This window comes from Enoplosus armatus, chromosome 16, assembly GCF_043641665.1.
Source record: "Enoplosus armatus isolate fEnoArm2 chromosome 16, fEnoArm2.hap1, whole genome shotgun sequence".
Taxonomy (NCBI): Eukaryota; Metazoa; Chordata; class Actinopteri; order Centrarchiformes; family Enoplosidae; genus Enoplosus; species Enoplosus armatus.
The window spans coordinates 14,601,128-14,744,017 of record NC_092195.1 but is presented as its reverse complement, the minus strand read 5'-3'; the positions used below and the strand labels follow the sequence as shown (position 1 = coordinate 14,744,017).

At 40.5% G+C, this 142,890-nt stretch overlaps 8 protein-coding genes and 1 long non-coding RNA gene across 14 annotated transcripts; 4 read left to right on the top strand and 5 right to left on the bottom strand.

Annotated features, from left to right (window-relative positions):
• The first annotated feature begins 55,920 nt into the window (after window positions 1-55,920).
• Window positions 55,921-74,046, top strand: LOC139298625 (adhesion G protein-coupled receptor B1-like). Its single transcript, XM_070921310.1, has 31 exons — window positions 55,921-56,623; window positions 57,557-57,706; window positions 57,804-57,902; window positions 58,151-58,315; window positions 58,747-58,911; window positions 60,097-60,261; window positions 60,381-60,545; window positions 60,647-60,748; window positions 60,862-60,968; window positions 61,106-61,300; window positions 61,459-61,527; window positions 62,672-62,780; window positions 63,303-63,446; window positions 63,539-63,608; window positions 63,808-63,910; window positions 64,324-64,367; window positions 66,660-66,786; window positions 70,173-70,276; window positions 70,407-70,509; window positions 70,639-70,789; window positions 70,928-70,997; window positions 71,109-71,175; window positions 71,286-71,371; window positions 71,580-71,751; window positions 71,871-71,966; window positions 72,082-72,121; window positions 72,314-72,936; window positions 73,053-73,088; window positions 73,232-73,336; window positions 73,560-73,610; window positions 73,849-74,046. The coding sequence occupies exons 1-31, from the start codon at window positions 55,921-55,923 to the stop codon at window positions 74,044-74,046; spliced, it is 4,584 nt and encodes a 1,527-aa protein (XP_070777411.1).
• A 10,249-nt stretch (window positions 74,047-84,295) lies between these two features.
• Window positions 84,296-85,636, top strand: LOC139298933 (ATPase inhibitor A, mitochondrial-like). Its single transcript, XM_070921758.1, has 3 exons — window positions 84,296-84,455; window positions 85,104-85,216; window positions 85,325-85,636. Exons 1-3 carry the CDS (start codon window positions 84,384-84,386, stop codon window positions 85,464-85,466), a joined length of 327 nt encoding a protein of 108 aa, XP_070777859.1. The 5' UTR covers window positions 84,296-84,383; the 3' UTR covers window positions 85,467-85,636.
• Window positions 85,637-85,810: 174 nt separating this feature from the next.
• Window positions 85,811-94,062, top strand: LOC139298619 (heterogeneous nuclear ribonucleoprotein R). Of its 2 annotated transcripts, XR_011598753.1 has the most exons (13): window positions 87,517-87,635; window positions 87,758-87,865; window positions 87,982-88,095; window positions 88,272-88,448; window positions 88,679-88,814; window positions 88,940-89,145; window positions 89,234-89,383; window positions 89,474-89,595; window positions 89,684-90,222; window positions 92,145-92,205; window positions 93,162-93,222; window positions 93,552-93,697; window positions 93,870-94,062. XR_011598753.1 is itself a non-coding variant. In XM_070921302.1 (11 exons), the coding sequence occupies exons 1-11, from the start codon at window positions 85,889-85,891 to the stop codon at window positions 90,288-90,290; spliced, it is 1,932 nt and encodes a 643-aa protein (XP_070777403.1). In that variant the 5' UTR covers window positions 85,811-85,888; the 3' UTR covers window positions 90,291-91,105. The 2 variants fall into 2 exon arrangements, 1 of the variants encoding a protein (XP_070777403.1); XM_070921302.1 differs by lacking the exons at window positions 92,145-92,205; window positions 93,162-93,222; window positions 93,552-93,697; window positions 93,870-94,062 and adding exons at window positions 85,811-85,920; window positions 87,241-87,401 and having other exon boundaries at window positions 89,684-91,105.
• Window positions 94,063-95,133: 1,071 nt separating this feature from the next.
• Window positions 95,134-98,695, top strand: dnajc8 (DnaJ (Hsp40) homolog, subfamily C, member 8). The gene is made up of 9 exons (XM_070921524.1): window positions 95,134-95,209; window positions 95,783-95,884; window positions 96,404-96,460; window positions 96,591-96,657; window positions 96,825-96,919; window positions 97,019-97,090; window positions 97,369-97,460; window positions 97,654-97,729; window positions 97,838-98,695. The coding sequence occupies exons 1-9, from the start codon at window positions 95,138-95,140 to the stop codon at window positions 97,958-97,960; spliced, it is 756 nt and encodes a 251-aa protein (XP_070777625.1). The 5' UTR covers window positions 95,134-95,137; the 3' UTR covers window positions 97,961-98,695.
• A 3,136-nt stretch (window positions 98,696-101,831) lies between these two features.
• Window positions 101,832-110,286, bottom strand: clk2a (CDC-like kinase 2a). Of its 3 annotated transcripts, none has more exons than XM_070921224.1 (13): window positions 110,166-110,286; window positions 108,694-108,911; window positions 108,265-108,550; window positions 107,006-107,096; window positions 106,086-106,152; window positions 105,715-105,831; window positions 105,431-105,597; window positions 104,769-104,863; window positions 104,387-104,516; window positions 103,988-104,070; window positions 103,721-103,800; window positions 103,503-103,593; window positions 101,832-103,332 (listed from the first exon to the last, which is right to left on the bottom strand). In XM_070921224.1, the coding sequence occupies exons 2-13, from the start codon at window positions 108,909-108,911 to the stop codon at window positions 103,144-103,146; spliced, it is 1,614 nt and encodes a 537-aa protein (XP_070777325.1). In that variant the 5' UTR covers window positions 110,166-110,286; the 3' UTR covers window positions 101,832-103,143. The 3 variants fall into 3 exon arrangements, with proteins under 3 accessions (XP_070777325.1, XP_070777326.1, XP_070777327.1); XM_070921225.1 differs by lacking the exon at window positions 110,166-110,286 and adding an exon at window positions 109,814-109,834; XM_070921226.1 differs by lacking the exons at window positions 107,006-107,096; window positions 108,694-108,911; window positions 110,166-110,286 and having other exon boundaries at window positions 108,265-108,286.
• A 485-nt stretch (window positions 110,287-110,771) lies between these two features.
• LOC139299469 (uncharacterized) lies at window positions 110,772-111,544 on the bottom strand. The gene is made up of 2 exons (XR_011598781.1): window positions 111,423-111,544; window positions 110,772-111,332 (listed from the first exon to the last, which is right to left on the bottom strand). It is a non-coding gene; the product is annotated as an uncharacterized lncRNA (long non-coding RNA).
• A 29-nt stretch (window positions 111,545-111,573) lies between these two features.
• Window positions 111,574-115,820, bottom strand: LOC139299259 (histone-lysine N-methyltransferase SETDB1-B-like). Its single transcript, XM_070922164.1, has 8 exons — window positions 115,651-115,820; window positions 114,873-115,003; window positions 114,582-114,764; window positions 113,429-113,575; window positions 113,031-113,232; window positions 112,814-112,887; window positions 111,664-111,854; window positions 111,574-111,582 (listed from the first exon to the last, which is right to left on the bottom strand). The coding sequence occupies exons 1-8, from the start codon at window positions 115,818-115,820 to the stop codon at window positions 111,574-111,576; spliced, it is 1,107 nt and encodes a 368-aa protein (XP_070778265.1).
• Window positions 115,821-118,438: 2,618 nt separating this feature from the next.
• LOC139298506 (histone-lysine N-methyltransferase SETDB1-B-like) lies at window positions 118,439-120,785 on the bottom strand. Its single transcript, XM_070921145.1, has 6 exons — window positions 120,731-120,785; window positions 120,399-120,572; window positions 119,564-119,765; window positions 119,380-119,453; window positions 118,657-118,847; window positions 118,439-118,563 (listed from the first exon to the last, which is right to left on the bottom strand). The coding sequence occupies exons 1-6, from the start codon at window positions 120,735-120,737 to the stop codon at window positions 118,456-118,458; spliced, it is 756 nt and encodes a 251-aa protein (XP_070777246.1). The 5' UTR covers window positions 120,738-120,785; the 3' UTR covers window positions 118,439-118,455.
• Window positions 120,786-126,340: 5,555 nt separating this feature from the next.
• Window positions 126,341-138,770, bottom strand: LOC139298590 (ceramide synthase 2-like). 3 transcript variants are annotated; one of them, XM_070921249.1, is made up of 11 exons: window positions 138,380-138,770; window positions 132,917-133,090; window positions 132,690-132,807; window positions 132,324-132,442; window positions 131,172-131,229; window positions 130,774-130,824; window positions 130,514-130,606; window positions 129,613-129,741; window positions 129,038-129,144; window positions 128,178-128,331; window positions 126,341-128,081 (listed from the first exon to the last, which is right to left on the bottom strand). In XM_070921249.1, the coding sequence occupies exons 2-11, from the start codon at window positions 133,087-133,089 to the stop codon at window positions 127,935-127,937; spliced, it is 1,149 nt and encodes a 382-aa protein (XP_070777350.1). In that variant the 5' UTR covers window position 133,090; window positions 138,380-138,770; the 3' UTR covers window positions 126,341-127,934. The 3 variants fall into 3 exon arrangements, with proteins under 3 accessions (XP_070777350.1, XP_070777351.1, XP_070777352.1); XM_070921250.1 differs by having other exon boundaries at window positions 126,341-128,078; XM_070921251.1 differs by lacking the exon at window positions 138,380-138,770 and having other exon boundaries at window positions 132,917-133,092.
• Between the last annotated feature and the right edge of the window lie 4,120 nt (window positions 138,771-142,890).

The following is a 142,890-nucleotide window of genomic DNA, read 5'->3' as shown; positions in this document are numbered from 1 at the left end:
TTAATTTCTTGCCAAATTTAAGAAACTGCAATGTGTTATTTGAAAGTGATATAACAGTGTATAATATGTAGACACAATCAGTGATATGGTAAATTAAAAAAATTAAACATTTTCAATATTGCAGCAAGTAGTCAAGAAAAACTTGGTTGAGCATCTGCTCTTTGTCTCTGGATAGTATCATCATTGCAATATCCAAGTAAAATGTGGGTGAAATTTTGTTTGTTTTTATAGTTTATCAGCCATCTGGCTGAGCTGAGCAGAGTGCTGTTGTCATGGTGTCCAGAATCATTGAACTACACCAGTGGCCACTAACCTGCAATACATTTTACTGTATAAGTGATATATGACAAAAACATTACATTCTGGGGACATATTGGACCCTTTTTTCTTAAGATATACACATTGTCATGACAAAAGTAAAACAAAAAGACAATTCATAGTCCTGAAACAAAGAACAACATGCAAACTAAAGTATTTTTTTCTCTGGCAAAGCAGACTTGATTGTGAAATGTCGAATGCTCCGCCGAGCCTCATTAACTTTTATGGCAATCACTTCAGCTCATGGTCTCAGGAGGGACAGAGGATGACGCTCCTCGGATGTTCAGGATAGACGAGGACGTCACAGACAGTCATACTCAGGCCTCTGCTTATTAAAATAAATGTGCATAATCAGTGATAAACTCATAAGCAATAACTTTGTTGCTCAGGACATGTGACTCCATATCAACCCAACACCTCCACCTACTAAGGCATGATCCATCTTCACAGAATAGTACCATCTCTGCAACTGTAATAGAAAGATCACACGTGCATGTGTTTTGTTTTTCTACAGTACATCCTATCAAAATGTCCTTGGGAAAGCTTTCAACTGTGGAATTCATGCAGAGTAAGTGTAAGATAATAAAAATGCCCTTTCCTCTTCTTATAAATAGTAATCATTGTATTATAACACACTTTCAAGACAAATGGGATCTGAGCATTATTATATACCAGTGTCCTTTTTTAAAAAGAAAAAAAGGTCATGATAGAGGCCTCTGAAACAGCTGTAACAATTTAAGGAACTAAAACTCTTCATTGAAACAGACAAAAAAATGTGTAGATCAGCCCTTATTAGTCAGGAAAATAGAGTTTCAGCGGAACTGCTTTACCTCTTGACTCTAATTACAGCTTTCGCAGCACAGGAACAGCCAAGTACCCCCTCAAGTGCAGAGCAAGAGCTCATCCAATCCCAGGGCAGCCATTTCATAACATCTTCACACGTCTGGAGTGAGGCTCCTGGCTTGTTTACGTGATGGTGATACAGGTATTTATGTCGCATGCACAACATACACACAGATGAACCCGACATCCATGTAGTGCATGAAGTGTTGACTGACGGCTGTCTCCTCCTGCTGTTGTCTGTTTGATTGAGGTGGTGATGTCCTTGTCAAGAAGAAGAAGAGGACTGAAGGACTGAATTTACGCTAGCTGTCACTGTCATCATGCTGCATCATTTTAAACTGTCTTTCACAAGCAACTACAACTCCGTGCTACAGCTCTGTGTTTTAAACGATGCATTATACTTTTTTCACCACAGCAGCACAGCTCTACTCTATAACACTGGGCAATCTAATAACTCCACCTGTTTTCACCTGCCCTCCTCCACGTATATTATCTGTGTGCACCTCTGACCTTGAATGCATTATTTGTCTTTATAATGGACGGTTGCACTGATCAGGACAAGGACAGCAGGTGTACAGTGGAATAGACCTTGAGGCAGGTTTCACCACATCAACTGTCTGCTCTTGAACATGTTGGTTATTACATGAAGGTTGCTTTTACAAATGTTCATGTACATACTGTAAAATGCCCGTAAAAGATGAATGAATGTGCTGTATTTTAAAGCAGTTTGATCATTTTATATACATTAAAATTAGAAACATATGTATTGTATTTTGTGGATTCACATACTAACTGTACTGTGATGCTGGACTATTAAAAGGATGGGAATGCTATATTTTCAGTAATTTAAAATAAACAAGTTTATGACATGGCTGTCATTAAAGGAGCAACAAGTTATCCCCATGCTGACAATAGCCATTATGTAAAAAGACAATTTAGAGTAAGGTTCTGAACTATGTACAGCACCTGTCCCATGAAAACACTAAAAACACTTAAAATGAACGTACAAAGGACCCTTCAGGACATAGGGAGGAATTTCTAGTAGAAGAACATCCCTTCCCTCTCCTCCAAGATATTCTTCTGTGAAGCCTTTTTGCAAGTGACCAGGCATGGTCTGATGGCTGAAATCAAGCCAATAGGGCTCTCAGATGAAGTAGCCTTTGTCCTTGCTTCAAGTGGGGCAAGCTTTGATCCATAACCCATTAGAAGCACATCTACGGACATCAAGTCTTTGTGAAAGAGCATTTGGATCTGAAGTAAAAAGTAATTGGTGGAGTGAACATTTGGTGCACAAGAACATAATTGCAGGCTGTTATTTATTCTCACATGTCATAGATTTGTTCGGTCGGCAGAGGGACGATCAGCAGCAGCAGCAAATAAAGAGAGCTGCAATTTCAGTCCTTGTGGTGACATGAGGGTTTACACTGATCTCATAGTTTTGCCAAACAAGCGACTTAAAAGTGAATTATGAAGTATCTGTTTCATCTGTTTCAGCTGCTTAGACTTTGAGCTGAATACTAAAATCATGCTCACAGCGACAATGCCAACGTGCTGAAGCAGGTATAATGTTTACCATGTTCACCATGCTAACATTTAGTTATTAGTATTAAACACAAATTATAGTTGAGGCTGATTTAATTAGTATTGGACCAATTAAAATGTTGTAATTGATCAGTCCAGACCAAAGTGGTAGACTGACCAACTGACACCCCTTGAGCCACGCAGACAGCGTGGCTAAGGCTTCAGAGCAATAAGAATACATGGTAGGCCTTTAACGTGAGATGGCTGCTCAGCTCCACTGAGTACAGTAGATGAGTTCTGACACATAATCTCCGCAGAGACAGGCAGTTGAGTCTAACCATACAAATTAAACATTCTTACAACTTGATCCAATATGACAACTTGGCAGAGTGTGAGCACAAATGCCTTGTAACTTTAATTAGTCTGCAGTAGCATGCAGTGAGTAAGATAAGTGTATGAATCAGATATTTCTATGTATCTTTCTTCCTCTTACTGTTTGTATCTCTTTCTCTGTCTCACTGTCTTGTTATTTCAATTTTTTTTTCTCCAGCAAATTGCAATGCCATCCACCCACTACTGTCACCTTTTACACTGTCCGCAAATCAGATTTATCTATTAAAGGCTGTATCAGTGAAGGAGAGGAGGAGGGACGCCTCGATCCCGTGGATTGTTTCAACATGTGCTGCAAAGAACCACGTGCAGCTCAGCTTCAGTAAGACCAAGGAGCTGGTCGTCAATTCCCAACACAGTAAGACACCACTGACACATGTCACCGGTTGAGGAGATGGAGATGATGCAAGTACCAGTACTGTACCTGGGGATGTGCATATGTAAGCAGCAAAGTAGAACAGAGGCATTGTACAAGTGAAGGCAGAATAAACTTTTCTTCTTGTTTATTCAACACCAAGCTGTGCTTGACATGATGTGTGTTGTGTTTGCAGAGGTCTGCTTAAGATGCAGCATGAGAGTGAGGCAGACAGGAAGGCTGCTCTGACACCGTGCTGAGCCTGGAAACATCCAAAGCACAGAGGGGAGGATGGGAACTAAAGTAAACTCAATCTAAGAAAACACCACTCGCCCACTACGTTAACCTGATGCAGCTATGGATCCTCATCAGACTCTGCTTTATTCCACTCAAGGTGCAACATGGAGTGCTTTAAGTATTCTTTTGTGCCGTCAGATTTTGCAACACTTCCTGTGCAGACAGTCTCTTAGCTGCCGAGCATCCACAGTGTATGTTTGAACAAGCATGGATGAGTTATGAAGCAACTATATACCTTATGTTCTCTGATTATTGAAGTTTCATTTACATATACTTTATTTAGAGACCTGTTTCTATGCATAAAGGATCAAGTATTAAACATCTGCACATTGTGCATCTACATGCATGACCTGTACATTTACTACACATTTACATGTTGATAGAGGGCACATTTTTAACATCATGTAAACCTAGTGAAGTTTTCACACAATGTCTTAATGCCCTTTACATTGTTATATATTTAATCTACATTAATGTGAGAATATTAAAATAATTTTTCATTTTCATTTTTTATCCTGCATATACTGTTTGTCCACCTCAGTAAATCCTCTCATACCGCTGCTGCAGCTGCTGCTGCAGTTCATCACTTTTATTCATTCACTGAAGGCGTCAGCTGCTCCCTTCGATATTATTTCCTACTCTTTTTGACCTATTCAGTTTCCATGTGATCTTCCGTCAGCGCAGTTTCCTGAGGAAGAGTTCTAAGATGTTACCTGACATAATTCCTTTGCCCCACTGTCATTCCACTATGGCAGCTCTTTGGCCACAAGATTATTGCAAAGGTGCATCCACAACTTTATGACTTTGGTAATCCAGTAAGATGATTGTACTGTTTTACTCAATGTTAGTTAAGTCTGGAGTCCATAAAATATGATTTCCCTCCTCACCAATATTACTACTCACAATATAACCAATTATCTATGTGCCTGTTTGTGCAGATGTCTCTTCAATAAAAAGCTGGAAAATTGAGAGAGGGAGGAGGTCTGCACCACAAGAGGAATACAAAAGATGAGGACAACCGGAAGTGCTGCTGCTCCCAGTTCAGCCTGAGAGGGGCAGAAGAGAACTGGAGATGCCGTCTCTGCAGGTTTCAGGCCCACTGCCTGAGGAAAGTACAGGCTGTGAGGTTACTAAGGGACATCTCAGCTGTTTAGTCATACAACTGCAATTCAGGCACAGGTTTCCGCGAGTGTCTTTGAAAACTCATATAACAGAGGTGACTGTCAGCCTGTAATTAAGCAGACACATAACACTAAATGGCTTTGAGTCTACAATGTAATACAGTTACTGTGAGTAAAACTTTTTCATGCAGTGTGTAAAGTATTTTGTCCTAACCCAGCAGATGTGCTGTATATACATATATGTAAAGACACACGTGCACGCACATACACTATACGCCAGATGTTTTCTGAGTAAAACCTTCATCCCATGACGCACATCTTTCTCAATATTATGGATGACATCAACACTTTCAACAAGTCACACACTGGTCTGATAGTGATTCATCACATCAAGGTCTCCTCAATAATCAGGGAAGAAACAAGTGAAAGCTAGATTAAAGCTGCCTTTCAGGACATTACTTTCAATAGCCTCTGACTGTGGAACTGTATGTTCAAGCCGTTGATCCAACTTATTTGTAATAATCATGTAAATAAAACTTTTATTGATCTGAATTGTTATTTAATGTTTATTGTATTGTTGCAGAGAGCATTGATATTTCTTGCGTACCTATTGATATTTGTCAGTTAATTGTAAAATTAAATTGACCTGAAACGTTACATTCTTTTGGTAACATAGATCTCTTTCCCTGCAAATAAGTTGGTTTTAACTTAAGTAGGAGGATACACTGTGGGGGATTGAGTCTGTGATGGTGGTGAGGGCCAGGCCGCTCCATCTTTGTGTGGGGGCGTGAGATAGTTTTCGTGGTTAGGCAGCAGGTGGGAAGCATTTTTAGCCCAGGAGCCTCGTGCTTCAGACCTGCCCATTCCACAGCCTACGCCCGGGGTTGGGGTGGGAGTGGACGGTGTGTCAGCAGTTAGTCATACTACGACTTGTAGTGGTGGATCAATAATCAAATAGAAACATGACTTCTGGTTGTCTTTTGTCTTATTTTGTACACTGTGTTCTGCTTTCCCCCCGCATTTCATGTCCTACTATGATGTGGCGATATCATAGTGGGCTGGTGGCAGTGGTAATGTTTGTATTGATAGTGGCAGCATTGGAATTAAACTGCCTGGTGCTTTGGCACATTGTTGGAGTATGTACTGAGTATTACTTTTCAGTGCTACTCAGAAGAACATGACAGAAGCACACACTGAGGTTATGAACTATTCTGCTGCAGAGGCGGTGGCATACAGCCTCATAAAAAGAGGGAGAGCAGTGAACACTTACATTCCTCTAGCCATCTGTGTAGCAGGCTGAAAGAAAGTATTGAAAGAAAGTAGTAGAAAGTTTGTGTTAAAAACTGTTTATTAAAAAGCTACAGCCAGACCAAAGAATGACACAGCCACTGGAGGAGGCCAAGGACCAAACTGTGCACCTTTCAAAAAGGCCATCTGCTAGAAGTGATTACTCAATTTTACAAAAAAAAACACAATTTTGTTTTGTACAAATATTGCAATTTACACATGTGAGATACAGTAGGTCAATTGTCATATTGCATATACAGTGTGAACATTAAGTGGCTTGTTTAAAAATACAAGTTGCATCATGTTTATTGCCAGTAAAGCAGAGCAACACACACATTTGAGGTAGGTGTCTTGACAAACTGATGCATGTTAAAAACTGACTGATTTGTAGAGGAACACATATAGAATAAGCAACTTTGATTTCATACTGGTTTTCTAGGATATAATGGGAAATTTACCTGAAGATCTATTTTCCTTTCGATGCATGTGTTGAGAAGATATTTTGTTATCACCGGGAAAATTCTGGTAACTTTAGGGATTAAGAACAATGCAGAATCCCAGCAGTCCTCCTCTGTTTGAGTGTGCGTTTTCAAATATACTGTTTCAAGACATGGGGTACATCAGAGGGTGTCAGAGTGTACCAGGAGGCATGCTCAATATGGGGACAGATGGCTTACAACTCCTCCAAGACATCTGTTTACTGTGAGTTACCCCCTCCATGCCAAATGCTAAGCAAAATGGGTGATGGACAACCCATCACATTCATCTCTCCCATTCTGAAGGACTGTCGCCACTCACTTAGCATTGTGACAATGTTTGATGCTTTTTAAAATAAAGTGTTGAACATAACTGAAAAATCATAATGCTTTTCCTCTGGTGCATTCCAGCTGGTCCAAATCACCTCTGTAAATGTCCTGAATTTTAGGTACGGCAGGATGTCTGGATGTACTCAAACCATATGTACAATTTCCAGTGTATTTCGCTCAACCCAAGCACATAAAAATAACCATTGTGCTCCATTTATATCTAACTACAGTATTGTTTTTACTGTAATGTATTCTTGGATTGAATAACAAGCAAAATAATAAACTGTTGTAGAAGTACATTAATTCTTACATATTACATAAAGGAACAGCCAAATAAATCACAGTAAGTAATTTGAGTCCACAACATGCTGTTTAATGTCTATTTACTGCAACTATAAACTGTTGCAAAAACCCCCCGTCTCCTTGTTTTCCAGTTTCATGTTGAAATGGGCAGTCAAGCAAAAAATAGCTCTCAAATTATGGGGCACCACTTTGTAATTCAATTTTCAGAGCACAATCAATTATGTTACATCTATCTTGGCTGAGATTGTTTCATGCTAAATGAAAACAAATACAGATGTCAGTCAGGCTAGTGCTTTCTATAAGTGGCTCAATCAATCTGTTTTTCAAAGTAAAATTGTGGCGGTATATACAGACTATTTTCTTCAAATAAGAGGTCTCTTTGATGAGAGGCAATTGGATGTCATGAATTTGAAAACCCTCTCCCAAAAAACCTGGTTTGGTAAATTAACTCTATTTTTGCGCTGTTGTCGATGATGAAAGTCAGTTGAATGAAGGTCAATGATGGTCCTCATCAAGCAAGATCCATCTATCTCATCTAAGAATAGAGTTTTAATGATGACGGTTTATTCGCGGATCCAAAAACACATAAACATTTACTGTGCATGCTTTGGTTCCCATTAATAGCTGAAGATGGCTAACAAGCATCTTTTTTTCTCCCAGAAGTAGAATTTGGACTAAATCCAGCACAAGTTACATGAATTGGGTATGTTGTCAAAATCAAAGTGTAATTTTCTGGTGGATACATAGTAAAAAAGAGCAGTTGCCACTATGCGTCACAGAGACCTCAGTGTGCTTCTGGATCATTGGCACAGTACAAATGTGAATTGCCAATTCACATTTGAAAAAAAGCCAATTTTTTGGAAGAAAGGGCCCAATAGTCAGCTGTGTTTCGAGAGGAAGTCGAATTCTTGTGTAATGAACTCTGCAAGAAATACTTCGTCATCATCTGTGAGCGAGAGATCGCATGAGAGGCAGAGGGAGACATGAGGACTGATGTGGGATTCTGCAGAGCTGTCATGTAATGTGCTCTTCAGTGCATCCTTTTATTTGAATTTACATAAGAGTTTCTTGGATCTCTGTGGTCGCTTGCTTCTAAGGAGCAATTTTGATCAACAGGGCTCCAAAAGGGCTAGAGTGAAACTATTTCATCTGTCTGTTACTCTGCTTTCTAAGATTATAGGTGCATGTACTGTAGCTCCTCTTCCATCTTCAAACATGTCTGAAAAAAAGGGTTGCATCACCTTCATCATAACGCAGGTGGATTATCCAGAACTTTCGACCATTAGAGCAATTTGATGTTGTTTGCAATTACACAGGCCAACGTCAAACAGGCTGATCACAGGACACTGCTTCAGCTAGGAGGTGCACTCTCTTTGGTTTGGTTCTGATAGAGAACAGAGAGAAGTGCAACAATTCGGACATTATAGGAGCCAGACATTTACACTGGAGCATTCGAACAGCACTTATTATCCTTTCACTTGAATACATAGTGTAGGCTGCACATTGTCTGCTGTAAGTCAGTGGACCAGAGAGATACAAAAAGCTGGATAGCTTGCCAGTAAAGGTCAATATTTTGTCACAGTAGGTATTGGATTTGCTGTGAGGTATCGAACACCAACATTTTTCTTTGCAGACTTGCAGACTAAAAGATGCTTGCAGAGAAAAGGTGCAGAAAGGACAGAGGTTGAGCTTTGGTTAAATTTACTTTTGGTTCTATTCCACTTTTTTTATTAACCCAACTGGCATGCTCTATTCCAATCAGACACCTAATATCTTTGTTAAGTTTTGCTTTAAATCAACCTTTATTTTATGTTTTTATATTTTATTGAGTTAAGACTTTTTGTCAAACTACTTTTTGTTCAACTGTATTTGTTTTATTTAATATATTTTTGTCTCAATTCAGTCCAAAGAAGTTATGGATTAAAGTGAATGACTTTTTGGCAAACAAAAGAAATACATATTTGTTCATGTATGGCCTAAATAAGATATCGAACATGAAATATTAAGAATGAAGAGCTGACCCTTGAGGCACACCATACTTGATATGGGAGAGACATGACACGAAGTTGTTAATGGAGACACAAAACCTCCTATTTGACAAATATGATGAGAACCAGTTTAATGCAGATATGCCCTGTCAAGCCATGATCAATTATGTCAAAGGGAACACTTGAGTCCTGCAGCACAAGAATTGTAATAATGAAGACAGCATGCACATTCACTTGACTCATTACCATTAAAACAAGCCGTGATGTAGAGCCACTGCATATACTAATGTTTGCAATTGACTGACACAACTTTGCTTGAATTTCTCTCCGCCTCTTTTGTCCCTTTGATTTCCTGTGAGTCCCGATTAACCTGTCGGAAGTGGAAAATCCACTGGTAATACAAGTCCTTGAGAATTCACCACCTGCCAACAGAATGATTCTCTGTCCCCATGGAAACCTAATCAGCTGAGAGAGAGACTCTGACAGAAACAGGCAGTGTGTGAGACACAGAGGAAGAAAGAGAGACAGAAGGAGAGAGAGAGAGATGAAGGTGTTTTCGGGGTGCGAGGAGAACACAGTCATGGGTCTCTCCCCACATGCTTTGAATTCATTTGTCATTCTTTCAGACTGCAACAGTATTGAGTGAAAAGAATGATGGAAGTCTAGTTTATTGTCTTTTGATAATCAGGAGGAAGTAATGCATCAGTGTCTGTGTTGTGAAACCAACTCCTCCATCTCCACCTTTTGATTAGATGTGTATGAAAAGTAAATGTTTGTGTTTCAAAGAAGATGAATTCTAGTCTGGACAAAATGGCAATGTATGCTGAAGAAAATGTAACATGGTGTACAGAATAGTTTTATGGTTTTCTGCCTAATGGATCTATTTCAAACCTTGTAATTACAACTTGTACTAAAGCGCTCTGTAGAGCTGAAGGGAACTGCACAGTTAAGTGATAACTTAACTACAGAGGTTTGTCACTACAAGGGACCTGTTTCACATTGCCCATAGTCATTTAATCAATTGTTCTTATAAAAGTATTGATTAGTGCAGCTTTACATTTCAATGCAGTTTAGCACACTGTTGCATGTCACCAGTTGATTGCTTCTGCAATGGCAGGTAGATATAACTGTTATCTCTACACAGTGACACAATCATAAATATTCATTCAAACCACATATTATGTAATTTTACAAGATCAAAACCATATATTATAGTCTTTTCATCTCCCTTTAGAGGGTTTAGAGACTTTCATGCCTGCAAGACATTACATTCCCTCCCCATCTCATCTGTGCGTCTTTGCCAGTGTGCTGCTCTCTCGTCCTTGATGAGCTCCTTGTTTTGATCCCCCGACACCAAATTCTCATCAACTCTCACTACGAAGTTTTCTCTTTCTGCACGTCTCTCCCTCCTCCTCTACTCTTATCACTGCTTTTCTATCAGTCTTTCACAAACCCAAGATATTGAATGCCTCTGCCTCGCCCACCACTTCCGCTCGCTCCCGGTTACTCTCCCTCCCTCCCTGCATCTCTCTCTTTATGCTTTGGCTGTTGTCTCACAGCCAGGTTCACGTCAGCATAATGTGAGGCTGTTCTGTTTCTGCCCACAGCTGAAAGCTGTTTCTTTCTGCTTTACCATTTCTCTTTTATATTTGCCTGTCTCTCACTTTTCCCTCTATGTGGCTTTCCTCTTCACTGTCTCTCAGTGTCTCTCCATTGACATCTGGAAAATCTTTGCCTGAGAAACCTTTTGCCCTCAGGCTAGAGTGACTATCAAGCTGTATTCAGGTCATCAACACTGATTGCTTTCAGACAGACAGACAGACATAGATAGACAAACAACAGATCATCATGTTCCATTATATGCTGAAAATGTGCAATGAATTGTGCACAGTATTTGGTAAATTAAACTGACCTTTAATTTGATCTTTATCTTTTATGTGAAGAGTAAGCCCAGGACTCAATAATATAAAATTATATTACATTATATTCAACAGAGAAGAAGAAGAAGCTGTCTTTTTGCAGTCTCAATTTGCCTCCATCTTTGCTGCTACCGCAGCTACAAAATCCAAATCTGGCCAAAGGAAGCCTGGGTGGAGGTGACATGGTGCATGTAGCAACCATAATGGCAGATTTGGTGTGGCTGAGGTATGTTAATCAATCAAACATAGCCCAAGTTAATAATTCTCAAATTAAACATGCAGACAACGCTCAGGAAAACATAGTAGTATTAACTTTACTGTATTTCGAGAGTTATTTTCTTGTGCAACAGGTGCAGCAACTGGTGGCCATCAGAGGGACTGCAGCTTTAAGGTCAATGCTTCCACAATAGATTGTCACATCTCACACCTCACCCATTGTGGTTGCTAACCAGGCTAATAAGAACGAAGTCCTCTATACCTTAAAGTGCCATGCATAATGGGCAACACAGCAGCTCACGTTGATGAAGGACTGGGAATTGTGCCTTTGCAAAATTATGATGCATTTTTTTGTTGAAACTGTCACTGTTTGTTATTGTGCTGTATAATCCTGCACAGTGTACCTTCTGTCCTCCTGTCCCCACTTTATTCTCTGCTAATTGTAGAGAGCAGCACAAATAGTGTATATGGTGGGGGACTATTGGGTGCAGCTTTCAATAGAGTGGCATATAGTGGAGTGAAACACATAACGAGTTCAGTCAACACTGTTTTGTAACTGTCAACATTATAAGCTCCAGGAATTGCTGTAGCCACTGTTGAAATGAAATGTTGCCATTTTAATTCAGCACTGGGCACTTTCTCATATAATGACACACTCAATTTCCACCACACCATCAACAATATGTTAGCTGCAGGTGCACACACACCCAAAGCAACAGCTCGTGCTTCTGCTGGATGAACTTCACGTCCATGCATCATCATCATCATGTGACTGTTGCAAAGTCAAAAAGAAGAGAAAACCATTGCTGCATCACCACCAGTCCATGTTGATTTTCATTCAAATACATTTGCCTTCATGGCCACCAGAAATCCTCAGATCTTAAGTAACAGTCCTCAAAGTATCAAAATTACGTGCAGTACTTGAGTAAATGTACTTTTTACTTTTCTTACTGTGGCTGGAAGTGGTTGGAAGTTACTTTCCACCACTGATGGCCACTCCCCTGTATCTCTGCTCTGCTCTATTTTCAAAAGTCTAGTTTTCAGAATGTCCTAATGGATCTCAACAAGGTGTGTATTTACACAGTTGCACTTCCCACCCACTTTACCAGGTTGCCAAATGGGGGAAAGGAAGATGTTCACAAGAGCTGAATGGGTATAATGGAGCTACTTGTGGGCTTGTTTTAGTTATGAATAGCTACAGTACAGTATGAACAGGATGAAATGTAGGAGAGGGGGGTGAATGAATGACATCATACTCCTTTATTTATTTATAGTGAGAAAACATCTGAAGATGAGTCAGGTCTAAGCGCCACCTCCTGATTGTTGGGTACTGTACATGTCTTCTTCTGCCACTCCCCACTGTCTGTTCAAGAACAAAACCCACATTCTGTCTCTGTGAATGTTCAAGAGGGGGAAAACTGAGCACAGCTGACGTCAACAAGTTTTACACCTCTATTTCTGTCCAACTGGTCACACACCTAATTACTACATTGATGAAGTGTTCATGGAGCGGGATAACTTGACAACTCATCACTCCATAACCAAAGTATGATATGAAATAGAAGCCAGTGCTAGTGGGTAGAAATATACAGTACAGTACAGGTGTGAAATTGTGCAACACTATCGTACAAATGAGCTAACCTGCTAGAACAGCTGACATGCTCATGAAGCAGTCTGACACTGGGAAAGTTCCCCTGCTGTTATCCACTCACAGAGGTGGGTGTGTGCGATTCTGGTGTAGATTTGTTCCTGCCAGGGGTGAGGGGAGAGGGGTGAGGGTAGCCATATAGCAGGGCATAAGACTCTCTACCCAAACTACAGATTGTTGGTGCACCTCAAGTCCTGCTGAGAGTAGGGCTGGGCAGATCAGATCAAGACTTAAATAACTGATCATTTGTCTCTCCTCTGTTGGACTCATTTTTATTCAATCAAGTAGTAGTAGAGAAAAAAATGTCTTTGCAAATGATAAGACTGTGACATTAGATCTCTTTTTGGGCCTGTAAACAAACTTCGAAGTGTTTGCTGCTATCGTGTGCTTGCATGCAGCTTACTTTAATCCCCTCCATACGCAGTATATAAACATCTATTAAATGGTTTATAACACACTATAATGTTGTTGTAAGTAGATATAAGGACATTAAGTGTTCAGTAATGTATTTGTCTATAACTCGTCCTATGAAGGATCAATATAGTATTTCTGATTCTGATTCTGATTCTGAAAATGTCTTCATAGGAGAAGTTATGATTATTGACAATTACTGTAAACACTTAAAAATGTTCATATATCTGCGTACAACTACATTATAGTGTGTTATATTTATTAAACATTATTAAACATTTATTATGGGGGGGGGGTATTACTCAATATCAAATCGATATCCTCCATTGTTTGATGAAAGGGCAAACGCAGGCGATGGGCAAGAAAGGTGCCTTTTTTATAGATTGAAACATGGCCATATATATATTTGTATGTTGCAGTACTAACTCCGACCACCTGATGTGCCAGACATACTGTATTTATACCCCACATGAAAGGTATTTATATCAAGTTATTTTCCTCGCGTGGCGCCTTTTCCACATCCACATTCTTCAGGTCAGACCACAACAACTTTACACCCTCTCCATGAAATCACAAAAATCACTGTTCCTGTTGTCTCTGTCACACCTTCAGGTGAAAAAAAAACTGCTAAATCTGGAGGAGTTACAGTGCAGTTCACTGTGAAGCTATTACAAAGGCCTGAAACACAATTTAACACCCACAAAAATTTCACTCTTCTAATATTTTACACCATTGGCTATAATTACTTTTGGTCTGAACACGGGCCATCATTTTAAAATAACGTGTCAAACTAATAATAAGTTGATTCTCAAAACGCCTCTTTACTTTCAGTGACGTACTGCAGTTTCATTCATTGTTATTTAGGGCCTGTAGATTACAGGAAGTATTTATCATGGACTTTTATGATAAAACAGTGGAGCTTATGAATGAAAGTGGAATGTTTAGCTTGTGAATATTATTTTGTATTAACCAAATGACAATTAATACTATATATATTAATATATTAATATTAATAAGTCTTTGCATATTATTGGTGCATGGAACCAAAATACTCTGACACACTCTGTCAATCACTCGTATCCACTTTATTAATGACCTTTGGTCCTCAGACCTTTTAGGTAAAAATCAATCATCTTGTTAATAAAGTTAGCACAAGTGATTCACAGTATGCAGGATTTTTTGTATTAAGTGAAGATGCAGAATCTTGTGTTTTTATCTGTTTTGTTTTTCATTACATCACATCCTCAATCAAAAGTGATTTTAAAATTGGGCACATTGATTTATCTGAGAAGTCACAGTGCATTTACTTAAAGTGAATGTACACTGCACACCAGAATCCCTAGCAAAATATCACAAAATGTCTTCCGTGGTGAGCAAGACATGTTTTTCATTATTTTCTATTTTTGTTTTTAAAATAGTTAAATGCGAAAAGCAACATTATCATTTACATTAGCTAACTGATCTGTTTTTACAAATATTTACCCTGGTCTTTTTATATTTAGAGCAAGGCATTGCATACAACACTATGATAAAGATTCTCTATTAATATGTTAGCAATAATATTATGACATAAGTAAAAGTACTGTTAAAAGTATCAGTTAAGCTTGAAGGCATTCCAGAGAGTGGTTGGTAAGTAGCTCATTGTTGACAGTTTTTGACATGTTGTTTGGAGTAGAAGTGTTTGTGTAGTAGTAACTAAAATATGATGCTACTAATTACAGTTGATAAAGTGACTCACTGTAGAACAATTGACTCTGTAAAAGTATTCAAGTTTGAGGGTGACATTTCAAGTTACGATTTCAAAGTTTTTTTGTTTTTCTTCCAAATAAAAAACACTTTGCAGAGTGGAGTACAATTTAATGCAAGATGCATTCATTTCTTCTGCTGTCACTGGAAAGAAGTGACATCCATCTGTGAATAAGATCAGGAGGACTGTGTAAAAAACAACCACAACATGCTGTTGAACTGATACTGGATGCTAACGGTTCAGCTGAGACTGAAGATTTGCTTATTCAAATGTCAAAGATCTTTTTGTCTCTGTCAGACTCCCACATGTAGAGTTGGCAGGCAGTCTGACTAAATCCACTTCTGACAAGATGAGGCTGTTGCTGAGGATGACTAATCAGCTGATAAATAAGCTGATGTTTTGACCTTAGTGATGCTTTGTAAACTGAAGGCTCTCTCGTTCTGTGTATCAGACGTTAGTGCTTCTGTGTACATTTGTTTGTGCGCAGCAATTCTTCTTCATCTTTCTAGAGGATTTGAACTTGGAGTTCATTTTGTGATCTTGTCATCTTGCATCCACATGAACACAGAATATTTATTGGGTACATTACAGTAGAACAGGAGGTGTAGTAAGCAGTCAAGATTTTTCACATATGATCTGAACTTTTACAGATGGGGAGGGCAGAGTACAGCCTGAGAGCTGCAAAGAGTTACTCACTGGGAGCAGATTGGGTTAGAGGGTAGTGTGTGTTTGTGTTTATGTGTGCGTGTTGGTCTGCACACATGCATGTTCACACATAAGAGGCTTTTTTGGCCATAAGTCATACTCGCTTTCACGCACACCATCATAATCTCACACATACACACCCCCACGCACACCCTACTATACCCTCTCTTACATGTACAATCATACTCTCACACACACCAATGTTCAGGCTATAACTAATGCCTTCCCACATACACACACACACACACACACACACACACACATCTGTACTTTCACACACACCATTATACCCACTATAGTAGTGTATGTGAGACAAAACGTGTCAAATAACTATATTTTTGGGCATAAACGTTATTCCTGACCCGGGAAACTAGTCTGACAAAAAATGTAACTCAAGGGCAACTGGAGTTTTCAACATAACCTAAAAATGTTATCACAATGACAACTGACTTATCTCCATCCACTGAAGAAAGGCGGTTTGAAAGCTCTGGAAATGGACCTTGAGTTTAGATTTCTTTTTTGTGTGTCTTTGTGTCATGAGAAATGTTAATGCATGTGTGAGAATAGTAGAGTGTGAGACAAACTAATGTGTGACAGAGGATAGCCGTGTGTGTGAGTGAGAACGGTACACGTAATGCATATGAGATAGGATAAATGTAATATTTGGTAGGAAGTTTGCTTTACCTTGACAACAGATTGCACTCTTGTGGCTTGCATACCATCTCGAACTGTCACCTTCACAACGGCATCCTCACATTAGTTAGTCTTAGAGACCCAGATGGCTTTAAGAGACTTAATCTCCCCATCTACTCCCCGAGTGTACTGACAAACATGGCAAAAGGACAACACTGACTGAGCATGTTTGGATGCCAATTCTCTGTTGACACAAGTGGCCTTAACCTCACTAGAACACTCAATCCTGCACAGCGGTCCAAAACTCTGCATTGGCAGACGGCAGCCCTTTTATACAACCCATTTGTTTCTGTTGTTTTTGCTGTTTTGCTCATTCAGGGAAAAAGATGTCCAGAGATCACAGAACATGATTTGATAAAAGAATTACTTCAGCATGACTCACCAACTAATTTAATGAGATGAGATGTAAGTTTTATTGGCATGACTGTTTGGGGAATGTGACATTTTAGAGGCTGCATTGCTAACATTTCACAGTGTCAGCTGCATCCAGTTCCTTCCTATGTTATTTTAGAAGCTATGACAATTGGAAAATCTACCATATCCCACTCACTAAGTGATTCATGCATATTTATGCATATTTATGAGGGAGTAATCCCATTAAACGTGGCGGTATCACTCTGCTGAGGACTATTTTGAATGTATGACAACAAAAAAAGCTGCTTTTCTACAAAATATGCGACCTTTATTTCTGATGAGAGCAGCAGCCAAAAGTATCAGGCTGAAAAGTGACACTTGGCAGACTCTGCAGGCATTATGTTAATGGTAGTAGATTACAAAACAAACAGTGGGACACTGTTGGATAATGATTTAGTTCTCAACTCAATTACAACTGCAGTGTGATGACTAGAACTGCAAGCATGTGTCTCCACAGGGAGCATTTTGACTTCTTCATCTTTAAGTTGTGAGTATTATTCTATTATTATTTTCTCTTTGATGTCCTTCCAGGCCAGTGACAAAAAACAGTAGTGAAAATGCTTTACTGCCTAGAATTATTTCCTGCACACAATTTAGACTGTTTTAACAAACAGCCGATGCTGGTGAGGTAATAAACTATATTTAATCTTATCAACATTAATAAAGGTGTTAGTGGAAGCTTTTAAACCATTTTAAACAAAAGTATGATCCATAGTAAAGTAGCTTTGATCTGTGATAGTTGAAAAGAAACAGAAATATAGATTTAATTGAATGACTTAGTCCCAGAACACGCGCTATGACGCATGTAACCACCACAAAGCAGCGGGGGCTTGGCTGGCTGATGGTTCCCAGGCTGTAAGTGGTAACCCGATTTTTAAATTTGACTCAAGCTATTTCCAGTCGCCAACCCAGACAAAGTGCGTACGTGTGAAGATTTAAGGGAGATGATGCAAAAATGTGGGCTACAATATTATGTGCTGCCAATAGCCTCTTGGCTGGTATTTGAAAGAGACACTAAATAGTAAATAGGCAGGTTCATGAGGGTGGCAGATGATACACAAAACTGCAAGGAGAACATGCTGTCAGACATTTATCCATTTCAGAAATCTCTTAACTGGAACTGTACCCCATCGTTTTCTGTCAGTTTGCACTAAGAAGGGCTCAGGGGAATTACAATGACAGCTTAACAGAATAGACCATGTTCATTTTACACCATAGATTTTAAGCATTTAGTTTACTCCCTCAACCAGAGTTACATGTGTGAAATTATAAAATATTATTAAATTCCTAAATCAAAAAACCAACGGAGGTGGATGTGTCAGGGCTTATGTACCCTCATGATGTTCTAGCAACCAGAGATTGAAACTATATCAGTCATGTCATCAATACTAAAGAGTTGGTCTTAAGTATTGACTGTTGTGAAAAGTTTCACGGGGCAGTATGAGGTCAAACAGAAGCTACTGGTCATAGAGTATCAGCAGTCAACTGCTCATGAATGGCAACCAATTAAAACAAAACAATCTGAAAATGACAGAAAATAAAAATTCCCAGCCCTCAATAAATGTAAAAATGTTTTACCGTGTCATCAACTCAAGCAGTTTTCAAACATCCCCAATATTTTAATCAATAAGTGATGACGTCGAGGCAGATTAAATACGCAAATCAACTTTTTCAGTTTCAAAATACTTTCGTTTATACGTCCCTCAAGAGGCTATTTGAGGCAAACAAAACATTAGTACACACAAACAACTCATTTACACAGCCTGGGGATAATGTAGGAAAAGAAGAATCCACTTTTTTACATTCAAACTGGGATCATTAGGGTTTGCACAAGGCTTTAATTTTCAGACCTTACTGTTCTGACCCATTAAGCACAAATTGAATAATGCAGCTTTTAGTTTCTACTCATTTCAACACATGTGCGTGAGGAGGGGAATGTGTGCCAGCCATGATGATCTTCCTCTTTTATTAAACAACATCTTCTACCAGAAGAAATCTATCCATAATATATCTATTTGGACACAATTAACTTGATATTACGGCTTTTATTACATGACAAATGTACTTCAGAATATGCATCTTCGTGCCCCTTACTATGCTAGGTGAAGAGCTGCGCCTTAGAAGAGTTGGCCTTAGAAGCTTTTGCTGGAAGCATTTGTGAAACTATGAAAACAGTATTGGACAACAAATTCAATCATAGTGATTACAACTCAGAGAAAGATGAGATGTCATAAACAAAAGTTAGACCGAAGGCAATGAAGTACTACAATAGCAAGGAAATAGGAATCAGGTTTTGTCTAACGTGAACTGTCAAATCAGCTACACTGTCCATCATGCTAGCAAGCAAAGTGTCACAAGTCCCCATTGAAAGTACAAGTAAGAATAACGTCTTTTCTACTCGTATACTGATTTTGAAAACAGATATTTTATCCCCTCCATTTAAAAAAGTGTATTCTGTCCACACAACCTTCATTTTACAAAATATCCACACGAGAACGCAAAAAAGATTCCAAACACTCAAACAAGTGGCGATAAAGTCTACATCAACGATACGTCAAATACCTGAGAAGAACAATCAGCCATGATTTAGGCCCAAATATATAATGATTGTTGGTACAGTACAGCCATCAGAAATTGAAACAAAAATATCTCCTCTGTCATTTTGTACGATGTAAAGAAAATATGAACATGTCGTTATACATAAATGTAAATAACTGAGGGTGATAAGAAAATGTTCAGTTTGACAGATGCTTAAGAAGTTTGTCACATCTGGCAGCCATCTTTGTAGTGTTTCATGAATCAAGTCTAATGTCTAAATATTTACTCTATTTTGCAGTGTATTATGTACCATTCATTAACAAATGATTGCATTTATAACACCTGGGCAAATAACGCATCAATCAGTATCCATGGTGACAGATGCTTCCTGCTTATGTTGGAGAAGGGCGAGTGCATGTCTCTGCATGTTTCCTGAAAAACTGGAAGTCATTCTGAAAACTAAAATATGCACAATCATTAATATAATCCTTCGTGGGGAAGGTTTCTTATAACACGATCTCTGCTGAGCATAAATGCTTAAAAGCAGTTAGAAGAAGCAGTCAGGGAAGCAATAAGCTCCAACGTCCACTTACAAATGATTCAGATTCACAGTCTTCATTCCACAAAGGTCAAGAATAAATATTCATGCAATGTCTTCAGCCAATATGGACAAAAGGTCCTGAATACATTTGCTGATTGAAGGTTGATTGAAGACGTCCATGTACAGATCATCAGAGGCCTGGTTGTTAGTATCTTTTCATTAAAGGACTAGTTTAGACATTTTAGGAGATACGCTTATTTGCTTTCTTGCTGAGAATTAGATGAGAAGATCAATGCCACTCTCATAATTGTCTACTTACTGTGAAGCAACAGCCAGGAGATGTTTAGCTTAGCTTAGCCACCCACCAGCACCTCTAAAGCTCACTAATTAACATGTTATATTTTGTTTGTTTAATCTGTACAAAAACAGAGGTGAAAAAATTACATGTTGTGGTTTTACAGGTGGTTATGCATGGGACTATTTATTGGCTGGGAGCAGTGACTTCTTGGAGTCCTGTTGTCACTGTGAGATTGCCAAGCAATCAGATATAACGTGTTGATTAGTGGATTTAGAGACTAGCTTTTTCCAACCGGTTTCTCTGTCTATACACTATATTAAGCTAACCAGCTGCTGGCTGGAGCTAGATAGTTAGCTTATAAACATGAATGTGTATTGATCTTGCCATTTAACTCTCTGCAAGAAAGCAAATAAGCTCATTTCCCAAAATGCCAAACTATTCCTTTCACCAAGTATAGAAACAGACAGGAAGTAGAAGACATATTGACTTTTGTATGGATTTTACATGACAAGGACAGCAGGCCCTCAGATACAGAGCAAAGGAGTAGTCCAAGACATGCTGTGCCAATGGCTATGATGGGCCTTGAGTATTATATCACCTCAGTTCTCCACGCATGTCCTAATGCTAATGGTGAGGAAATGATAACTGACCTTTTTGATCAACTATTCAGTCTCTCCTGCTTTGATCTTGATGGCACTGACCCTCCCTGTGGTTCATCTTGTGGCCCTCCTCGTTCCTCCCCTCCCATCCTCCGCTCTGTCTACTTCACCCACATTGAGGGCACTGTGTTTCCCCCGCTTCTGACTCATCACATGGCCCAGTGTGTGAGTGTGTACGAGTAGAGCGCATGCATATAAAGTGTCTGCCAAGATAAGGATCAACAAAGTCCACATGGCTGCCCACTCTTTGTTATTAGGTTTGGTTGTTGACCCCAAGGCAGCAACATAACCGATTGGTCCCTCTGAGAGAGGCTTGGGTACAGCAAGCTGGACAGCAAGTGATAATAGAGACCAACAGAAAGAGGCAGAGAGAAGTACATATTCAATAAGATTGGTAGAAAGAGATGTCACATTAGAATTGAGAGGACAGGAGAGAAAGAGGGAGTGAGACAAAGTGTTAGTCACCCTGTGCCCCCTCTGCCACAATCATAATTAGGCAGGAAAAAAGGCATAATGAATATGAATTGCAGTGGAATACATTAAGGCAGCCCATCTATCCCACACACTGCATCTGCTGACCAGACACACACACAATAATGACAAGAAGACAAAGGTAGTGGTCTAGTGTTTTGTTTTGTCAGGCCAATGAGCATGTGTAGGGCGTGGGAGCCAGACATTGAAGAGCATGTTGTTGTTTTTTTGTTTTTTTTGATCCATGTTATCTAAGTGCCCAAAATCCTGGAGCCTTCAACAAACTCTTTTCCATTTAAATGCCGTCTAATGTGCTCTCCTCTGCAGTCTGAATGTGCTGTTGTACGTCAACTAAAAGCTGTTTAGGAACACATTTGGCGCCAGTTTGCACTTGCGTCATTAATTTCATGCAACGTTTGTCTACATTGAATCCTGATATGATTTAACCACACTGCATTGGCACTTCCTCATCAGATGCATCTCCACTTAGCTGCATTACAGTAGTCACCTTGCTCTGTAATGTGTTTGTAACATGCAAATCTATCAGCCAAAAGTTGATATTTGTAAACTGTTGTTTCTTTTGTTGCAGGAAGATATTTCCAATAACTTTTTATTTTTTGTTTGTACCTGAGTAGATTTTCGTGCCATGCTTCTTACAATTTCAGCAAAAGTTGAAAAGTTTATTCCCCTGCCAATCAGCACATACTAAACTTCCAGGATCTTATCTAACATTTCAGTACTGCACACAGCTTGTTTACCACCATGCTTACTATGCTCTCTGAGAGATTCTCATCTTCTACTTGAGCCATCTGCTTTCTGTTCCATCTCTACCTAAACCTTGACAGTCTGAGCAGGCTTTGCAATGAGCTTCAGCGATTAACAAAGGTTAAAAAGTAAACAGCTCTTGTGTGTGTATGAGCTGGAGAAGCTGTGAGTGTATGCATGAATGCATGCACGTTTGAAATGCAGAGAGCGATGAAACACAGCACAGGTCAAGTGAGTCAGACATGAGGTGTAGAAATGAAGGGACTATGACAGTTAACAAATTGGATGATCACATTTGCAGTCATCCAGAGCTCAGAATGAGGGGGACCTGAACTGTGAGTGTTAGTTTGAGGGTGGTAAGGGTGTTGGTTCTACAAGTGAGTGTGAAGGGTGAGTATACTGAATATGCAGTAAGGCTCTAATCACCAGGCGGAGTGTGAAGGTCTTGTGGGAGTGTCCAGATGTTACTGTGAGAGACTGGAGACAACTCCCCCCCTTGTCTTGACATTTAGTAATTGAGTCTTGCATGACATTCAAAGGTCCAATAAGAATTTCTCAAAGGAGGATGATGATGATTAAAATGTCCTTTGGGTTCATGTGTACCAAACTCTATTGGATAAATAAACATTTTAAGAATGCAATCTTAGGCTGCACAAACTGTTGCCACAAAACATCATAAAGAAACAAAAGTACAACAAGATCGATCAGTTACTCAAAGCAACTGTGTCAAATTTAGAAAAGAATGTCTACAATATTTAGTTTACATGATCAAAAGTCAGTAAGGCCTCTTTTACCCTCTTGCACCTTGATCATTACATGTAAGTGTTGCAACTCTGCCACTATAGAATGTCTGCAGCCCCTTCAGACAGGCACACATTATGTAAATGTGATGGCAATCTTACCTGTTGGTCTCATGTCTGAAGCAAGAGTCATTTTTACATAAGTCATGACAGCAGTCTTGCTAGGTCAGACCCAGTAGCATTTTCGTAACATTTTCAACATGGCACATGAACTGAACACTGTTAGATCAACGTAAAGGCTGCTGCAGAAAAGGTTATCTCGTACACTAAAACAAAATGAAATCAGTGAAATAAACTAGGAAACACTTTGAATGAGCCAAGTTTAGCAGATGTTAGGGAGATTTATCTAACGTCAGAACAGTCGACGTTACCCTGTCATACAACCACAGTATTAATCAGATAGCTATCTCCCTAAACAGGAGTCCCAAATGTAACTATATACTTGTAAATTATCGGATCGACTAAAATTAGCTATCTAATGAATTGTAAAACATGGAGAAACTGTTTAAGGAGATTTTGGCATTGAAAACAAAACCTGGACTGAAAAGAGAAACCTTGGCATTGAAACATTTGTATTCAAAAAAAGTTGTAATGGCACTGAAAAAAGTTTCACTGAAAAATAAAATCCTCAAATAAAGAATGAATGAACACACATGTTCATTCCTGACCATGCAATTATAATCCTATTATTTTATTTTATTAAGGGCTTAAGACATGGCAGACATCGCTGAAAATCATTACCTGAAAACCCTCCCTGACAGTGGAAAACTTGCCATGCTGCAGTTTGTTGGGATTAGCAAGTACAAAGAGGACAAGAGTTGATGTCAATTTGTGCCATCAGTGAGTCTAATTAAGAGGGACCCAGGTTAGTGAACCGAAGGTATCAGACAGGCTCTTGTCCACCTACAGACTCCGTTGTCAGAGACTACTACTCATCTGAGAGTAAACAGTCTCTGATTACACATTTAAATGTACTGAGGGTCTGTGGAGCTGACATGTCAGTGGAGGGAAAAGGAGACAAAGCTGTTTGATGAAAGGTTCAAGTTCCCTTTGCACCCAGGTTCTGCATACTGCTTACAATCACTGTCCACAAAGTAAGGTGTGCAAGCAGGGGGAGACCAGGTTTGATGGATAATGAAGGGAAGGAAAAAAAAAATAATGAAGGAAAACTTGAAGAGTAAAAAATGGTGGAAAATCACAGTCGCACATAAATCCACTGTCACTCATTTCTCCCTTTATCTTCCACACATTTTGCCTATTGTAGACCAATCAGGAATGAATTATTTCCAGGGAGATTAAGGGATTAAGGGAGAATACGAGTGACTTTTCCAGGATGAGTCCACAAAGGATTATGACAACTCTCAAAATCAAACCTCAACAGCTGGCCAGAGTGTAGCTGAGTGATTTGTCATTGATTAAAATTGCATCTGTAGCTTGGAGCACCACAAGATTTCCTGTTCCTGCCTTATCCTGGTCCTGATACTAAGATGATGACTGAAGGCAAGCTTTCCCTTGATTTACAGGAGGGAGAAAAAAAAATTATTGCTGTGAGGCTCAGGGACTTGGTTGACGCCATTCCGACGCAGGTGCACGGCGTTGTCAAGGCAATAAAGGGATTTCCTGTTCACCACTCAGAGCACAGCACATGTTACCATCTGATAAGCTCTGCACCTCCACAGGTGATCCCCCAAAAACTCTCCTCCTACGTTCACATGCAGAAAAGAACACTTCAACACATGGACAATCCCGGTTAGTTGCCATGGACGTGACGCTGCTAACAACAAAAACCAGCATTACCTTACCTCCTCCCACTGCAGTCTGTTTGGAAGACCAAGGTTCATTAATTAAATAATTATTTGTTAGCTTTGCTTTAGTCATTCCTGATGAAAAACATTTTAGTCATTCACCACTCTGCTGTAAACTCTGCTACCTCTTGTAACAACGAACAGCCTACTTTTAGTACCCACTTATAATTGCAAAGTAAGACAGATGTACTGATGCCGTCATGTACTGAATGTAAGTGATACGTAAAGATAAATATAAAACTAGCAGCAAAATGAAGGTCAACAATGCCCAGTGAAAGTAACATTTACTCAAGGACATTTTTACTTTTACTTTATAATCCACCAGACTGCAGGGGGACATTTTGTACTTTTTACTCCCCTACATACATTTGCTGTAGTGACTCTTCTGTTCTTTTGCATAAAAACCATGATAGGTTTATAAGACACAATGTATTGTTAGAGATTAAACCGGTGCAACATTTTGGTTTGGTCTCCTTGTGAAGATTCAGATGTCTATGAGTTGTTCCACCAAAGAGAGATTTTCTGTCTAAATATCTGAAATGGTTGTTTGAGACACAAAGAGGTTAAATAATCTAATATTGGACAACAAATTGCAAAAATCCCCAAAAATAAATACAAATTTTTGTTGTAAAATTTTGAATGCAGGACTTGTAATGTAAAAATTACTTGAGATTATTGCAGTGCATTTCTCAAGTTGAGTCAACTAAACTGACTAAAGTAGTTTCAGATTGTTTCAGCTTTATGACACAAACCAAGATCTTTTTATACTTGTAAAATTGTGTCTATGTAAGATCTGAACCTCTTTTCCAAGAAAATGTCAATGCGGTCATTATACTTGAACGTCATGACTGGAAGAAGTAACAGGAAGTGAGTTATGCAGCTGGATGACACAACCAGTATTTTATTCTCCATCTCTGAGCCCTACATCTTATCAGTAGTTAATTTATGCAGTAATAGTCAGCCTGAATACCCAAATTGGAAATACAGTATTCAGTATTCAAATGTCACATTTAGTAACCAGGCCAGACCAAATTTTCTGCTTTCACTGAGAGGGAAAAGCCTCTTGTGACATTTGGGAGTATTGCATAAGTGTGATAAAAGGCCGGGGAGGTGGTGTTGTGGGGTTTGTGAAGTCAAAGATGTTGACTCTGTGCCTGTCAGGATGTAGGTTTCGGCAGGATGCATGCTGCCAGAAGATCAGAAATGCTGAAAACCAGACTGCGACACCAAACACTTGTCTGCAACCTCTCACATAGGCGCAGACAATTTATGCTGCAAACACATGAACAACTAATGACCTGGCAGAGGCTAGGCCTGTCTGTCTGCCTGGCATCCTCATTAAAGGCCTTCTCGCTTTCCCTCCGCTTTTGTCTCTTCAACACCTTCATCTCTCTTCATTTCCTCTGAAAACAATGTTGCACTGTCCTGTCCTTGTTTAAATTCACCAGCATACATTTTAAGTTATTGTAAGGGGGAGTTTCTTTAAAAGTGTTTTCTCACTGATCCCTGTGCTGTGTTTCATTTGCTGATGTTTTGAGGTATCTGCAATAAAAATACAATAGAGCTGAATGAAATTTCATTTTATAGCTCTAAGCTCTAAGCACTCAGCTTTATGGAGAGTTTTAGCATCTTTTAGCTCATTGTTTTGGTTTTCCAGCGTACTTACAGTCCAGACTATGCAGGCAGCCGTTCACAGCTAAAAGGCTCTGATAAACCCACTCCTTGCCCAGCACCAAACACCAGACAGACATAATTAGCGTCTAACTGGTGAACATATCGGAGCATTTAGCAGCTAAAGAGCCAGATATTTTGATCAGGAGTTGGTGGAGATCAGAACAGAGATAAAAGAGAGGCAACTATTTGCTAACATGTTCGTCATAACAACTTTATATGTCAGTGTTGAGTTGACCAAAACATCATTTAATGCAGGTTTAAATGGATTTAAAGTTAAAGTACAGAATATATATTTCCATCGACATAGATAAAGTTTCATTAGAATTCTTAGTTTAGATTACAGTGCAAACTATCTAACTGATTAGGCTCATGTGAAAATAACATGACACTGGATTGTTCAATATTGTAACAAAACATTGGTGACAGTCACTAACTGGAGGTAATATTTTACCATCCACTGTGTTTCAACCACTGCATTATTGGATAGGACTGTGCATTATCTCAGTGTCAGCTGTCAGTCCTTAGAGGCTGCAAAGTAATAACTGCCTGCAATGCAGACTGGCCACCACCAGGACTTTATTACTGCAGGGTTTTTAGACATCAATTTATCTTGTTTGATCTGATTGTAGTAGCCTGTTTTTTACCAAATCGGAAGAAGGACAAGGCCTTTGTCCTTTTGACCGGACATGGCAGCCACCTTGTTTACATAAACCTATTCAAAGCGCTTGGTAGTACGAACCATTCGTATTTTTCATAAGTTAACTTTGCTGTTCCAGGAAGCTCTCCTGCTGATTCACCTCGTCATCAAGTTTTATTTTTACATTATTTTTCACCCGGTTGGCTTAGCAACTGGATTATGAATAACGTCCCAGCAGTTATTTTTAATGGACTTACCCCAGTGGCATTATGATGTTGCCTAGCAAGAGGTTTATAAAAGGGCCTGCAAATCATTTTTGCTCACCAGATGAGATCTCTCAAGAGTCTCAAGTTTCCAATTGATAGATCTTTTATGTGTACCATTGCATCTCTGTGAATGGAAAACCCTGAAATTCCCACGACACCTTGGTCAAAGAACTTTGATGTGGCTCATTTTAAGACCTCTATATACGCAAATTCCAAATTTAAATACTATATTTGATTATGATGACTGAAACTGAACAAGTGGCATGGTGGCTCAGTAATGTTGCCTCCAAGCAAGAAGGGCCTGACTACTCCAGGGCTGTTTCGGTTCAGTTTCTCCAATCTCAACCCCATTTCCAGCTACAACAGGCACCTGTAATAAACCCACTGTGCGCTACCTGCTCAGCACCAAACAGCTAACAAAGTTAGCGACTAGGTGGTGAACACAGTGGAGCATTTAACTCCAGAAGAGACGGATATTTCCCTCAGGAGAGTAAGTATTCTACTTACATTAGTCAGGTGGGCCAAAACACAACTCCAAATGAATGCTAATGCTGCTCCATGTGTGCTGGATGTGTAACTGTCTGCTAACCCCCCCCAATAAAAATTCAATTAATATATTTTAGTAGTTTATATGACAATGCTGTAGCTCTAACAAGAGTTTTATTTTGGTGAGCAAAACAGCCTAACACCTTTAAAGAAAGCTGCTATTGGCAGACCAGGTACTGCTGCTTTTTGAGTGTTTTCAAAGGAAAGTCATGATTCACACGTGATCCACTTCTGTTAAATATGAGCTGTGAAGGAAACTTATTCTGAGACGCCTTCTGGCTCTTTCCCACCACGAGCTGCCAGGACAGAACAAGAATTATCAATTCATACTGTAAACTTGCCAGTTCCTTAATATTTGCCATGCATGGAACCTGTGAAGTTGTCATGGTGATATTAGCAATTAACTATTGCATTGCATTTGTATTTGAACATGTGATAGAAGATTGACAACAGATATCAGAGGGCAGCGAAGGAGGTTATTATGAATGAATCAGCAGGAAGCTCCCGATCTGTCCTTGGCTGTAATGTTCCAGTAATGTTCGAGAGCGCACTGTGATGTCATTAAGGAAGATGACATCACCAGGAGATTCCATGACAAACTGCAGAAGGTCGTCTTCCCCTCCCACAGCCTCTCTGTCTCTCTTCCCCTGTTTCAAGTGGTGCTCCATGCTACTTCTGCTCCCCCACGCTGATTGCTACATGAGAACTGTGCGTCTATGTGGGCCCCATCATGACTACAATCGAATCACCCTCTCCCTCACATTTGTGATCAACCTCTCCACAAAACCATTTACTCTTAGTCAAAAGCTCATAGACAGTTTAAGGATATAAAAAAAAAAAAAGAATAGTGTATCTGATTCATGCAAAATAAGTTACTCTTCCTGAGCTCCCAGTGTTTGTCAGCTGACCTCGTCACCTCCTCTCTTCCGCCTACCCCTCGCTTCACCCTGGTAAGCCTTTGCCTGCCCTCACACTGCATAGTGGGTATCACATGAAGGAAACCCACACGTAAGTCCAGATATAGTTAGCACACACCTATGACGAATTGCACAACAAACCTAAAGACACTTCATGATAAATGTATGAATGGAGGAGGGTGAGAGGAGAAAAAGAATAGATATATCACCCTGGAATTGATAAGAATCAGTGTGAGCCGGATATCTCTTTGTATGGTGGAGTCTCCTACACACATTCTGCTTTTGAAAACAGAATGACTCGCATGTGTCTGTGTGTGGGGAGGGATTCCTAAGTGACTATTTTAAGTATGTGTATCAGATAAATCACCAACACCCTTACATGAAGTCTGGAGAAAAAAACAAGCTGGGGTATGTTATGTAAATGATCTGTTGACCTAAAGCAAGTAGTCATGTCGGAAACATGAATGGTGCACATGGCTGTTTCTGTCACATACAACCATTTTGTTTCTTGGTGGTACATCAGTCTATATATTTCTCATTTACCATGGTGAATTTAATGTTTGATGTTTGTATTTGCAGTTTTTACAGTCGGCACATAATGAAAGAAAAGCAGACTGCTACAGAAAGAGCTGGGATGTACACGTGTGCCTGTATTATATAGACATAAGCTGTGTCCCAATTCCACACTAAGTACTAATTCTAAGCAGGTTTTGAATACACTGGACCAAATTTAGTATGTATACTTAAAACAGTCATTATGCATGCAAAAAAACCTGCTTCATTTTTGAGTGTGCTGTCGGTGGACACTATTGTCCCACCATGCAATGCATGGAAAGAAAATGGAGGAATTGCTTACAGCTTCATACAGTAAAACTCAAATACATTTTAGGTGGTGGGGTGAAAGATCCAACAAGATCTTAAAAGTATTCAAGCTGTGGAAAAACATTGAGCTTTTTTTTTTTGCGAAGTTTAAGGAGTTCCAAGGTTTTATTGACATCCATCGACAAATTTATTGTATCAATTTCTGTTGTGTACTAAGTGTAAAATCAGTACGCTGACATATAGTACATACTGTATACACTTGGTATGTAGTATGGAATTGGGACACAACAAATGACACAAAGAAAGCAAAATTTGTAGAAATTCAACTACTGGATTAAATTACCCAAGAAGGTCTGCAATAAACTATGAAATGATATTAGAAAATGCACCAATAACCCAGTTCTAAGATGATAATGTCTAAAGTCTGGCGATAAGACAACTTTGTCAACTTTTTATCAATACACATGTTCCTTGTTCATTCGCAGGTCCTCTGTGATGTATTTGATGAAGTCAGATCCGCTGTGAGCAATTAGCCAATCACAGATGCATCAGACATTGATTTGGCCAACACAAATTAATTTAAACTCCTAACATTCATTAAAGGAATGATTCATCGTGTACTCATAATGTCACAGTCTGTGGTTGACTGCTGGTTAAAGCAGATGGGAAAAGTAACTGTCAAATTGTGCATTTGATGCACTAAGCGCAGCTTATCTCAAACTGTAAAGATGTGTTCTCTACACCCACAACCCACAAGTACGATGATGTTGACACAACTGGGATAAACGTGGCAGAATAGACTCCCATCTGAGGTCCCATTGCTGCTTTAGACAGCTGTTTAATTCGACATGGAATGAACCCTTTATGCTTTGCCTTTTTCACTCTTCACCTTTCACCCATTCACATGAAAATGATTGTGATTACAATGAAGGTCTGTTGAGTTGAGGCTCTAAAATGTCAAGAAGGTTATGTATTGTCTTTTATTGTTATCAACTAATCCCATGAAAAAACAAACCAACGTGAATTTGTCCCGCTTATAAGAATTGTCTGTGTAGTTGATAGAATTCCATTCCCAAAAACGAATAAAAACCCATTAAAGAAACACTCCTCTGCATTTTGGTGACATATTACTTCAGTAAAATGGACACACAAAGTGTAGTTTTTTCTCTCTAAACCCGAGCACAAAGTAACATCTGCCTAATACAGAGCTGCTCCTCGAGATGGACAATGCAGTTGAAGGTGTCTCAGAAAAAACAACAACACTAACCATGCTTATTGTAATTAGGGAATCGAATGCAACTGAATGGATCTTTTATTTTAAATGTTTTGGATGACTGGAGTTCATGGCTTTAGCTACATATATCAGGCTGTGGCTGCACAGACAAATATGTGTAACTATGGTGGTCTTTTAGCTTAAGTTTAACAGGAAAAAATGACAAAAATAATAAGTCGATGGTGCATAATAGTTAGTTAGCCCAGCTCTAACTAAAAATGAAAACTATAACCTCACTAAAAGCATTTTACTGGTACAAAAGCATGTTCCTTCCTGTTTTCAGGGACTTCTGTCCACAAGGTTTACATATCTGGAGGTACTAAAGTCATCCCTCTATGATTGAAGTTGGAGTCATTTTGAACAGAATGATATCAGGATGACAGCTTTATTATCCTTAAATCAGAACTGGAGTCAAACGCTGAGAGTGAGTCAAGGTGGCAGCAGATGTGAATGACTCAGTAACTGGTCAATGGCACATTAAATCATGTTCGCTACCGCTGCATTTGGTTCCCTCATTATCTCTTGTTAGGACAGACTTGTTTTGTCGATTGGACAGATCACATCACAGCACAATGATAGTATTGTACGTCACATATTAAGGCTTGGCAGAAGGTTTGGTGGTGCATTTATAGCAAATATGGAAAAATACAGCCAGGACCAGATGGATGGTACCAGACTGGACTGTCGCAGCACACTAAATTATTTGTTCCTTCATGTGGAAGACCTATAGCTAAAATCAATGCAGAGAGTATATTATTGCTGATATATTGCACAACTCCTAGAATAAAGGTCATTAAAAAGCTAAAATCAATGTCTAAGCCCTTTCAAACAAATTTCAAACAACTGAAATTAGACTATTTAAGACCATTGTCAGAAACTTCCTATGGAAAAGTGGATCGTGATTCCCGTTCGGAAATAAACAACTCCATTACAAAAGGAGCATGTGGGCATCACAAAAAGACAGAAGTCACGAGTCTGGGAAAGAGTGGATACCCAGGTTTCATGTCAGTACAGGTTTTGATATCAGCACCACGACCTGTAATTGAAGCACACAAAAGCAAAATCATTACAGGTAATCTTGGTGTAAAGCTGAAGCAGTCGCCCTCGCAAAGTCCCACATCCACTGACTTATACATCTCATCTGCCTGGAAAATGAAGGTAATTATTGGTCCTTAGGTTGTTTGGTACATCAATTACTTTATAACACTGAACATCCTCGAGAAAAATATTTCATTTCAGGCTCAGTTTTAAAAGTAAACTGTTGCATATTTTAATAGGTATTTTTCCAGACACACTAACAATAACCCCTGTATTAATTCTACTTGCTTCTCAACACTTTTTAATTGAACCATCTATCTCTGTGACTCCAGCAAATATGATTGCCTCTTGTTTAACAGAACAGTTGGGGAAATCAACTTCCATCCACACTGGAGTTATGATTTTGGAGAGAGTGGGGGGAGTGTAAGAGTGACAGAGTAAACAGAGACAGTGCAAGAACAAGAGACAGAACAAATAGGGGCAGCCAGCTGTGGAAGAAGCCGAAAAGGATTAAACAGATTACATTGCTAAGCTGAGTCCAACTGGTTCTTCTCCCAGTAAAAACAACTGAATCAAATCTAAGTCTCTCCAGCAATGGCCTTTGAATCTCTGTTTCAGTGTTTATTTAAGTTTACTTTGTACTCCGTGTGTGTGGTTGGTTGCATGAGTGGGTGTAGGTGAATCGTGTAGATATGAGTGTCGGTATGGAGGTGTGCACAGGTGTGGGTGTGCAGGTGGGTTCGTTTGCATGCATCAAGTACCTTTTCTTTTGACACAACAAGACCAAAGGAAGTCAGCATCCCTTTAGCAAATGGGGGCAGCCCACCTAAATTAAAACAAGTGGACTATTTTTGATTGTTAGAACTTGCAGTACACTGTTGGACTACCAGACGATAGAAGAAGGTAAGGAGACAACCCTCTTTTTAGAGGAACAGATTGACATTTTGGGAAATGCACTTGTACGCTTTCTTGCTTAGAGTTGGATGAGAAGATTGATACCACTCTCATGTTTATAATGGTAAATATGAAGCTACAGCCAGGTTAGCTTAGCTTAGCTTAGTGCAAAGACTGGAAACTGTGGGAAACAGCTAACCTAAGAAGAAGAAAGGAGAAGTTATGGTTTTATGGGGATTATGTGGCAGGCTATTTCTTGACCGGCCACAGTGACTCCTGGAGGTCACTCCAGGCTAGCTGGTTCCCCCTGTTTCCAGTCTTTATGCTTATCTAAGGTAACCACCTGCTGGCTGTTCTTCATATTTAGACACGGCATGAGAGTGGTATCAATCCTCTCATCCAGCTCTCAGCAAGAACGTGTATATTTCCCAAAATGTCAATCTGTTACTCTGAAATGGTGGTTGCCTTCCTACCTCCCTCTCTATGCTAAGATACGCTAACTAGCTTCTGGCTGTAGCTTCATATTTACTGTACAAACGTGAGAGTGGTGTCAATCTCCTCATTTGACTAATTTGCAATAAAGCAAATAAGAGTAATTCCAGAAATGTTGAATTATTCCTTTTAAGTTTCAGTTTTTCATTGTGTAGTTATTCATAGTATTAGTAGCCTGTTGAAGTTTTACATCCTGCTTGCATCACATGAGCAGAACAGTGGGAGGTAAATGGATAAATCCCCTTCAGGCCCCAGAAGACATCAGTTTAATGTCTTCAGGAATGCAAATAACATCACGATAAAACGTAGGAATTACGGTGGGTGGCTCCCTGTGACGTCCTGTCTGCTCAAGTGAGTCCATATTGGAGCCACTCATAGTGACTGTGTGGGAGGGAGGCCCTGCCATTGTGTGCCAAAACCCACTGATGATTCAACCCTTATGGCATTTTCTACAAGGAGGAAGACTAAGTTACAGTCGTCCCTTGTAAAGGGGACCTGCCAGCCGTCAGCGGCCTCTTCCGTTCATTTGGCCAAGTCACAAACCACGTGCATAGAGTGATGGGTGCCATGTGATGTATCATACAAGTGGTATTCTGGCTGGAATGGACGGCGGCAGTTTGGCCTGAGCCCTGGGCAGTGTGGGGAGAGGTGTAAACTAAATCATCATGAACTCCCTGCTGTGGTGTTTCATCACCGCACACAGCCTCGCGGGGCAGACTTCTTCGTCACTGGTTGTCTGAACAACACCTCCCAGCATGGGCATCTTGTTATTTTGAGCAGTGATATTCCATTTACATACTGCACAAACAAAAACAACAGGAAAGAGGAGGAATAAATAGGTAGGACAATGATGCAAAAACGGCCATCACAGTGTGGGGAAGACAAATCCAGGGCCACTGAAGTGTGTGGAATAAAGTTACTTTTATGGCCCCGAAATGTATATTCAAACAGTTCTACTAACAGTTTGGTTTTTCGTCTTTGCAGACTAAAACAACATTGTCAATGTATAGAATACATTTGAAAAATGTCTAAAATTTGAGATGAGCATTTGATTATCAACCATTAAATTAGCACCACTTCCTAATAATTGAAACTTCCTTTATAAAGAGTTTGTAAGTTATAACTGGCAACAAACTGGTAGCCCAAAAGTTGTTCTTATTAAATGTTTATAACTGATATATAAAGCATTAGTAAATGATTGATTAACATTAATAGAGATGTTTGTTGTTGTAAATGATAAATCCTTTCAAAAAGGGGCCTCATTAGAAAGTGTCCTGTTAAATCAATGTGTGGAGGTCTGTTTGAGTTATAGTTGGCTGCACGTGGATGTTTGTCCGGAAAAGGCCTGGTTATGCCTGTGAGAGTGTAGCTCAGAAGAAAATCTGTTGTATTTGTAGAAAATCTCTTCTGTTTGTTGGTAAATTGTTTCATTATTTTGCACAACAGGATGAACATTGGACTGAGGAGTACTGTGCTCAGATCGCTGCACTTTTTGGCTTTATAAATATTCACCCTCCTCCATAAATGTAGGTGTAAAGACAAAAGAAAGTCTTAAGTGTGCAATGAACCACAAAACACAAGTCCAAAAATACTCGACCCCTGACTGAGCTGTGAGTAATTTTTCCTTGTCCCTGCAGAGAGCAGACGGCAGCCTCCACTGATTGTAAACACTAGGCCGATTGTGCCGAATGACAGGGGAAACAACCCATTTATTTTATTTGGATGTGAGGGGGAAAAAATCCTGTGATGAAATGTTGGCCTTTCTGAAGAAGAACTTATTCCAAATGCACTTGTCTATGTAGTTGTATAAGAGCACAGTGCTCTGCATGGCAGCTTTACATGACTATTCCCCGAAGTACAGATTGTGAAAATAAACTCACATGTTGATCTGTGCTATCAAGTTTTAGAGCTTTAATTTTTATCATGCTTATGTCCACCGGTCCTTTAACACAAATGTCTTTTTTGGCCTTTTGGTTTTAAGTTTGTATGAAATAGGAAAGCAAGGTAAGTTTATTTAGATAACATACACAGAGCACATACACTAGAGGCACGTAGCCAGAAACCAAAGAGTTTATTTCCTTTGCTCAATTACAGTAAATCTAGGAATACAGCTTGATACTGTAAAGTCCTCAGCAAAAGCAACCCACAGGTCTCCATCTGACAAACTGTGGCAAAGTGGCATGTGGGTCTGATATTGATCCACATCTAGCTAGACTAGTGATCAATCTTGTGGCCTTTTTTATGTTTGACACGATAAAAGTATTTTTCATAACATGGTGGTCAGGCTTTCATGATCTTTGATGTGTGTGTGTGTGTGTGTGTGTGTGTGTGTGTGTGTGTGTGATGCTGACTGTACAGTAAATACTGCCTTGATTGATTGTGCAGTACACATGTGTGCATACTGTATGTGTATGCATGTGTGCGAGTGAGTAACACAAACGCACAATCACCACACAACATAAAACACAGATTGGACATTCACACCCACATAACGCCGTGATTGGTCAGCTGTGCAGAGGCGAGAGAGGAGCTTAACACAACTATTTATGTCACCTTTCATGTGAACAACTGAGTGCAACACTATTAATGTCTTCTGTCTGAAAATGTCTCCATATCTTAACTCTATATTCCCCAATGAGACATAATGAAATGAGTGACATGGTTAAATTCATGTAAAGAAATCAAGTACACACTTCTGATGAAGAACCTTCATCACATCAGTAAAAAGACAACAGCTGTTTCCCTCAAGACCCTTTGGACTCTTTGGACTAGATATGTGAGTGCAGTAATCCTGACATCAGTTACCAAGAAAAGCACTTGTCGTTCCTCTCTGTTGATTACAACAAAGAAATCTGCCCTTGATGGCATGTCATGTAGGCTCTGACGCACGTTTGTAAGAGCCAACGGTAACATGGACATTCACGGTGAGCTACATGTGGCTGCTGAAGTCGATTCCCTCCTTGGCTCATTTAAAGATGCTGTCATAGTACTTATTGCTTCTGCCTCAATCAAGAGGGTTTTATGGTTCAAGCGACTCCCATTCTCTGTATGAGTGTACAAGCAAGGGAGCAACTGGGTGAATCAGCGACAGAGTGAGAGAGCAAATGGCGTGGGGAGGTACACTCACTGACATAATATTAAAAGGAATTTCTAATATTTTGTTCCTCTGTGTATCTAAATGTGGGTGGACAGAATATTAGAAACACCTTTCAATGTAAAGGCTGTCAGAACACCACCGCCACTAACTATTGCACAGCCTCAGAAAATGACTGTAGAATTAAACCAACACCTCTCTGATCCAGCAAAGAACATTATAGGGTTCATAAAGGCAGGATTTATTGTCTGTCTTTTTGTGCAGGAATTTTCATTTCAAGTCACCGAGTGTAAATTAGTGTGATAGTGAGTAAATTAATGAATCCCATTTGCTCAGATAATGACGTTATCACCAGGTGTTAGGTAACCACACAGGCTTCACTTCTGCCACTCTGATTGGACAGTAATCCCTTTCCTAATTAATGATAATTATTACTGATAGTACAACTTTCGTCTCAGCAGCAAGCACAAATACTAAAGCTGACAAGAAACCTTACTGAAAATAAATGTATTCATTAAATCAAAGGAAAAATCTGAGGTCAAATATTTCTATTCACATTCCCTTGTTGTGGACTTGATTTCATTGTGCTTTAACATGCTTAAAGGATCATTCCGCTTTAATACAGGCGATTATACAGGTTTTAAACAAACTGATTTTGAAAAGAAAATGAAGGCGATCTGTAAAATTAGCCAAACTGTTCGTTGCACACATCCATCACAGTTTTCAGAGTTACTTACTTGATTTTTAGTGACATTTAATATGAATTCCCATGTCTTAACATTTACTTTGGTGAGCACAATGTCCCATCATCACAGGCAGAAATGATAGCCAAAATTATGAAAGTAATTTAATTACGAAATAAGTTATAATAGACGCGGCCCCGGGCCCTCAGAGCCAGTTCAACTGTATGTCAACTGATTTTGGTCATTTAGGATATTTGTACCACTAAAGAACCGCAGTTAAAATGGTACCTTGAGTCAAAATGCAGTTTTCAGAGCATTATTATTTTAGTTTATAGTCTGCTCATGTGATGCATATTCTTATTATTCCAACATAAGAGTGCACTAGTGGTTGCACTGGACTTAGTAGTAACTTGGAGGTGACAGGGTATATTTCACCGCACAGAGGGCAGCAGGTGGCAGTCAGTGGGGGCCCAACAGCAGATTTTTGCCTCCAAGGGAAGAGAAGGGAGCGGAGCACACTGATTGATCTGAATGCAGGCTGTGACTAGATTGAGCTCATAATGTGTCTTAATGCGTCCTGACATGGTTGAATGATGAAAAGCTGTATTGAAATGAGTGTAACAGTGTGACCTAATACATGCAATTATACTCATTTCGACAGACAGTAAAGTGAGACTTGAGTATTTCAAAGGATTATGACATGTTTTATTTTATTAAAGCATTAGTCCCAGAATTTTAAGAAACACGTTTCTTCTCAATATTTCATTCAGCAGCTGGTATTCCAGAAAGAACATGAATTAGGTATTTTTGTCTGTTTTATAGTTTATAATTCGGTTGCGTTGTCACACTCGTCCGAGGACTCATTCTTCATTGCTCCAAAGACAACATGCTGAGATGGAGGAACAAACAGAGACAGATGACAAAAAAAGTTATTTGTTAAAATCACATAAATCCACTGTCATCCACAACAACATTTTCACATAAATTGCTGGCTGATGTAAGAGACAACAACAACTAATTTTTTCTGCCCATGGTGTTTGTTTTCTTGTATTTGTTTTATTTTTGCATCATAAATACTGTGTTGATGTCCTGACAGTTTTGTTGTTTTGATGTTTTGTTGGTTTTGCGCCTTTTCTGCAAACTAAAACCTGTTATCTGTAGTACCTGTTCCAAGGAGTATGTCTGGCTCTGAGAAATAAGTATACGGAATAATTTAATTGCCACCACTTTGTGCCAGTGTCAGGAGCAATGGGTTTTTTTTGCCTCTGAAAATAGCCTGTGTAAAAGACGGCAGAACATTATGGAGAGTTGGGGCTCCAGACTGCAAAGTCAAGTTCACTGTGTCTAAACTGACCTTGGTTCAACCATTCAGAAGCGAAGAAGTCAAATGAGTCCAATCTTACTTTTGCATCTTACTTGCTCAATCTATACTTCTTAAACTTTATTTTTCACATATAAGTGTTAAAAGCTAAAAAACTATATATAGATACATATAAACAAAGCCACAAAGGACTTAAGGGAAGTGCTTTTTTCACTTTTCCACTGTCTGCTTAATTTGTACACAAAATAGATGAATTGCATAGACACCCAAGTTATATAAGGCATCATGGATCTTGTTGGTTTAAAATGTGTGATGTCAAATCAATCAAGCGAACACACTGTTAAAGTCACGATAACAATAAACCCAGCTGAGCAGGAGCGGCTGATGACAACAAAAAGCAGCAGCAGTCAGTGAGGTGGGAATGAGAAAGACCAAACAGGAACATGATTGGGAAATAAATAGCTTAGGCTTTAGTCTTCAGCAGTCTTTTCTTTTTCACCCACTTCACACCAGTATCTGTGAGTCGGTTCGACAAGTGACCAAGCCAAACCGAATTATATTTTTACCACACAGACGTAATAAAATCAGATGACTAAACCTGATATAATCAAAACGTGGAAAATGATGAGTGAAGTCTTCAAATCTGTTGGTAGTGGGCTGTAATACCTTGTAGTACAACATTGTTGGAGATACCGTAACCAGTGGACCTGTGGACAATGTAAGAGATACTGAAATGGCTACAGGACTTTTGAATTAAAAAGAAAATATATTAAAGCTGCACTAATCAATGTTTTCATATCAACGATGGATCAAATGACTATGTGTGATGTGGAAGGGGTTTCTTGGAGTGACAAAGCCACAGAGGATTATCATCTGACTCTACAGTTCCCCTCAGCTCTACAGAGCATTTTAGCATATTTAAGTTCATTGTTCTGGTTTTACAATGAAGGAGACTGAATGAGACCAGAACACAGCTAAAAGGAGAGAAACAACAGAGAAACAACTTGTGGATGTGTAAATATGCAGCTTTTTGTTACACTTCTGCCATATATCAACTTTAAAATATGTCAATGTTGTGTTTACAACTTGTTCCACTGACCCAGTGCAGCTAAAAAAGCTATTACTACTGCTTTAAATGACAAAGTTAAGTTACATTTTTAACTTAACTTTAAGGCTCAGTTTGCCAGACAAGATATAATTAAATCAAGAGTATGCCTTTACCCAGAATAGTTTATCCTGTTTCAAAAACCTGCTCTTGGTCAACATGAGTGAGACTGTCTATGTGCACATAGAGTTAGCCTGGTGCTCATAAACTATGGTGGATCATAAAAGGTCCAGGGAATTGATTAGACCAAAAAAATGGAAACACAAAAAAGAGCACATTCACAAATATGATAAAAGCCTTATGGATAGAAGGAGCACTTCCCACATCAATGCTGTACCTGGGCTCCACTAGTGAGATTATCTCCACTTTGCAAAAATGGTCTTGTAAACTGAAACTCAAAATCATTAAACTCTAAACACAGATGGGTTCTTGTCTCTCCTTGGTCTTCACTAATAATCCAAGTATCTCATTTAACAGACAACACTAGTCTGCCACCTTGGAGATTTATTTTAAACCTCTAATTAGTCGCAGAGAAACAGTAATTTTTCCTCAGGAAATTAGCTCAGTTAATTAAAGGCGAAGCTGAATCTTGGACTTCTCCAAACCCTGTCTGAGAAAGCCTATTTGAGTTAATGTGGTTTTAAAAGGCAACTTTAATCTAGAACCAGGTTTAATCCCTGTCCTGGAGACTGGCCCGAAATATTTAAGAGAGATTGAAGTATAGGAGCACTAACTCATTTTCAAGGACGGATGGAGCCTTTATAAGCACACAAAATGCATTATGCATCAAGTAGGTTATATTTATAGCCCAACATCACAAATCACACATTTACCTCAAGCGACTTCACAATCTGTACAACATATGAAACCCTCTAACCATAGAGGACCCTCAATTCACCTAATTTCACCACCCCCTCTCAGCATGTCTTCAGACTGTGGCAGGAAAGTGGAGCGCCTGGAGAAAATCCAAGGAAATACAGAGCAAAAAAGCAAGACTCGGCACAGAACAAATCATTTTGCATCTGGCTTTTAGGAGACAGTGAAGCCACCGTGCTGCTGGGTAGCATAAATCAATGAGAGTCAGGATAGAGACTTCATTTTGATTTTGTGGTTAACAATTCCTTTAACTCAGCATACTGTAACAGACCTGTAAACATCAGTGCACTTCTTACTGGGCAATGATCAAGAAAGTGCATAGATTACATACAAAATATCACCATTATTTTATCTGAATCTGTTGCCATTTATTCCTTCAAAGATTCAAAGCCCCCCGGTGTATCTGCCACAGACAGAAGCTGCTGCTGTCTGTTTCGCTGCAGGTTGTTTGTCACAGCTGACAGCTTCTCTCTGTTTGCTGTATGTTGTGGACGTCTGAGAGCACTGGGAGTTAATGACCTGCAGGAAGTAGGGCAAGCCTGCAGAGACACCTTGCAGATGGAAAGCAAGTGATCAAAGTGTCCTTCTGACACAATGTCCTTCGCAGTGGAAACACCAAAATACGCAACATATACAGTGATAACCCAACGGTGTGATGATAACATGACAGGAGGACGAAACACCGCTAGGAGAGGACATCTTATATGAAATGAAAAAGCCATTACTCTATGTGCATGTGTGTGTGTACATATGTCAGTGTGACCTTGGTGCTCATAACATTTTTGTCCCATTGTGAATCAAGACACAGAAATTGAATCTGTTTGTACAAAATGCTTTGAATACTTGACATGTCCCTGTCACTTAAAAGAAACCTGTCTATTTATTTATGTTATATCCATTGTGTGTGCGCACACACAGATACCTCTGCAACTATTTGTCCGGTGTTTTAGCTTTCTCTAAGAAATAGCTGAAATATGGCTTACCATCAACAACTTCTGCAACAGAGTAGATAAATATATTTCATGTTGGCACATTTTAAATTGATCCATCAAATGTGATAAAACGGGAACATTGACAATATGGACAATATTGACTGCTGTTTTGTCTTGCTTATCCGCCTAATGAACAGAGTGATTCTGATTTGCTATTGGTTTATCATATTGCATGTGTGTGTGTGTTTATGTGAGAGTTGGAGCTGGAGAGATCGAGAGGGAGCACATGTATTTATTCATGTGTTTATATGTGTTTCTGTGTGAGAGAGAGAACACTTGTGCATATGCGTATATCCATGCCTGATTCATTGGAAAATCTCAAAATGTTCCCTGAATAAAGAAAACCTTGAAATACCCGAGTAAAACAGGACCAATGTTTGACCTTGTGATGATGAAGACACCTCAGTGCTCAAATTAGAGGTCCCTGTTCTGAAAAATAGTACAGAAGAAAGGAGAAAGGAGAAAGGAGCTCATCATGTTGTCTCTGCAGTGCCTGCTCCTCTCCACTACACAAGCACAGAAAAATGGATTTCCGGGCAGCCCAAATATGGCCAAGCAACGATGAGGTGTGCAACAGATGAGTCATCCCTCAGACTCCCACACTCCCCGGCCCTACATGTGTGCAAGACAGAGAGGGAGAGAAAACAGAGTGAGACAGCGAGAGAATAAAGAAATAAAAGCATGTAGAGCTACCCTGCAAACCAAGTAATGGTGTTCACATTATGACATCCTCACATTTCCACTGAGGAAGTAACGAGACCAGAGAACAACAGCAATGACTGTGCATAACATTACTCTCTGCACTCTGTCATACAAGCCCTTTTCCTCCCTTCAGGCCGCTGCACGGTGCTACCCACAACCACTAAGACCACCTTCAAACAAAGAACCTGGTTTGGCCCTTTGTTTGGCTTTTATGTGTCATGCACTTTGCAGTGCATTAAGATGCAGAATGTAAAATAATGTCTTTGGCTATTTGTGCAATCTAGACTAACTGCACGTTTCATGATCATTCAGAGGTATAGTCTGATGTTTTCATCTTTACCACCTTTTCCCTGTAATAGTGATTCTTATAACTTAAAATTTGATATGCAAATGCTGTAATTATGATTAGCATGAATAATGAAGACATAATGTCACAATTCCACTAGTGAAGCAAAAACTGTACATTTTAGCCTGAGTGACGCGAGAGGTAAACTCAGTATTTCCTAAATCCAATCAGCAGTCTCAGCACTCAGGCTCAGCAGTTTTTTGCGCCAAATGCTAAAACTAGCGTGCTAACCTGATTACAATTAGCATTTGAACATGCAAACTTTAATCAGTTTTAAAGGTTTGAGATTTGTAAAAACATGGTTTTACAGGGGTTTATGTGCCGGACTATTTCTTGGCTGGGAGCAGTAACTTCCTGGTTGCCTTTGACATTCCTCCCAATTCATTTCCACATTTGATGAAATATTTACAACATCTTTTTAGCTCCAATTGCATTCATATATATATATGTATATATATATATATATGCTCTTTGAAGACACTGAAAAGCTTTTCTTGTTGTCTGCCCATGTTAATGACAGCCAAGTAGCAAGTGCCAATTTTAGTCTTTGACGTACAAGTAGTCACCCATAGAGAGGTAAAGCTGTGTGGGAAAACCTGGCTAATGACATTCATACCACACATTTAAGTCTAGATATGTCTACGTTATATTTTTAGCCTGTCGTGCTGTGATGCCAACCTTTATATATTTTTACTTTCCTGAGAAATCACTGTAAAATGTCAAGAATTAATAATTAATAATTAATAACAAAATACTAGTAGCAATGTTGGCTGTTGGGAGTCTCCTATTCGTGTAAGATTCCTCTAGAAATCAGCACTCTGCAGTTTTCAGGGCAGATACTGAAACTGCAACATCAATTAAAATTATTAGGGGTCAGAACCTTTCTCATCCTTTGTTTTCTTACTCAAATGGTGATCTTAACTTTAAAAGTACAAGTAAAGAGCTAAATGAAAAGACTGATACCATTCTCACATAAGGTAAATGTGTTACTGTAGCCAGCAGCCAGTTAGCTTAGCTGACTGTCAAAAGGTAAGAAAAATCTGCCTAACAGCACCTAATTAACAAATTATATTTTATTTAATCTTTACAAAAACCGAAAAAACAACAACCAAGAGCCAAGAAAAAATCCAGCACAGAATCCCCTGTAAAACCCTGAATTGGCTTTTTACATTATTGTACTCATAAAACAAACCAGATATAATGTGTTAATTAGTGACCTTAAAGGGCAGATTTTCTTACAATTGGACAGAACCAGGCTAGCTGTTACCCCCTTCCAGTCTTTGTGCTAAGCTAAGCTAACCGTCCACTGGCCTTATATTTAGTGGACAAATATGAGAGTGGTATCATTCTTCTCATTTCTCTCCACTAGAAAGTGAATGAGCATATCTCCCAAAAAGTCCTACTATTCCTTTAAACATTTCTTGTCACCTCATTTAAAGCAAAAGAAGAAAAAATCAAATAACATTTTTTTTTCTTCTGATCTGTTAGAGCACAAATGAAAAATATCTATGTCAATGTCTCTCTGGTTCCCAAAACTTATGTCACTCTTGTCAAAAACTAACCAAGAAATGAGTCACAGCTTCAAGGCCAGCCTGGCTTCACTTTGTTCAGATTTTTACCGCTCTTTCCAGTTGTTTGGGATTTACCCAGCTACTCATCCACAGGTAACACCATGTATGTCTTTCCTGCAGCCATATCAGTTTCCTCCTCGGGAACCTGTTGTGGAGAGGCCTTCCTCTGGCACTCAGTGCAGCGAAACTCCTCTGAGTCATTCTGCTACATGCCTACATCTCTCTCTGTCTCTCTCTGTTTATTAAATACACACCATCTGCCCCATCAATTCCTAATGAATATTGGCCCTTTCATAGACATGTAGATGACTAAGAACAATTCAGTGCGTGCTGTTAGCTTGCTGCTGTTGTTGTTGTCATTTTTGAAAGTGATGAACAGCAGGGAAGCCTCTACTGGATTAAAACGGTCTTTATGTTCTTGGCAAAACCCTCGTCTTCTTCGTACAAACCAACACAAACACAAATCAATATGGAGCATTTGCCTGCACTCAATGCTCTGTCTTGCCCTGTTTTTCTTGGCTAAATCAACCTTATTGGCAAGAACTACACCTGATCTGTCCACCTCAGCTTGATCACACAACGGGCCGGGTGAACTCATTGCACTTGAGAAAAAGTCAGGGGGCATTTGACAAAATCTATTTCCTGCCTCAACTCAAATGGCAGCTTTTCTTTTTTCTTCTCCGTGTCCGTATTGATCACCAAAACAATTGCGCTGCCACCCAGGATGCTCAGTAGATGCAGTGATAAATGGGAATCGGAGACAATGGCAGAGTTTATTACCGGCTGATGAGCCCTGTGGGTTATCGATTACAAGAGTGAGACCCCATCTTAGTGTCTGTCCTGCTGAGTCTGGACTGCATGAGTGAGTCTGATATTGTATAGATGTTGAGACCTTTAAAATGCTTTTTATGCTCTTTGTTCATGTCAACCCTGTCTGCTAGAAATTATGTTTATATACCATCAAATTCGGTTTTGATGGAAAAGTAATGCTGCCCAGATTGTGATTTTTATAAACATAACAAGGAAACATCAATTAACGTACCTGGTAAGTAGCTCACATCACTTGGTTAAAGTTAGGGAAAGATTGGGGTCTTAAATATAGAAAAAAATCAATAGTGATTTGCAGCACAAGACAGAGAGATTTTTCATTTTTAACACATAAACTAAACCTGCAATCTTCCCGTAACCGTCGTCTTCCTCTGCGACTTGTGTGTAGTCCCTGCACTGGAAAACATGTTGCCAGTTAACATTATCCAGGCAGTTTCCCAACAAAATGTATCTGGCAACAACAAAAAACACAAAAGAGCTCCGGAAGTGTCAACAAACTGGTGGCAAAGGGTTTGTTCAATTAACAGTATGTTGCATCCAGTAGTGTGTGTCATGTGTGAGTGTAGCAGCAAGCTGTCGTACACAACTGACTGACAGGCTTCAGTCAATTTAAAGATCTTTTTTAAAGGTATGTGTGATAGGAAGAGTGAAGTGTGAAGTTTGATAGAGAGAGTGATGTATGGCTGAAAGACTGGCCTCACACAGCAGATTAGTTTTGAAATGTATCCACTCAGTGTCTGAGCCCACCTTGTCAATCGGTACATGAAGGGTGGAGGACAGAGTGGAGCTCAGAGAAAAGCAAGAACTGAAGAGGAAAACACAAGAGAGACTGAGACTGGCTTCACTGAGATAAGAGGTGGAAGGTGTCACAACATAATTTGGAGATATTCTTTTCTCTCTCTCTTTATCTCCACTTTAGTTATTAAGGGGTCCCCTTTTTGTTGCTGAAATTATGTTCCCATGTAACAATAAAATACATTGTGCCTTCTATTATATCTTATATGATCCCTTTTATTTTTACATGTAAGGTAAATTATATATGACCTCTTCTCACGTTCTGCACTTTCCTTTGCTCTCAGGAGAGCTCTCATCCTGGAGTGAAGAGACAGGGCAGCCTGTACTCACTCACATACCCAATAATACTCACGAGCCTATTACTGTGACTCCTGCGACATGTGAGTGATCGGAGGAAGAAGGAGTCAGGAGGTTGACATTGTCCACCAATTAAAGTAAACAACATGCATTTTCAACAGTAAACGATGCATCAAAAAATACCATAAAATATATTTTAGCAGCATTTTAAATCCATGCCAAGCAAAGCAGTTGAGGGACTACAGCATCGCTCACGCCTGCAAACACCCACCAAGAGTTCTGTTTTTGTCTTTTGTTTCACGCTGTGTCTTAAACGGTTGCTATGATATCTCGGCCAGCACTCAACATTAAACCACACACATACACAAAAACACGTGAAACTCAGGGTATTATTTTTAAAGAATAAAAACCTTGTCAGTTCACAAACTACATGTCCTGCTGATTGTTTCAATTAAAATCAACACTTGATAAGACTTCAGGTGTACAAAATGATGGTGTTTGAAAATCTTAGCAGCTCTTTGCCAGTTGGATGTGGTGATGTTGGAAGAACTTTTCTTTAAGGGCTAATGAGTAGGCTGGGATTAATAATGGTTGTGAAACACATAGAATTTGAAGTTAATCAGGATGACTTTGTTAGGTCAGTTTGCAGTGTCTGGGAATTGTTAGACACTGGTTCATTATTATAATTTCTCTTAAGTAACATAATTTTCTATATGTACAGTAGTTATTTATTTGGAGGATTTTAAGAAGTACTTGTTAGATATTCATTATCTAGCACTTTGATTTGTTCCTTATAACTACTCAGTCTTTTACTGTTTTACTTTAAAGCAAGCACTTTTTATCCCAGGTACAGTCGAACACAATGTAGATGCATCAGAGAAAGGATGAGCTGCTGCAGTTCATCTATATTGTGCTACCAACAGGACTGAGAGCTTTTTAACAGAGTGGAGTGCTGCCTGGTTTGTGAGTGGTGATTTACAGGAGCAGGTCATGGTAATTGGACCGGTATCAACCTGGCCCTTTTTTTCCCCTCTGCTGTGTTCAACCTACTTCTGCTCTTTAAGGAAGAGATTCGCACTGACAGAGGATCAAAGCTACAGACAGAGAAAAAAAAAAGTGAAAATTAAGAAAACCTCTGAATCACTCTGTCTGTGACTCTCCTTTCTCTCACAGACTGCCAGTCATGCAGCAGGTGTGGAGCATGAAACAGACTTTTTCATGATGCATCTCATTCTGTTTGATTTTCAACACTGTGCTTCTTGTTCAGTGCATCAAAGAGGTTCAACACGCGGGCTTCAAGTTACACAAGTATCTGTAGGATACACCGGATGTTCTAACACAAAGTAAATGAAAAACAAGCACAAATATTTAAAATGGAAATGTGTCAAATGAAAAAGTATGAGTGCCAGCTTCAGTCTGACAATCAGTTACATCACACAAGGTTTCAACATTGAGGCTGAAGCCTCTTCCAGGCTCTTTGTAGGGGACAGCTTTGAGTGCTCTTTAACACGTGCAGCCATCAGATTGCGCAACACTTTTGGTTAAAATCACTGCATCTAGCACTCTGCATCCTGCAAGTAAAAGAGAATCAGTACATCTCAGTAATTCAATATTCGCCTCCTTCCTTTCAGCCTATACATGTATGAGAACTGCCAACATGTGTTTTCACATGTTTCCTTACTGTGTAATTATATATCTTTTTGTTAATTTTCTGATCATGGAACCTTCCTCTCTTCTCTGCTGGTTTACACATGAGCTGGACACAGGCACAATCTGCTGCAGTCTTTTCACTCAGGGAAACTGAAACCATCTCAAAACAGCACCATCTAGAGTCCAGATACACTCATAGCTGCAAGGAACATGATCCATGAAGGCAAAGCAGGAATGAGAATATGTATCGTCCTTTTTGGTGTAACTCAAACACGTTCTGAAGGAGTCTTTAATAGTGTGACGCTGGCACAATGTCAAAAAAGCTCAAATGATGGAGCATACTTTTCACAGTGAATGCTGTGATTGTTAAAATAGTAGCGAAGGTGTTGCAGCTTTTACACCTAAATCAAACAATCCGTGAAACTCTCTCCCACCTCCATGAGAAAACATCCTGTGATTCAGCTTTATGCGGGGATTTGCCACTCTCTGAACGTGATACGGATACCTTTTTCTGGGCCCAGGAGTGCTTCCATCCTGCCTCCAAAATACCTGTGCACTGAGAGGGCTGTCCTGGCCTCCGTGGGAAAGAGTGCGGAGGCAATCGGTGCAGAAGTGCAGTGGTGATTCCTCAAAACTTTTTTCTCACACACTCACTTATATGGGCATTTGTTTATGTAACTGTGCCTGCAGCGGCCCACGCCTCCCTCTTAAATGAGCTCCAGCATACTAGAAGGCAATTCAAGGTTCAAATGAGCAGCTGCAGCAACTTGGCTGTCAGTTGTTTAGTATTAGATTATTGTTGATTAGTCCATGGTGGATATTTGTTAATTATGCCCACATTAGCAGCATGCATGCACATGTGCCCACAACTGTAGTTCTGGCCACTGAATCTCCTTCAGCGGTTGGAGATTAAATAAACTTGTTTAATCAGTAGACAGTGAACAAAGAGACTCTCAGTTTGTTGTCTCATTTATCACAGACTGTCCGGGGACTTTCCACCAGACCGACTACCACTCTGTTTGTCCAGTTTCTCTTACTCATCATCAGCTCATCATCACAACTCATTATATCTCCTGGTCCCTTGTGCCTGCCATCCCCATTACAAATGCAGATGGGGGGAGGGAGGTTCTTGAACATGGGGTCAAACCTGTCCTCAGCTTCTCACATGCTGGCTGTCTAATAGCTCATTTGATTCCACAGTTGGACATACATTTGCTACATCCATTGAGAAGCTCTCTGCTCAAACAGCGGAGGTGATGATGAGTGAAATACGAGCTAAGACGAACCTGGAGGATTTCTTCTTGAGTGACAGAGGATGCCTGCTAGTTTGGGAGTTGTATCCACATGAATAAACCTGCTTCATACAGGTTACCGGTTGCATCAACCACTATGTTTATGGGGTCTGTTCAGTCTCCTACCAGACATTACACATGATTTTGTTTTCACATGTTAACCTGATGAAATGTCTTAAGCCTGAAAAGTTGGTGTGAAATTAAAGGAAAGTTTTGTAACTCTAATCTGCTCAGTGACAGATCCTGGCCACTCAGCAAGCTGAGTGAAACATCCACTTCACTAACAGAGAGGCTAATGTGTGCCTTTGTGACTAATATCAAATAAAAGCAGGTTAATAACAGGGTTAGAATGAACTGAGAAGGATTGTCATTACTGCGCATTGTGTCATTTCTACATATGGTGTACCTTTCAAAGACTTACATGTAGTCTGCATCTCTACAAAGTGCGATAATGGAATTTTTGGATATAATCTACAGTGTGAGTACAAATGTGTGGGATCAAGTCATGTTGTGTGACAAGCAGCTCTATGTATGTGTGACATGACTTATTGTGTTTCCATGCACAGGAAGTTGTTTTGTAGTGACACATTTAACCCGGAGGTGTGAAGTAATACCAATGCTGTTCGTCACAGACCATTTGTTGACTCCAGAACAAACAACAACTACAGTTTTGCTGCATCTGTCCTCATAACTGCTTGAGGTGACTCGCTGAAGGGATTTGGGGTTGGCTCTCGGCACACTGTAACATCCACGCTGGAAGGAAGGCAATATAAGGACAGGAGAGAGCAGATTTTTAAAACTCTACACCACAAATTTTCTGCACCAGGATGTACGCATGATATCAAGTAAAGGAGATGTTAAAAAGTGACGGTGACAGTTTCAATGAATAGAACAACTGCTACCTCTAAATGACAGAAAGTTTCCCTGATTAGAAAATGATCATAACAATAAAATGTTGTGTGTATGACGTGATACTGAAAATGAAAGTGCTTTACAAACTAACATTAAGTCGTAATCAGAGTCCAAGGTGACGTCTTAAGGTTCAATTTTATGTCTGACCAACAGTCCATGACCCATAGATAATCAATTTAAAATTACATAAAACAATCGAATTGATTATCAAAATAGTTTAATATTAATTTTGTCCCGATCGACTAACTGCAATCATAATAAAAGTATACACTATATTGAATGAAGGCAATAAAAACTGTGAAATAAAATAATGTCAAAGAAAAGCGCAATTACACATTTTATTTACTTCTAAAAGTAATTCATAAAGGTTTTTAAAGAGCTTAAGTTGGCACCAATTTGGCTGATCTTGTTAATAATATATATATAAGCAAGGCTCTTATGAATGATAAGACTTTGTCTTTAGTAACTGCTGATGATCATTTCAAGTAATTTCCTCCAAGAATAGATATAAAGGCTTTTTATGGAATATGAACCACAATATGTAAGATATTCACTGTATGTTGGCAGAGTTCATGACACATTTGCGGCTCCTAATAGCAACTTGAAATTGTGTGGTGTGTTTAAATTTGGTACATGTGCTGAAAATAGAGCAGATTTTCCAGATTACATACACAGAGAAATTTCAGTCCTGCAGGTCACCTTAACCACTGAGCTATTAGGTCAAGTTAGACCCTGTCCTGGAGGAATACATGACCTGAATCTGTGATGACACATTGCTTTAAATGTGCCAAGAAAACTAATTAGCAGAGGAGGAGATTACTTTTTTAATGTTGCTCTGTAAAGTATACAGTAATTTCCCCAAACAAGACGTGGGATCTAAAAATTCCCATGTCACCACAACACAGCACACAATGACTCCTCACTCCCACCAGGCTCTGTTTCCTGGAGGAAACTGAGGGGCAATACTGAGGAAAGACAAAGACTGATGATCCCTCCTAATCAGCTCTTCTGTTTTTCACTTTCTGACTCATGTTATTTGGGCAGTTATTCATTTATTCTGCTTTCTTCTCTCTCTCTTTCTCTTTTTCTCTCATGCTTGGCTAGAAGAGGAACCGAGCCAGCATTACATCAACGATCAGACACCCACGTTAGGTTATCCCTTTCACACTTCGAGAAGTACCCAGATCCGCCCACATCCCAGGAGAGAGAGAGGGGGGGGGGGCGGAGAAAGCAGGGAGGGGTGACGCCTATCCCTGCGTGCACGTGTGTTTGTGTTCGTGAATGTGTGTGCGTGTTTTTGGGAGAAAGAGGGACAGACAGGCAGACAGAGAGAGGGAGTGTGTGTTTCCTCTCCTGCATTACTGCACTGTCTGCACCGCGCCTCTACTTTGTAATTGGTTGTGGAGATACTGTCACTATGACAGCCCGCCGGAACAGTCATGCTTTCTGCACAGCTGAGTTTACAAAGCACCCCGCATGACCATTTAATACGTTTGATTGCCCTTTGATTAACCCTAAAAAGCAGATAATCCCTTCATGCCCTCAGTGAGCTGGCGAGGGAGCCTGAATCCCTTTCAATAATGTGCATCAAATGAAATGCATTGGACATAAAAACAGCAATGTTTCTTATTAATGAACAAATTAGTTGTCATAATAATATTTCATAATTAATGTATCTCCACGTTGCCATAATTAAACCTTTCTGCGCAATGTTCGCACACTGAAAGCCAGTGAATAATGTTCAGTTGAGGACAATTCATCTCTTTATTTCATCCCCGTGCATGCACACCGATTCCGCTGATCCTCTTTCCGGTACCTTTGGCTCTGCGTTGATATCTGCGTAGTTTGGTGTTCATAATCGTTTGTCTCTGTCCCCCTGCACAGATCCCTCCCTTCTCCTCAGATTCAAACTCCCTCCTCCCTCCTCCCTCCTCCGTGCGCTGACACAGTCACTCTCACACTTACACACGCACATGCGCGCACACACGAACACTTCTCCCCCGCACACTCCCTCCTTCCCGGTGCTGTCTCATTCACTTCAGTACGCCATCCACGCACTGACTCCAACTTGGAGCAGGGGGGGCGGGGTTGGATATATACCTCTAAGAGGAGGCCACAAGCTACACTGAGACTGGACCCACTTGCAGTGCAAAGACCACAAGCAAGAAGACTCCGAAGCCGGGAGTAGAAGTACCAACATTTATCCTGGAGCTTAGAGAGAAAAGACAAGCGAAACCACAGCCTTTGGTTCTGCGGACTGTCTGCTGGAGCTCCGATTCAACCAATTTGTCACTCCGCTATACGCCAGTTTCTCTGGATATAGCAACTAAACAAAGTTGGTAGTAAACTCTTTGGAGTTTGGTTAGAGTCACTTTATTTTTTCTTTGCTTGTGAGAGTGGACTGCACTGAAACTTGGGATCGACCCGTCCGGGGTCGGGCTTGGACCTGGCGCATCATTTCCGCGGCTTCAAACACTGCGAAAGTTTTGGCCAGAGCTCAGATCTGAAGACTTCGAGTCGAGTCAGCCTTTGAGAAAACACTCAGCAGCTGCTACCCGAGTCCAGCTCCGAAACACCTGGGCGACCGGATAGAGAGCCACTGACAAGACTTCAAAGAAACGCTTCAAGGTAAGAAAAGACGACGAGCCTCTTGTGTCTTTGCTTTTTACTTTTAAATGTGTGTTTTCTGTGAACGTGTTGATGGACGGACCATCGGAAGTCACAAAGTGAGGATGAGTGATGTATATGAATGTTGTCCTGCAGCTTCTGAGTTTGTTTCAGCAGGTCTGTCTGTTTTAACGCGCCTGTCGCTGTCCGTGGTGCTGAAGCTCAAGTCTCAGCCGACCTCTGCTCTGCTGAAATGTTCCAGCAACGTGCGTCTATTGCATTGCTTTTTGCATTTAGTTCAGCTCTGTCAGAAACACCGATCGTCCCCATAATGTCTATTTCCTCACAGAGCTTTTACTGCCGCTTGTGTAGCGGACTATTAGTGTAGTAGCCTGCTGTATTACTTTGTGATGCCGCTGGTTGAGGCGATGAGAACTCGCCGCAGCAGAAAGTTGGATCGTGGCAACAGGTTGGCAACTTTCTAGTGTGCTCGTATCGCTTCGATTGCATGGGGGATTTGGTTACGGAAGATGTTGCAATGTTAAGACCTGCATAATGCAAAACCATAAAGTTTCATAACAGGCACATATCATCTGTTGCACATGCTTTTGCAATGATGTCTTAAACAGCTACAAGGATTTGACAGCTCCTTGTAGTTGTTTGAAAGAAAGACGGCTTGAATCAAGACAAACTTGCAAAGCAATCAGCTAACAGACTGGACTTTATTTGCTCTAGTTGTTTCACATTTCTTTAAGAAAGGAAAGACTCCTGCATCATAGAATTCAACATAGAGATACCAACATCAATTCATTTAAGTGCCTGACAAGCAAAAGCTTTGTAATGAAATCCTTGTCTGAATCTGAACAAACACACACACGTTCTTAAAACTCTGTCCCAAGATGCAGGGAGTTGCTGTCAGCAATCTGCAGTGATTTGTTTAGTTTTGCTGTTTGTTGTTTTTGCTGTCACATGGATTTGCAACAAAGCTACCGAGCGGTCTAGTTTCTTGCACACGTGTGCAAGTGTCTGCACCGGGCACAGCAAAAGAAAAAAGCGTGAGCAATTTGTGGATGAAGGATGACCTGTAATGGCTGCAAAAATTGCTTTTTTTAGGTTTCCTTCAGCAAGAGAAAGCAACTTGCAAAGAGAAGAATGATTCCAGAAAATTGTGATCACCAGTCTATCTTTCTCTATCTATTGTACTCACACATACATACTCACACATAAAGCAAAAATGTATCAATAGGGGGGAAGTCCCATCTTGAACAACACTCAGACAGAAAAACTCACAATTTAGTGGATGTAAGTCTTGCTAATCTACCAGCCTTCGAGGTGTATGCATCAGATGAATATTAATCAGTTATCTATCTTTCAGATATGTTTTCACAGCTTTCTGGTTCAGATAGTCATGCAGATAACTGAACTATCTGCAGCCAGTGACAATGTCACATCTCATTAAATGCCTGCACATTTCTTGTTGCTCTACAATGTAGTCTTGTTTCTATTGGTATAACACCCAATATGAGTTTTGTAAAGCTTTCTGAATCTGTGATGAGACAGGCTACTACAAAACTGTGCACAGCAGCATAAATAGAGAGCATGTCACTGATGGTAATTTTGCAGTTCTTTACAGTTTTTCACACAGATCTGCAAAAATATAAACTCTGTCTCTATAACACCAAACTCTTTAGGCTGCCTGCTTTGCAGAAATGTTGTTGACGACAGCAAATGGACGAGAAGAGAAAGGGACAGAAAGGTCGGGGAGGGGGGAGTGAGAGACCATGTAGAGTTCTCCTACGACAGCTGGACCTCTTTCTTTTCACTGCGTGCCTCATCAGATGTCCATTCATGGAGCTTCCGGTTGTTTGGAGGCGGGAGAGAGACACCCATCGACACAAAGCCGAGGTCTTTGCTGTGTTGCTCACAAAGAGGAGAGGGGAGGGTGGGGTGAGAGGGAGACAGAGAGATGTGAAAAGAGATACGAGGAACGTAATTATGAGTTCTCTGCCTGAAAAGTGCAGGTGCTTCTCAAAGTGAATGTCGCTATAGGCATCAATTTTCCTGCTCTGTCTCTGCATTGCCCCATCTTTAAGATTAACCTCTCAGTCACATACAGAAAATACAGGCATTTATTGCTAAGCCTTAAATAAGACGTTAGGCTTTCTTCATACAGACATCATCCTATTCCTGATCATACCTCTGTATTCTAATTAGCAGCAGGTGGTGTCCTTGATCTGTTCTACTGACAGTAATAAATGACAAAGGAAAGAATAGGAAAACATTAGAAGGCAGAAGAATAACTCTGAACGCGCATGAAAGAAGTTGCAGAGCAACAGTGTTTCCTCCTCTTGTCTGTGCTCCAGGGAGCATCTCCCATTATTTCAGCTGGTCCACTTGTGTACAGAGACCTTGATATTGACTCTGCATTTTCTCTGGGCAGGGTTAGTTGTCCAATGGCAAAGGTCAGAGTCTCTACAAATCTCTACATATTTTGTAAGATGAGTAACATGGGGACAGCTAAAGTAAAAATGATTGTGGATGCATCATTTGAATGCATGCAGCCCCTCTGCAGAGTAGCATAAAAAGGTATAATTTGAGTAGGTTTTAGTGATGCACATTCCTTACCATGCATGCATTTGCATTAATATGCAAGACTGTCATTTGTCACTCTATGTGCATATTTAATTTCACGCTATACTCAGGTATGTTATGCAGGAAATATTCCCAAAGCAATTTCTGAGATGCCACAGCGGTATGTAATCACACTTTGCCATGGACACAGACAAACCATTTCTCTTGTTTACCGCTCAATAGAAGAAATGCATTGCACAAATAGCAGAACTCATAAGCGTCTGTGGTTGCCAGTGGCAATGCTTCTATGGACGTCAGACTGACGCACATGTTCGCAGTTCAGTTCATTGTGTGGGAGGAAAGAGCAAGAGCTTGGAGATACCAGCCTGCTGTGAAGGACTGTAATTGCAGTGCCAGAGCAATTATGTCCCGAAGAACTGGGCATTTTAGATCATTGGATCTGCCCTGAAACACTATGATACTGATCAGAGGCAAATCCCTGATGCATCTGTTTGACAATGGGTCCAATTAAAATGCATCTCATAAATATTGAGAAAAAAATGCATTTCATTTGGAGAAAGCTCTTATCCTGCATACTGATATCTGGTGTTTTGTTCTGATTATTTAGATGTTGGAGCATAATGCATCATTTCTTTCTATTTTTTCATCCCCTGTTTCTGTGCAGCTCCCTCACAGACATGACAGGCTGTCTGATGCACTAAAACCTGCAAATCCAACAATTCTTCAGAGGGGTTTCATTGATAAGTCAACAGATCTGAAACAAGTGCAGTAACTTGCAACAAAGAAGTCAAAGAAAAAAACCTGGTTAAACCAACAATCGCAGAAACAAGAACGACACCATGACGTGGTCAGCTCTTACCTGCCCCTTTGTGGCCCTCATACTGCTCTTCTTCGGTTTGACCTCCTGCACTCCCTCCGGCCCAGCCTCTGCCACCTGCGCCACCTTGGAACAGAGCCGCTTCTTCGGTGTATTCTCCTCTACGACGACCCTGCACTCCACACCATGCTCCTGGACCCTGCAGAACCCTGATCCTCGCCGCTACAATGTCTACATGAAAATCACCAAGCCCACCGACTCCTGCGTGCCCCGCCAGATCAGGACCTTCCAGTTCGACTCCTTCATCGAGACCTCCCGCACCTACCTGGGCATGGAGAGCTTCGACGAGGTGGTCCGGCTGTGCGATGCATCAACCACTGTCACCTACCTGGAGTCCAGCAAGCAATTCCTTCAGATCCGCAAAGTGGCCCCAAGAAACGGCCTAGAGATTGTTGAGGGGCAGAATGATGTCAGTGAGTTCAAGGCTGAGTTTCTGGTCGTTGGGAAGAGGAACCCGAGTATGCCTGCCTGCCAGATGCTGTGCCAGTGGCTGGAGAAGTGCCTGTCCAGTAGCACCCATGACTATCCCTGTGGCATCATGAACACACCCTGCCAGTGCTGGGAGGCCCCAAAGAGGAAGCCAGGAAGCTGCTACAGGGGCGGTGTCTACGTTGAAAAATGCACTCCTGTTTCCAGAGACAACGGACGCGATGCTGAGATTATCAGTAAGTTTGTAACATGTTTGGTTTGAGAGAGTAAACTTTTTAAAATGTGAAAGAAAGTGAAAGAAAAACAATGATCTCAAGAGGTTTATCTAAACATTTGCCTCAAAAGAAACAAGCAATGTTTCCCTGCGTTTGTTGTGTTTTGTAATGACATCCACGAGGCTAGACTGTTGATGGTGGGGGTGCATGTTCTCCAGGACCCCACAGCTCTGCAGGCGGTCTATCACTCAGCGTCTTGTGTCTTAGGAGCTGCTAAGGGTAATGATCCATGTCTGCAGAGCAGTCAAAGGATGTGCACTCCGCTGCCACAAAGTAATGAGAAGTAAATCAAAGGTGTTAGAGTAATTTGCCATTGCACCTTACAGCCTCATTGGCAAGACTGCCTGAAGCGCACACATCACCAGCTCTCCATTTTGTCTTAGGCAGGCATGTTAGGTTTAATGATTGGCAAGGAGTCTGGTTTTTGGGGAGAGACAGAGGACATGTTTGTGCATTAGGTTTTGGTGGGGGGGGGGTGTAGAAAAGAGCACAAAGACCTCACAGTCAGCTAGCAGCGGAAATCGATGTGAAGTACTTGTCGTTGTCATAGCAACGTGCCAGTCGGCCTCACACACCTCTCTGCCGTGGTTCACACCAAGTGGTTAAAAGCAAACAATCACCATTTCAAATGGAATATCTGCCGGCTTGAGTGCTCGGTTCTGCTCACAAAGAATCGTCCTTGCTCATTCTCTGCACATAAAACAAATATTACTCACTTCCTGTTCTTGTATAGATGACGTTTAAATGGGGGCGGGGGGGGGGTTGTTGAGTCATGCTTTTATTTACTTATTATGTGCAAATAAAGTGGGAATACCAAGTTTTACCCAACTTAACTGAAATTTCTTGCAACAATAACCTTACTCAGCATCTTCCTTTTCTTATCTCTTCCTGCAGAGGGTTGGGCTGGTTGGGGCCGCTGGTCAGTGTGCAGCCAGGAGTGTGGTGGTGGAGTCCAGGTGCGCAGCCGAACCTGCCAGCCCGAGGATGGTGTGTGTGAGGGAACAGTTGAAGAAGGGCGAGCCTGCAACCCTCAGCCCTGCATTGGTAAGCCCACCTGTCACTTAGTCAGTTAGGTGGGAGCACTCAGCTGCAGGTGGCTCAGATTGAAGGCAATAATCATGCAATTTTCAAATTCTCTCAGGCAAAGAGCGCAACAGGAGCCAGGGTCTGCGAGCCATCGTCGGTTTGAAGAGAGACAATGCTGATGATTCTAACCATGGAGTTGTTGCAACCCAAACAGGTGCGATAGGAAGGTCTAGATAATGGACATTTTACACACTGTGATGTAGTTAGGGGTTATTTATCTGTACATAAAGCAGATTTTGCATGTGTGAATTTAAAAAATACACTGGCTTACTGCAAAAAAGTCAAAATATCTGCACTCAACCACAGAAGCTAAAGGTGGACCAAAGTGCAACAAAGTACTATCCTAATCTTTCCATGGGCCTGGTGTACTGACCTCTCTAATTCTAATGTTTTTTTCCACAGTAGATGCTAAGACAGACGAGTGGTCCTCCTGGAGTGGATGCTCAGTAACCTGTGGAGAGGGCTGGCAGAGCCGTACTCGCGTCTGTGCTACTTCCTCCTTCACCACCCAGTGCACTGGACCCCTGCGTGAGAACCGGCCCTGCAACAACACAGCCGTCTGCCCCGGTGAGTTCCTGACTCCTCTCCTCATATGTGAGCGTGACAGGTGCAGAAAAGAGAAAAAGTGAGTGTGATGTAGGAAATTTTAGGGACACTTGGTCTTTTTGAAGTACACAATAGAGGGAAAAGCCATTATCCCATAATGATTCCCCTTTATACAACAGCAGTCACAAAGGCAAAGTAGATAAAGAGAAGCAGGAAAACGACTGAGATTTGGATTGTGGAAAAGAGGCTGCAATTCACTATCAAGTAAATTTCCCTAATAGTTTGCACATTTACTGCTGTGGCTTAGGGATTGTGTGGAGGACTGCCCCACCTGGTGGACAGTTTACAAAATGTGGCTGGAGTGCGTAGCCTGTGAAACCTCAAGTGAATTCAAAATACCAGTTGCACATTTTCTTAAACAAACTATTTCATCAAAATATCTCTCTGTGTAGTGGATGGTGCTTGGTATGAGTGGACCCCCTGGAGCCTGTGCTCATCCACATGCGGCCGTGGATATCGTGACCGTACCCGCACCTGCAAGATGCCCCAGAATGGAGGAGAGCCTTGCCGCGGCCCTACAAGACAAACCAAGTTCTGCAACATTGCTGTCTGCCCAGGTGAGACAGGGATCTTAAGACTTAAAAAAAAAAAATTCACTGCTGATTTAGATTTGATGATATACAGGATGTTGAATGAAAAGATACATGTAAAACCAGATTGTATTACCTAAAAATGACAAACACTTGGGTTCTATGGGCAAGTTTGTTCTCATACTACCATACTTGACCCTTCAGCTAACTGATTCACTGATTCATGTATGAGAGCTAATTAAGCCACTTATTGGCATCACCACCATCACAAACAGCAACTGTAGTGGCGGGTTGACATTACATCTGACACATCCACAGAATAAAAGCCTCTGTGGGCATTAGTCAGTGGCTGTATAATAATTGCCAGTGACTCATACTGTGCTCATGGTCACTCAATGTATTAGAGGCTTCGTTCTTTCGTATTCTGCCACCTACTCCTGCACTGAAAGGTTTCAAAGTCACAGCTGCACTTTGTACAGTTTGTTGTTTTTCCACTTTTTCCACACCAGATTTGGTGGTTATCATTATCACATGTGTTCTTTTATTCAAAAAGGGATATCTTTATAAATCCAGCAGTATATTTCCGTGTTGCAGTTGCATGTTACCATCAGCAGATGTCTCTATGAGCCCCAGCTGAATCACAAGATTACATCTGGAACAGAGGATGGGCTGTTGGGCAAAGTCATTATTGAGAGATGATTACACATTTCATTTGAAATTGAAAGGCTTAGAAAATTGAGTCAACCTTAACAGCCAATTTAGCACGATAGATTGTAAATGTTATTTTGACCAATCTAACTTTTTTAAGACGATGCACTTTATTCAATCTATTTTACCATCTTACAAAGCAGCATTTAATTGCAATAGTGATCAATTTATTTTGCCCAAAATAGAGTTTTTAGAGTAGCTTCAAAATGGTCTTCTCAGCTAAGTCAAGTGCATTAAACAATACTTATAATATCCATAATGACATAAACTTGATTTCAGTTTTGAGGACAGTGGATCTTAGAGGTTGAGTGGCACATACAGTCATGCTTGAAGGACAGATAACCGAGCTCCAACTTTGTGTTTCACTTAAAGTCAGCTGAAGTAGGTCATGTGAAATGTTTCTAGCATCAGTGAGTCTGCTGTGATGCCTGTGGCTTGAGGGTCTGTCTTGTCCTTGCACTCACTACAATTTTCTTGTGTATCTGTTCCTCTGCCACCCTCTAGTGGATGGATCCTGGAATGAGTGGTCTGGCTGGAGTACATGCTCTGCTTCCTGCTCCAACGGCACCATGCAGAGAACGCGGGAGTGCAACGGTCCATCCTACGGGGGCTCCGAGTGCCACGGCAGCTGGAAAGAAACAGCCAACTGCTTCCTGAAAGATTGCCCCGGTAAAAAAAATGAAACTAAATTCCTATATCCAAGATTCACTATCCAGATAAAAGACAAGAATTAGACATATCACAGAGTTAATCCAGAGTTAATGATGTGAAATATTCTCTGTCTGTAGTTGATGGACGCTGGCATGCATGGAGCTCTTGGGGTAGCTGCAGCAAGACTTGCGGTGGAGGCATCCAGCAGAGACAGAGAGTCTGTGAAGGGCCTTTCTTTGGTGGAGAACCTTGCCCCGGTGATAAGGGAGAGTCGAGGCGTTGCAATGAGAAGAGATGCCCTGGTTAGTGACTCCATTGCAATGGATGGCAGTAGCCACACTACAATACTATTCAGTAAGGAAAGAGATTATTTACCCTTCTACTTATCCTTGTAACTTTATAGAGCCCCATGAGATCTGCCCTGAGCAGATCACTGGAGATGTTGTGTGGAAGAAAACCCCCGCTGGAGACATGGCTGCCGTTGTCTGCCCTGCTGATGCCTCAGGTACAGTGACAGTGAGGACAGCGACATGCTTTGTCTGTTCTCCTTGGGCATGTTTGACTGTTTATCATCCCCCATCATGCTAACTACAAGTATGCACGCTCTCTCATTAACAGGTCTGACTCTGCGCCGGTGCACCCTGGACGCTGTAGGTCTGGCCTCCTGGGAGAGCCCAACTCACATCAAGTGTGTTTCCAAGAACTATGAGACCATTCAGATGCTGGTAAGCCCTGAAATGTGTCCTAATTAGAATGCTAAATGCCTCATCTATTGTGTCCTCATATGGCTAATTTCCCAGTAGTGAAGTCGAACCAACAAAAGTCAAAGATTCAGATTAACCTCTCGACTCTTCTTCTGCAGTCGAAGGACTACATCTCCAAAGCGCAGATGGGGCAGAGCGTGGACGGGGTCGCCGAGGTGATTTCACGCTTGAGATTCTCCTCCGATGAAGGGGCCAAGTACAGCGGCGACCTCTTGGCCGTCATGGAAGTCCTGAAGAACACCACTGAGCTGTACAAGGGAACCAGGCTGAGATTGAGCAACGCTGATGTCGAGGTGAGCTTAATATCTTATTAGTTAACAGCTGAAAGGAGCAGTTTATTCTTGTGTTGCATATGTGCATATTCTTTTGTGCTCCTCTGACCAAAAATAGTTTCTAATTAAGCCAGAATTGGTATCTTCTTACACCTATGCCTCTATTTAATGATCTGCAGAACTACGTCCAGACCATCAGCAACTTATTGAAGGAGGAACACCGTGACAAATGGGAAGAGGCACAGCTGGTACGTGATAAGAGGGTGTATGTATGAGTGGATATGAGCAGGGGAGAAAATAAGTCTGTTATGCTAACATTCTTGTGATGGGATGAGTGTGTGCAGGACAAATTCAGGAAGAGATATGTCAGGGTGCGTATAAGAAGTTAGTGTGAAAAATGTGAAAATAAAGGGGGGGGTAGAGTATCATGCACTGATTAACACTCCCAAATGCCCTTTTAGTCACCCAAACATTGGATTAGAATGGAAGAAGAGTATGACACCAAGAGCTAAATTGATCTCAGAACAGACTTATCATATAGTCCAACCCCCTTTTTTCAGATCTGTTCATAAAATATTCTTACAACTGACCAAAGAAAGCTTTGACTCATTTGACCACCTGTTGATGTACTTGTTTCCCATTTTCATGACACATGAAATCAGTGTTCCTGCCAGAGTGAGAGAAGAAACAGTTCCTGCTAAACCGAGTTCCCTGAGAAAGACGAGAAAGTGTAGAAAAGTTAGGCAACTGCAGAGCGTGAACACATATTTGTGCACAAATTGAAAACTACATGGCGAATTGAATGAAGGCCACTGCGACAAGAGAAAGAGAACACTTCAGGGTGACGGCGAGAGAGAGAAAGAGTGAGACTGAATCAGGGAGAATCACTACGCCCACTTTGCAGTCTGTGAGTGTCTATGCCATCCTACATACTGATGGCAGTTGTAAGGGGACGTACACAGCACATTGCATACAAGCACACACCTTGCGCCCACATCGCTGCAGTTCTGCGTCAGAGACACGCAATTCAGACAGCCCTCCCTCCCACCGAGCGAGAGGACAGAAAAACCTGACTATGAATCAACAGCCTGCCCATTTATGGCCTTAAGGAAGTTCTGAGGTTGCATAGCAGCAAGAAGTGTATTTTTTCCTTCTTTTTTTCACTCCACTGCTGAGCGCTCGGGAAGAATAAGTACAACCTGGACTGACATTAGAACAGGAAATCTAGATGGCATGTAATCAATAAACGATGGCCTAACCCAAGTGCTCAATTATACTCATTTCGTAAATTGCATGTAATGAAACTACATGAATATGCCCCTGCCCTTTTCCCCTATTTTCCCTGTTTCTAACTCTTCCCCCATTTCTCTTCCTTTTTCTTCTTTTATCCAGATGGGCGCCAACATTAAGGAGTTCCTCCGCCTTGTCGAGGACTTTGTAAACATGATCGGTATGCAAATGAGCGGCTTTCAGGACATTTATGAAGTCACGGAGAATTTAGGTGAGCCCTAATTTCCTCTGCCAGCTGCTCTCTGCTCATGTCTAGTCAGGACGATTTGTCCTCTCTACAGCCGGAGAGTGCATCAATCTTAATCTCGCTTGTGCATCTGAGTCCACATCAGCAGCAGCAGCAGAATGCATCAGTTATCACTTTGACAGAGTCCATCAGATATACCATACCACATGTGACATCTCCAAGATGTTGTTGCAAGTGTATTTGGCATAACACATATGTGTCTTTTACTCAAACTCAATCTGTCAAATACTGTAAGAATAACTGTAAACTCCACACTCATCATCACTCTGTGACTTGTGTGACCGTTTTGGCTCAGTGAAGGTGACGTTCTCACAGGATTTAGTGATGAATGATGATGCTTCACTCAGACACACATGACACATGAAACCAAAATGTCCTTGGCATTAGACGACCAACACAGTGTAGAAAAAGACTGTGTACAAGTCGATGACCTCTAAGTGCTGTTCACTAACAAACCCTGTGTCTCTCAATCTTTGTCTTTCTCAGTGCTAAGCATCCACAAGCGCCCGACAACTACCAGCTCCAACTTTACCTTCCCTGTGAAGGGCTGGAGGGGCATGCTGGACTGGGTCAGGACCTCTGAGGAGAAGATCTCAGTGTCCCGTGATGCTCTGTCCATTGAACAGGCTGGTAAGATCATACAAACATGATTTTCTAGATCAACCAATGCATTCAGTGTTGTGCAGTGAATTTGAGTCTAAGAGGCATTTTGTTCTTTACAGATGGCAACGATGCTTTTGTGACTGGCATCGTCCTCTACAGAAACCTTGCTTCTATTATGTCCTTCCAGAGGTAATACAATTTCTCTGCTTTTATACATATGTAGCTGGCCCTCCTTCATGTTGTCACAAGATGGCGCCCCTTGTTGAAAGACTCACTACTCCTATATTCTCATTTTCATTTACAATTTGTCTAATTTTTTGGCCATATTTATTCTACTTTAATGTCTCATGTGGACGAACTGACTGTGTAATTTTCTGTTTCTCCACAGTAACACCACCCTCCTCAACTCCAAGGTGGTGACAGTGATTGTCAAGCCCACCCCGACTCTCCTATCATCCCCCGTTGAGATCGAGTTTCCCCACCTCCACAATGTAAGTCCCTAATGGTGTCCCCATCTAATGGAGCCTTACGAAAAATATCAACCCCCCTCTGGGTGTTTGCTCACCGCAGTACACAGAGCCTGACATTTTGTTGACATTTGCAGTGACACTGTGACTTTTACTTATACTTGTGTCAGTTGAAACCTGGCAAAGATCACAGCAGCACCAAGCGGTCAGCTGATGACGATGAGAAATCACGCGCAGTAATTAGTCTCTGCAGCTGATACGAAGCTGTTTTTAGTTTGGTGCATGTATTACGGGGGAGAGTGGCGAGAAATGTGGGCAGGTGGCTGTCAGCAAGCTGTTGCATCTCACACGTTTATAGTACGCCGTCCCAACCTACACATTTCTCTTTTCTGCTGAGATTCCTCACACTGACTTCTCCATCTGCCTCTCTTTTGCAGGGCACCATGAATGAGACATGCCTCTCATGGGACGAAAGCGAAACGTAAGTGTTGACCGCAGTTGTTTTTCTACTTACATGTGCGTCTAACCATCACCCATCTATTTTCTGGGTGGCCTTGTCAGCTGATCTGACGCTTGTTGTTGTTTATCTCCTCGTTTTGTAGCCGAGGTACTTTCAGTCATGCATCAGTCACCGCATATGAACATTCAACCCCCCTAGACCTACACTCACCAGAGAGAGAGAGCAATAATGTCCCCCAGCCAGAAGCATCAGACTAACTGTCTGACATACTTAGTACACACAGAATTAAGAAATGACAACCTTATTGATCCTCAGTGGTTCTAGTTGAGTGACACTTCACTTCGATCTAACAGTCTTCTGCGTCGCTTTAAATGAACCACATCCTGAGGAGGGAAAAACATACAGGCAACACTTCTAACCTCATTACATACACCAGTGAGTAAATGCATTGCAGCGTCCCTATAGGTCACACCGCAGAGTGTCAGTCTAAAGACAATGGCAGTTCTCCCTCCCTCGCCTCGAAGTCATGTTCATATGTCACTGCCGAGGTTAATGGCTGTGGCACGTGGGAGTTTTTAAAGATGCTTAGATGCATGTGAATGACTTATGAAAGGAGCTCCTGGTGGCCTGGCCTGGATCAATCAGCCCCGGGCTCACTCTGCCCTCCTGAAGAATACACAGGTGGACCATTTGCATTTAGATAGATTTGTACACTTGTGGAGGACAGATAAGAAATGAAAATGCACCCGCATCCAGATACCCCCCACACCTTTTCACATAAGCCATAACAACCAGAGTCAATGCATAAGCAAAAGCAAAAATGAATCGAAGAAAATGTAATTAACTCTTATACTTTCGGGGGGAGGGCGATGTGCCTCTAGTCAAATGAGATTCATTTTTGACAGCGGATGTGATTAATGGGAGGATAGAGATAGTGGAAATGGCAGAGGAGGAAGCTCTGGCTGATGGCAGAGTTTGGGGTCAATGCATGTTTGCAGAGCTGCATATGTCTGATCACAGGAAGTGATCCATTAGCTCCTCCGTCAATGAACTTTCCCCAGATGGAGACAGATAAAAATGCTCTGCAGCTTTTTGTGACATGAAAACAAAAAGATAGGAAACAAATTACAGGGCCACACATGCTTTTTGGGGGGCACACTTTGCACAGCATTTACCCCATCTGCATGATATGACAACTAGAACATAGCACACATTAAACTGTGCAGCCAAGCCTGCTCAGATGCCATTCCAGTGAACTGGCATGAGGATTTTGCCCCACGGCCATCAGCCTATGACACTCTGTGCCAGGCTGGACCTGCTGGCTATGATGCCCCTCTGTATTCACCAGTCAGTCAGTCAGAGCCTGAGGGTGCTGCTCATTGCCTTCCTCTCCGCTCTGGCATCTGCTGCTGATGCTGCTTACACACAAAGATCTTAAATTTGTCTGGAAAATGTCCCAGAACAAGATGTGAGCAAAACACTGTAGATTCAGTGATTTGTAGAAGTCATAAGACAGAAAAGTGCATCTCATTTGAAAGATGGCCTTAATGAAGCACTCATTTATTGATTTTACTTTCTGTTCCTAATGTAATGTATGCAGTTTTTGTCTGATTCAGCCTGGCACAGTATAAGTGAGGATAATTCTGACAGATATCGAACATATATTTAGTCAAATATCGCTTTTATTCAGTTTTAGATGGCATAAATACAAACAAAAATCAGTTGGAGTGTAGATGTCCTCACTATGGAGAAGTAGTCATAATTCAGATTCTCCTCACATTCCCTCCTTCTTTTTCAAAAGAGGGAACATGTTGTCCTTTGTCCCCAGTGCACTGGCCAAGTGTTACCAATAACATCATGTCTACTGAGGAAAGACTGCCTATAACAAGAAATGATACAGACTGTGCTAATAATGAGATTTATGAAGGCCTATCATCATTAATCATGACACAGATGGCTATTAATCTTATAAATGTAAAAGCCATCATCAAGGCTTTCCTGAGATGCAACTGAGCACCTCATGTTATGTGAAATAATATGTATTATTCTCACAGTGGGTCACTAATGTTTCAGTGTTTAAATGTTACATAAAATGTAAAACAATGGGTATTTGTCTGGATTGGGATATTTTAAATGTAATCCTGATGGGTTTACCATAAATAGAATCTTTCACCACTGTATATTTCATATATATATATATATATATATATATATATATGGTGAAAATGTCATAAAGAGACATTCACACGAGAGGTTTGTCAGATCTCTCCTCTCCTAACCCGTCGCTGCCTTCCTCTCTCCTTCCTTGTGCAGTTCCTCTCTGCTCGGGTCTTGGTCTGCTCGGAGCTGCAGAGCGGTCCCCGTTCATTCATACAGAACCAAATGCGTGTGTGACAGCCTCTCCACCTTCGCCATTTTAGCGCGCTTCAACTTCGACTCGGTAAGTCTTCTGTCTCTTCCACAGTCTGTGCTTGTGTTTTTGAATCCACCATTCCTTTTAAATGTTTCGTGCAGTGTGTGAATGCGGTGCAGTGTGGACGTCTAGTACTTGTTGTTTTCGAGCGTTTTGCTGTAGCGCTGCCTGCCAGCACCTCTTTGTCTCCGTGCAGGTGCCGCTGATCGGAGAATTACAGCCTGTTTTTTTATTGAGGGGAAATAACCGCGCAACATGTTGATATGCATTTAGCTTTTAAAATGAAAACATTATGAGTTGCATATTGGCATGTCGAATTTTGCACGAGCTTCTTAATTTGATGCTCATTTGCTTGAAATCTGCTGCATTATTGACAAAATAAATGTTATCGCTCATGCAGTTGCTTGCATGAACATTAAGAAACATCAATTCAAAATTATGAATTCAAACACTCAACATGACTTTTTGATTATTGTGTGATCTGGCTTTGCATCTAATTTTCCGATTCTGCATGCTTTCTTAATAATGCATGTCAGTAAACAGAGTTAGTGCAGGGGAACTTGTGCTTTTATTACCGAAATTTGTCATTACGTCTCCTTGCATTTCATGCGCAAAGACAATGTATAATTTCCCCCTGTAGACCGTGTTGCCTCCAAAGCTGCAGCTCGCTCGCCAGTTGCCGTGGTAACGGCTTCTGCAGCGCAAACTCGGCCTGTGTGATTTTTTGATAACTGAGATGCTGAGGAGAAAAAAACACACATACACACCCACAGCCCCCTCCTCTATTCTCTGAACAGCCCCCCAGGACAGAGGAAATGGCCTGTCCATCTCTGCTGTGCATCTGCCTGCTGCTGCACACAAAAAACAATCAACAGATGTCTATTAGTTTGAGGAAATGTATATTTTAAATGTGCATTTAGTTGATTTCCTAATTCATTGAGTGTTCAGTCAGTGGCAAAACAGCTCATGAATCTGGACTGCAGTGTTTTTCTGTTGCTAAACACATTCAGTCTCGTCTTTTTCTTTCCCCCCAACCTGTTGTTTACATCCAAGGTTTGATTTGTCTTGTTGTTGCCACTCTGCACAGCACCTCCCATATTTGTTATAGGCTGCACATACCCCCCCCCCCCCCCCCCCCCCCCCCCCCCTCTCTCCTTTCAACCTCCAGCAACAGTAAAAAGGCAGCTGCGGCAATCATTCCGTCTGCCAATATCTCTGAATTCTCGATTACACCCCCCCCCCCCTTCCTCATCCTCCTCCTCCTCCTTCCTCTTCGGCCTCAGCAGCAAGTCTGAAAATGCCAGAGAGGCAGACCAATGAGAGACAGACGTCTGGTCATGCATTGATGGTTCCTCCTCTCTCCCCCCGCCCGCCTCTCCATCCATCCTTTGATGTGTGCCATGGACATTTTCAATAACGTCTTCCTGCGAGCCGTATGAGGAGCACCAGCGAGAGGGAGTGAGGAGATGTGAAAAACAGCCAGATACTGCAGTGTGTTAGCTCTCATTCGATATGGTCTGATTTCAGGAGTGCTGTAGCATCATGTGTGTTGGAAACATGATGGTCCAGTGGGAGCAGCCCACATAGTTAGTACAGCAGTTGCCCTTGACCGCTGGGGTAATCAATTAAAAAAAAAAAACAGAAGAAAAGGTGTATTGGTTTAGGGGTTTCTCTGAATATTTTTCGTCCTTCACCTGCTTCAGATTGATTCAAAATGAGAACATGTGATTCGGTCAAGGACAGACAGGAGACGTGCTTCATATTTAGGTCAAACTGGCTGTCTGGATTTCACTCAGAGGCCCATGGTGCAAGCATCAACCCAGATATAGAGATTGGGAAGAGTGGGAGCAGAACATACTGTATCGCCCTTGTTATTTTTTCTTTCCCCAGATTCGGTAAAGGCTGAAGCAAAGAGACAGCTCACCGCTCTGCTATCTGCCATCTGTTTTGGGGCACTTCTGATGTAGCTGGATAGATTTTGAAACAAATTTGCCACACTAAATTAGTCTTTGGCTGCCGTAGGCCGAACTTCACCAGCTGTGCTTTGATATCAGAAAAGCCTATGTGGAGCACATATTGAGATGGAGAGGAACAATCCTTCCAGGCTCAGTATTGTATAGTTTAAATTGTGAGTCGCTATCAACAATGGCAAACGTATTATAGAAGCAATGCTTCACATACGCTTGCAATGTAAGAATTTATGGCCATCATAAATCAAATGAAGGCCAAAGCGGTGTCTATTTCTTCCCCTCTATCTGTGCTAATTTGATACCTGCAGATTTATTATATTTCAGGACATTTTCTCACTCACCTTTTGCGGCCACTTAGCCCTTTCTCGCCCTTTTCTCCCTCAACACATTATCAAAAATATAATCACATCATTTGTCAATGAGGGTCTCTTCATCTGTAGCGCAAACGATTTTCATCCAGCTCACACGCTTTGTGGTGATGACAACTTGATCAGAGGTGTTATATTAACTCAGGACCTTATTAAAGCCACCAGAGTAGGTGTGAAACGGACAAAGATTATGGGCGCAGTGAAATCATACAATTAGCTGCTTGGGGTTTGTCGGCGTGTTAGCCATGTAGCGAGGGCTTTGTGAAGTCTCAAGGAGCTGAGATTTGTGTGTGCAGCAGTGACCCGTCAGCCCTCCAGGTGAATGAGCAGCAGGGAAGACGATCCCTCCTCTGTTTCTTCCACCAGAGGTTCGACGCCAGGGCCGTTTGAAACATGGGGCGGTCACCGCCGCCGGCAGAGGCAGGCGCTAAGCTGCTGTCAGAGATCAGAAGGGCAGGTGGTGGCAGATTAATGCGCAGGTGATAATGGTCCACCTGTTCACTCCGGCAGGGATGGGCAAGGAGCTGCTGGTTGGCACAAAAACGCCAACATGGGGAGAAGATGCTGAAACACAGCTGAAGGGAAGAGAAAAGGAGGAGCTCAGGATGTCTGTCAATGATTTGAAGGTTGCTGTAGCGGCTCAAACGACTGGCTGAACACAGCAACCCCCCTTAACTGCCCCTGGGAATTGAACAACCCCCCCTCCTTGCTTAGTTGAGGGAGATATGTGTGCAGTATCCTCCTCGCCTCATTTGCTGACTCAAAAGCTCAGTGGAGAAATGCAGTGACCCTGGCCGTTTGTTTAGTTTGCTGCTCCATCTTTCTGACATGTTCACCTTGGGGTCACCTTGCCTCAGCCATGGCCTGATTGTGCCATTCAACTGTTTGCCTACAGGGAGCTGTCTGCTATTCCAGATAGCGTACACCCAGAGGCTTCACTAGTGCGTGCATATGTGTGTGTGTGTGTGTGTGTGTGTGTGTGGATTTCAGTGCTGGTTTCTGCAGAAATGTGTGTGTGTGTGTGTGTTTGTAATCAGCTCTAAGAGGCATGTTTGGTCTTGTCTCTCCTCTGTAGATCATGGACAAGGCACTGCTCCCGTCTGTGACTCTCATCGTTGGCTGTGGGGTCTCCTCTCTCACCCTGCTGCTCCTCATCATCATCTACGTCTCAGTGTGGAAGTAAGTAACCCTACAAGCAAAGTCCGGCCATGTCAGCTCCTAACATTACACACTGTGTGCTCTGGTTTCTCGCTCCTCTACCTACTCATCCCTTAACTCACTCCTTTCTTCTCCCTTTTCAAAACTCCAGGTACATCCGCTCCGAGCGCTCCGTTATCCTCATCAACTTCTGCCTCTCCATTATATGCTCCAATGCCCTCATTCTCGTCGGACAAACTCAGGCTCGCAACAAGGTAAAGCACGCTTTCAGCCAATCCTAACCTCTCTTTTAAACCTCTCTGTAACTCACTGCTTTGGGGATTTTGGGAGTAGCAGCGCCACTGACACAGATTTCTCATCTTCTTCCTCCTGGCCTCCCACAGGTGGTGTGCACTCTCGTAGCTGCTCTCCTGCACTTCTTTTTCCTCTCCTCTTTCTGCTGGGTGCTGACAGAAGCTTGGCAGTCCTACATGGCTGTCACTGGTCGTCTGCGCAACCGCATCATCCGCAAGCGTTTCTTATGCTTAGGCTGGGGTAAGAGCACCTGTCTCTTGTCTGTGCCCCCCCTCCCCCCACACCTCTGCTGCAGCACTTTTCTCAAAAGTTTTTTTTATTTTTTTTATCATTTCAGTCTCTAACTTCCCCCCCCTTTGCTTATTTTCTATCTTGCAGGCCTTCCTGCATTGGTGGTGGCTGTGTCTGTGGGTTTCACAAAAGCAAAGGGATACGGCACTGTCAACTAGTAAGTCTACTCTCAGGCTGACATGTTTGGGCTTTTCTTCTCTCTGCATTTATTCTGAAAACCTCTTCTCTTAGCTCAAGCATTAATATTCTTCCTCCTCCTCTTTTCTAGCTGCTGGCTGTCTCTTGAGGGTGGACTCCTCTACTCCTTTGTTGGCCCTGCTGCAGCTGTTGTTTTGGTACGTATTCTGACTTTGATGTCCCAATCCATCACAATACATAGTCTGTTTGTAAATGCATTGCCCATAATTACATTGTCTCATCCATGTTTTTTTTCTCTTGCAAACAGGTGAACATGGTCATTGGTATTCTGGTCTTCAACAAGCTGGTATCCAAGGACGGCATCACCGATGTGAAGCTGAAGGAGAGAGCCGGGTAGGTCTTATTGATCTTCTCCGTACACCAGAGTATTGCACTTATCGCCCTCATCAGTGCCATTACAGGTATATTGATGATGTGCTTTGATATCAAGCCTCACAATCAAACAACAGGAGGGAATAGAGCTCTGCCAGTAGAGAAACAGAAGTCCATTGCGGCCTGTGTGAGCCTTTTGTGTCTAATCTGTTGTTCTCTCACCCTGCAGGGCATCTCTGTGGAGCTCCTGCGTGGTTCTGCCCCTCTTGGCCCTCACCTGGATGTCCGCCGTCCTGGCCATCACCGACCGCCGCTCTGCCCTCTTTCAGATCCTCTTTGCCGTCTTCGACTCTCTGGAGGGTTTTATCATCGTCATGGTTCACTGCATCCTGCGTAGAGAGGTAAGGAGAAACATTTAGATGAGATAAAGTTACATGAATTAAAATAAAAAGTTTCTTTAGTTGTTGCTTGAGGCTGTGGTTCGAATGCAATTTCCTGAATGTTTCCCTCCGTCCATTAGGTTCAAGAAGCTGTAAAGTGCAGAGTGGTCGACCGCAAGGACGACGGCAATGGAGACTCTGGCAGTTCCCTTCACAATGGCCACACCCAGCTTATGGTAAATTTCTTGGCTTATTGCCTTTTTAATGTCTTGAGTGCCTCTTGCATTTTATCCCTAAATGAATATGTGCATACATTAAGAACTGATAGAACCTTTTTTATTCTTTTATCAGCAGTCTGATAACGAAAAGGATGGAGATTCAAGCAGACAAGGTAAGCCTCTTTTGCATCAACCTTTTTCTCTTTCTCTTAACCATTTTCCCATTTGCATTTCTGTTTCTGTGCGCCTCGCACTTAAAACATCTGATCATGCATAAAAAGACAATATATTCATTCAACCAATTTTTCAGAGGTGGCATGGTTCTTTATTATGTTTTAACTCTCTCTCACTATTTTTCTTAAAAGGAATGATGAGCTCCTCTGAAGAGAAGATGCCTCCTCCTCAGCTGCCTCTTCCCATGGGCTCCAATTTCCACACCCTGCCATCCAACCCCAGCAAGAGCCACATGCAGGCAGTTCCTGAATACTCCAGCCACACCCTCACCCTGAAGAGGGAGAAGAGCCGCCTGGCGGGAGGAGTCGACCCATCCTGCGGGAAACCCGTGTACGTCTGCGAGGGAGAGCTCTTCAAGCAGTTGGACGCCGATCTCGCTCGGGCTCATGCCGAGGGCAGCGTCTCTGACGGCAGCAGTTACGTCCTCATGCCCAACACTACCTCCACCCTGAGGTCCAAGCCCAAAGATGACCCAACAAAATACAACATCAACGTGGAGCAGCTGCCACAGGCCCGACTGATGCACCTCAGCGGGCCCTTTGCCGAGCCCCAGGCTGCCTTCGGGATCAAGTCAATCCACCCCGACCAGGTCAGCGTGTCGTATTCAGAGAGAGATTCCCCCATCCAGAACATCCACAACATGTCCAGTGAGTCTCACATCACCCACAGCAGCCTGGAGAACACTTTCGAGTCCATGAACTCCATGATGTCCAAGAGTGAGACCATCTCCACACTGTCCATGAGCTCCTTGGAGGTAAGAAGAGATGGAATAGTGTGACCTCTTGCAGAAAAGTTGTTTTATGCATCCTTTTGCATCTAATATTAGTCTGAAACTAAACCAACTTTCTTCGTCCTTCTTTTTCTTTGCAGAGACAGAAATCCCGTTATGCTGAGTTGGACTTTGAGGTAAATATTATTTGGAGACTGTCATTGAAAACATTATATATGACATGATTGATATATATATATATGAAATGTATTGTAGCAAGCATTCATTTTGAATTAAATTAAATTAAAATGTTTAAAATCTTTTTATTTGTCTTCTCTAGAAAATAATGCACACAAAGAAACGCCACCAGAACATGTTCCAGGACTTAAACAGGAAGCTACATCATGCTGAGAAAGACAGAGAGTCACCTGCGTCTGACAGCAAGGTAACACATCATGCTATTATACTCATCATCCATTTCCATAATTTTCAGGAAATGAAGAACAAAACAGATAAAGAGTAAAAAGAGAAACCATAACAGAGGCAGTTCCACTGTTAAGAGATTCTTTGACCTTATAAAACAACCAGTGATTTGTGTATTGAACTATGGTTGTCATTCTCTTGAGGTCATTTGAATAAGGATGTATTTTCTTCCTTCCTTCTTACAGTCTGTGAGATGGAGTGTGTCATCAGGAGGAAGTGACAAAACGAACCACAGTGTGAGTGTTTATATACAAACTCACAATCTCAAATTTTACTGCCTATAGACGAGGCACGGCATCAAATATTACACTTGCCTCAAGGAGGAATAATTTCCCCAAATGACAATATGACTTTCATTATTAGAAAATCACCTCTGATGTAATGAAGCCCATTTCACTTTTGATTAAATCTGGAATTGCTCAGGGCTGACGGGTGACACCAGTTCTAAAGTGGCTCCTCTTTATACCTCAACAGGACAAACAGCAGGCTCCTCTGGAGAGGCCGTGGGAGGGAGTGCGGGGAATACCACAGTCACCCCCTGCCTGGGTGCGTAAAGACCTGGAGCCCCTAGCTGCCTCACCTCTGGAGCTGCACTCTGTGGAGTGGGAGAAGGCCAGCACCACCATCCCTCTGGTGGGGCAGGACATCATCGACCTGCAGACAGAGGTCTGAGGGGGAGGAAGGGGGCTAGCGAAGCCACCTGATTTCACCTTGGTCACCTTTTTTGGTTTGGGAATGGGATCCTGTATGGATAGAGTAGAGGAAACCAAGAAAGTGAGAAAATTGGTCCCAGAATCAATGTCTTCAAACCCTCAGCCAGAGCAGTAAGGAAGGGAGAGAAGGAAGGATGGAGGAGTGGTGGAGGAGTGGAGGTGGTGATGATGGGATGTTTAATGTAGCTTCTCTGTGTGGACTTAAAGCATCTCTTTTCAGAGTGCTCTGAAGGTCAAAGGGTTAGTGGAGCAATCAGTGGTTTCCATTGACCAGGACTGGTTGTGGTCCCATTAACGCTTCACTGGGAGTTCCCTGAACCCTTCAGCCTGGGTTCAGAAGATGTGGTCGACATGTCTGTGCTTCTTTTTTCCTTCAACTCAACTTTGGAGAAAAATCAAATGATATAACACGGTGTGTCCTCCCTGCTTCTCGGGAGGAACAACCGGAACTCTTTGGCTGCTCCTCTTCCAGCCAAGTTAACCTTCCAAACTACGACAAGGCAAGAGAGCATAAGGGACCAGTTTCATGCTTGGAGTCCAACACTCTGCACTTTGGTAGATGGGCACACTTATTTAATTTTTTCTGTTTCTGTGTTTGCACTGCTTCACACCTGGAACTGCTTCAAAAAGCCTAAAATGAGACTCTTCTATTAAAGAGCAGGCTTAATCGTGCTGATAGTGCTTCTCACTGTCGTTATCACCATGGTTATTATTATTCCAATGATTATTGTCAGTGATTATCATTGCTATTGTTATTATTGAGTTTATTGAATATATTTTGAGTTTACATCCCCTTCATGGCTGTCAGGCACAAGTTTTATTGTTTTTGTGCTGTGACACTAAAACACTAGTCGCCAACAAATGATTCAATGCATCTTTAATGTGTTGTGAGCCCATGTGGACTGCATCGGGACAAACATACTGAGTGGTGATGGAGGTGGTGGTTACCCAGCATGTCTCCAGCATTCTGCTTCGATACCAAAACACCAGCACCAGTATGAACACAGACTCTCATGCAGGAAGAGCAGTGCACTCTGGGAAAACGCTGAGTGGAAATGTGAGGAGATTGGTGGGGGGGGTACCGCTCCTCTCAGCTGGCACAAGATGCAGGCTCTTCCATGTCATACATGTGGATTCAAGGGGTCAGCGAGACCTTTCATCATCGCCCCTTTTGTTTCTCAGCCTTGCAGGACTCTTGGAACGAGCAGAGGCTCCTGGCGCTGATGTGACTTCCAGTGCAGCGTCAGGTCCTCAAGACTTCAACACATTTGTGTTTTCAGCCATCAGTGAGAAATAGTGCAATATGATGGGTGCTTGATGCTCAAGCAAGACTGATATTATGATTTAGGCAGAATCTTTTCTTACCAATGTTTCAAAACTTTTATACCATCTTCCTCATATTTACAGAGTATATAGATGCTTTATGAGAATATTGTATGACAAATCTGTATTAGTAATTCAAGGAATTTATTCACTAGAGATTTGTTAGCACAAGACTCCATATCTGGAGCTCTATGTGACAGGTAGATAATTGTACTTCTATAAAGCAAACATTATATAGAATGAATGATAGCCTATGAATATCTCTAAACTGTGCTTCAGGATATTTGTTATTACTCTCCGCTGTGTAGCGATGGGTAATAGAACCTCATGTCTTCTGTAACAGCGTGTTTTTGATAACCTTGTCAGTAACTCAACAGTATGTACTACCAGCTAATTCCCTTGTCCCTTCAAATTCCTTTATCCTACCCTCAACCCTATTCATACCTCGAGTTACTTGTATTGAATACCCATTTGTATTTTCTTGTCACCACTTTGTTTTTTATGTTCTGTTTTACCTCCTGTAAATGTACAGTTTTCACAGCACAAAATGAATGTGACTTATTTCTAATAAAACACATATATTACATGAAGATTTTGGTCCTCAATTGTTGACAGATAAGCACATTATAATGGTGAAATACAACTTTAAATCTCATATTCTTATAAGTCTTGCAATAATATGATGCAAAGCAACTGAACAAACAACTTCCCCTGCAGAGTCAAACCGGCAAGTTGTCTGACAGTGATATGACAAGTCAGAACAAAACAAATCAGCACTTAAAAATAAAAGTTCAAAAGTAAAATCACTAACCAACCAACTGATGTAGTGTGAAAGTGAGACAGAACATGGAGAAATGGATTTTGAGCCCATTCCACATGAAAGCCTCTTGCAAGCATTTCGCTCTCTAAATATAGACGTGATTTGCAGGTACAAAAACAGCAATCTCTTAAGAATTAAAGGTGCAATTCTCTGTTCTATTTTCACGCTTTGCAGGAAGGCAAATCATTACAAAGAGAAAAAAAGATCTATGAAGTAGAGTAATGAGAAAACAAACACATTTGACAGCGGCCAGAATATAATTGTGGCCTCCTTAAAAATAGGACATGTTCTCAACAGTTAAATTTAGTTTAGCTTGCTTTGTCTGCAGCATTGCCACTCTGCTTTCTCTCTTCTACATATAATCAGTTCTTGGTCTGCGTTTTAATTGAACCATCGTGCTGTAATTCAGCTGCAAGGCATAAGCAAAAAGAGATTTACATCATCCATTTGTTGAGCGCTGCTCATTTTGTGAGGTCAGCTGGAGAGCAGATCAGCTTGTGTGCAAATGGTGCTTTACTGTAGGTGCCATTTTTTTGTTACCACATCACATGATGTGCGCCGTTGTCTCTGTGGCATCTGATTTTTTTTTTTGCTATGTGGAACATTTTGTGCTAATTTATTTTCACACCAAAAGTCATCCGTGCAATGTCTGCGCCGTCTGCTGCTGACAATTCAGAGTGCTAATGTTGGAGCTAATTTTGCAGCATCTGAAATGTGACTCCAAAAATATACCAAATAAGTCATAGTGGTCCCTTATTATTTTTGTTTCTTTCATGTCATGACCTGCAGTTAGTTGCAATCAGTGATCAAGAAGACAGACAGGTACAGAGACAGAATGGAAAACATGCAGAAAAGGGGTGCCTCTTGTGCTGCCAATTACACACACACATACTGTATACCCACATAAACACATATAGACAGTTTATATGCAGCTGTAAAGAAGCCTAAACCATTGCATGATTACTAATATCTATAAGGATACAGCCTCTCCTTCCTCATCAGCCTTAAAATCCAATCAAAATCACAATAATTACTATATGCTGAGGCAGTGTCTGTGTCTGTGTGTGTGTGTGTGTGTGAAAAACACGTCCCAATGCTAATAACATCCTAAAACTGTTGATGACTAACCACCCCCCACCCTCCAACACACACACACACACACACACACACACACACACACTCATACAAACACACAATTCCTAATTCTCATCTCAACCCCCCACCCCTCCAGACATGAAACCCAGTATCAATTAGCACCTTGCTGGCAGTAACAGCGAGGTCCTGGCTGGTCTCTTAATTCAAGACTGTTGCTATAGAAACAGCAGATGCTAATCCTCAAGATAGGCGAAGAGAAGAGAAGGTCTTTAAACTCCCAAAGAGAAGTGAAAGAGCAGGAAGGGAAGACGCCATTTCTTTCCACAGGCAGTAATGTATTCTTAATGACTGTCAGCAGTACATGAAATTATTATAATCATCGAGAGAAAAGCAGCAGCAAGGTTACCGCTCAATTGTTTTCATTCCTTGAAGTTAATATTTAAGCTTATATGAGCTTGAGGAAAGGAAATACAATGAAAAGGAGAAGGTTTGATTAACTTTACTATCTTTTTTGTTAACCCTGAATAACAGTTTGGGATTTTATCAGTGGTAGACTCACCTCAACTCTAATCTTTCAACTCTTTCTTTTTTTTATTTGTGACTACATCCTGCAACAAGCACATTGTCATTTGATTTTGGTTTCATAAAAATATCGACTATAGCTGCTTTAAGATTTAAAAAATAGTATTGTAAAGAAATATGCAAGAACATGAAATGTTCATAGACATCCGCCCGGCTGATGTGTCCTTGAGCAACACATCTCTACCATTTTCTAATTGGCTAGTTTTCTTCTGCAGCTGACAATGTGCTCTGACATCCCTGTGGAGGGGTAAGAAAAACTGTTTCCCACTTCCATTTTTAAGGAATTATGATGTTGACTTAACACTATTTTTTCAGAATGACAAAATATGGTCATTATTATTATGACACCAAACTTTACTGAATATAAGAGACCTTGCATCATATTCCTGAAACTGTCAGTGATTCTGCTGTGAGGAACTACGCTCTCTGCAGAGCACACAATATTATACGACAAGGAGAAAAGAAAAGGTGGAGGAGAGCAGGGAAAGTAAAAGTAGCTTTGGCTGTCTATGCATCGCCAATCTGTCGCCTAAAAGTTGTATGACATTGTAAGGTGACATTTTATCTGAGATACTGGAAAGAAGCAGTGATTAGACAGACTCTTACACAATTACAGGATTGTTTCATGGATTAAATCCCTGCATCCAGTCAATGTCTTTCGACTAGTATCCCTGCAACATGTCAACATGTTGTGCAGCGGTTCACTCACTCATCTGTGCCTGTCTATTGTATACTGTATGTTAAATTCAGAGCATGGGTTTTATATTCACATCATTAATATTGAAAGTATGAGTTTAAAATGTACAGTATTAATATTTAAGGAGTTTGGTACACCCAAGAAAAGGACTCAGCAACCACCACAGATTTTAGCACCTTTCTGACAGTCTCAACATTGTGTTCTGTTGAAGTGTCGTGCTGTGTTTGTTAGAAAACTGTGCTGGTTTCAAGTCATTACTGGGTAACAAAACTTCAGCTCTGAAGATTAGCAACATCCATTGTTTTCAGCTGTGGCACAGCATGTCCTTCAGCTCAAATGATACTCCTGCCTTTCAGAGCGTAACAGATCCAAAAGCAAGACTCTGAGACGCTGAAACCGCCGGTTTGTCTGTTTCTGGCGGCAAAGTTTCTCTTGAATGTCAAAACATATTTAAAGCAATCACAGACCACTCAGAGAATCAGCACAGGGAGCAGGAATGATGATGAGGACTGTAGAGGTTGATATTACATGGTCTCTCACTGATTTGAAATAAGCACTTACACATATCAATACAAACACTATCAGCGTCTCTCTCTTTTTCACACACACACCTTCTCCTTTTTCTTGCATTTTCCCTCCTGATTGGGGTTGATAAAGGATCGCTGTGTTATGAAAAAAGGGTCTCCCCGTGTGGCCCCTTTACCCCTGAATGACAAAAAGCCAGATATGGTGGATTACAGCTGTGTTTGTGCGTCATAGCTAAATGCCAGCAGTCTCTTGAGAGTGGTTTCCTGGAGGGTATTACCACTCAGACCGTATGCTAGCCCCAGGGGTTGACTGGACTGGGGGAGGCTAATGACCAGGTTTGGTACTGATGGAATGCAAAGGGTTTTAATACTGCAGCGCATAGGACATTTTGTACAATAAAATCAGGTTGAACCTTGAAAGAGGCTGAATGTGGTCACAAGGGAGTCTTAAGGCTGCAAATTATGGAGGAGAAATGGAATACTGCTTTGTGAAGAGAAGATCTCATTTAGGTTTTGAGCCTTGAATGAAATATCTTAACTATTTAGTGGATTTCAGTGAAGTTTTGTACAGACATTAATGAACCCCAGAGGATGAATCCCTCTGATGGTAGTGACCCCTTGACTTTTCCTCTTGTGCCTTGAACAGGTTGACATTTTTGGCTTTTAGTGAAATGTCTTGACAACTGCTGGATGGATTGGCACAAACTTTTGCACAGACATTCACGGTCCCCAGATGACTTTGGTGATTTCACTTTATCTCCAGTGTCCAAACATCCGTGTTTCTGGTCTTGAGTGAAATATCTCAACAACTATTGGATGGATTGCCATGAAATTCTGTACACATATTCATGCCCCCCTCCGAAAGAATTTGTATCACTTTTGTGATCCCTTAACTTCTCATCTAACATCCAATACTTGTCCGATACTTTGTTTTATGCCCAAATACTTTCAAAACTAATGATATGCCCTCCAGCCTCATCTGTAATTTGTGTTTAGTGCTAATTGACAAAAGTTAGTTTGCTAAAACTCCAAATTTACATGGTAAACATTACAACAAGCATGTTAGCATACTTACATTAGCATTTAGCCCAGATTACCACTCACTGTGTCTAGGTACAGCCTAGCAGAGCTGCTAGCATGGCTGTATAATGTTCATATACATGTGTCTCACTAGTCCACACAATCCTGTGATTGTATAAAGTAGCCAATTTTCAATGTAACAGAGTCAAACCCTACATACATTACATACATTATAACGCTAGTGAATGCTACAACAGTTCTTTGAGAGAGCAGTCAGAGTCTGTGCTGCCAGGTTGGGAAAAAAAGTTTCGAAAGAACTGACTGTTTTTTGGACGCACCCTTCACATTGTAATGAGTTAAATGTGAAAGTTCCCCTTTAATTATTGCTAAGTCGTCTGTGAATCCGGTAAATAATGTTTGCCACTGTTCCCTGTCCAAAAGACCTTGTATGTACAGAACACAACGAATCTGAACCCCTTTATCAATCCTGGTGGTCACCATGGCAACACTGGCAGCATCCAGGCAGCTCATGAGGGCTATTAGCAACAAAGAGTTTCAGCCCCAGCACATTTTGAGAATTAGATGAGCTGAATGCACATACAGGAAACCGAGAAGTCTAAATACTAAAGCAGCAACCTGGGTTTATACTTACAAAATATCATAGCTTACTGTTTCCTGCATTGCAATTCAAACGCAACTGAATTTCCATTTATTGCATGTTTCATAAATGTGCTCCATAAGAGAGAGGTTTCTCGTAAAGGGATGTATTTGTCAGTCCAGTGCCTTACTAAAGTAACTCCATGCCAACACAATGCTATTACCTCAGCAATAGGTGTTGAAATCCTGAACAAAAGGTTCAGTTACATCCCCAGAGGTTTTGGGATTGGGATGGAATGGGAGCACTATTTCATGCAATTATTGATAGTGCACTGGTAGAAAGAGGCAGATTATAGGCATTACGCATTACATCCAAACATGTGGATATATAATGGACTGCACCAAAAAGGCTGTTAAATTGGGCCATGCAAATGTAATGTGAGTTCATATTAAATGTCATACGGAATAATAATGCTGAAAGGATATTATGACAGAATTGTAATGAGTGTCCTTGCAAGCAGAGGTTATGAAAATGAATTGTTCATACACTAACATTGTACCACATCTTGTTGTCTACATGACCTTACTTTGTCTTTGCTCAGGTTAGTGCTGTTGCCAGGATACTATTTCCTATGGCAACACTTGAGCCGGCAAGGTGAGCAGCTCTGAAAGGATCCAGATAACTGGCTGCTCTGTATCCTGTGGACCGGAAGTCCGTACATGGGCATAGAAAAACATGCACAAGCGTGCACGGCCGCACACAAAAAACAGCCCTCAAAGTTCAGTTTGCCTCAGTGCGGTAAATGATATTGTCTCCCAATTGGAACAAAATGACTTCCGGTTCAATTTAGCCACGATTTATTGTATACTCAGAGGTCATTTTACATGAAAAGGTATTCATATGGATACTTTATTATGCATGTGTCCACGTTTTTCAAAGATTTATCAATATATTTGCCAAGTTATCAGATATTTTTGCTTTCTTACAATTGTCACAGATGAGTTATGTGACGAAGGCAGCAGAATCAGCTACCTCTGTGAATATTGGAGCCTTCTGTTCAATAATGATTATTGCACTGCAGTATTCATTGTTTTATATGAAATTTTATTTCCATCCTCATTTGAAACAAAATGAGAGCTGCTGTCGTCCATTACAAGAGAAGACGGAATTGTTTTATGTGAACGCTATAAGAATTTATGCCGTAGTCACTGCAACACAGAGCAGATGCTCTCCATGTCTACGAGAGCATACTGCCACCATTTGTTGCAAGGGTGTTACTACCTCACTTGTGCAGTTTCCTCTTACTGATGTGGGAAAGTAATGTCCAAGCAAATCTAACCTGGAAAAGCAAGTGACCTCATGTGGTTTCTCATTGACCCTGTTCTTACTCTGTTGAGCAATCTCCTCATTGTGTACAAGCTTTTATACCGTCCTTGTCTGTGTCTCCTCCCTCCAAATTCACAAACCAAGGAGGTTGCATTACAGAACACAGTGGCCCGACAAGTTTGCATGCTTTTTCTTTTCACAGGGGCTTCCAGATCATCATGGTCATTGCTGAACAGCTTGACAGGATGTGGCACGTCATCACAACAGCACCACGCCAACACTCGCTCATTGACCATCAACTCTGCTGGCTTCAGATGATGAAAGGGGAGTGTCAGGGACGGTGAGCTCAGACTGCACTGTGCTGGGATGAGCATTGTCTGGCAGGGAGGATTTTTCATCAGTTATGACTCATCTGTACCAAACACCCACCACCTCTCTTTACGATGCAAAGCTTCCCTTTGTGCTGCTGAGGGTGTCTCATCCAGCACTTGAGGGATGAGTGCTGGGCCTCATCCTTTTGAGTAATCGGGCCACAACCATGGGATGTCAGATTGGCGTACACTCTGTAGACGGTGGTTGCAAAATATGAGCTTGAAATTAATTAGACAGGCCCATGCAGCTTCTTAGGAGTGATCAATAGATAAAAATGACTGAACACAAAGGAGAGGGGAACTCTCCCTTTTGTAATTGTATTGTGCCCAACTTGAGTAATCACTGCATCAGACAGGTTTACAAATCAGTGGAAGATTATGGGAGTTTGCATGTTTTCCCACTGATGCTTCATTTATCTGTCTTGTGTGCATTCCCTGTGGATCTGTTTGGTTCATAAACAGGAATCATTGGATGAAATGGATGAATGAATGGATTAATTCCCAAACAATTCTTTACATGTAGAAAACTGAATGCAACTTCAGTTCCATACAACTTGGTGCCGTGGGAGAACCAAAAACAAATTATGAAGTGGGTTCACATCATTGTATGAAATATTCATATCCTTTGGTTACGTTGAAACAAGAAAAGTTCAATGAACTATTGCATGAAAATTGAGAAATGCTCTATTTTATGGGTCCATGGTTTCATAATAATTTAACTTAGAAGCTTCCTGGAAAGATCTCTGTAATGTGTCATAGGGAAAATGGGGACTATGCACAATTAACACACTTCCAGTTAATTGATTCTAATTTGTTTGTGTAATCTAGAGTATTTTAGTAAGTGCACAGCAGGTCAGTTGAACAAGTAGGCAAGCAGTTGACAAATGCTGCTGCATGAACACAGCCAGTGGTGCAATGTAGCTGAGTACATTTACTCAAGTACTGTACTTAAGTATAAATTTGAAGTACTTGTACTTTCCTTGAGTCTTTTCTTTTCGTGCCACTGTTACATATTGTACATTTTTTACTTCACTACAATTATTTGACAACTTTCGTTACTACTTACTTTACGAATTAAGCTTTTTACTTATAAATATGATGTTTTGTTATAAATTAAACTACCCAACAGTATATACAGTGCAACTGAAACGATTAGTCATTTAATCAGTTAGTCGATTGACAGAAATATTATTATTATTATTACTATTGATAATTGTTTAGTCATTTTTCATGCAAAAACATTTAGGGGTTCCAGCCCCATAAATGTGAGAAGTTGCGTCTTTTTTTCACTATTTTAATAATTTTGAATTTTGTACTATTGGCTGTACAAAACAAGCATTGTGAAGGTGTCACTTTTGGCTCTGAGTACTTGTGATGAGCATTTCGCACTATTTTCAGGATTTTTACAAACCAAACAATCAATCGATTAGTCAAGAAATTAATCAACAGATTAATCAATAATGGAAATAATCATTAGTTGCTGAATAAAACAAAATAGCTCCACCTTAACGAACTACAATAGTAAAAACCTGCTTTTATATTAACAATAATTGTATAACATTGTTCTGCATTTAGTACTTTTAGTACATTTAGTACATTTTCCTGATTATACTTACATACCTTTTCTTTAGTAACATTTTCAATGCAGGGCTTTTACTTCTACCAGAGTAATTTTACAGTGTGTATTAGTACGTTTACTTAAGTAAAGGATCTATATACTTCCTCCACCACGGAGCATAGCTGCAAATCACAAGTGCATGTCTGGAAACCACTGCACATGACTACTGCAGCTCTCCTCCCTCACCGCGTGGTGGCAGCAACAAACCTACATGAACAGAGGCGCTTGTCTACACGTTCACTTCAAATTTCCGCATTTTGAGGAAGAACCAAAACAGTAAAGTTTCCTCTGCCCTGTCGCAGTTGCGCTTCGAGTGATAATGTCAAGGTTTCTTCTGAGAGCAAACCTGCAGAGATGCATCGTCTCTCAGATGAGAATGGCATCTGATCAGGTAAACTGTGGCGGACCGGTGACGGATGACGTTTTGAATGTTAGCATTAGCTTGCTAATATCAGCAAAGTAGTTGTTATCGGATGACGCCCATGGATGTATTAGCTAGCAAGGCAAGCTAGTTGCTAAGTTGTTTAGTCACCTTGTTGTGCGGTTCATTGATGACTTTTCTAAAAACATGGCTGCAAAATAAAAATGTCTGACTGCAGCATATTTCTTATGGCTCCAATTTAACATTAGACATAACGTTGTAGTTAGCTAATTGTCCATTATGAACTAAAGACTTCCTGCATTACTGCAGATGTGCACTCCTGGTGTTATGTAATCCCACAGACAATAATATATATGTGCTTTTACACTAAAAGACTTTATTGAACAGTGCAGAACAGGGACATGTCAGCAGACAAAAGCCTGCATAGACAATGACATGTTTAGCAGCAGTCATAGATTTGTAACTTAAAGAAGAGACAGCAAAATAAAAGATCATATAGGATCATGAGGGTTTTTTTTGTTGCTATGCTGTTGCAAAGATTGTTCAAGGGTTGCATAATATGTTTCACATCAATAGTGGATAGTCTTGGATTAATAGTTACTGTACATTGTGCTGCTCTTTCTTGACAATGAAATATTCCCTGTGCTCCTATTCCAGCTTGGTGAGTTGGGCAAGGGAGCAGGCAAAGGTGGAGGTGGAGGAGGCTCTGTGAGGGAGGCAGGGGGTGCATTTGGAAAGCGAGAAGTAGCAGAGGAGGAGCGCTACTTCAGGTGAGAAGCATGCCATAATGTTAGTAATCACACTGTTGAAGGCTCACGTGTCATTGGTTTTCCACAAGACTTTTTTTTAACCCAGTTTCACTTTGTTTCCACCTGCAGGCAAAAGGAGAAGGAGCAGATGGAAGCGCTGAGGAAGCATCACGCAGAGGAGATTGAGCACCACAAAAAGGAGATTGAGCGTCTACAGAAGGAGATCGACCGCCACAAAGGCAAAATCAGAAAGCTGAAACATGATGACTGAAGCTGGGAAGCCTGTTATCATGTCTCTTCACGAGAGTCCGACCATCTTGTTTGCCACGTCAATGATTATCAGATATTGATTGATTTACTGCTGGTCAAGGCAGATGCTGTATGACACTTCATACTGACATCTTGAATGCTAATATAACAATAAAGTGCTTAATTTTTGAACACGTGTGTGACTCACTGTATATCTCTCTTGTCTACTGTCAAAATGCCAGTTGTTGATTGTGCTTTGAATAACTGTGTTTGTTATCCTGTATGTAGTATGTACAGTAAGGTGAAGTTCATTGAGCTGAAGTCGTGCCAGTCAAAATTCAACCTCTGTAGATGGATGCTTGATGAAGAAGTGGTCGTTTTCCTTCACTGCGCTCCCCATTACCTGTCTGCAGCTCACTCAGGTTGAAAAGCATAGCCACTAAGATGGGATTTAACCATCTCTTCTACCCCTCAAGGTAGTGTAATCCTTTTCTATTCCTGGTTATGATAAGATATTGGTAATTTACTTTGTGCAGATGATGGGGTAATTCGGAAAAGAGGAAGGAATACACAATTGATCCAACAGATAGTCCACAAAGTAGTCACTGAAGGTGACAATTTGCTTTGCTATGATTTACATTATCTGTAGAAAAATCTCAAACTGTCTTTTTTTAAAAGATAGAAAATGGAAAGATAAATGTGAAAAAGTCCTGTTCGATTTGCCTCTTCATCTAAGAAGAAGTCAATCAATTAATTAATCTATACACCTCCAGCTTTGAAACGTGTTCACAAGACACAGGACTAATAAGGATGTAAGAATTGTTTAACACTACACTTGGTGGCGGTAATACTCCGCCCGGGTGCAATTTACCATTAAGAAGAAGAAGAAGAAGCTGTCAAAACGAACACCCGCCCCCAAAGAACTGCGCGTTTTTTTTCTATCACATCTCGCGATGATTGCTGATCGGTGGCGTTGTTCGGGCGAGCCGACGACGAGACCGTAGCTGTCTGGAAATTTGTCTCGTGTGTTAGATTCAAACGTATTCTTCATATTAGACATTTTTGTACGTCCGACAAGTTAATCGTTCCACATTTTAACACACGTCGCCGTTAGTGTCCTGAATTAGACTGGTGAGTTTTGCTAACTATCTGTTTGCACCTTGCACGGAGCGTGTGTTTGATTTGTGAAAGGTGTCTTTCTGCACGACGAGGCCTTCGTATAAGCTCGTTAGCTAGCCAGCAAGCTAACTAATATTACTCAGTCAGTTGAAGATAAGAAAAACATCTATTTTGCTCTGAAAATTGTAAAATACATCTGACTGCTCAGTTCGCGTTTCGCCCAGTAAGACCATGTGTATGTAAATGTAAAAATACAACGTATCCACCTCGCTAGCTAGCAAGCTGCATGTGAAGGGGGCGGGACGGTGGCTGTCGGTGGTTTCTTCAAGTGACCGGGTTATGTTACCGTACAATACATCTAAACTAATGCAGTTCCTAGTACACGGTCGTTACGGTGTTTAGAAATGCCCTGTATCATTAACGTTAAGTCAAATGAAAATAATGGTTTTAAAGTTACATAGGCCGTCAACGTCAGATTACAACATCCATCCATCCATTTGAAAACAATTTGGTTCATAACACTTTCATAAAGGTTGTCTTTATCGAAAACATACATTCTGTTTGGGATAACAAAAGCCCAATATTTGTTTATTAATCCTGATCAAGAAAAATTACGTCTTGAGATGAACCTGTACTAACGTAAATAAACAGTTTTTTCTGGTTGCTGTATATTACAGGAGAATGGCTGCCGCTGAGGTGAACGGTAGTTCTGCCCCGGCCAAGGAGGAAGAAGAGCCCATGGATGTGACAACGACACACACAGAGAACTACCAGACGCTCCTTGACGCTGGGCTGCCCCAGAAAGTGGCTGAAAGTCTAGATAACATCTTCCAGACAGGTGGGTGTTTTTTTTTGGCTGAAACAGCGATGAATTGTCATTAACAAGCAGTGCTGGAGTACCACAGGTGTCTACTGTAGCTGAGCTTGACTGTGAACATGCTTTGTAATTGTAGGCTTGGTGGCATATGTTGACCTAGACGAAAGGGCCATTGATGCACTGAGGGAGTTCAATGAGGAGGGAGCGCTTACTGTGCTGCAGCAATTCAAAGAGAGCGACCTGTCCCATGTACAGGTAACAACATGGATGTATTACATTCATTACATTACATTTTTTCTTTAAAAAATTTTTTTTAAAAAGTTTTATGTTCATGTAGATTGTCATAAATAATATCTCATTTGTTTTTTTTAATGTAGAATAAAAGTGCTTTCCTTTGTGGAGTCATGAAGACTTACAGACAGAGAGAAAAGCAAGGAAGTAAAGTGCAAGAGTCCACCAAGGGCCCAGATGAGGCCAAAATAAAGGTAAACAAAGTCACGTGGCTGAGCTTTGTTGTGTAGAAGATCAGAATGAATGTCATATATACATGCCTCTGCAGCCATGCAGCTCAGTTAATGTTTTTGTTTTTTGTGTTTTTCAGGCTCTATTGGAGCGGACAGGATACACCCTGGATGTCACCACCGGTCAGAGAAAATATGGAGGTCCCCCACCTGATGATGTGTTCCAAGGAACACAACCAGGGATTGGAACTGAGGTAAATAAGTGATTCCTTTTTGTTTTTTGTCATGGTTTTCATACTCTAATGTTGTAAATTGGGTAATAAGTATTGGGTCTGTGCTGCAGTATCATTGGTAAATAATCCTAAATATCATGCTGTATATTGTGCTTTAGTCCTTACACTCATCCACCTGTTTCTCTTTTCTTGATCAGGTGTTTGTCGGAAAAATCCCAAGAGATTTGTATGAAGATGAGCTGGTGCCGCTCTTTGAGTCTGCTGGTCCCATCTGGGACCTCAGGTTAATGATGGACCCTCTCTCTGGTCAGAATAGAGGTTACGCCTTCATCACATACTGCAATAAGGACGATGCCCAAAAGGCTGTGAAGCTCGTAAGTATTATGGCCGAGTATTGGAAGAAACATATCAAACCATGTAACAACTGGAATTTTCTGGAATAATCTGAACATGTGAAAATAGTCTGATTTGATCTCTGGAGTGTTACTTTAACGACATTAAAAAAAAAAATTTAAAAAAAAGCTTCACATTGCTAAATGCGTTGGGTTGCTATTCATTTACAATATAATTCACATTGTTTTTGGCCTCTCAATTTCACTTTCAGTGTGATAACCATGAAATCCGCCCTGGCAAGTACTTGGGAGTGTGTATATCTGTTGCAAACAATCGCCTGTTTGTCGGATCAATTCCAAAGAACAAGACAAGAGAAAGTATATTGGAAGATTTTGGCAAAGTTACAGGTCAGTTTCAAAAGCACAGCGGTGGATTTGTGTCAGAAACTCATAACATCAAATCCTCAGCTATAAATGATGACAGAAACAACAACTGTTTTGGCAGTTAGATGTGTTATTGTTTTGTCTTACAGAGGGTCTCCAAGAGGTGATATTGTACCACCAGCCAGATGACAAGAAGAAGAATCGTGGCTTCTGTTTCCTGGAGTATGAGGACCACAAGTCTGCAGCACAGGCCCGCCGCCGCTTAATGAGTGGCAAGGTCAAGGTGTGGGGGAACCCAGTCACTGTAGAGTGGGCTGACCCTGTCGCTGAGCCAGACCCGGAGGTCATGGCCAAGGTAGGGCAAGTCGAATGTCTTGCTCTAAAACACAACAAGCATGCTGTGTTCTAAAGGGTAACAAACATCCTGCTTTCTTGTCTCATAGGTCAAGGTGCTCTTTGTAAGGAAGCTGGCCACAGCAGTGACTGAAGAGCTTCTTGAAAAGACCTTCTCTCAGTTTGGAAAGCTGGAGCGAGTGAAGAAATTGAAAGATTATGCTTTTGTCCATTTTGAAGAAAGGGATGCTGCCGTAAAGGTGGGTTTTTTCATGTGTTGGACACAGTATTTTGCATGTCTGATGATTCCATGGATGTTACAGTAATGTTTTTTTTTTTTGTTCGGTTAGGCAATGGATGAGATGAACGGGAAGGAGCTAGGAGGAGAGGAAATTGAGATCGTCCTGGCAAAGCCCCCAGACAAGAAGAGGAAAGAGCGCCAAGCAGCTCGGCAGACCACCAGGAATGCAGGGTGAGGGACAGAGACGTGACTTGTCAACCACACGACTTAGTCTCTCATAAGGAATTCATTAAATGTAACACTATCCTCCCCTCTGCAGGTATGATGACTACTACTACTACCCACCTCCACGCATGCCCCCACCAGGTCGAGGCAGGGGTCGTGGTGGCCGAGGGGGCTATGCCTATCCACCAGATTACTATGGATATGAAGACTACTATGATGACTACTATGGCTACGACTATCATGACTACCGTGGTGGCTATGAAGACCCTTACTACGGCTACGAAGATGTATACAGCATGAGGGGCCGTGGTACTCGTCCCAGCAGGGGGGGGCCTCCTCCACCTAGGGCTCGTGGAGCACCACCGGCACGAGGCCGGGGTGGCTACGCCCAAAGAGGGCCGCCCCTCGGTGGTCCGAGGGGTGGCCGAGGAGGGCGGGGAGCCCCTTTCCAGCCGCAGAGGGGCCGTGGTCCTCGCGGGGCCAGGGGCAATCGCGGAGGTAACGTCGGCGGAAAGAGGAAGGCAGACGTGTTTAACCAGCCTGACTCCAAGCGCCGCCAGACCAACAACCAACAGAACTGGGGGTCCCAGCCCATCGCCCAGCAGCCCCTGCAGCAAGGGGCCGACTATTCCGGTAACTATGGTTACAGTAATGACACCATGGAGTTTTCACAGGATTCTTATGGGCAGCAGTGGAAGTAGATGCACCAAAAGGTATTTGGCAAAGTGACAACAAAAAAAGAGAAAAACAACAATAAAAAGAGAAAAAAAAACAGGAGATTGGCCACAATTTTTTGATTGACTTTTTATTCTTCATCTCATGAAAAGAAAAAATCTGTATATATCTCAGAAAAAACGGACAGACCCCAGAATTGGCTCGAGATGATTGGCTGGAAAGTTTTTTGGCTGAAGAAGTGAACGTAACCGTTGTGGTGAATCATTTCTTACTCCTACGGTTACATTGGGACATGTGTCTTTAAAAAAAACACACAAAACACTTTTATTGTTACGTTTTGTTCCTGATTCTTTTAAAGCCAACAATGAACATTTACAAAAAAGTGGACATTGATTCTCAAAAGTCTGAGAGGACATTAAATAATGATATTGCCTTGCAGGAAGTTTTTGTCCATGCCCCTTTCCTCCCTTCCCTTCTTGTACTCCCTTTATTTGTGGTTTCTCATAGTTGCTTAGGGACTTGCTTGTAAATAAATGCATATGGTTAGAGCTTCACACTTCATTTTTTTGCAATGGTGGAGAAAAGAATCCACAGGAAGGAAGAAATCAAAGTTTTGTAATGTTTAAAGTGTATGCCTAGCATTTCTAGAGGTAGACAAATTGTGTTTTTTTAAAACTGATACCATAACTTCCTATGTTTTCTTTGAACTTGCCCAATAGAATTTGGTTTGGCTTACCTTAAGAGCCATAGCAGTTTGTTCTCTGATGTTCTTTGTATTTATAACTTTTACGTTTGTTCCGTTTCAATAAAACTCAGCTGAGCATCAGTCAATTGTCAGATACTCAAATTCAGTGTTGTCATTCAGTATTTGATTTGATTTTCACCTCAATTCTATTATTTGGATGAAGATCTTCTTTTCCAAGTCAAATTTTTTGCCTCAAAGGATAATCACAAAAGACTGTAATTGTGCAATCAGACATCGGGACAAGAGAATTTGAAAGGTGTTTGGATGATAAAATGATTAAACAGGATTTTAACCCTTTATTTTTCAGTACTTGTCACATCAGACTACAGTCATTTCCTGCACGCAGAATTTATATAATGAATATCACAGCAATAACAACAACTATTAAAGGACCAAACTGTAATTTTGACTTCTTGCAATTACTCAAGATTGTACCTGTCTTACAAAATGTGTGTGCCCAGGTCAACAGTGTATGCTTTAGTAAACTTCAGCCTACTTTCACTAAATGCTGTTCATGAAGACAAGGGAAACACTGAGCGTATCGATAATGGATGCTTGAACTATAAAATGAATACTGTAGTACAGCCCTTTGGCACAGAAGCTTATATTTGATGATTTTGTGCAAATTTCTATAGGATGTAGTGCAGTTGAAGTAATGTAATGGAAGTAAACATGCATTATTTTCACAGGTGTAAATGACCTGTACCTTGTAACGTTTTTCACAGTTTTAACAGAGATGGTGTTTATAAAGACAGGTTGACATTTACTGAAGCATATATTGTGTACACCTGTTTACACAAACTTTAAAGACAAGAACAATCTTGCATAATGGTGAGATGTCACTTGCACTGGTATGGTCCTGATATCGACACCCTTACAACAGAATGGATTTGTACTTGTATGCCGAGTTGTCTCCAATTCATTTTTTTTTTTCCTCCCAAAATCTGCACATCATCTCAACCATCTGTTCTCTCCTTTTGAAGACACCAAGGATCTGACCACCCAAAGGGTTAAAATTCTTAGAAAGTGATCACCTGTCAGAATTTGTTTTCCATAGAAAAGTGACTGCCTTTTGGTACCGTGGTATCATTGTATTTTGTTTCATGTGTCTGTCCTCTTATTCCAACCTGCCTAGGTGGAGAAACATTGAGAGCGGCACCACTAGAATGAGGAACTCACCTGAACGGTACTCAAGGGTGAGCTAGCCTTGCACAGAGTACTGTCTCCTCTCCTGTCGCTAATTGTAATCACTGGAGAAACACTAGCTATAATTATACTTTGTTCTTTTTATTGTTTCCTTATACTGTACAACGAATCAAGCTTCTTTTTTTCTTTTTATTCAGTATGAGTGATTTTTTTTTCCCCTGGCTATGAAGAACACAAGTCATTACAGTTGACTGAAGAATCATTGGAAATATTCAAATTAATTGTGTTGCCAGCATGTTTCTGGGGTTTAGAGAACACATGAGCAGACGGTGCATAGTTTTCCTCTAATGAAAAGTCATGCACAATTTAAAGAGCCAAATGGCTGTTTCATTAGACTGGATCTAACAGCCAGAAGGCAGACAGTTAAGGATTCGGTAAGCACTATAAACCCCAAAACCCTGCAAACACCTGTTGCCTGACATGACTTACTGCACCACAATCACCTCAGCTGTCTGCACACATTCTGTGAATGGAGGGTGGTGGTGGTGGACATTTCCCCTCCTATGCCGCTAGAGGTAGCAGTTCCACACCAGCACGACTAGTGGTCCATTGTTCCTTTTATCCGACGCTTCATTTATTTTCCATTTTCTGAGCTGGAAAGGTGTTAATAAATAGGTAGATATTAACTACAGGAGCTGTTTTTTCAAATGTATTCAAATAGCAGTGGGGATACTGAATTAAATAGTGGTGAAATTGGCTGATGTTGGAACAATGGCTGTGCCTCAAAACTGATGTCTGTACCCTTCAACGCCACAAGATGGCAGTAGATGGGCTACAGTATTTATATTGCACAGGTAAGACTGAAATAGGGAGCACATTAATACAGCAGAAAGTTCATTGTATGAATTGACAAACATATTTTGGTTTGCATTGAAGTGCCATCAAGAGTGTCCTTTTACATTTTCTCATATCAGAACTGTCTTTATATGTTACCTCTTGTCACCAGGCAGTAAAGGAGCTGCCCCCATCCATGTGAATGAGTTCACACAAATGGAAGGGACTGATTGGTAAGATTGTTCATTATCTGAACTAATGCTCAGAAAGTCTCAACATGTTTCTATTTATAAATGTTGTTCTCATCTTTTGTTGTTATTCTAAAACATAATGTTTGGTGTCCTAGTTGTCTCTTTGACACCTTCCAAGAGCCAGTAAGTTCTGTAAATTGTTTTTTCAGAGTATAACTGGGCGACTATCAGGTGACAAATCTTACATGTGCTTTTTTTTTTTTCAGTGATAGATTTCTTGCATCATATTAAACACAGTCTCATCATGTTATTGGTGTCGATGGTCATGCTGATGCTTAGAAACTGCCGTTGTCTGTGTGGCCCTTCTCTAGTTCCAAGTCAGGAGACTGCGAGCCAGACCCATCACAGGGTTTCACATCACTCAGAATGAACTACTCACTGGACCGTACACTTGAAGGTCCAGTCCTCATGGGAACACTAACTGGCTACCCTGTTTACAGCTCGGCAGAAGGCACAGGTGAGAGATCAAAGTGGATTAGTGCAGCTTCAGTGGGTTTATCGCTGAAGATGGGAGCAAAAGTTCTAACAACCATGTCTGAAGGACTGAAATTCATGAGGTTACCTATGTTGTTCATTATCCTTGAGAAATGTCTATATTCTAATGTTAAATGTCTTTTCACTTGCTGCAGAAGCGTAGGAGGATACAGTTGATGGACATGTCATGACCCAGAGCTCCATCCAGCAGACCGCTGCTTCCTTATCCAGCTTGAAGAATTATTTCTATAAAGGGAAATTATCTGTTGCTCTTTATTGTTCAATACATTTCATTACCCAAGTAAATGTGTGTTTGTGTTTGCATATTTAGTTTCTTTTAACTACATTTTATATTAACATGGACAGTGATATTTCATTAACATTAAACATTTTTTTAAATCAAGTTAATAACTTGTGTGGGTCCTGACAATGGAGGTCATTCTGAATTTTGTTCATTATGAAGTTCAGTAGTGGTTCCTGCAGTAAATGATAAACATGGCTGGACCACTGTCACCTGTCAGTAGTCTACCTGTGCGTCTCGTCCCTTCCTGCCTCACAGTGTTTAAATGAAAGGTAAAACTGTGTGGAGGCAAGTGGTCTAGGTCTGTCCCAGATTGGAGCATGGATTGCAAGCCTTAAAACTTTTTTTAGGCCATTGGGCTAAAATTAATTTCTAAGCAGCTGAGCAGACTGTAAAACATTGCCATAGCTAGACGTCGAAGGAGCTTTGGTTGCATGCACGGAAGCTAACGGGAAATATGCCATATGCCAGAGAAACGCAATGTAAAGCTCGGTTGGTGGTCTCAGGATGAAATATGTGGATCTAAACAATACGTAAACTTGTCGGGATGTCTTCGTTAAATCGCAAATTAATCTTTCTCTGCTCTATAAAATTGAATTTGATGATATCACAAGTGCAGTCTTATATTGTGTGTGTGTGTGTGTGTGTGACAACACACTTAGTAGTTGCGTTTTTATCTAACACTCAAACGAAAATAATATGATGATGGCAACTTCCCAATGTCGAAACGGAAATGTTTCCTCTTTCCGTTCCTGACTTTTCAAAATAAGGCATGTTATATTTTTGACTGAGTAAAATAAATAAATACGCCTCCTTATATTACAAGTTAAGTTTCGTATTCTCCGTCCCCTGTACAGATCATTTTTATTTAAGCAGCTCTCTGATAAAATTTAGTCTCATATTTGTAAAGCCATTCTAACAAACATAACCTTGCCTTTTTATTAATTCCAGTTTAAATCCATAATTACATATTGATGTAAATTAATTCATAGAGATATGCTTTTGTTATATACCGAGTAAGCACAACGCACTGATGAACTTATAACAAAAGAACGATTTGCATTAAATTTACTGTATGGTCACGTGATACTAATACGTCACATGTAAACCAGGGAAAGGAAGATGGCGGCCGCCGGAGGAGAGCCCTCTTCTCAGAATATGTCGGATGAATTATTTCAAAACTTTATCTCGGAGGTACGATAAAACTTGTGAGAATGTATGTAAAGTTTCGGTCTCTCTCCGTACATCGGCTGGAGTCGGTTACTTAATGGTTCTCGTGTTTATCACCTATGAGGCCTCGCAGACATGAGCATCAGCTAACGATAAGAAGCTAACGTTTAGGGAGATGTTTTGTGAGCAGCTGCGTGTTTGTAGTGTCATCAGGACACCAAAGATCGTCTATGATTTTTGTTTCATTTTCTCAATTACCACATTACCACAGTTGGATAAATATTAATTATTCTATACACTGACGGTGCTGTTAGCCTCCAGTCTGGTAGCTCTATGAATTGCAGTGCAGCGTAACTACGCTTTGGCCAGTCACATCATATCATGATTATCATACGAATGAGGTCAGGCTCCAAGAAAAGATGCAGAGCAACCGTCTGTTTTATCACGTTTTACTCCTGAATGCTAGCTGTACTCACACATCACCAGAAGAAAGACATGTTAAGAACGTCACCAGGAAGTGCTGCTTCAGATGGACGTTGCAGTTTGACTTTGGTTGTATGTTGAAGGTTTTAACGGTCATTATGTGTTTTTTGACAGGTGAAGCAGATTGAGAAGAGAGACTCTGTGTTAACCTCCAAGCAGCAGATTGACAGACTGCTGAGACCTGGCGCATCCTACTTCAATCTCAATCCCTTTGAGGTAAGTGTACTGATGAAGTGTTTTCATCATTGATGTATTAATTATTTTGTCAGTTAATAAATGTTACTTTTAGATGCCAATAATCAAGTTACTAGAGCCAAAGATGAGTCTGACCAACAGGCAAATAACCCCACGTATTGATTTATAAGGACGTGAAATGGGGAAAAACAAGCCACACATCTTGGCTATAAGTATTTGGTATCTTGACTTAATGAATAGCTAAATGTGTTGATCCATGTATTGAAATACAATTCAGTGAAATTGAAATCTAGTTTCTGACTTAATTGGTCAGAAATTCTAATTTGAATATGTTTTCTCTTCCATAATGTTGCCACTGTCTGTATTTACCAAAAACCAAATCAGAGAAAAATGTGCTGATTTTTTGGGAGACTTTTATTTACAATCAGTAGGCTGACAAATCTGCTGACGTGAAGCTTTCATCAGAGCATAATAATTATTTTATATTGACACTAAGATGCGTATGTAGAATATACCTACCAATGTTCACATAATTTTCAGGTGCTGCAAATTGATCCAGAAGCAACAGATGATGAGTTGAAGAAAAGATTTCGGGCGGTAAGCAAAAAGAAAAAAACCTTTTTGTGATGACACGACTTGCCTGTGGACGTTGATAGTGCCCTTATGTTTTTTGTTTTTGTTTCTGAATTACTAATGTTTTTACTAATTCTTCTCTTATACTGTGCAGTTGTCCATTTTGGTACATCCAGACAAAAATCAGGATGATCCAGACAGAGCACAGAAAGCCTTTGAAGGTAAACTAAAAATACATTGGGCATCATTAAACTGATGGAGTCGCATCATGTTGCCCAGTTTGTGGTTTTGTATGATGTTAACAAACACAGTAAAATAGTACATTCAGCTTCTGTCTTTCAGTAGATGAAAAAGAAACTTGTACAAGATTAATCTCGCTGTCTTCTAGCTGTGGACAAGGCGTACAAACTCCTACTGGAACCGGAACAGAAGAAGAGAGCCTTGGATGTGATCCATGCAGGAATAGAATATGTAGAGCATATGGTGAGTGTTCAACCTGTTCTTTTAACTTTCATTCTAGACCTCCATGTTAGTGTATTTGTGTGGTAACATTTTTATTCTGGCATACTGTGCTCCCAACAGGTAAAGGAGAAAAAGAAACAGTTGAAGAAGGATGGGAAAATATTGGATATGGAGGAGGACGACCCTGAAGTGGTAAGTCAAAGTCATAGAAATACGTACTGGGAGTGTTGAAAATAAAATAAAAATCTGATTTATTTATTTATTTATTATCTTATTCATTTAAAAAAGATACAAAATATTTTAAAGTGAAGGAAGATCTGGATTGGACATGCAGTTAGATGTACTGTAGCTGTCAAAATTATTTTAGATAAATAGGATTCTTATGATGTTAATATAGCAAATATTTGTCATGGTCATGTCCATTAATATATATAAATAGGTTATACATGACTGAACTTTTTCTTTTCCAGTTCAGGCAAGCAGTGTACAAACAGACCATGAAGCTGTTCGCAGAGCTTGAAATCAAGAGGAAGGAAAGGGAAGCAAAGGACATGCATGAAAGGTAAATGACACACTGTATATTTACAACCTGGTCTTTGTTCTGTAACATTTGTTAACCTGCCTTCACCCCTTTTTATTTATATGTCCAAATCATGTAAATGGTGATTATAATATCTGATTAAAATGTTATTACAGATTTCACAATTGAAACATGTACTCATTCAGAATGTCATGGATTTCTCTGAATTTACCAGGAAAAGGGCAAGAGAGGAAGAAATCGAGGCAGCAGAGAAAGCAAAGCGAGAGAGAGAATGGCAAAAAAACTTTGAGGTGCGTTCCTCCATGACTGTGGTTACTGAAATAATAAATGTAAAAACATAATGACCTTGCTTTTGGCATGTTTTAAATGACCATTTGGTTTCGTAACATATTTGTCAGGAAACAAGAGATGGGCGTGTGGACAGTTGGAGGAACTTCCAGGCCAAAGGCAAGAAGAGCAAGGAGAAAAAGAATAGGTCCTTCCTCAAGCCTCCAAAAGTCAAGATGGAACAGAGAGAATGATGCTGTAAAATGGGACTTTATTACATTAAACTCACTGTTAAAGACCCCAGTTCTGTGTATCCTCACCTCGTCGTCTGCAGTCAGCTGTGTAGTCGTCATCACACAGTCATCTGGACACTTCCTCATCCTGACCCTGACAAACGTAGTTTTGTACTTGGTTTTCTAATGTACATATCTGTGATCTGGACCCCGAGATCATACCTGCCCCGTGTAAGAAAGAGAAATGATGCATCTTCCACTTCTGTAACTGACGAGAAAAATGTGGTTTGTCATTATTTTTGTTCTTTATTTTTTAAAAACTAAATAAAGCTTGGTCTTAACAAGCCTACTGTACAGTGGTGTACAAAGCTGAGTCTAAACTTATAGAAATGCAGCTAGGTTTAGAGGTTATATCAAAATGTATGTGGAATTATTGTTTTTGAGGATCTGGTTGCAATTGTGGATCACTTTACAAGCCAATACAACACTGACCGAATTTACAGACAGTACCTTGAAATAAGCTGTCAGACCGGAGCAGAACAGGAAAATATTTCTGGACAGTGCACCAGTTCACAGAAATTGTTAGTGTTTTGTTTTAAGTCTGCAGTACAAATGCAAAACTTGCATTCATTTCCTTTGTCTGAACCGTGAGCCAGTTCATGACAATACCCATTTAGTTCTGCATGTCTTACATGTATTCACTAAAATACTGTCAATAAAAACACCAAACACCCGACTGGTGTTTGTTGCACATTATTTCCTATTTATGTTGTTTTTAAAGAAAATGAATAAAATCCTTTTACCTGCTTTAGATTTCAAAACATTCCACAAAATGAAACCAGCTCAGGCGTGTGAACACTAGATGAATGAAACTAATCATTCAAGAACATGCCAGTAGAGATTTGCTCAATTTTATAATCATATTTAACAAAAACAGTTGTGCTCATATAGCAGACACATGGACACAAGTTGAGTTGAGATTGATAGAGTACAATTTGCAAATCATAACCATCAGGACATACAATGTTATGTTTTCTAAGAAGAAAAAATCAAAAGAAATGAAGACTAATCCGAACAAGTTCATCTTTCCCCTTTTCTTGGGTTATAAAAAGGTGTGAGTCTGTGTTTCATTTTCAACTCAAGTCACCTTTCCTCCATGAGCCCTTTGTCCTTCAAGTTTCTTGAGCATGAGGATCATTTACAGTCTGATTGTCCTTGAATGTTAGGTGTCACATGACTTTGCACTGATCTCCTGCAGAAGCAGCGACAGCAGGAGATCCATTACTGCCTCCCATCAGCCCATCTAGACTGAGGCCCTGGAAGGCTCCGAAGAAGGAGTCGTCCTTCACTGGGGCTGGTTTCCTGGCAGCGGTGGTCTGCTGCATGTGGAAGAAAACGGTGAAAATTGTTGCTTTCATATACTGAAAAGCAAAACATCTTTGTTGTTACTGTGATTTTACTGCTCACTTACCCTTGGGAGGCAGTGGTGGCTCCTGAAGTGAGTTCTTCTCACCAACCTCTCAGCGTTCTTCTTTGCCAGTATGGCTTGCTGCCGTTTCCTTTGGCAAACACCACAGAGCAAAATTAGGCACAGCACATGGGCAAGCAGCTTATTCACGTGTGGAACAGCCTTATCCTCATTAAGCCAGGTCTGTCTGGCCAAGAGTCTCAGCTGGATTACAAGACAACATCTGAATACTTACAGTCAGAAAAGTATGAACACAATTAAAACTAATTAGCAAAAATGGAAACAAATGAATCATTGGATGCCAAAATATCCCTACGAGAGACTAGAACAGCTGATTGAATGGCTGTGTGTGGATCAGATCTTGACCCTACCTTTCTCTCTTCAGCTCAGCCTGGTACATTCGGTGCCAGGAGTCCGGGACTTTCTGGCTGCTGCAGGGAAGGCTTCTCCTCCTACTGACGCTCTTCCTGCGGGTGAAGCTGCTTCTGCGGACAGACTGGCTCCTCTCGGCCCCTCTCTTGGCGGGAGCGTTTTTCCCCGACACACAGCTGGTGAACTGCTTCAGGGGCGCACCCAGCGACATGAAGGAATCCATTTCAAGAGTTGTCTTGTGCTGTCGTCGTCTGTGGTGTTATCGGGTGGTGTCTCCCAGGCTCTGTGAGATAAAGAGTCAAGACATCAGAGTGTAATCCTTTAAGTCCAGATCAAAGGTCAGTCTTGTTGTCCATCTTTTCATTTACACCATGAATGAGGCTTTTGTCTGCTTTCATTTTTTGAAATGCCAATAAAGAAAAAGCACCTGAACATTATCATCCACCTAAATGTACAATTAGAGCATCTTCAGTCAACCTATAGTCTTCTACACGCCCTGTTCGCAATGCTGTCACACTTTAAAGTGCAAATGAACACAAAATACTGTATATGCCTTAAAGAAACAATGGGACTCACCTGCAAGTGGTATCTCCTGTAGACACAATCAGCTGATGGTATCATTTGTTGTCGTGAAGCGTAGTAGAGTCCACACGTTGCATTGCTTCCAGTCCTTCAGTTTGTGTGCCCGTATACACCTCTGCTCTGTCACTGTCTGCTCTTATGGGGATTTGACTGATGACCTCGCTGGCCCTCAAACAGGATTAGCTGAAGACGCAAGAGTCGTTTATCTCATTAACGACAGAGTGGCTCCAAACAAACCTGCACAGGAAAACAGCTGCTTGTTTACATTTGAAATAGCTCATATGAACGTCTGTCTACAGGTGGGGGTTGGACTTCAAACAAGGTGGTTGTAGTCCCATTCTCAATTTCAGTGGGGAACACCGGTATAGTTCGCGTTTAAGTAACAGCTGATGAGATAATTTGGGGATACAGTTTGTCACAGAGGAAGCCAGACAGATGGAGCGTGGAGAGACTCTGACGCAGAGGGCATTTCTTCCTTGTCCCGAAAAGACAGGGAGACCTGAGTCACAGGTTGAATGACTCATTTCATTCACTGATTCATTCACACGGCAAACTCAGAACTGAATCCAGGTCAAGAGAGATAAGACTCCCAAATCCATCCACACCTCCACAATCACTTGGCTTTGATGCTTCACTGAATATACACGTAATGTATTCCAAAATCACTGACTTTGTCTGTCTGTCTTTGTTTGCACATTTCAAATTTCTCAAGTCAAACAGCCACCTTACATTACTCATTATATCTGCACATATACCATTTTCTACTTATCTGATCTAAGTGACCCAGGACACAAACCTCCAGGGGTCCAAAGGGTCCTACCTCTTCTGTGTGCCAAGTACAATTTTAACGAGGTGGTAGAGGTCCTATATTATGTTTTAGTCTCGAGTCCCGTTATTTAGCAGGGTCCTTTGCTAATATCTGGTATTTTTTTGCTGTAGAGCACCCTAGCAGGTTAACCCATTCATTCACAGGACTAAAGTAAAGGGAGAAAGAATGAGGACAGTGAATGAGGTTAATGAAGCAATGATAGACTGGCATGTTACCAACAGATTGGGAAGCTTACGTTACGAAGCACCTGTTGCAGCTGATCTTCCGTGTTTCCCTCTCTCCCTCTTGACAGGGTGACCGCTGCACTTAGGCTTTTGAAGGAAATTAAAAGAGAGAAGGGTAATAGGAAGCATACAATAGCTGTATGTGTGACTGCCAAGAGGACAAAACATCAAAATTGAGAAAAGTGGTTTCACAATTAAAACTGATATTAAAGACATGATATACTGGTCTGCATGCCTGAGCAACTTTCTAGAAAAACAATTAAGGCTTACCAATTAATGAGTTCACTTAAATAGAACAATGTAGACACAATATTTGACCTTCACTTACGCATTTCAGACACACCTCTGATCTTTTTTTAATCACCCAGCAGCAGTATTAAGCGGTGCGGTAAGAGATGGACTCAGACAGTGATGGTATTTAAAGACAGAACGCCTCCCTTAAGCTACCAGAGGCCCCAACTGATACTGAGAGCACCATAAGCCTTTGGCAAGGAGGACTTAACTTTAATTCTACACAATCATACATATATACAGTTTTATACGCTTTAATTTCATACAAAAAAAAAACAAGTCATGTACAGATGGGGGGTGGGGACTATGACCTTTTGGAACTAAAAATAAATACTGTCACCAGGAGTTGTGTGTGGCTCATTGGCTACCACCAGGAGCTGTGTGCTTAACCTCAATGGACAGACTTCAGATCTGACCACATCACACATGGAAAAGGCAGTTTATGTTTTTGTTTTTTGTTTAAAAGTATGTGACAATGTTCCCATGACTAATGCTGAACTACTAGGAAGCCACTGAGCAGAACATTAACGTGTCACCCACACCATCCCACCCCTTCATACATACACACACACACACACAGTCACACCCAGAAAGCATTGCATAACGTAACAAACATATCTATCAATAAGACAGGCCACAGAGGCCTGTGTGTGTGGAGTGTCCATCACCATTATCATCTCATTGGCGAATAATAACAACAGGCCCAACGACCGGAGATTAAGGGCAAGAGTCTCCATATAAGGGATAATCCTTTTATACATAAAAAAATAAACATAATGCAATGCAACTTAACAAAAAAATAAACAAAAACTTGAGACACTTAGTCTCTGCTGCAGATACAATGTCCAAGGAAATATGATATTCAATTTGAATTATTTGATGTTAGCATAATAGAATATCTTGCATGTCTCCATGTTTAGAATTATGTAGGTGAGGACTTGCGCTGCATACACAGCTCTATCTCCTTTTTACCAGTTCCTTAGACTTCAGAATCGGAAGACATTTCTTCCCCATTACTGACTTATTGTATAACTGTTTTTGTAGTGCTCATTTCTTTAGAAAGGTGAATTATTTTCTTTACATGCTGATGAAAATAATAGACGGACGGACGGAAGGGAGGAAGGTGGTTCAGAAGTCAAAAGGAAGACAGGAGCTGCATAGAGGGCTACTTTTGAGGCTGTGGCCGCTAGAAAAGATTCATTGTGAACTTTTTTCAGTCTTTCGTGGGTTATTTTGGTCTCTCTGCTACGAAAACATGCCTCTTGTGGCTGCAGAGGTGGATGTCAGAGGGGCAGGGTGGAGGAGCAAGAAGTTAAGGTGTCCATGCTTTAATGACAAACGACAGAACATTCGAAGCCCAGAGTGATTCAACAGTTCACCAGCTCCACATATAAAAGACTTGATCTCCTCTGTCATTCAGTCTTTAGAGGCTCGCGGGTCACCGGCTGATGTCCCGGTTGCCCTCCCAGTTCTTGCTGCCCGCTGCCTCGCCGCTCCCCCCATTCTCAAAGAAAGGGTGTTTGAGGGAGTCGGCCAGCACCAGCCTCTTGGAGGGCTCATACTCCAACATGCTTTCAATGAGGTCAAACAACTGGTGGTGCTCCTCCGCCTCCGACAGCAAGTACCGCTGACAGGGGAAAGAAGGATGGAGAAACAGATTAAGAGGGATACTGAGAGACTGTCAAAAGAAGAACTGCAGAATACAAATCAAAAGACATTTTTGTTCTTTCAGGAAAATGCACTGTTAGCACTTTTTAGTCCTGCTGATCATATTTCTTTCTTTCCACTTCCTCTTACCCGTAAGGGTTTGCAGTTTTCTCTGACATATTTCCCCGCTGAGGAGCTCTCGTCCCAATCCAGACGACCACGATAGAAATACTTCTGCTTCCTAGGAGGGTACAGAGATCAGTGTGAGCTGTGTTCAAGTGTGTGCATGTCACTTTCTATATAAAAAGGTGTATTCATAAGTGTTACAGGCACTTTTATCACTTTGGTTTGTTTGTATGTTCTCTCACCTCGTCTTACGAATCATCCTAGAGGGCACTGGACCTAGGATTCTCTCCATCATGGCCAAATGCTCCCTGTTGTCATGAGTCTGAAAGAAGTGTGAGTTACACAACCATGATTCAGCAGGAATGAGGAACAGACAGAAAGATGAATGTTTTACTGATGAGATGTTGGCAAAATTATCAGTTTATCAATATCAAAGTAGAAAACCACTCCTAAATGGCCCAAACATTCTCATTTGAATGGGGCCTGACAAGGTCTTGGCTGTACTGTACCTGAAACAAGGTGAAGCCCAGGTAGTACTCAAATAGGATACAGCCAATGCTCCACACATCACAGGGATGGCTCCAGCCCAGCTCTGAAGGACGAAAACATGTTATGAATATATGAAAACACAGAGAAAACTGTGTGATGTGTGGAGACTACTCCAGGCTGGGATTAATGCCTGTTGATATCACACAAAATTATTCAAATGACCAAGTATTTTTGCTGCATTTCAACTTGTAGAAGGCGGCCCGTTTCTATAAGAAACTTGCAGGTAAATCTACAGAGTCTACGGAGCAAAGAACTGTGTTGCGCCAACTGAAAGAGACACAGGTGTTCATCTCAAAACTGATTTCCCTATTGAATGTCTGGACCTGATGATGTTTTCAATTAATCTATTGATACCTCACCTAGTATGACCTCAGGGGCACGATAATGCCGCGTAGACACAATGGTGCTGTGGTGCTCGTGGTCAAAAGTGGCGCTGCCAAAGTCCACCACACGTACTGCCGTGCTCTTAACCGTCCGCTCTTCTCGCTTCTGAAAGATAGAAAGAAAACAAGTGTTTCTCAGAACTGTTGAGCTTTGATGAACTACGTATTATTCAAACTGCAGCTGTGGGTATTTCATATTTTGTATTAGTATTCATGAGACCTCCAAGCAATATCTATTGGCAAAATTTCAACATAGGTCAGTATCACAGTGAGAATGGCACTGGTTTATCAGTACAGTCAAAGTCTACAGACAAAAAATGTTTTACACCTTTTTCCTTTGCATTCTACTACATCTTACCTTTTCTACATTGAAAGACATTGTGAAGTCTGAGTTGACAAATAGGATGTTCTCAGGCTTTAGGTCTGTGTGTGTCAGCTTATTGTCGTGTAGAACTATGCAGAAAAAAAAAAGTTGATTGGTTATTTAGACTCGTTTAACAGTAAATTAACTTTTACACAATCCATCTTCTAATCATGCAGTGTGCTTAATTCCTTTCAGATTAATGAGACATGCTACAACATATAATGATGATAATAATATAGCGTAATAAATACAGGAGAACATGAGCAAAACATCTGGAATAGTAAAAATCCAAAGAATATATACAGATACTGACATTTGAATTCTACATTACAGCATTATTTTCCTCCTGAGAAGCTTAAAAAGGTAAGAGACGCACTCCTCTGCTTGGCCTTTGGTGTTATAATGCCCTCATGTGGCTACAGGCTGACAAACAGAGGCTTTCAGACTTTCAGTGTTTGTTGGAAAACTACACTTACTTTACAGACATTAAGACAAGTTCAAATTATGATATCTACACGGAACAAACTAAATTTAAGCTACTTTCTTCTCGTTAGCAATAAGTTTAAATGTGTGGCATTAATTGCATTCTCAATTCTCCTAATCATACAAGTTTGTTATGTATTACAATCGAATAGAGGACATTAAACAAAACTTACACTTCACAGCGAGACAGATTTGGTAGGCCATGTGTCTGACCTGACCAATTGAGTAGGGCAGGTAGTTGTTTTCCTTTAGAAAATCGAAGGTGCTGAGAGCTAGCAGCTCAAAGGAGATACACATGTGACCATGGTAGTCAAACCAGTCATACATCTGTACACACAGGCTGCAAGATAAACAGGATACAAGTGTTTTGACAGTTATGTAGTGGATAATTTATGGCAACATTACAACCTCCATTACTTAATTAACTGCAGTACCACACTACTCAGTCAGAACTCACAATTTGTTTTCAGGGTCCTTTTCATTGATCTTCTCTAATACATTGATCTCCAGACGAGCTGCTTCTTTGTACTTCTCCACATTCTTGATAATTTTCAGGGCAACATGGGCTCCTCCCCTGTAAAACATAAGATAGTATGAAGCCAAAAACAGAGGTTGAGCAAAGAACCTGTAAGTCACTTTCTTAAGGCCCTGACCATGAAAATGAACTTGCTTAATGTACATACACACACAAACATGCTTGTTTGTAAAAAAAACAAAAAAAAAAAAAAAAAAAAGTCAATCACAGTGAGCAGGTATTCCCTACTGGGGGTCTTGTAAACAGGACCCTAGAGGGACAGTTGTTGTTTTTCAGTGTTAATTGACACACACCTGCGATGGTCAATGCATTGCATCACCCTCCCAAAGGTGCCTTCCCCCAAAGTGCTGACAATCTCATCTGCAGCACAACACAGAGAGAAAAGGAAGAGAGAGGGGGAGCGGGGAAAGAAAGAACAGGAGCATTAGACATGTGGGCTTAAGCAGGGATACATAATGCAAAAGTGTAGACAGGCGTATCAACTCCCGCCCATCCCCTTTTCAAATGGCTGCCTATTCAATCTGGCAGGCTTGAAACACTTTGAGGTAATCTATGATAACTGATGTGAAGAAAATAAGGGGGCAAATGTAAAGCGCTCCCTTCCTTCGATGACCAATTTGCAGCTATTGAAAATAAGGACACATCCTTTCAAGATGTGGCTGTCTTTTGCCCAAAAGGACACGGGGGGTCATGTGTAAAACTGGAAAAATGATTAGTATTTCTACTAAAACAATGCATGATCCTGAAAATGAACGTGTTAATAAAAATGTACTGTCTATATGTGTGACAAAAAAAAGACTAAATAGGTGATGTGCATGTTAGATGTCTACTAAAAAAAAAGAAAAGAAAATCCCTGAAATCCTCATAGCGGAAAATAGCTATCTTAAATTACAGATTTAAAACAGTATCTGAGTATTAATCTGAAACGCGACAGAGACAAACAGCTGCAAATGGGATTCTATGTTTAGGAAAGTCAAGTAACCTGTGAAACATAGAAAATGCTCCACAGCTTAAAATCCTAGAACAAAAAGGAGAAGGTATCTAAAGTCCCTCTCAAAATCTTCAACATTCTTGCAATCCACCCTGCTATTTCAGCTAGAGCGAAGAGCATTCTAGCAAGGCATCATCATCAGGCACTCCCATGTCATGTAAATGCTCTATGCTTTAATACTCATATGGAGAAGGGTTACGATAGAGTAGTGGCAGTGAGTACATCTCTCTTGCAGGACGTCCCCACTCCGACAGATCAGGTGCCCTTCCTCGTCGTCCCTCACACTCAGTGCCCGCGTCCGGCTGTTGCTCCGCTGTTTTCACACCCAAACCACCATCAGCAGGTCACGACACGACCGCAGGGAACAGGGGGTTTTCAGGGGCAGCCGCAGCCACAGCGTCAGGCGGCACAGGTAGACGAGGAGGGAGGAGGAGGGTGGTGTTGGTGGTAGTTGTGGTTGTAGGTGGGTTTGGTGGTCATGGGGCGATTCACGCATGACACCACGTGAAGGAAATATATAACGATAGGGATATAGTGCAAGGGAACAAGTCAAAGATCACATGTTGTCCTCTGCTCCTCTCCCCCCTCTACCTTTAAACCACAGCTGCTTACAAACAAGGAAGCAACTGGCATATCCATTCATCAACGCAAAAACCAATTAAGACAGTAATATAACTAATTCAAAACTTATCAGGTTGACTTTTCAGATTAAACAAGATGGAAAATAAAATGAGGAGACCATATGCAATCAAGCAGGAAATATTTTAAGATAGCCCCAACATTTATACTACATCCAATTCAACCCCTTGCTCACTTAGACTTACACTACTTAATACACAGGTGTGGTTGAACATAACTCACACAAAAAAAAATGCATTTTAACAAATATAAGACATTTTAAATGCCAAAAAAAAATCTGCATTCAATTTAAGTCTTAATTTTGCATGGTGTTTGGTAGAACATTTTCACTTTTTCTTTTTTATACCCTATCTGCACCAATGTTCAAAAGTGGCCAACCAACTGCTACCACAGGCATTTAGGTCTTTTCCAAAAGAACTGACAACATAAAAAAAACATTATGAGGTAGGGCCACAGACACTGAATTAAGTGTGACCGAGAGTAACCAGACTTTCAAAAGGAAAAGTTAAAGAAGCTATGATGGGTGTGTATCTGAAGAGCAGCAAGAGTTAGTGGTTGAACATCAATGAACTACTGAAAAAGTATTTGCATAAAAATGAAAATGCTCTTCCAAAAAGAAATGCCAATTTAAGCAAAACCCACTTAAACAAAAAATAAAACAAAGCCCCTCTGACAGACCAAAAACAAATCATAAAGATTGTACTACTTACCAATTCCAGGAGCTGTGAGGAAGAAATGGTTAGAGAAAAACAGAGACAGACAGAGCTGAGTGGAAGAGACAGAGATGGTAGGAGAGAGGATGAGGAGAGTTAAAACACAATCTCAGGTCTGGCTGTACTCACCGAGGAGGATGGGCTATAGGACCTGGTTCTACGCCGCCTTCGTTTGTGCTTACGCCTGCTGCCTTTCCGCCGATACGACTCATCCCGTTCGCGCTCCCTCTCACGGCCCCGTCTGTAGTCGTACATGTTTGGAGAGAAGTCACGTGGATAGTAACTTTCAGCTGCTCCATGTGGTTCCCTTTCTCTGTCCCGTTCTCCATCTCGATTCTGATCCAAGCGCCTGTATCCCTCGCAGTATCTTCTGTCAAATGGTCGGTGCTCCGTAGAGCGATTGTCAAAGCTGCGACTGAATCAGAGCAAAGATGCATACATTGAAACAACCAACTAAACCTAAAAAAAAATTTTTTTTAAAGATCTGCAGAGTTAGTACTTAGAAATGAATTTTCAGCATAACAAACCAAACAAATCTCGCTATACACAAATACATACCTCCTTGAGCGTGCAAAGCTTCCGTCCTGTCTGTGTCCCCGTCCCCTTCTGTCTCGGTCTCTGTCTCTGTCACTGCTGGAGGAGTAAGTAGGTGATCTTCTGTGGCGGTGTCTTCGCCCTCTGTCTCTGTCCCTGTCTCTATCTCTGTCTCTGTAGCGGTCTTGGTGGCTGCTTCGACTGTCTCTGTCCGAAGACGAGTACCGTCTTGTGTGAGGCATCTAGTGGATTATTAGAAGGACAAACAAAACATGACTCAGAAATTAAAAAACAATGAGGGTAAAAATGTGGCAAAAATGCTCTTTAATGCTTGTTGAATTAAAAACTACAGGTAACAATTGCACATACATTCAGGGAAACCCCCTTTTTACAATTACTACTATTCACGTTTTTCTTCTTGTAAAATATTCACATGAGTGGGACAGCTCCACTGCCAGACTCTAAGTGATTCGTGGGAGTCAGTAGGAGGAACGAACACATTTGATCCAAAACGAACTGAATAAGTAGCCTGAAACAGTCATTTTTAGCACCCACGATACACTGTATGTGACCATGTAAACGTTAACTTCACTGTTCAATAAAGCTGCCCTCGAAAAAAGACCAATGGCTCCTTAAAATTTGACCAAAAGGGCTGATTGACGACAGCAGCTTAGTAAACAAACTTGGTTAAAAAAAAACGTTTTTGTGTAGGAGGCCTACTTGAACACAGCCAACCACAGAAATACACAGTTCAACACTCAAACTTTTACCAGCATCAAGATGAAGCATGCAGCTAATAAATCTGTGAAAAAGGATAGTTAGAGCTAGCCAATAGTTACAACTAGACGGGCAATTGTAGAAGTTGGCCGGGAAACAAAGAATGGTGATCAAAGGCTGGGATGCATTTTAATAACCCTGTTGAGTGATCCTATTAAACTATTAACGTTAACAACCCACCACTGTTTAGCATAAATACAGTGTCGTTTCAAACGATGGTAAACAATGCACACATTGACTAGTGTTTTCAAGACACGACTAATGATAGCCATTATCAGTAAAGCGTTAACTGAGCCAGATTCGTAATATAAAACCATTTCAAGTTCATAATACGCTTCTAAAAGCGTCGCTGATGTTTTTTACCTACCATGTAAGACGATGCTTTAGTAACATTACACTGCCGTTAACGCTGTTGTTTCCAGTAAGCACTAGGGCATTAAGTACTATAACTTAATGTTTATACCGTTTTCAAACACCAACACATTAACAGCAAAAATAGCTTTAAACTCAAACTAGCTAACCAACTGACCAACGAGCGACGTACTGGCTGTTAGCATGCTCTGCTAGCGACATTAGCTAATGTAAATAATTTGGCCGCCATCTTAGCTACGTTTATCAGCTAGCTAGCTAAACAGCTACTTTAACTAGCAGTCGTACTAACCGTTTCCTCGGAATGTGGCTTACTTAACAGCACGGAACAGCTCGTGTATAATATTTACCGTTTTAGCAGCGAGGCCTGTACGTTTGTCCCACAAGAAATCCGTGGTGGCGTCCCAGTGCTTTTTTTTTATCTTCTTGCTAGCCCGATGTTCAAAGCTCTGTTGGTAGCGAGCAGCCAGCTTTTTCTGCCTTCCCTGTACTGCTAGTTCTGGATCAGACTGGTGGCGCTAACGCCTCCCTGCGCCCAAAATGAAATTCAGTCCTGTATGCACATAGACAACCTCACGACTAGTGAGCGCAACACCCTAAAGCTGCAACAGTCATAACAAAATAATATGGTAGTCAAAATCGCATGTTTGCAAAGTTAACTAATATAAATGTTGAATGGCGGAGAAATGTTTAGCCTGATGTTTTGTTTTGACTCGAGAATTATTTTTATTTAATTATATCAGACCTTTATTGTAAGTCAGAATTTGAATTGCTACCTTATAATTTGTATTCTTTCAATTTTATTATTATAATTGACTAAGTCAATAATGTAACTATTTCATTATTCTGACTTATCTCACAATTTTGACTTACCATAGTTTGTAGTTCTTAACTTCATGTACATCTAAAATAGATGCTCCTTTTTAACAAGTTGAAATAAGGTAGAAGAAAATTAGACAATTTATTTTTTATTTAAGAATGAAAAAACTGTAATAGAAAAACATTTATAAAGAATGCATTCTGGTTTCAAGACAGTTTGACAGTTTTCAGCCACTCTAAAACGATGACCTTCAGCAGCACGTGTGTGTGTGTGTGTGTGTGTGTGTGTGTGAGTCCCACCGCAGACCCCAGGAAGAGTGCGGGGCTGTGAGGTGATTTCTGGCATCGTGGACACAGTCTAAATTGCATTTCAAGTGACACACAGGGGCCCCAAACACACTGAAATGCCATTGTCCACAGTGATATGTGTCACAAATATAAAGCATGTCTGATCTGAACTGATTTTCTCCAGAGGCAACAGCACCCGGAACTTCCCAAAACAGCCATACTGGATATTGGGGGACCGCTACAGCATTCATGCTCTCAACAGGCGTGTGTGGAGGCCCAAAAACGCAGAAGCCTGAGAAAACGTCCTTGGTGAGCAACTGTCAATGAACGCATGGGGCGCCATCTTGAAACACAACACCCAATTCTCTTAACACAGTCATGGGTCCATCAGTGTGCCGACTTGGATGATTCTGAAGTACACAAGACAAGGAAATACAGAGGAGACAAATTAGATATTAGGAATAACTCCATGATTATATTAGTTTAAGAATTTAACTTACCATTTACTTTGATTTATTCTTCTGCCCGTCATCCTTTTTCAACTCCAAATGCTGCCTCATATTACTCATGTGTTCCAAGCGCAAGGAGCCTCGGTAGATCCACTCCTTATGTTGAGCTTCCTAAGCATGATGACACACAAACTACTGTAAGTCACGGAATCTAAATAAATATAACAGGGACAAAAAAACACCAAGAATCCAGCTGGAAATAGTTCAGAGAATGTTGTTTAAAGACACTGACCTGAAAAACGACCTGTATCAAGCTGCAGTCGACTTCCTGCACCTCACACCTCTGCTGGACTCCATTTAATTCTACATTAATTATCTGTCCAACCCTGTACTGGATCAGGGGCAGGTAAGGCCAGGCCTTTATATAGTCCATCAGGAAATTCTTGTGGGTGCCATCTGGAATATCGTCCAAAGGGTCTGTCACTGTCACATGAAAAGGGAAACAAAGTCTTGTGTCACTGACAGAACAGAGTTTACCACTGAATGTGCATTCACTTTAGGAATTAGATTAAACTCTACTTTGCAAGGGGGACTGTTCATGGTGGTTGTGTGCAAGATGCCAAAGATAACATAGTATGTATACAAACTAAGCTGACTTTAAAAAGTTAATTTTTTTTAGAGGTAGCAGACCTCTATCCCTTTCCTCACATCACAAAAAAAAGCTACTGTAAAATCTAAAAAGCGTGGATGCGATTGACACAGCTATACATATACATCTTAACTCTTAAATCGACATATTTCTTTGATCAATGTGTCAAACGTCAGAAATCACTACCACTAACTGCTTCTATGTGGCCTGAAAATTATATCAGTCACTGCTGATTAGTTAGGGCCAAAACAAACACACAATGTCATGCTCAATATTGAAGTAAAAATTATATCTAAATTCTGTCTGATTTCTGTTTATCTACCTTTTAAAAATTGATATCAATAATTATTCATAAATTGATCATTGCTCCTAACCCTACTTTTGAAAGCCTTTTCTTTTTATATATATATATACATATATTTGTGTATTAAACATAATGTCTGCTTCCAAGTGGATGACGAATGCAAAACTGCAGGCAAAGCAGCATCATACAGAACAAAGGGAAACACAATAAATCTCTAAATGAATAGTCTAAAGCTCCAGAACAAGCATGTACGTTGGTCCTGAGTACAATAAATGTCATTATTAGGTCAACGTTGGATTTGAGAAATGATGCCACTGAAAACATATGATTTTCATTTAATGCAGAATTGGCTGGTTTTCTAATTCTTTAATCCTTTAATCTTATTAGTAACACCTGTGCTTTTCCAAAATGTCTGAGACCCAATATCAGCATATCCCGTTATTTAATCTTCAAACCAGTCCACGTGTGAATGAAAACACCCAAACTTACATGGTCTGCACACCAGGTGAAGTAAAGGTATGCCAACATAGACCGGCGTGTGATCGTCAATAAAGACCAGGAACCTGGAAAATAAAAGCACATTTTTTATCAAACCATAATTTGGCTAAAGCAACTGCATTTTATCTAGGAAACTTTGAATTTATTAAAAAAAAAAAACATTTTAATCTGACCTCATCATAAAAAGTTATCCATAACACACACAAACCTCATGCGGTTTCTTCTGCTGGGGAGCTCTGCCAGGACACCAGGACAGAACTGGGGCCAGTCAGCTTGACACTTGGCCACCACTCGAGCACCGACAAACAGCTGTTTCATATTTGGCATGCAGTCAAAGGCAATGTGGTGACCAGAGACGAGGCTCTTCCCCTTGTCCTCAAAACTGATCTTGTATTTCAACCTACCATCTTCTGCAAAATAAATAAATAAAAAACACTTCTAGTAAGCAAAGCCCTCTTTAAACAATGTCATATGAAATTTGTGGTGGCTACAATTCACGAGCAAACTCCTTTTCTTTGTTGTGGCACTGAGGGACAAATGCATAATAAGATCTCCCTTAAACTTAATACCGGTCAAGTTGAAGACGAATTTTCTTTTTTTCCTTACCCTTTGTTACTATTTCTATGATTTCCCCCTGTTGCCAGCTCATGGCCCTCCTTCTGGCCAGGATATTCATGTTCACACTGATCTCTCCTTCAGGCACGCGAGGAGGGGTTTTAATGGCTTCGTCATTGGATTGGCAAAGAGTTGATACTAGGCACGCAGAGATTACTCCTGTTAGTGGAAAAGGAACACAACATGTTAACATCAACACTGATTAACTTCAGGTAAATGAATATAGCTAATAAGCATATATGCCTATATGCTTATTTTAAAATGTTAAGAAGAGACGTTGCTCCAAATAAGTGATGTCTAAACATCCACCGACCCAAACACATGACAACAAATTGTCAAGGTGTGTGTGGTTATATCAGTTAATTATGTTTGGTCAGAACAATTTCGCAATATAGGTTATAAAACATGAAACAGCAAACTCTCTGGTCACTGTAAAAGTTTACCTACATCTTATTCTCTACAATACATTAACATGTGTTCAAATCAGACGTAACAGCTTAAGGATAGTACTGGTTAGCAGAATACAATAGTGAGCGAAAAAGTCTAAAGAGTCTAAATTCTAAATATCGGTTCCCTCTCAAAATCAGCAGAGGAATAAACCCTGTTTAACAGCTGAGGATCTCCACCGCTGCTTTGTGTCAGCTGAAAGACATGCCACATAAACTTTAAGCCATGGTGACAAAATTACATATTTCTTTCTCGTTTTTTCACCATGACAGGAGTGATATAAAAAGGCATAAAGTATAATTTTTAGGACCAGAAATACAGTAATGCAACACATTTGAGTGGTAGGGGTGTTCATGTTTGTGTTTTTTGTGGACAATACCATTGGTGTTTGCTGGTCGTGTTGATTTTCTCTTGTTGTTGCTCTTAGTGTTGGTTTTTCCGTTGGTTTGGGGTGTTGATGTTTTTGCTGCGTTCATTTTAGCACCAGTACTTGTGCTGGCTTGGGGTGTTGCAGGTTTCTCATTCTTCTGAAATATTGTTCTCCTCTTGTTTGACCCAGTATTATAAATTGAGGTAGAATAATCAGAATCACTTGAGGCATCTTCTTGGTCCCACTGTATATCAGAATCCAAACTGTTTAAGGATTCATCTTCATCTTGACTCTGAGGTGTTGGTGGACATAAAGATCTGATCATACAGGTAGAAAGTCTGGTCAAGACCACCACTGGTTTTCTCTTTCGACAGATATAGCTTTTTTTGCCGTTGTCTCCATTGAGGATCTGACTGTCCTCAAGCTTTGGTAACAAACGAGTAGTTGCTGAAGAGCTGGGGGCTGGAGTCTCAGCATCAACAAACTCACGAGACGACAGAGAAGCATTTCCTACAAACAAAAAAAGCACAGGTAAAAATGTGCCTTTTCCAGAAACTAAAATGAGCCAGTTTGCGTGGTTGAAAACAACTGAGCAATTAGCAAAGGACACTGGCATACCAATGAACTCAATGATTTCCATCTTACCACAGCCTGTTATATTATCGTCATCATCAGAATCTGTGTCCCTGTAGTCCCACCCCAGCAAAGAGTATTGCTTCTTCACAATCTCTTCACATGCTGCCACAGACCTGAAAGACATCAACAAGAAAGACAACATGAATCATCAGCAAAGTATAAAAAAGAAACACTTTTTTATATGTTGGCTGTGATACATCTCATGTAAAAGTGAGCAGCCCACTGACATTTGGTATTTTGTATTCAACAAGACCAGCTCAAGGGAGACTCAACTTTCCTTCTTTGCAGCTATCAGGAAAACTCTAACTCCACTTTAGGCAGAACTTTCAGATTACACAGAGCAGAGACCCAGGGTTCAACCCCTCCTGCGCAGTAGTCAAGGGGCATGTCAGTAAGTTTTAGGGCTGGTTGACAAGTAGCTGGATCACCTTTCAGTTGCCACAGTTGAAAGAATCATTGCCATACTTGAATGGTTTAGAGATGGAGTGATAATGAATGGTCATGTGTAACTATACCCCCACATACTGTGTATATATGGGCCCTCTCCTTTTTATCAGTCCCACTTTGTCTCTCAAAGTTTGATGTGGTTTCACTTTTCGTTTGGGTTCATTTGTCTCAGTATTACTATCTTGTCAGTTGTTGTAACTTATGAAAAGTGGTTGTCCACAGGGGAAACCAATCAGAACACAATGGTTAATTACGGTCCAAAGGGCTTTTACAAGCGGTAGAAACAAGAGCACAGAGTAGATGTACTACTCACTCGCAGAGCTTCTGGAGGCGAGCAGCCTGTTTCTCCCTCCTTTCCAGCAGAGATTGTAGCAGACTGCATTTCTCGAGCACATCTGTGGAATTCAGCTTGTTCTTCTTCACCTTCTCTCTGATCCATTTTTGGAGCTCTTCTTTGCTCATCTCCATCTCATCCTCCTCCATGATCACTGCAACACACAAGATGTCAATGCTGAAGGTTAAGTGTGCAGCGGGGGTGGTGTTGAGGGGGCGGCACTCTTTAAATTCTTATTACAAAAGGAAATGTTGTTGTTCATAAGACTTGACTCCTCCCCGGGGTCACATTACAAACAAAATGGAGATTCCCTTGAGCTTAGTATTTATTATAACTGAGCAGCACCCGGGGGTGCCTGTACTATGACTACCCGCTAAAACTGCTTCACTCACTGCCTCAGATCTCGGCTTTGCGCTCTTCTTTATCGGGGGTGGGCTGAAATATCATCGGTTAGTCCTCATCCATGAAGCCCTTCATCTCGTAAAAGTTAAGCATTTAGTTCGCAAATACCTTAAATAGGGAATAAATGTTCCCTTTGTGATGAATGTCCATGTGAGTTTGGATACAGCGTCTTCTTCGCCTCGTCCTGCTGCGCCAAGCCGGACGAAGCTCACTGCTGCCCCCTGTGTTCGCACAGACGACCTACACGTTGACTTTCGCTTTTTTCCTCACTTTATTCAAAACCGTAAACAAATAAAATAATAAAAGATTAACATATATGATACAAGTTAAATCAACACCAGTGATGGGTAAAGTATTCACATCATTTCTCAAGTAAAAACAGAAATCCCATAGTGTAGAGATAGGTAGATTCGTTTTACCTAGGTGTGCTTAATATAATATTCACTTTTATATAAATTAAGGTAACCCAGAAATCCTTTAATTTGTCCATTATTTTGAAAAGGCAAACACTAAAACCCTTAAACAAACCTTAATTTAAATATCCCTAATTAAGTAGATTTCAGGGGGTATGTGATTATCCCATCAATTTACAGTACTTTTAAATATTTTACCTGTCAATTTAAAGTGTTAAGATATACACGTTCTCAAAATGCAAAAAGTAAACCCTCAAAAATGGCTTAATTTTAAAGTTGTTCCTCCGTAACCCACTAAATCTAAATAAAGCTAAATAAAGTGATAAAGTTAAGCAGAAGCTCATTCAGTTTACTATCATTTCAATAAGCGTTTGTTTCCTTTGTTCTGTGTTTGTAAAGAATACGACAATGCAAAAGATGGCTTGAGTGTCCTCTCCACTCCTGATGTGTATATAGTGTATTGTTACAGCTCTTCTGTCATTCTTGTCAGTGTTTTCTTTCAAGTACACACCAGTTTAACTAGTTGGAGCTGTCCTCTCTGCTACATTTCTATTTGTCTTCTAGATATGTGTATTAATGGGTCATCATAAATATGGACTAGACGCTGTAAATATGTGGACGTAGTTTCAATAAAGAGAACAAAGTTGCATATCAATTTTAAATCTGAGTTTCGGTTATTTGAGACTATCATTTTCTTACAAGTTACAAGTAATTAGAGGCACTGACACCGTGTAGTGAATGAAGTGTTGAGGCACACAGCAAAAAAAAGACAAAGTTTAACAAGGCTGAGAAATTAGATTGTTTTATACATCTAAGGAAATGAGGCTGTGGACACTTGCAAATGACAAGCTAATATACAATGTTTATTATTTACACAAACACGCAAGAAAACAGAATAAAATACAAAGCAATGAAATAAATGAGAATCAAACTGAAAATGCTGATCATTGGTTAGATGGTCACAACAACAAAGAATAAAAGGCTGTTGACTCTAAAGTGCATGTAAAGAATCACTGACTGACAGGACAACTTGTTCCCAGAAGTAAAAACAAATTATAAATAATAATAATACTAATAATAATAATAATAATAATAACAACCACACAACTGATAGTTGATGTAAGGCATCAACAAAAACATTTACAGTCCAACTCTGTCCTTCTTGCTTCCCAAAACCCACAGCACAGCAGCACAATATCCACACCGGCAAACTCCAACACAAGCTGAAGATGTAGCGCCTTCTCTCACTTTTTTTTAAATGTTACAACAAATATCTCATCAAGAGTTTTGCTTTAAACAATAATGAAAAAAAATATATGTTAATATGGCCAGGATGTTTTCCACAATGTTAATAATTAACAAGTGCACCAATGAAAACAGAAAAAGTGTTTGGATGGTCAAGCCAATTGTTACATACGAATGGAATGTTTTACGTTTTACAGCTTATCTACTCTGTGCTCAATAAAATGGATAAAACAGGGGTTTCCTTCATAAAAGTCTGCATTAAATGTATTATTTTAACTGTCAAACTGCGCTTGGTCTGTCACACTGTAAAAAAATAACATAAAATAAAAGATAATATTCTTGTCTGCGACATACACAATTGCTTTTTTTGAACATACAGACGCTTGAATATGCTGCCAAAAGCTGTTTTAAGATAAATTCACATTTTCTGGAAATTAGCCATTTGTAACAATGCGCAAATAATACACACATTTATTTGGAAACGCAATAATCCACAAACCATATCTGCGCATTTGTACAATAAATAAACGTTTTTTTAAAAGAAGAAGAAAACAAAAGACAATCAGATAATAACTGCAAATCTTATTTTAGTTCAGTTAATACTTTCCACAAAAAAAATCCACATCACATCACTTCAGGGTGATACTGATGGATATTGCTGAAATCTTTTTTATATATATATAAATATACAGAGTTACATTATAATTCACCTGTCTGTGGGCATTCAGTCAGAATCATCCTTGTTCTCCTCCACTCCTTTCATATCCAAAAATCTAGCCATGTGTTCAAGTCGTATGGATCCTCGATGGATCCACTCCTTATGTTGATTATCCTGAGAGTGAAAAAAATAATACATCATACCACAGATATCTAAACAAAAATAACATCAGTAGTTAAAACAACAGCAGTGTTAAATGATACTGACCTGAAAAACGACCTGTATCAAGCTGCAGTCGACCACCTGCACCTCACACCTCTGCTGGACTCCATTTAATTCTACATTAAGGCTCTGTCCGGCCCTGTACTGGGTTAAACGTGGGTACGGCCAGTCCTTCAGGTATTGCTTCATGAAAAACTTGTGAGGGCTGTCCGGAATGTCATCTAAAACGTCTTCCACTGTCAAGAAAGAACAAATAAGGAGTCACTTTTCTTTCTGAAATGTCTGCCAGTGTGATGGTAAGCACAGTGTAATTTTGAGGCTCTTCCTGGGGTCAGCCATGCTTAAAATGTATGCACTTGTGGTACTGTCGATTTGGATGAACATGTCCACCAAATAGCACTATGTTTGGATAATACATTTGGCATGTCCCAAAGCTGCTCAGAGCTGGGGGGGGGAAATGTAAATACATTTTGGGTGGTGATGAAAGATCTCCAGAAAGACACTTTCTGTTTGTTAAGTTTAACTGGCAGTGTCATTACAAAGTTGCAGTTTGATGGACGCATATTGTGTCACTTCCTGTTAGTATAAAGCAGTTAAGTATGTTGTGTTTTTCTATGCCAACTGCTATAACAGTATACTATGACAATTAGTATGTAGTATATATACTTGTAGGGAGAGCAACCTGTTCTTTATACAACCACAGGGACTGGGGGTGAGTGGGTTGAGAATGTGACAAAGAAATACAAGTGTAAAAACAGCCCAACTTACACGGTCTGCACACCAGGTGAAGTAAAGGTAAACCAACATAAACCGGTATGTGATCATCCAGAAAGACCAAGAACCTGGAAAATGTAAATGTTTTACATCAAATCATACAGCTTTTCTGTAGGAAATTGTCAAATGCCAAACATTCTGGTGGTTCATTCGTAGGGATAAACACTCATTCACACACCTTAAGCGGTTCTTTCTGCTGGGGAGTTCTGCCAGAGTAGCAGGCCGAAACCGGAACTTGTTATCTTGACACCTGACCACCACACGAGCACCGACATACAGCTGCTCCAGCTTCGGCGTCGTGTCAAAGGCGATGTGGTGACCAGACACTAGACTCTTCCCCTTTTCTTCAAAACTAACTTTGTACTTCAACCGTCCGTCATCTGCAAATAACAAAATGTCAATGAGTGAAACTGGTAAAATCACCATTGTGTCATTTTTTGCTTTATTGTGGTTTGAAATAAATTATAGTGAAAAACATCGTTCTCTAATTAACACTGTTGTATCTGCATGTGAGGGATACATGGCAGCTACACTTTTGTGTATAAAAACAACCCAGGAAAATGAAAACAATCAAGATTTTTTTTATTGATCAACCTGTCAATTATGGTTTCATTAATCAATTTTATTCTTTAAAATGTCGGAAAATAGTTCAAAAGACCCCACTACGTTTTCCCAGAGCCCCGATGTCAAGCAGCAAATCCTCACATTCTAGGAAATGGAACCAGCAAATGTTTGGCATTTGCGCTGGATAAACAACTTCAATGATTAATCAATTATGAAAATACAATAAAAATAAACATTTTCTGTCAATCGAATAATCTATTAATTGACTAATCATTTCAGACCTAATAATTTTTTCTAAAGAGAGTTTTCTAAAAGCTTTATTTTCTTTGTACAAAGTAAAGGTCCAGGTGTTAGGTACACTTGTATTACACGGCACAGGCACTTGCAGTTTACGTAAGCTTTTTGTTTGCTTGTGATCAATTTTCTGCCAAAAAGATACATTTTCTTACCCCTTGTTACAATCTCCACTATTTTTCCCTGTTGCCATCTCATGGGCCTCTTCCTGGCCACGACCATCATGTCCACTTTGACCTCTTCTTCTGGCAAGTTAGGACGGATCTTTGTGGTTTCATTAGAGCAATGGGCAAAAGCCGATGATATTATTATAGGGCTTGGTTCGGACACTGTGGAAAAACACAAAATGTGTGTATGAAACGTATGAGCTTTGCAGGTATAGAGACACATTTAAAAATGTCATCATGTGAGTGGCGATTAATTCAGTCTCGTCTTTTTAAAATTGGTCTTCCATGAGTGGTAGTGGTGTTCATGTTGTTGTTTTTACCGCTCATTTGAGGTGCAGGTGCTCTAGTCGTGTCACTCTTGGTGGGTTTTGCAGTTTTCTGTTTATTGTTTGAGACCGAGAAATCAGAATCACTAGAACCGTCTTCTGGTTCCCACTGCATATCAGAATCAGAGCTGCTGAGGGACTCGTCTTCACTGTAGAACTGCTGAGGAGTTGGTGGTCGTAGAGCACTGATCTTGTATTCAGGAAGTCTGGTCAAGACCACCACTGCTTTTTTTATTACACTGAGAGAGTCAGAACTGTCCTCAAATTGTGTCCTTTTGCTGGGAGTTTCACTTGTGGAGGGAACAGACTCACATGGGGAATCAGACATATTTTCTGCAAAGAAAAAAGCAGAGGTGAAATAGTGGCTTGCATGCAGAAATGATTGTGTTCTAGAGCTGCAAGAATCAGTCAATGAATCAATTAGTCAAAAATTAATGTGAAACTATTTTGATAATTGATGAATCTTTTGGGACATTTTTCAATGCCATAAATGCCAAATAGGTGGATTTGGGGCTTGTTTGTATCCTAGTAAAAATCATTCGTTATTTACTTGGTTAACAACTACCATGTTTATTTTTCAATTGCTCACCATCATCATCTCTTTCTTCATCAGATTCTGTCTTTATCTTGTTTTCTTCCCTCTCCGGGAGCTCCAACACTCTGGTCTCCATCTGATCCATAACCACTGCAACACAAAGATGTGATTTAAAATAAGGGTTTGAACTCCAGTAGATACAGAGTCATAACATTAGAGTAGATGTGGATGCAGTGGACGTGTAAGGACACTAGAGCCCACCACTATATTGTCATGGTCAGTAAATAGTCTGATGTTGTCCTTTATCTTTTTATCTAATATGTAATATGATTGATGGGAAGGCACTCTTGTAAAAACTGATATTTAAAACTGTAAAGTTGCTTATTATTTACACATTATATAAATACTATATAATTATAATGCGAGGACTACAGGGGCGATTTGTCTTCTCTATATTAACGGTATTAAACGGACAGAAATAACGTTAGCTAAAGTTGGGTCATAAGTAATTTAAGGATGGTTGGTAGCTAATACTAAACTTAGTCGTGTTGTAGCTAACGCAAGGGTAAAGACGTAGCGTTAATACCAAAACTCGCAGCTTACCTGTCGTGTCCTGATTATCCGCTTGAAAAGTACAAATGTTTCGTCACACCACAATGCAAGTAATTATTTCCTATGTCGTTGCGATTAAAACTGAAGTTAGGCCGTAATGTAGTTAAGCTGAAGCACTGATAGCCTACACTACTAGCTAGCTAGCTAGCACTGAAAATCCAACAGGCTTAAGAAGCACATAGTTAAACCGTCGTCTTGGTTTTGTGTTATCACTATATGACAATTATGCAAAAGGACTTGCAATGTTGTCCCGCTAAGGTACTGTATTAATCTATATTAGCACAGCTTCCTCCATTTTAGACTTGCATTATTCTTCTTCTGCTGCTGTTGTTGTTGTTTTTGCTGCTTCTTCTTCTTGATGTTTTATGGCGAATAACGAAATGGTGCATTACCGCCACCAACTGGTTTGGAGTGTGGATCGGAATTATAAACCAAAAATGTCACTTTCTAACTGTTAGTGGACACTCAAACATGTATTTCACAAATTTAGAGGCTACATCACATGCAAACACTTTATTGTACAAAGTAATAAAAGCGATGTCATTTGTTAATTGTTCATTCCATGAGCAAGAAGAGTCATATTAACTTCATATTAAACAAATAAATGGGATAAGGTCAGTGCTATTTTCAACTGAGCTGTTTGACTTTCCAACAAAATAAATCTTGTTAACACTTGAAACAGAAGTTCTGGGTCAGGCCTCTTGATGCCTCGGGCCCCTGGGTCTGTGTTCAGTAGGTCCATTCAGTAATCCACCCGTGGGTTATACGAAAGCCCGAAAGTCAGAAACACTCAAACACATGTCTTGTGACTTCCATGAGAGTGTAATTATGACTCATTTTTGTTCAGAAGTGGCCTGACTCCTGTATGTGGTGTGGTCTAAAAATCTGTATTCATACAGCAGCAAGAGTGCATCTTAATTTCCTGATGGATTACACCCTCATCTCTCTCAGGTGATCTGCTCCTCCTGGTAGGTGGAGGTGGAGATGGAGCCGTAAGGATCCACTACAGTCTGGGCACAGCGCACCACCGTCACCAGCAGGAAGAAACACAGCAGGAAGAGGAAGAAGAGAGCGAAGCCCAGGTCCACGTCCACCTCAAACTGTGTCGCAGGGTGAGAAGCCTGGTCCATGTGGGCGATGACGACTGCTGATCCTTCTTTAACTTGTCTCTTCTCCTTGTCAGTTCAGCACCACCACTTCAGGAATAGGACAGGCAAGTGCACATGTGCTCTGGAGATGATGAGGTGATGACTTGATGTCAGAAAATACGAATCAGAAAGACAGACAAAGATTAACGGGGTTACAAAACATCATCAACACTTATTACTTGAAGTCTTGAGCATGGTGACCTAGTGGTTAAGATGCATTCCATGTAACCCCCCTTCTCTTCCTTCACTGTCTGTATTTTCGTTGTCCAACTTTCCAAAAAAAGGTATACCTTTACACCAAAAACCCTCATAAAAACAGATATCGACATTCATTAAAGTACTCTGTCAATTTACCATTGCACTAAATTTAATCTTTTTATCCCACACATTCTTGTCAAAACCTGGCGCCTAGATTACCCACAATGCAACTCGAACGTCGCCTGATGGGTCAAAGGTTTGATGCTGATGCTGACTTAGTTACACAACTTTAGACAATTTGTCTGACTTGACGCAGCTCCCTCTGGAGCCACAAACAGCTTCATTCAGATTTTTCCACATATGCAGTAGTTCTCCCCAACACCTGTAAACAACTTTGATGTATAAAATCGATGCAGTTTCCCTTTAATGGTCGCCACACTTAAAGTCTCATTATGTCTAATTTTCGAGGGCCGTAATTAATTTCATTATCGATTCATCTTCAGATTATTTTCTCAATTAAATGATTAATCTGTATTACCATCACAATATCCTGGAAAGCCAAGGTGTTGTCTTTGCTTTTTTTGTGTGTGATTAACAGTCCAAAACCCCAAATCCTTTGGTTTATTATCTTATAAAACTAAGAACAGTGGAAATGCTAAAGAATGTTTGATATTTTTGCTTGAAAAATAAAATGCTGAATAACTATTAGATTTATCAACTAATCTTTTTACCAGTGCAATACATATATATATATATATATATATACACATTGTTATTGTATATATTTTTTACTTTTATTTTTTCTATTTTTTCTTTATTAGATATTGTAAATGTATATATTTTATTTTTTATATCTTATATTTGTACATACTTCTCATTTCTAAATTTGCACTAGTTTTTTATTCTTGAATGGGAGCACCTGTAACTTCTGTAATTTCCCCCTGGCGATCAATAAAGTATTTCTGATTCTGATTCTGATTCTTTTGACATTTGACAAGTGTGGCCAAAGCACAATTACAATTATAAAGACAATGTTAAGAATGAAATTAACAAAAATAATGTGAGTAAAACATTAGTTTCTGCCTGGTAGTTATTTAGAGGATTACGACCTTTCAGGTTTGACCAAAACAGATAAATCAGCTCTCAGCAAATTAATTATCAAAACTTTATGAGAAGAATAATCAGTCACGACTTACACTGTTTACACGTATTTAAAGTCAATTTAAATAGTCAATCAGCCTTAACACTGGGCCATGGAGTCGTTTTAATCAACGTAAAAGCTGACAGCAACGCACATATCAATTCATTTGAAAGATATCACTTCAAACTCACCCTTCTGCATTGTCACCAGTGACCCAGCTGCTGCCGAGTGCTTCCACCGCCCATCCAAACCTTTGAAGAGCTTTCATAGCACCTTGGTTCCTCCTGAGGTTCTTTCTTACTTGAGTTACATAAGACAGTCATCAGTTACCAGAGTCTTTACTGTCCCTCTCTCCTCGTGATCATCACAGGAAAAATGAGCAGCCCGCAAATTAGCACCTACACACACACACACACACACACACGCATGCACACATGCGTATACATGCAAGATACACAAGCATACACTTGCACCTTGCAACCTCCCCCTGGCATGTAAAGCCTTTATTAATACTTAAGCAGGAATTGAATAACGGTCTACACAGTTCACAAGTGAATCAAACACCCCACAGCTTTTGTTCTCCCGTCAGAGGGACCTTCATCGCTGTCACCAATTCGGCTTCACACCACAATCAACTCAAGCACCTTAGGCGACACTGAGCTCATTCATTACACAAGGCTGAAAAGGCAACAAAGGAAGGAGGGGGAAACTTAATGTGAAAGGAAAGGCAAAGATTTAAAGAGGAGGAGTAAGACTGGACACAGGAGGGGGGCGTGGAATGGCAAGCCCAGACGTGGGAGCAGCAGAAACAGGAGATGCATTAGCAATTAAACTGTGGAGCCAGATGCGAGAGCAGGGTGGAAATTGACCCTGCCGCTTTAAAATGGAGATTGTTAATGTGAGGCTGCCAGTGAGAAGACCAGTGTGGAGGATGAAGTGCGGGGCACCGAGGTAAAGTGATCCCACTCCATATGCAATTAGCCAAGAAGGCCTTTTAGGCTGCAGCCAAGTAACTGTAGGGGAAAGTGGCAGAGGAAGCAGGAAGAAACAAGAACTGGTTTCTTTTGAGGATGGATGAAAAAGAAGCCCCCCACCCTGATCCACGTTCTCAAACTTTCAGGCTGAATGAAGACCAACTCTTTCAGGATAATTATGAAAACATTTGAGGCATTTTTGGCAAGTCTGCCTCCCCAGAAGTGTGCCAGCCAGGCGCTGCTCAGTGTGTCACCACTGCACTGTGCCATCTGATATCCTAATGGCTTCAGGTCTACTCTACACCAGTGGAACCAATAACTGATGGATGGCGCTCATGCCAGACTGTATTCGCTCCACTTCCGCAGTGACAGAATATCTCCAAGGCAGCGACGCCAAACCCGTCGGACACCTTACAGAAATAATGAATGCTAAAAAGAGACACTGAATCCAGAAGGGCTGTCTTATAGTAAAAGGATTATAGTGATATAGTGAGATATTAACCAATTAATCCATTTTGAGAATTAATTGTTCAAGACATTTATCAGGCAAAAATGGCAACCATGGTCTGGTTCCAGTTTTTTAAATCATGTTATGTAAATGCTTACATGCTTTTCCGTTTTGTTTAAATCTTTGTGTTTTGGACTGTTTTTAGACAAAACAAGCAATTTGAGGATTCTGGGGGATTGTGATGGGCATTTTCACTATTTTCTGACATTTTAAAGGGTAAACAATCTAATTGTTTAATAGAAAAAAACAACAAACAGATGATTTTGTTGGCAAAGATTCATTTTCAAAGGGAAATTAACAATTTAAGAGTATGCAACTATTTTTTTTGTACTCAGTCCTTTGCATTTATTAGTTTGGTATAAACTCAATTTTCCTCATAATTTGATAAAAAAAAAAAAACCTGTTAAACATCTGAAACTAGACCTTTATATCTCTGTCAAACTGTCACTTCAGATTCTAATCAAAAGAACAAACTGTAAAAGACAGAATAGTTATACCACAATTATCTTTATCATCGTCGTCATTATGATTTTACATCTCAGCAACACGTTATGCAGAATAAAAACACTCTGTAGAAGCGAAGCTCTTTAGAGGGAGCAGCAGGTGATTGGTCGTCGTGAGCCGAGACATACAGGAAACTTGGGAGGCTCAGAGAGCGTTACAGTGCATCGAGTGTTGGATGAGTTGGGGCACAAAGACAGCAGAAATAAAGACAAAGGGACAGAAATTATCATTATTATTTTTTACAATTAACACTTGAAATGATGAAGGCACTTGCAAATGACAAGGTAATACAAAATGTAAACCATACTTTGGTGTTTCATTTTTACCTCTGTACTCACGATTTCATTCAACTCATCTTTTTTCTTTTTACAAAATGAACCAAAACACTGACAAAGAGGAAGATCTTGGGCAGATAATAACCAGAATAAATATGAAACAAAATTTAACTCATACTCCAAACCTCTCTAAACTAAAAAGAGGTCTGAATTTGAACACCATTACTTAGCTTGTTTACTAGATATTTAGTCAATGCTGATCCATAGAAGAAACCATAAAGTGCATCTTTGGATGGATGGGACAACACTGAATGGAAATGCTTTTGACTCTTCCAGCTCATAAAGAATTAATGAACAGTTACTGAATGGTTTGGGTTACACTCAAACAAATTGCTCCAAAATTTAAACCAATCGACTGGACTGAAAACAAATAAGACGAAAAGCAAAAATAAAATCATACAACTAAAAGGATATTAAGCATAAACAAAACAAACATTTAAAATGATATCTGTGCGTTCTGCAAAGGCAAAACATTTAAGACAAAGGCACAAAGGCACATTTCAAAAAAGCAGATGTAGCACCTTCTCAGACTGTTGAAAAACATTATTTACCTCCAATTACTTTTGTTTTAAACATTACTGGAACAAGTATATTTTGGCAAGAACCAAAGTGACAAACTGGCAGCTGTAACAACCAACTTACACATATTAATTATTAACTCTGGACTTCAGCAAATAGACTTAAATCAGGTTATGGTCCATAAAAAGACATCACCCGTTCACTTTTGTGCTCTTCACAATATCACTGACTTCAGTGGGGTTATTTAGAGCAAAAATCAGTCAGGTTTAAGGGCAGTAACAAAACATAAGGCTACAAGCAGGTAGATTCGGCCTGTGACAACTCGGTCAACAGCACAAAATCTTGGTAAATAGCAAAGGAGACTAGAGGGGAGGAGAAAAGAGGAGAAGGTGCGTGTAAAGAGAAAACCACTCTGCTGCTTAGCTGCTAAGCAGATCATTGTTGTTCTCCATCGCAGTCTTCCTCTCTTAGTTTAATTTAATCCACAGAGAGGTGAAATTATCCACATTGGACAACCAGGGTTTCAGAAAGGAGGGTATAGATATGTGTGTGTGTGTGTGTGTGTGTGTGTGTGTGTGTGTGTGTGTGTGTGTGTGTGTGTGTGTGTTGCCTGCTGCTCCTTTCAACATGCCACACTCCCGTTCTTTGGCTTTCAGGTGAGGGCCACACGTGAGGGCCCATCGTCAATCCACACACCGCCTCGTCTCCAGCTCTCACAGTCCAATCAGTCCGTCTTACGGTGGTTGTTATTGAGGACAGTGTGGCCGTTCTGCACGTGGCCGTTTTTAAAACTTCCTCTCTGCTCGCGATCGTCCTCTTCATCTTCGGACTCGGTCTCCGCTTTGTCGCTCCGTTCGTCCTCGACGATCTCCTGTCAGGTAAAACGAGTAAATGGAATCACATTTGTACGGTTGCTGGTTTGAGGTGAAAGAGTTATGCGGTGGAAATCGAAAGTGGCGGTTCATACATTGCCTGGCAGGAATTTGATGACCATGCGCAAGATGAGCCAGGCCCAGAAGATGTGCAGAACCTGCAGCACAATCATTAGCCCGTTGAAGAAGTAGAAGCCGAAGAAAGGGGGGTAGAGGGTCAGGGGGTAAACCCACGTCGTGTATATGATCCTGGATGAGAGGACAAAGGCAGAACAGAGAGTCCAGTCAGAGCCACCTACGGTCACCATCAAAAGCCCATTGAGAGGAGCCAGGACTGTACACAATGTGTCTGTTGTTACATTTCAATCACATTGTTGCTCAAGTTTTAAGCAGATTCTTGACATTTCTGCAAAATTAATCAACTTCCTGTATGCCAATATATTCAAAAGGACGTGATCATATGGGGGGGTGGTTCATACCATAATGTCCCTGATTGCACACCCTTTCTGGAGTGGAGGCACATTACAGTGAGTGGCAGCATAACAAGAGGCTAAGTCATTTCAGCTGGGCTCTGTAGTTTTTTGCAAATTTTAGGAGTAAATAGTGCATTTGTTGGGGACTATTTTCAGCAGTGGATTAATACCCATTTGATGCGATAGTGAGGACGGTGTATGTAGGATTGACTCAAAATAAACTACAGTACCTATAGTGAAGATACATGCAAAAGTGTGTCTCACTGATGTGTTTAATAGTTTTTGGACAACATGTAAGCTCTATGGCACAGAGGGATAAGCTGTATCAGACTTTGCCTACTCTGACAACACTTTTTGTTTTCAATAACAATATTTCATTGTTTGTGTCAGCCTTTTCATGTGATTTGTTGACAGTAAGAGGAATAAAAACATATTGCCATCTCATTACAGTTACAGTCAATCTGATATAACATCATTTTTACCAGAAGGGGAGGATTACGAGGCGGGTGACGATGAAAACTGCAGCAAACACGGTGAAGATGATGTTGCAGGTTCTCCTCCAACCTGCGTAGTTGAACATTTTGGCTGACTGCAATGAGAGACAGAGAGATCAGAGTGTAACCTTTTCATGTATTCTCCTCTAGAGGGCAGACAGTGAACTGTGTGAGGTGTACAGAGCTCTGACCTTAACATTATCACTAAGCTACTCAACAATGCCAAACGTCATAAAGATTGGAGGTAGGGCAGCACATGTGTTCCTTTCCGGTTATATACCGCTGTGTGATTGTGATTAAATTCCCTGTTCTATATGAAAAAAAAAAACACGTTGGTATTTGTATTTTTCCTTTCTTTACCCAAACAGCCAATAGCAACAAAAAGAGTGAGTGTTGTTGTGGAGTTAATGCAGAAAAATAAGTCTTTCACTGACTCTTGCGTTTATCAACCATAAATCTAAATGAAAAAGCTTGACAGTGCTACTGATAAGTGTCAAATAAAATCACATTAAAATCGATTTGTTATCAGTGAAACTTTCTGCCATGTTAGCACGTTGGCATACCTCCATGAGATAGTCGGAGGCATCATGCACTAACATGATCAAAGTCCCTCCCCTGATGTAGTTGACCACCCAGGAGAAACTGATGAGGACAATGGTGGCTACGTGGTGAACTATCTGCTCTTGGAAATCCTAGAGAGAACAAAAACAGGGACAGAAAGAGAGGGTATGAAAAAACTAAATTCAACACTGTTTGGTCACTTATTGATCAAGCTGTAAAGACTGGTCACTAATCGACAGTGTGTGTCTGATTGATGTTGGTTTTACAAATGATTAACTCTCCTCACAGAGCAGATTATACGGCTTTATGGCTACAAAAAGACACTAAATCCATATGCAGAGGCAAAAAAAGAAAAGAAAAGTTACAAAATAAATCCCCACTTTGGAGGCTGATTTCCACACAGAGGATCTCTGGGAAAAAACTGTTTTGGTTTTGTGAGCTGCAGTTATAAAACAAGAGCTGGCACCGAGGTTTGCCGACAGGCTTGAAGGTCTGCCACCTTTCACAACAACATTTCGACCTGCGGACAAAATGGTCAATCTGTCTCTCCACAGCGTGATTCCCCAAAGAGCTCCGGTCACACTGACAGGGCACCTCAAGATGCAACATCCCCGACTGGAGAGAGACAGTTTGTTGCTTTGACTTTACCAAACTGACAAAGTGGAGGGGATGAGTGGAAGTGAGCATTATCTTTAATGGTGTTCTGAATGCTGACAGCTCCACTCAATACAATGCAACACAGGACATCTTAATGGCGAAATCAATATCCAAACCTCAAAATAAACTACAGATCATTCTCATTACTTTATGCACTCTGTGAGTGATCTCTCTTAATGGAAGGTTTCTGAGGGGTTTTATAGTATAGAGCTAACAAAGTTTAGGAGACAGCTCTGTATCGCTTACCTTACGTTTGATATCCGATGCTACGCTAAAAAGCAGTGAGACATAGAAGCCTAGTTCGATCATGTAGTACCAGTACTGTGAAGGCAACAGTGGCTGGAAGAAAAGACAAAGAAAAAAGCTGTTAGAATAACATGTTACCAATAATTTGACCCATTAGTTAGTTAGTCAGCTTCTTTCATACTTTGGGCAAAAAAATGTTTAAATATTTAAATCTAAACTTAATTGAAGGAGAGATGTTCCATGTTATAATACTGACATACCATTTTTGGGAAGCCATCCCACATCAGCTTCATATCATAGAGCCATGGTTTCTGAGGGAGGGAGAGAGAGAAGGAGAGAGAGAGAGAGAGAGAGAGAGAGAGAGAGAGAGAGAGAGAGAGAGATACGCAATATTAATGAGGGTTTAAGGGTCCAACACAACACCACAAGCACTCTCATGCACGAACACCAGACATGAACAAAAGGGCAGAACGATATCTGTGTGGCATCCAACAGTGAATCCACCACCGTTACAATGTCAAAATTCAATCTCCTACATTTCTCTACTTTTATTAAGCATGTGTAGCATGTAGCAAACAGATGACTAGAGTCTATTTCAAGGTTATATTTCGCTAAAATGTCACATGCAGTACCAAAGTCATTCTGACACAGTACTCACGTCAATAAGGGCTGCCAGGCCAGCAAAGAAAGCAAGAAGGTAAAAGGTAAATCTCCAACTGTAAGAGAATGCACAGCGATCTCAGAAATCACATTCTAATAAAACAGCACAAAAACAACATGTACACACCTGTACACAAACAGAAAGGAAAAAGATCTGTTCCATTGTGCTCATGTTAGTGTTGTTTATTCCTGTCCAAAATCTGAGCACTGCGTTTTAAAGTTCTCACAAACTTTTTAAATCAATAACTTCATATCACATGGCAATGATAAACAAAATTTGAATAAAAATTCCAATCACTAACACGTATGTCACTTATTTAAACCTCAACACTGAATCATGGAAAACACTCCCCCTGACAGCTGATGGGAAACACCTGGATTACCGTCAATGTGTTTTACATTTTACAGTATTCTTTTCCTTGAACGCACATTATGCTTCCTCCTATCACTGCAGATTGTTTTGCAACAGCATTTGAGAAATGCTTGCTCCCATTTTGTGGGTGTGTCAGTGTTGAAAGCCAATATACCCATGATGAAATAGCCATCAGTGGACAAGGGAACTATTTTTATTTTTTTTTTTACCCAGAAAGTCTGTTTCTACTCTGTAAAAGACACTGCTTACAAAAACTTTCATCTTGTGACCCCTTGAAACAATTGTCCATTCATTCAGTCAAGGAGTCATTTTTCCTTCTTGGACTGGACATTTGAATTATTTTTACAGGTAAAATTGTTTAGTAATTCACAAGAAAATTGCAAAGATACAAGCAAAGTCTGACTGAATATATGATTCTGCATTACAGAAATATATGTTTTTTGCTTTCCTATGCTGTTAATCATCTCATGAACCCTCAAATCTAACGTGCAAACCCTTGCGAGTGTCCTGACCCGTAGCTGGGGGCATGCTGCTTTAAAATCTGGAATTTGTAATGGCACATCATGAATCTGCGAAATCCAGTTTAAATACACTAAATACACTAAATTATAGAAGTAAAACAGTGACTTTACTGTTAGTGGTCCCATTCATTTCCAATCTAAACAAATCAAAAAGTGGGGAAAAACACATCTTTTTCATCTATTTTGTGATTGAAAGCAGGTTATTAAAACACTCAGATTAGAGCGAAATGATGTATGGCTGAAGATGTTTAATTACCTTGCTTCCCGAAATTTTTTGAGCTTGCTGGGCCGGTCCTGATTTCTCCGCCGCCTGAACCACCTCTGGACCTGTCGCACCGAACAGCCCGCCAGTTTACTTAAACTCTCTATGGAGCTCTGACAATAAAAGCAGGACAAGGACAGAAGAGTCAGTGCTGTCTTTAATGTCTGGAGTCATAAAACGATGGCTGGTCACATAAGACTTGGGTGTGAACATATGTGATATGTCATGTTGTCATTCTCGTCCATTTACACCTCAAACGCCAACATCTCTAAATTCTATGATTAGGCTACAGTTGTGCTATTGCCAAAGGACACACAATATGAAGCAACGCTAGTTTCCTAAAATATGCAGGATGATTACCTGTGTGGGATGCTTTGATGTGCTGCAGAAATAGGACTCCAGGACGGGATTATGAGGAGCACGAACACACTGCTTGTCACTCACTCCCAACAGAGAGGCAAGAGGAATCGCTACTGTCCTGGAAAGAGGAAAACATTGCTTATACATCATCTCATATTTGTCAGAAAGAAATATACAAATCAGTCAGGTAAATTTACAGGAAAATGACACTGTGGGAGATGACTCACCTCTCGAATATCTGTCTGATGACCAGGAAAGCGAGAGCGATGGGTATAGAAGCCCAGAGGTCCCGTGGTTTAGGGAAGACCTTGCCATCGTGGTCCTTCAGGTCAGCCCACCCGTGGCCTTCAGGAAACCAAATCCAGTCCGCCCATATCAGCTCATTCAGCCGAGACAACATCCTGAAGATGAAACAGAGAGAGAAAAGGATTTGTGAGGGGGGTTTTGCATTATGTGGAAGGAAATTAAGAGCTATTAAAAAGAAGGTTTTGTCTGCTCTGTGATCTCCATTCAGACTTTCCATTAGATAAATTTAGCAACTCACTGAGCTGTGACAATATCCTGAGAGGAAGGAGAGGAAACAGAGGGACCTGAGAGGAATGAGTATTGATTGGAAGTGATTAATCTCACTGGGCATCTGCAACAGGCGCTGCATCTGGGCACTTCCTGTTCCAGATGAAGGGGAATGATGAAGGGAGGATTTTGTTATGCTGCACACAATGCAATCAGAAAACCTATGAGAATTCATTTGGGGCTCTAACCTTGACTTCAGCTGGGCACTATTCCTATTCCTTGAAAAACAATTTCTGCAGCTGGATGACATATTTACACCTACTAATCATTATCATCATTTTCTGTCATGACTGCCAGCTGTAGAGTGGCTCAACGGGAATTTAAAATAGTTATTTTAAAATTAACAGAATTTAACAGAAACTAAATATTTGTATACCCAATAACACCTCTGAGTTGTAATGATGTGTTTTACGTAATTTAATAATTTCTCATATATTTGTAAGACACTCTGTATCTGAATTAGGTAAAGGAAATTGCACAATTAACACACCATCTGCAGATAATCTCTTGAGCAAGATGACTCGTGATGTTCCCTTCTGTTATCTGAGTATTAGTCATTTCCACTATGACCTCTATAAAAGCCAGGACTAAACAACTACTCTGGTAAAACCTATTAAACAAAACAATTGTGCTGTCTTATGTCATAGATATAACCTTGATGTTAACTACAGAAGGCAAGGCAAGCTCATTTGTACTGAACCTTTCAACAACAAGGCAACTCAAAGTGCTTTACATAAGACATAAAAAGACATTAAGATGAGACGCAAAAGACACATGAGGCAATAAAAGGCAAGGAAAAGATATCTCAGTAGGATTTAAGATGGGATAAAATAAAATAAAAATGTGCTATAATTGAATAGAACAGAATAAACAGAAGAATAAAAAGCATAGTGCAGTGCAATACAAATTAAAAATTAAAAGTACTGAGAGTTGGGGCAGACCTCAAGTTAACTGAAAGTTTGTTCCAGGTATGTGGTGCATAAAAACTGAATGCTGCTTCTCTGTATTAAGAGCACAGTAAGTTGACCTGACAGCTCTGGACAATTCATAACGTAGCAGCAGATCAGAGATGTATGTTGGTCCTAAACCACTGAGTGCTTTATCAACCTATAGCAGTATTTTAAATGATTTGAGACACAGAAAGCAAGTGTCAACATGTGAGAACTGGATTGATGTGATCCACTTTATTGGTGCTATACATCTGTAGCCATGCTGCTAGCATGGCTCTAGGGATGGCAACGTTGGTCGGTCCACCACTTTGGTCCACACTGAAATATCTCAGCAACTAGAGGATGGATTGCCTTAAAATTTAATAGATATTCATGGTTGCCAGGCGAGGAATCCTACTGACTTTAGTGATCCCATGACAGAGAGTAATACCTTGACAACTATTGGATGGATTGCCATGAAATATATTTATGGTCCCTAGAAGATATATTCTAATGACTTTGGCGTTCCTCTGACATTTCATCAAAAGTTTCACTTATTCTTTTCCTCTTTACACTTTTCCTCTAGTGCCACCATGAGATTGAGATTTTTGTTTTTTATTGAAATATCTCAACTACTATTGATTAATTTTAATCACTTCTTTGATCCCCTGCCCTTTCATCTAGTGCTATCATCAATACTTACTCAGATGTACTTTGGGTTTAGTGCTAATTAGCAAACGTTATCCTTTAGGTGAAAGCCCCACAGTGCTTAAGTATAGCCTCACAGAGCTGCTAGCATGGCTGACTGCAATGAGGCAAATAAAATCAGACAATTAAAATAATAACAAAAAAACGCATAAGGTTTCCCCAACAATAACAACATAAAAACAATAAAAAAAATTAAACAGATAAGACATGTTGGCAATAAAACGGTGTGCTACAACTACAGCTACAACAAGATTTCTGGCTTGGTTTGTGGTCTCTAACATTAGGGACTGAAGTGGAGCACTGACTACTAAAAAGGAGATCATCAGATATCTCTCAACACAGAAGACATTCTTACTGCTTTGTTATTAGAGTCCAGAAACAGCAACAGGATCTGCAGTCATACAACCTGGGATGGCACCAGTGCTGCTGTAATTACTGGCAACTCCTCAATAGAACACTAAGCCACCTGTGGACCTTTACAACATCAGATCAGCAGATTTCAATCATCATATTACCTCATATTACTGCTGCACCTTTGCTTCCACAGTCAAAGTTTTTTGTGTCTTTCTGAAATAATCTAAGAGGGAAGTTCAGGTTGTCACACATTTCCTGAGAGGTCCCTTAACGAGGACTGCGTGTGTGGACTTTAGCCCGTTATAAGCTTACTATGAATGGGCAGAAACACATGCAGGCTGCCTTTGTTAGCAGGGCAGTTTCACTTCAACAGGATGGCTGTTGCACTTTTAAAGACAAATCGCCTCACCTTGAGACAACAGCGGTGAAATATCAACTATCCTGTCCTTTTAAAGTTAATCAGTGTGTGGATTTCAGTGAACCTGCTGCCTCGTGTTTGTCACCTCTCATGTCAGAAATCTACCATAAGCTCTTATTTTCACTCCATGAAACTGAACGTCTAACTTTCTCAACATGTGTCCACATAGTTTGGTCAAGTATTTTAAATGCTTCAAAAATAGAATCGGCTTTTTAGTGGATTGTATTAAAACATATTAATGAGTGCATATTTTGTATTCAGTCCTGAAGTGAATTATGGGATTTGGGTGAACACAGACAAACAGGATTTTCTGTCTAACAGGGGGAACTGGAAACCAACCTCGGGGCTGCAGGAGCTCTCAGGTGTACGTCCCACGTCTTATATGTTAAGTACACATTTTTTTCTGTATCTGCCCTAAACTAACCAGCCCACTGTCACTGCAAGAGACACCAGATGAAGATACATTCCCAAACTGGCATTATTAGAAGTAAAGTGTGCACAGGTTATGCGCTGTAAATATCCTTGTGTTCCTAGGTATGTATGTGTGGCAGGTAAGTGACCATCCAGACATATACTTTTTCTAACAACAATAGTTTAACGGTATGGTGTCTGCTGCTGCTGGTTGGTGATTTACTCATGAGTTTATCGACTGACTGGAGGAGATCAATAATTGGCAGAAGAACAGGTAAGGCACCAGCGGCTTAGCCGGTGCAACTGCTGCAAGCTAAAGTAAACTTGCATTTTATTTTGTTAGCAAAGCTATGTTGACAGATCATCCAGTATGAAGTGTAACAAACACGTAAGGCCACTAGACTGGTGTAAACAGATGAGCTTAGACCTTTCTAAGTTTCAAATTAATCACATTTTAGACAAGAAAAGCACATTCTGGACTCAGTGTATTATCTGAAGATGCTGTCTGTATTCATTGGTTTGTTGTATTATCCTCCATCTGTTTTTATGCTGGCTGACATTTACGTTGGCATTACGATATCATCTAATCCAGTATCATCACCCACCAATCAGCTTGTGTTTGCACGTTTCCAAATTCAGGACAGTTTTTGGAAAGACCGAAGTGCACGGTGCCACTTTTGGCACCAATGGTTTAGTGTCTGGGGACAGGGGTGGTGTTTTTGGAGAGTTACAAAAAAGAATGAGCCAGCCTCACTTTTAGGCAAGGCAGCTTTATTTATATAATTTTAATTCTAATACAGAACAGAACATTAAGTACTGAACAAGACAGTTACTATCCTCACTGCTGTCTGTCTATCTATACTAATTGTGAATTATAATAAGAAGCTGCTCAATGTGTTCTCTGAGTCGCATGCTTCATATATGTTTGTATGTATTTTTTTCCTAAAAGTATTTCAATAGCATTATTTATTTATGTGAAGGAAATGCATTCGACTCGTTCCTCATGCCTCAATAATAGACACAATGGGTTTTGGTGAGTAACACTGAATGCAGACAACTTTTGTTTGTCCTCTTAAATCTTTTAAGTCTCAAGCCCAGGCAAAGATAACGATGACACCATCAGGTTGATTTTTCAAACTTTGGAAAGCTCTCTCCAGAACCACAGAAGAAATTATACAACAGTTTTTACAGGCTCAGTAGTACTCCTCATGAACGGTTAACTGAACTTCAAGGGTACAAATCAGTGGACTACCCTTTAAAAAGGGATTCTTTTCTTAACTAAAACCTTGAAGGACAGAGACTGACCTATGTTACGCAGGCTGTTAAGCCCTTGGAGGGAAATTTGTGATGTGGAGGTATGTTAATATGATTGTCTTGACTTGCCTACAGGACAGAAAAAGAATGACTCATATCTAAAATCGTAAATAATGTCAGACAGGAAACGTTCCTCCGTAAGTGAAGCTGGAGGCCGCTGTATGTTTCAATTGTCATCACTGGACGTTTCAATTGTCACCATTTGAAGTTTGGCAGTTTGTGTCTGTCACAGCTCTCTACGCTGTTTGCGTAAACTCGTGCAGGGAGTGGCTGAGTGCACATGCATGGCGCAAGCGGGGAGTCTCCCGGACATAGCGGAACAGACAGCCTGACTAAGTGAGATGGAGCTTTGAACAAGTTTGCCAACACTAAATCAGTTAGTTAGCAAACCCACGTTGTAAGCTTATTACAGAGGGCCACACATACTTCTTATTTTGAATCATTCGTGTAATAAGAGAAACCAGGGGCAACTTTACTTGGTGACATCTCCAGTTTACGTTAGGAAACTTTCTTTACGCATTCATAATTTGCTCCACAAGCGATGTAAATGGTCGTTCATAATTTGGAAACAACTTCTTTATTTCCTCAGAGGCGGCTGTTAGCCTTTGTTGGTTAGGCATGAATGCTTTCATGACCTTCTCTTATCGCGGTATTCCTAAACAAACATCACCGACATCAGGACAAGCAAAGAGGCCTGTTAGCTAGCTAAACTTTGATGTGCGAGTTCCTCTAACGTCTTCCAACGGCTGAATCCGAGAGGGCTTCAGTTAGAGCGCGTCAGCAAAGTTTGATGAGGAGTATCCCTCGGTTAAAACATAAATCCGCCGGGGAGGACGACTCTCCCATTTCTGTCTTAAAATAGCAACCCAAGGTGTGTAACTGAGGAGAAGTCTATGATTTGAGGCTTTGAAGGATACCGAGACTTTTACAGTTTTAACCGACGCGAATGCATCGTCCATCGTGTAACGGTGCAGTCAACTTACCTCTCTTCACTTCACTGTATGCAGGCAGGTAATGTAGTCTTAAAATGTAGGCCGGTTCTGCTGCTGCTGCTGCTGCTGCTCTTCCCCTGGTCCTGTTGTAGCTGTGGGGATTTCATGTAGTTCTCGCCATCAAAGACAAACTTGTTGATCGTTCAATGAGCTGCAATCCGCCTCTTTCTTTTCTCTAAACTCAGGTTCGCCACATTCTGAGAAGAAGAAAAAAAATACTGTGTCGCACTTTTTTCTCCAAAACTCTCCCTTGTGTTCGTGTCCAAAGAGGGAAAAAATATGTTTACTTTTTCCACTTTTCCGCCTGATCAAGGTAATCTCAATGGGCCTCGGCTTGTTGCCGTTTGGCCGGGCAGTTCTATTGGTCGCATATAGTTAGTGGATATTATGGTAGTATGTTGAAAGAGGACCGGGGAGGGGGAGGGGGGGGGGGGGGTGGGGGCGGGAGCAGACCATTTAAAGTGACGTTAGCTTCGCTCTGTATGAGGTGTGGTTAGTGCCACAAGATGGAGGCCGACGAGGAGAAGCACGTCCTTCAGTGGATAGAGTGAGACAAGTACTCAGCACTCATGTTATCAGTGGTGGAAAGTAACAAAGTACATTTACTCAAGTACTGCACTGAAGTACAGTTTTGATGTACTTGTACTTACTTGAGTATTTCCATTTTAAGCCACTTTACACTTCTACTCCACTACATTTCAGAGGGAAATATTATATTTTTTACTCCACTATGGCTATTTGATTGCTTTAGTTATTAGTTACTTTGCAAATGCATATTCTTAATACAAAATATAAATCAACTAATAAATGATGATATATTATTATGGATTAAGCTGTACAGCCGTATATAAAGTAGTTGAAAAAAGCCCCACCTTTACCACCTGCAACATTAGTGATACACATTAATGCATCAATAATTATAATCCAGTGATATATATTATTCTGAAATGTGCCATTCTGGACTTTTACCTCAGTACTTTTAATTTTGGCACTTTAAGTATAATCTATACTAAAATCTTGAATGTAGGATTTTTGACTGTAACAAGAGTATTTTTACACTGTGGTATAGCTACTTTTCCTTAAGTAAAAGATCTGAACACTTCTTCCACTACTGCCAAATACTACAGTATATAAAATATGGTAGTTAAAATTAGCTCCACCTCGACCAGCTACAACATTAATAGTAGCGGTATAGTAATAATAGGCAAAGAATATAGTATGCAATATGGTAGCATTACAATGACCAGGGCCATTCTACTGCCTAATGAGTACTTTTACTTTCGAAACATAAGTACATTTTGTTGCTAATACTTTTGTACTTTTACTTAAGTAAATTTTTCAATGCAGGACTTTTAACTGTATTTTTACAATGTGATATTGCTACTTTTACTGAAATAACATTTAATGTACATGTCATATATACAGTGCTAATATTTTGAAAATAATTTTTACTCATTTTCAGAAATTCATGTATTCACATATTTTTAGGCTCCCGCTTCATGCTGCAACCCCAATTACCTTCAATCCATTTATCCATTACTATGCTTTTCTTTTATCTCAGTATCACTGCAGAAATATCTGTAGTCAAGTACAGGGACTGAATTTATTCAAATAAAACAACATAAGTGAGATTCATTGTTGTGTCAATGTGCCATTTTCTGTGAGCTATTTTTTTTCATCAGAGTAGTTTTTTTTACCTTGACAGTTTTTTAAGGGCATGTTTAGACAGACAAATGTGCTAGTACCAGGAACCCAAGTTGCGCCAGGTCCAATTATGTTAGATTTGACTGTCCTCTGGGCTCTTTCAGATGGGATTTCTTTGCTTTTAAAAGTCAATTTAAGCACATCAGGTTTTCCACGGGTGTGTTTCGTACCAGGTTGAAAATTGTGGCCACAAGCATCAGCGTCCAGGTTTTCTGCCCTCTGTGCCCCTCTTTTTCCCATTATTGTGTAGTTACTGTCAGTTTCAGTCCTCTTGTATGCTCACTCGGACTAGTGAAAAGTGTCTCTTCAGTATTTTACTTGCACACATTGAATGTTTTGCGTACCCATTACTTAATATTTTCCCAACATAATGTATCATAGCAGATTCTCAAGCTACAGTCTTTTTGCAGCCACAGCGTTAACAGAACAGTAACTTTGCTCCATTTCTTTTCCTCATTTTACTATGTCTACGTGGCATTAATCACCCCTCATAGTCTCAGACATGCCAAAGAAAGGCCGAGGCGTGTTTGGACCCATCAGACCAAACCTAAAATGCAGACACGTCCCAGCTGTGGTTACACACACCTCAGCCTTTTCCATCCTCCTCATACCTCAGCAGGATATTTATGCATGCAGTGTCATCAATAAATCATGGAGGGAGCTTGCTGAAGTGGGATTATTATTGACTTAACATAATGATGTGCAGTTATAATGGGCATTATCTATAGGCTTGTGAGTAGGCCTGCACTCAATTTATCAATGACAACTAATTAAAGCAGCCCCCAATAAAAACACTAAAAATGTTTCTATAATGTCCTTCATGTAAGTCTTGGTAAGTTTGGGCCACAGGTTCAAAGACTGGAGGCCAGATGTTTTCCACTTTCCTCAATACTTCTTCAGACCTATAGAGAGCAGCAAACTCCCCTGGATATCTCATTTATGATCCCAAACTCTGAGACACCCTTTTGCCTATCCTGCTGTCTGTTTAAATAAATGAAACACAAGAAGTGTCAGTTTTGATTTGCATTTGATTTGTCACGCTGAGGAAAGATGCCCTTTTTTGGTAAATCACATGAAGTGAAGCAGACAGTTAAGTATACACACATAAACTTTTTTTTTTCTAAACTGTACTTTATTTTCTTTTAAAGACATATGTTTTAAAACAGCGATTGTAGAGAATAAATAAAGAAACATTATGTTTTTTTTTTTTACTTCCATAGGTACATTTATGTAATTAAAAACTCTATAATAAGTGTGTTCATTGTCTTGAAGACCACAGGAATCCTCTTTTTTTTTCTTCTTCTTAAATTAAAAAAGAAATTGTCACATCTCCCCCCTCATCAAATTGATTACCAAATAAATTAAACGTAAAAAATCAAGATAGAAAAATTCCCAGCCCTTCCTTCCGCTTTGTTAATTTGAAAAGTAGTGGCAGCAGAGAATCTTAACTCGTGAAGTCCTTTAACTCCATCTTTAAACCAAGGTATGTACAGCGAGAGGACATCCATTTCTCTTCCAGTTTAATTACCCCATGTTTTTAATTTACGTATAAATAATAAAACTAACTCTACATAACAATATTACCAATGGTAATTATACAGAATAGTATTTTCTTTTGCCTCCGACTGTGCAGACTGGCCTTCTGTTAACGCCATAGACCACAAATCACACTATACAGTAGAACCCTGTTCAGTAGAATAACATCAGTGATATGCTTTTTCTTAACATGTAGATCTTGTTGCCGACAATAGAGTATGTACATAATATAAATGAATCCAGCTGTGGAATGATAGGAAATCTGGAGCACTTCTGATATTGCGGATGCTGATTCTGTTGACGTATTTGTTGCTGATATTACTGCTGTTGTTGTTGTTTTTGTAAGCGCATACACGTGATACTGCTTTTTGTGAAGTGTTGCTCCTGTGCTATACGGTTGGTCAAACAACCAAAAAAGGCTGGGACATCCCAAGTGGTTTTCTTGATTGAACTCTTAGGTTTTCCTGGAGGTAAAGAAGAGAGAGAGAGAGAGAGAGAGAGAGAAAGAAAAAAAGAACACAGAGCATTTTAAACCAAATCACAGCAATTAAACACATACATTTAAGACTTTGGAAGTGGAGTGGTGTCTGCAATACACACTGCTTGCACTGATGCCTCGGGGGAGTCTCAGTAATCAACTAGTGTCCATGCAACTCAAATAGTGACAGTCATACTGCTGCAAGTGTATGCACGTTCTTAGAAAATAGTTTGTCATCTCTTTTGGCAGGCAAATTAATTCAGAACATGCACAGTAGGAACAGTAGGAATTCTGGTGGGGATAAACTCTCCAAAATTTTAGGAAACAGTTGGAGATAATTTTACATTTATTCTAATGATATTCAGTACTATGGCATTCACCAAACTGCAGTTTCTCCAGGAGGCAAGATTTGAGACTCAGTATTTCGAATGATTGTGATGTGGGTTCCTGCAAACAGGGCATCTGCAGGTACCAGAAAAATCTATTTATGACCTTTTTGTAATGCCAGTTTATCAAAATTTAAGACCAATTGTGTATCAGAGCACTAAATGTTAATCTTGTCCCTAATATATACTGTATACTGACTATATTAAAAACCCCTTAACAAGCAGTCATTACAAACTCTTGAACTTCTGTCTCTTTAACCAAAATTTCCAAAGATACCAAATATGTCAGGGTGAATTTATGGGAAATGTGCACAAAATGACACACAAGAAAAAGGATATTCCCATTTGACAAATAGTGAAACCATAAAAAACATTACTCAGTGCAAACAACATACTAT

What these genes read in the sequence shown, in the direction of transcription:
- LOC139298619 (XM_070921302.1), top strand. Translation starts at nt 85,889, where the DNA reads ATGGGATTTAACCATCTCTTCTACCCCTCAAG. An exon ending in AGATAACATCTTCCAGACAG is followed by an intron (nt 87,402 to 87,516) that starts GTGGGTGTTTTT and finishes TTGTAATTGTAG; the next exon opens with GCTTGGTGGCATATGTTGAC. An exon ending in AGATTTTGGCAAAGTTACAG is followed by an intron (nt 88,815 to 88,939) that starts GTCAGTTTCAAA and finishes TTTGTCTTACAG; the next exon opens with AGGGTCTCCAAGAGGTGATA.
- LOC139298933 (XM_070921758.1), top strand. Translation starts at nt 84,384, where the DNA reads ATGTCAAGGTTTCTTCTGAGAGCAAACCTGCAGAGATGCATCGTCTCT. An exon ending in TGAGAATGGCATCTGATCAG is followed by an intron (nt 84,456 to 85,103) that starts GTAAACTGTGGC and finishes CTCCTATTCCAG; the next exon opens with CTTGGTGAGTTGGGCAAGGG. An exon ending in GAGGAGGAGCGCTACTTCAG is followed by an intron (nt 85,217 to 85,324) that starts GTGAGAAGCATG and finishes TTCCACCTGCAG; the next exon opens with GCAAAAGGAGAAGGAGCAGA.
- LOC139298506 (XM_070921145.1), bottom strand. An exon ending in AGTGGAGATTGTAACAAGGG is followed by an intron (nt 119,766 to 120,398) that starts GTAAGAAAATGT and finishes TGTTATTTGCAG; the next exon opens with ATGACGGACGGTTGAAGTAC. An exon ending in AGCAGAAAGAACCGCTTAAG is followed by an intron (nt 119,454 to 119,563) that starts GTGTGTGAATGA and finishes TACATTTTCCAG; the next exon opens with GTTCTTGGTCTTTCTGGATG.
- LOC139298625 (XM_070921310.1), top strand. Translation starts at nt 55,921, where the DNA reads ATGACGTGGTCAGCTCTTACCTGCCCCTTTGTGGCCCTCATACTGCTC. An exon ending in AGTTGTTGCAACCCAAACAG is followed by an intron (nt 57,903 to 58,150) that starts GTGCGATAGGAA and finishes TTTTTTCCACAG; the next exon opens with TAGATGCTAAGACAGACGAG. An exon ending in ATGCTGAGTTGGACTTTGAG is followed by an intron (nt 73,089 to 73,231) that starts GTAAATATTATT and finishes TGTCTTCTCTAG; the next exon opens with AAAATAATGCACACAAAGAA.
- LOC139299259 (XM_070922164.1), bottom strand. Translation starts at nt 115,820, where the DNA reads ATGGAGGAGGATGAGATGGAGATGAGCAAAGAAGAGCTCCAAAAATGG. An exon ending in GGAAATCATTGAGTTCATTG is followed by an intron (nt 114,765 to 114,872) that starts GTATGCCAGTGT and finishes TTTTGTTTGTAG; the next exon opens with GAAATGCTTCTCTGTCGTCT. An exon ending in AGCAGAAGAAACCGCATGAG is followed by an intron (nt 112,888 to 113,030) that starts GTTTGTGTGTGT and finishes TTTATTTTCCAG; the next exon opens with GTTCCTGGTCTTTATTGACG.
- clk2a (XM_070921225.1), bottom strand. An exon ending in CCTATAGCCCATCCTCCTCG is followed by an intron (nt 107,097 to 108,264) that starts GTGAGTACAGCC and finishes GTGTGAAAACAG; the next exon opens with CGGAGCAACAGCCGGACGCG. An exon ending in CAATGCATTGACCATCGCAG is followed by an intron (nt 105,832 to 106,085) that starts GTGTGTGTCAAT and finishes TATGTTTTACAG; the next exon opens with GGGAGGAGCCCATGTTGCCC.
- LOC139298590 (XM_070921249.1), bottom strand. Translation starts at nt 133,089, where the DNA reads ATGTTGTCTCGGCTGAATGAGCTGATATGGGCGGACTGGATTTGGTTT. An exon ending in GCCTGGCAGCCCTTATTGAC is followed by an intron (nt 130,825 to 131,171) that starts GTGAGTACTGTG and finishes TCCCTCCCTCAG; the next exon opens with AAACCATGGCTCTATGATAT. An exon ending in CATCGGATATCAAACGTAAG is followed by an intron (nt 129,742 to 130,513) that starts GTAAGCGATACA and finishes TGTTCTCTCTAG; the next exon opens with GATTTCCAAGAGCAGATAGT.
- dnajc8 (XM_070921524.1), top strand. Translation starts at nt 95,138, where the DNA reads ATGGCGGCCGCCGGAGGAGAGCCCTCTTCTCAGAATATGTCGGATGAA. An exon ending in TTCAAAACTTTATCTCGGAG is followed by an intron (nt 95,210 to 95,782) that starts GTACGATAAAAC and finishes GTTTTTTGACAG; the next exon opens with GTGAAGCAGATTGAGAAGAG. An exon ending in AGGAGGACGACCCTGAAGTG is followed by an intron (nt 97,091 to 97,368) that starts GTAAGTCAAAGT and finishes TTTCTTTTCCAG; the next exon opens with TTCAGGCAAGCAGTGTACAA.